This window comes from Salmo salar, chromosome 02 (genome assembly GCF_965601325.2).
Source record: "Salmo salar chromosome 02, fSalSal1, whole genome shotgun sequence".
NCBI lineage: Eukaryota > Metazoa > Chordata > Actinopteri > Salmoniformes > Salmonidae > Salmo > Salmo salar.
Genome location: NC_138292.1, coordinates 17,011,333 through 17,155,511, shown reverse-complemented (window position 1 = coordinate 17,155,511; position 144,179 = coordinate 17,011,333). Strand labels below are relative to the sequence as shown.

General features: G+C 43.2%; 8 protein-coding genes across 11 annotated transcripts in view; 4 read left to right on the top strand and 4 right to left on the bottom strand.

Moving 5' to 3' along the window:
* Window positions 1–31,968: 31,968 nt before the first annotated feature.
* Window positions 31,969–46,636, bottom strand: LOC106575366 (extracellular matrix protein 1). Its single transcript, XM_014151857.3, has 8 exons — window positions 46,348–46,636; window positions 45,511–45,576; window positions 45,075–45,403; window positions 44,281–44,468; window positions 34,971–35,256; window positions 34,318–34,526; window positions 32,987–33,074; window positions 31,969–32,753 (listed from the first exon to the last, which is right to left on the bottom strand). Exons 1-8 carry the CDS (start codon window positions 46,406–46,408, stop codon window positions 32,565–32,567), a joined length of 1,416 nt encoding a protein of 471 aa, XP_014007332.3. The 5' UTR covers window positions 46,409–46,636; the 3' UTR covers window positions 31,969–32,564.
* Window positions 46,637–58,585: 11,949 nt separating this feature from the next.
* LOC106575322 (nuclear receptor ROR-alpha A-like) lies at window positions 58,586–86,438 on the bottom strand. Of its 3 annotated transcripts, XM_014151790.3 has the most exons (11): window positions 85,917–86,438; window positions 77,303–77,332; window positions 64,269–64,354; window positions 64,016–64,157; window positions 63,515–63,838; window positions 63,186–63,415; window positions 62,592–62,724; window positions 62,344–62,451; window positions 61,502–61,612; window positions 60,507–60,616; window positions 58,586–59,754 (listed from the first exon to the last, which is right to left on the bottom strand). In XM_014151790.3, exons 1-11 carry the CDS (start codon window positions 85,975–85,977, stop codon window positions 59,596–59,598), a joined length of 1,494 nt encoding a protein of 497 aa, XP_014007265.1. In that variant the 5' UTR covers window positions 85,978–86,438; the 3' UTR covers window positions 58,586–59,595. The 3 variants fall into 3 exon arrangements, with proteins under 3 accessions (XP_014007265.1, XP_014007276.1, XP_045554568.1); XM_014151801.3 differs by lacking the exon at window positions 77,303–77,332; XM_045698612.2 differs by lacking the exons at window positions 77,303–77,332; window positions 85,917–86,438 and adding an exon at window positions 76,120–76,868.
* Window positions 86,439–90,721: 4,283 nt separating this feature from the next.
* On the bottom strand, window positions 90,722–94,243 carry LOC106575342 (acyl-coenzyme A thioesterase THEM4). The gene is made up of 6 exons (XM_014151825.3): window positions 93,807–94,243; window positions 93,273–93,462; window positions 92,783–92,945; window positions 92,511–92,621; window positions 92,195–92,319; window positions 90,722–91,961 (listed from the first exon to the last, which is right to left on the bottom strand). Exons 1-6 carry the CDS (start codon window positions 93,966–93,968, stop codon window positions 91,918–91,920), a joined length of 795 nt encoding a protein of 264 aa, XP_014007300.1. The 5' UTR covers window positions 93,969–94,243; the 3' UTR covers window positions 90,722–91,917.
* A 108-nt stretch (window positions 94,244–94,351) lies between these two features.
* LOC145860069 (uncharacterized) lies at window positions 94,352–100,072 on the top strand. Its single transcript, XM_082960359.1, has 4 exons — window positions 94,352–94,566; window positions 94,671–94,711; window positions 94,853–94,979; window positions 98,112–100,072. Exons 1-4 carry the CDS (start codon window positions 94,501–94,503, stop codon window positions 98,214–98,216), a joined length of 339 nt encoding a protein of 112 aa, XP_082816485.1. The 5' UTR covers window positions 94,352–94,500; the 3' UTR covers window positions 98,217–100,072.
* Window positions 98,967–113,768, bottom strand: si:dkey-87o1.2 (uncharacterized). 2 transcript variants are annotated; one of them, XM_045698590.2, is made up of 5 exons: window positions 113,493–113,768; window positions 105,752–106,052; window positions 102,264–102,318; window positions 100,550–100,667; window positions 98,967–100,360 (listed from the first exon to the last, which is right to left on the bottom strand). In XM_045698590.2, the coding sequence occupies exons 1-5, from the start codon at window positions 113,543–113,545 to the stop codon at window positions 100,327–100,329; spliced, it is 561 nt and encodes a 186-aa protein (XP_045554546.1). In that variant the 5' UTR covers window positions 113,546–113,768; the 3' UTR covers window positions 98,967–100,326. The 2 variants fall into 2 exon arrangements, with proteins under 2 accessions (XP_045554546.1, XP_045554548.1); XM_045698592.2 differs by having other exon boundaries at window positions 105,752–106,049.
* Window positions 113,769–113,781: 13 nt separating this feature from the next.
* Window positions 113,782–116,465, top strand: LOC106595606 (uncharacterized). The gene is made up of 5 exons (XM_014186974.3): window positions 113,782–114,384; window positions 114,506–114,560; window positions 115,156–115,270; window positions 115,392–115,566; window positions 116,003–116,465. Exons 1-4 carry the CDS (start codon window positions 114,085–114,087, stop codon window positions 115,564–115,566), a joined length of 645 nt encoding a protein of 214 aa, XP_014042449.1. The 5' UTR covers window positions 113,782–114,084; the 3' UTR covers window positions 116,003–116,465.
* A 19,631-nt stretch (window positions 116,466–136,096) lies between these two features.
* msmp2 (microseminoprotein, prostate associated 2) lies at window positions 136,097–137,656 on the top strand. The gene is made up of 4 exons (XM_014152190.3): window positions 136,097–136,268; window positions 136,527–136,650; window positions 136,720–136,828; window positions 136,953–137,656. Exons 2-4 carry the CDS (start codon window positions 136,530–136,532, stop codon window positions 137,161–137,163), a joined length of 441 nt encoding a protein of 146 aa, XP_014007665.1. The 5' UTR covers window positions 136,097–136,268; window positions 136,527–136,529; the 3' UTR covers window positions 137,164–137,656.
* A 4,868-nt stretch (window positions 137,657–142,524) lies between these two features.
* The window catches only part of nbn (nibrin), a 14,956-nt gene continuing 13,301 nt past the window's right edge, over window positions 142,525–144,179 (top strand). The window contains exons 1-5 of the mRNA XM_045712839.2: window positions 142,525–142,697; window positions 143,130–143,251; window positions 143,662–143,789; window positions 143,877–144,036; window positions 144,170–144,179. The exon at window positions 144,170–144,179 is cut by the window's right edge and continues 94 nt beyond it. Of these exons, the coding sequence (XP_045568795.1) occupies window positions 142,667–142,697; window positions 143,130–143,251; window positions 143,662–143,789; window positions 143,877–144,036; window positions 144,170–144,179 (451 nt within the window). The 5' untranslated portion in view covers window positions 142,525–142,666. The remainder of the gene's footprint in view (window positions 142,698–143,129; window positions 143,252–143,661; window positions 143,790–143,876; window positions 144,037–144,169) is intronic.

The window sequence follows — 144,179 nt, the reverse complement described above, 5'->3', positions numbered from 1 at the left end:
TACTGACTGGTCACTGGAAGTTCAACATGGCACCTCATTGCAAAGTCCCGTGTTGCTCAGTTGGTAGAGCATGGTGTTTGCAATGCCAGGGTTGTGGGTTCGATTCCCACGGGGGACCAGTACAAAGGAAAAAAAAAAAAAAAAATGAAATGTATGCATTCACTACTGTAAGTTGCTCTGGATAAGAGTGTCTGCTAAATGACTAAAATGTAAGTGTAAACTCTCTGAGGATCTGAAAAAAAATATTGTTGCTCTACATAAAGATGGCCTGGGCTATAAGAAGATTGCCAAGACCCTGAAACTGAGCAGCAGCATGGTGTCCAAGACATACAGTGGTTTAACAGGACAGCTTCCACTCAGAACAGGCCTTGCCATGGTTGACCAAAGAAGTTGAGTGCATGTGCTCAGTGTCATATCCAGAGGTTGTCTTTGGGAAATAGATGTATGAGTGCTGCCAGCATTGCTGAAGGGGTGGGGGGGTCAGCCTGTCAGTGCTCAGACTGTACACGGCATCATATTGGTCTGCATGGCTGTCGTCCCAGAAGGAAGCCTCTTCTAAAGATGATGCACAAGAAAGCCTGCAAACAGTTTGCTGAAGACAAGCAGACTAAGGACATGGATTACTGGAACCATGTCCTGTGGTCTGATGAGACCAAGATACACTTATTTGGTTCAGATGGTGTCAAGCGTGTGTGGCGGCAACCAGGTGAGGAGTACAAAGACAAGTGTGTCTTGCCTACAGTCAAGCATGGTGGTGGGAGTGTCATGGTCTGGGGCTGCATGAGTGCTGCCAGCACTGAGGAGCTACAGTTCATTGAGGGAACCATGAATGCCAACATGTACTGTGACATACTGAAGCAGAGCATGATCCCCTCCCTTCGGAGACTGGGCCACAGGGCAGTATTCCAACATGATAACGACCCCAAACACACCTCCAAGACGACCACTGCCTTGCTAAAGAAGCTGAGGGTAAAGGTGATGGACTGGCCAAGCATGTCTCCAGACCTAAACCCTATTGAGCATCTGTGGGGCATCCTCAAATGGAAGGTGGAGGAGTGCAAGGTCTCTAACATCCACCAGCTCCCTGATGTCATCATGGAGGAGTGGAAGAGGACTCCAGTGGCAACCTGTGAAGCTCTGGTGAACTCCATGCCCAAGAGGGTTAAGGCAGTGCTGGAAAATGATGGTGGCCACACAAAATATTGACAATTTGGGCCCAATTTGGATATTTTCACTTAGGGGTCTACTCACTTTTGTTGCCAGCGGTTTATACATTAATGGCTGTGTGTTGTTATTTTGAGGGGACAGCAAATTTACACTGTTACACAAGCTGTACACTCACTACCTTACATTGTAGCAAAGTGTCATTTCTTCAGTGTTGTCACATGAAAAGATATACTCAAATATTTACAAAAATGTGAGGGGTGTGCTCACTTTTGTGAGATACTGTATATATTTACGCTCAGTGTGTCGTCGTGATCTCTGTTGGAAAGTTTGTTTCTGTTGGAGAGTTTGTCCTGCCTTTCTCTCTCTGCCGTGGTTAGAATGGATTTTTCAGAGTAACATTCAGCAATGTTTTTATAGAATAGATGTTTTGGCGGTTGTCGGTCTTCGCATTCACGGGTACATAATTTCTAGCTGCAGAGTAGTAATTAGCATCGAAGAATTAGCTCTTATTCTGTCGGATCGATAGTCTCAGAGTTTAACCACGTGGAATGGTTACAAGATTCAGCAATCTACTCAAACCTTAACTCCCTCTGTGATGAGGTACTGGTCTGAAACCTTAGCCCTCTCGTGGTTATCGAGGTAAGCTGGTCTGAAGATGATTCTCCAGGTGGGGGTTATATTCAGAAAAGCAGAAAAAGGCTGTCCCATGATGCCAGATCAATGTCTGTGCTCATGGGGCGGGCCAATGACTTAGTTAACTTTAAAGAGAATTGGGTTCCCTTTCATTAAACAGTTTAAAATCACATTACATCATTTCACAAATAGTTTCATCTTTACTCATTCATTTTATACAACATTTTGATGCAAGCCTCATAACTGAGACTCTTGTATAAACAGAGTTATGGTAATGTAGCTGTATTGTCTCTCATGAGTTTCACAAACATTAAACGAAATGGACCGGTCGTAGCTGGATTCTTCCCCGACTGTGTACACCTTCTCCAAAACATGTACATTGTTCAGTTCTCAAGTTCTATGCTGGAGAAGAGGTTCCTTTGTTCTCCTGTGAAAACTCACTCTCTCTTATACTCCTCAAGGAATTTATGACCTGCCTAACAGGGCCTGTTGGTAGGGGGTGAGAGAGAGAGAGGGGGATGGTGCAGAGAGAGGGGGATGGTACTTGCTATCCCCAAAGAGGGCAACGTCATGACAACATTTTAGCCATTACTTCAGCTGGTTAGAGGGGGCTTGAGGTCCACACTGTTCCTTGGCCAAATTGTTCCTCTTTCAAGCATCTAGATACCATATCAAGAAACCTTGAGATTTCCTTAGATATCGTGCACCAGCTGTTGTTTACATACAGTTGAAGTCGGAAGTTTACATACACTTAGGTTGGAGTCATTAAAACTCATTTTTCAACCACCCCACAAATTTCATGTTAACAAACTATAGTTTTGGCAAGTCGGTTAAGACATCTACTTTGTGCATGCCACAGGTAATTTTTCAAACAATTGTTTACAGACAGATTATTTCCTTATAATTCACTGTATCACAATTCCAGTGGGTCAGAAGTTTACATACACTAAGTTGACTGTGCATTTAAACAGCTTGGAAAATTCCAGAAAATGATGTCATGGCTTTAGAAGCTTCTGATAGGCTAATTGACATCATTTTAGTCAATTGGAGGTGTACCTGTGGATATATTTCAAGGCCTACCTTCAAACGCAATGCCTCTTTGCTTGACATCATGGGAAAATCTAAAGAAATCAGCCAAGACCTCAGAAATCAAATTGTAGACCTCCACAAGTCTGGTTCATCCTTGGGAGCAATTTCCAAATGCCTGAAGGTACCACATTCATCTGTACAAACAGATGAACGCAAGTATAAAGTATTATGTACGCAAGTATAAACACCATGGATCGCATCCGTCATACCGCTCAGGAAGGAGACGTCTCCTAGAGATGAACGTATTTTGGTGCAAAAAGTGCAAATCAATCCCAGAACAACAGCAAAGGACCTTGTGAAGATGCTGGAGGAAACAGGTACATAAGTATCTAAATCCACAGTAAAACGAGTTCTATATCGACATAACCTGAAAGGCCGCTCTGCAAGGAAGGAGCCACTGCTCCAAAACCGCCATAAAAAAGGGGGGAGGCTTACAAACCCGAAGAACACCATCCCAACCGTGAAGCACGGGGGTGGCAGCATCATGTTGTGGGGATGCTTTGCTGCAGGAGGGACTGGTGCACTTCACAAAATAGATGGCATCATGAGGCAGGAAAATTATGTGGATATATTGAAGCAACATCTCAAGACATCAGTCAGGAAGTTAAAGCTTGGTTGCAAATGGGTCTTCCAAATGGACAATGACCCCAAGCATACTTCTAAAGTAGTGGCAAAATGGCTTAAGGACAACAAAGTCAAGGTATTGGAGTGGCCATCACAAAGCCCTGACCTCAAGCCTATAGATAATCTGTGGGCAGAACTGAAAAAGTGTGTGCGAGCAAGGAGGCCTACAAACCTGACTCAGTTACACCAGCTCTGTCAAGAGGAATGGGCCAAAATTCGCCCAACAAGAAGCTTGTGGAAGGCTACCTGGTACGCTTGACCCAATTTAAACAATTTAAAGGCAATGCTACCAAATACTAATTGAGTGTATGTACACTTCTGACCCACTTGGAATGTGATGAAAGAAATAAAGCTGAAATAAATGATTCTCTCTACTATTATTCTGATATTTCACATTCTTAAAATAAAGTGGTGATCCTAACTGACCTAAAACAGGGAAGTATTACTATAATTAAATGTCAGGAATTACATAACACATATGGAATCATGTAGTAACCAAAAAAGTGTTAAACAAATCAAAATATATTTTAGATTTTAGATTCTTCAAAGTAGCCACCCTTTGCCTTGATGACAGCATTGCACACTCTTGGCATTCTCTCAACCAGCTTCACCTGGAATGCTTTTCCAACAGTCTTGAAGAAGTTCCCAGATATGCTCAGCACTTCTTGGCTGCTTTTCCTTCACTCTGCGGTCCAACTCATTTCAAACCATCTCAAATGGGTTGAGGTCGGGTGATTGTGGAGGCCAGGTCATCTGATGTAGCACTCCATCTCTCTCCTTCTTGGTCAAATAGCCCTTACACAGCCTGGAGGTGTGTTTTGGTTCATTGTCCTGTTGAAAAACAAATGATAGTGCCACTAAGTGCAAACCAGATGTGATGGCGTATCGCTGCAGAATGCTGTGGTAGCCATGACGGTTAAGTGTGCCTTGAATTCTAAATAAATCACAGACAGTGTCACCAGCAACGCACCCCCACACCATCACACCTCATCCTCCATGCTTCACGGTGGGAACCACACATGCGGAGATCATCTGTTCACCTACTCTGCGTCTCACAAAGACACAGCGTTTGGTACCAAAAATTGCACATTTGGACTCATCAGAGCAAAGGACATATTTCCACCGGTCTAATGTCCATTGCTCGTGTTTCTTGGCCCAAGTAAGTATCTTCTTCTTATTGGTGTTCTTTAGTAGTGGTTTCTTTGCAGCAATTCAATCATGAAGGCCAGATTCACATGGTCTCCTCTGAACAGTTGATGTTGAGATGTGTCTGTTACTTGAACTCTGTGAAGCATTTATTTGGGCTGCAATTGGAGGTGCAGTTAACTCTACTGAACTTATCCTCTGCAGCAGATGTAACTCTGGGTCTTCCTTTCCTGTGGCGGTCCTCATGAGAACCAGTTTCATCATAGCGCTTTATGGTTTTTGTGACTGCACTTGAAGAAACTTTCAAAGTTGTTGAAATGTTCCGGATTGACTGACTTTCATGTCTTAAAGTAATGATGGACTGTCATTTCTCTTTACTTATTTGAGCTGTTCTTACCATAATATGGACTTGGTCTTTAAATCAAATAAGGCTATCTTCTGTATACCACCCCGACCTTGTCACAACACAACTGATTGGCTGAAACGCATTAAGAAGGAAACAAATTCCACAAATTAACTTTTAACAAGGCACATATCCATAAAGTTGAAATGTAGTAACACTCTTTTGGTTACTACATGATTCCATATGTGTTATTTCGTAGTTTTGACGTTTTCACTATTATTCTACAATGTAGAAAATAGTAAAAATAAAGAAAAACCCTTCAATGAGTAGGTGTGTCCAAACTTTTGACTGTTACTGTAGGTATTACAGACTCAGTCAGGGACAAGATGAAAATGTCAGCGCATGCCCTAAGTACACGTCCTGGTAATCCGTCTGGCCCTGCAGCCTTGTGAATGTTGACCTGAATGTTTAAAGTTCATACTCACATTAGCTACAGAGAGTGTGATCACACAGTCGTCCAGGACAGCTGGTGCTCTCATGCATGCTTCAGTGTTGCTTGCCTCGAAGCGCGCCTTTAAGTAATTTAGCTTGTCTGGTAGGCTCGTGTCACTGGGCAGCTCGCGGCTGGGCTTCCCTTTGTAGTCTGTAATAGTTTGCAAGCCCTGCCACATCCGACGAGCATCAGAGCTGGTGTGGTAGGATTCAATCTTAGTCCTGTACTGAAACTTTGATGTTTGATGGTTCGTCTGGATTTTCTTATGTGTCCGCCTCTTTAAAGCACCATCTCTACCCTTTAGCTCAATACAGATGTTGCCTGTAATCCATGGCTTCTGGCAGATGCAGAAATGCCCACAAGCAGGAACACCCCAAATTGCTATACAAACTTTCTAAATGTCTACAAAGAAATCACAGGACAAGTTATTGGGGACATAGCTACTGTGCACACGCAGAATAATAATAATTTTATTCAACTAGGCAACTCAGTTAAGAACAAATTCTTATTTACAATGACAGCCTCCCGGGGAACAGCCTTGTTCAGGGGCAGAACGACAGATTTTTACCAGCTTGGGATTCGATCCAGCAATCTTTCAGTTATTGGCCCAACACTCTAACTACTAGGCTATCTGCCGCCGCAGTTAATCCAGTGCAGAGTTAACACTGAAGGATTCCACTGTAAATCCACAGACTGTGGCTCCCCCTTGCCTCACACTTTTACCCCTTTCCGTTCCCTCTGTCCCTTCACCCTCCTCCCCTTCATGGGCGACACACAAACACAATGTCCCTGAGCAGTGTTTCTCAGCTTTAGAACTTCCCAGGAAAAGCAGAATTAAGAGGAGGAGGAGGAGGAGGAAGAGTAAGATAGTTTATATGACTAAAACTCAAGGGACAATCTACCGATAATCTTCAAACGGTTCTTTAATCTCACAGAATTAGTACTTTGATGGTACAGAGATTGTATGCAGATTTGACTGAGACTTCTTGTTTCAGATGTGTCTAGAAGAACCAGTAAGTCAGAAATGTGTGTTTGTGCTGGAACAGAACACACATTCCCCAGGAAAGGCCAGAGAGCACAGCAAAAAACAACTCAGAGAGAGACCACATGCAACTCTCCCTCTCACTGTTACTGTGTGGGACTGATCCTAGTCCCTGACCGCTGGGCAACCTCTCTGACCGGATTTGAAGTGTTTGTGGTTGTAGGGCGGAGAGAGAGAGTGGTTGTCTTAATCATGTCCTAACAACTCACCCGGGTCTCAGTCACTTCTCCTTGGAAGCTCAGTAAACCACATTCTTCAGTTCTCTCAAACAACCTCTTAGACCGAACAAAAGTCTTCCCATACACACAACAAAGCTCAGCTGAATGTCAGCCACTGCCACTCTCACACACAGTTAAGAAGTGGTGTCCTGTACCCACATCCAGTTAGGCTACTTTCAGCTACGAGGTACCGAAGGTAAAGTCATGAAAGAAAAACAGACATCTGCACACTGCTGAATGCCTCTGCAGTTCATCAAGGGGTGCATCTTAACTTCCACTTAAGTTGAATTTTGACTCTCAATGACATCAATGCGTGACTAAGTTACATTTGAAACTCAAGTGGAAATTATGATTCAAGCCAGGACATTGCACTCGATGAACAGCCGCAGCATTCAGCAGTGTGCTGGGGTCTACTTTGCTTTCACCACGCTCTCTCACACACAAATACACACAGATGTCGATAGAACACACTCAGCTCATTGGATAGTCTATGAATCAAACACACACACACACCGTTGAGGACGGCTCAAAGCAGGAATGTCTGTGTGTTTTGTCATAGATGTGTCGTTAAAACATGTCAATTCTACCAGTGTGCAGCTGCATGCACTGAGCTCTCCCCGCTATGTTTCTTCAAGCTCTTTCCCTTCCTGGTATGCAATTAAACATCCTCTTTTGTACATTGGGAAAACAGACAATACAGGAACACCAGTCATTTTTTAAATCATATCAGCTGTTTATTGGAAGCCTTTTCCATGGGAATCACAATAGTAACATTTAGGAGACAAACTAACAGAGAGAATGTTAAAGAAACACCGGTAATGTTTGTGAAATCTGTTTACAATAACAGTCATGCCCAAAGTTAGTCATTCAAATGCCTACATACTGTAGGCCTACAGTAATATTACCCAGCATCCAAGTTTATGTTCTAGATTATTCATATTTACATTTCTGCCTGTCTAGGATTTCTGACTCTGTTTTAATGCAACACACAGGCTCTTTTAAAGCTCGATAGAGACAGATGGGATTGTTGGTGAAATTCGATCCACACACAGTCCATTGAGAAGACTAGCTATATACTTGACTGTGTGTTTGGGTCCTGAACCGTGGGGCCCATGGGCTATAGCTCAGGTACTCAGTCTGATGGGTTAGCCGACTCTGTAAAGTCACACATTTAAAATCAACTCAGAAAACACCCATTAGATTTCATAGTGATCATCTAAATATGGTCATTTATACCAGCTAGCAACTGGTCTGGATACAGTCACAACAGCCGCCCTGAGTCAAAATAACATACATCGTCTCAAGGACGAAATACACTCAGATAACACTCTCAAAAAGGAAAAACAACAATCTATTTAAAAAAAATTGCATGAAAATAGCTTCAATGTCCAATCAGTAATAGGCTACTGAGATCATTTCCTTTCTCTCTGAAATTAAAAATATATATTTATTCAACAAGTTAATAATCTCATGTATCAATGTATACATGTGTGTGTTTGTTTGTGTGTCTGTGTGTGTGTTTGTGTCTCTGTGTGTCTCTGTGTGTGTTTGTGTGTGTGTCTGTCTACTACTGTATGCATGTCTAATTATCTGTCAACATGTACGGTGCAGTTCAGAGGGAGTTCAGAGGGAGTCCACAGAAGGCAGGTCGGAGGTGAACAGCTCCTTGTATAGAGGAGGGAAGACAGAGTGGACGGTGAGCGGGTAGAGCTGGCTGAACCAGTGCAGCTTCTCTACATGCAGACTGCACAGAGACTGCAACACTGACACCTTCTGGTAGAGCTGGGGATAACACACACACAGCTAGTCAATGATAGTTCTATATATTTTTATGTAACCTTAATTTAACTAGGCAAGTCAGTTATAAACAAATTATTATTTACAATGACGGCCTACCAAAAGGCAAAAGGCCTCCTGCGGGGACAGGGGCCTGGGATTAAAAATAATTTAAAAAATACAATATAAATATAGGACAAAACATACATCACAACAAGATAGACAACACAACACTACATAAGGAGAGAACTAAGACAACAACATAGCAAGGCAGCAACACATGAGAACACAGTATGGTAGCAACACAACATAACAACAACATGGTAGCAACACAACATGGTAGCAGCACAAAACGTGGTACAAACATTATTGGGCACAGACAAAAGCACAAAGGGAAAGAAGGTAGAGACAACAATATATCACGCAAAGCAGCCACAACTATCAGTAAGAGTGTTCATGACTGAGTCTTTGAATTAAGAGATTGAGATAAAACTGTCCAGTTTGAGTGTTTGTTGCAGCTCATTGCAGTCGCTAGCTACAGCAAACTGAAAAGAGAAGCAACCCAGGTATGTGTGTGCTTTGAGGACCTTTAACAGAATGTGACTGGCAGAACAAGTGTTGTATGTGGAGGATAAGGGCTGCAGTCTTTATTGAAGACTCATCTCTTCAGTAGGTCCTATGATTGAGTGTAGTCTGGCCCAGGAGTGTGAAGGTGAACGGAAAGCCACTGGCGCAATGAACCACCCTTGCTGTCTCTGCCTGGCCGGTTCCCCTCTCTCCACTGGGATTCTCTGCCTCTAACCCTATTACAGGGGCTGAGTCACTGGCTTACTGGTGCTCTTCCATGCCGTCCCTAGGAGGGGTGCGTCACTTGAGTGGGTTGAGTCACTGACGTGGTCTTCCTGTCTGGGTTGGCGCCCCCCTTGGGTTGTGCCGTGGTGGAGATCTTTGTGGGCTATACTCGGCCTTGTCTCAGGATGGTAAGTTGGTGTTTGAAGATATCCTTCTAGTGGTGTGGGGGCTGTGCTTTGGCAAAGTGGGTGGGGTTATATCCTGCCTGTTTGGCCCTGTCCGGGGGTATCATCGGATGGGGCCACAGTGTCTCCTGACCCCTCCTGTCTCAGCCTCCAGTATTTATGCTGCAGTAGTTTATGTGTCTGGGGGCTAGGGCCAGTCTGTTATATCTGGAGTATTTCTCCTGTCTTATCCGGTGCCCTGTGTGAATTTAAGTATGCTCTCTCTAATTCTCTCTTTCTCTCTCTCAGAGGACCTGAGCCCTAGGACCATGCCTCAGGACTACCTGGCATGATGACTCCTTGTTGTCCCCAGTCCACCTGGCCGTGCTGCTGCGCCAGTTTCAACTGTTCTGCCTGCGGCTATGGAACCCTGACCTGTTCACTGTGATTACTATTATTTGACCATGCTGGTCATTTATGAACATTTGAACATCTTGGCCATGTTTTGTTATAATCTCCACCCGGCACAGCCAGAAGAGGACTGGCCACCCCTCATAGCCTGGTTCCTCTCTAGGTTTTGGCCTTTCTAGGGAGTTTTTCCTAACCACCGTGCTTCTACACCTGCATTGCTTGCTGTTTGGGGTTTTAGGCTGGGTTTCTGTACAGCACTTTGATATATCAGCTGATGTAAGAAGGCCTATATAAATACATTTCATTTGCAGTAGATATCTCAGATAGGCCTCACTCCCCCCTCAGAGGGTTTTATAAATAAGCATCAACCAGTGGTTCTTGCGATGGGTATACAGAGATGACCAGTTTACAGAGGAGTATAGAGTGCAGTGATGTGTCATATAAGGAGCACTGGTGACAAATCTGATGGCCGAATGGTACAGAACATCTGTCCGCTCGAGAACACCCTTACCTGCCGATCTATAAATGATGTCTCTAATCTAGCATGGGTAGGATCATCATCTGAATCAGGGATAGTTTGGCAGCTGGGGTGAAGAGGAGCGATTACGATAGAGAAAACCAAGTCTAGATTTAACTTTATCCTGCAGCTTTGATATGTGCTGAGAGAAGGACAGTGCACCGTCTAGCCATACTCCCAAGTACTTGTATGAGGTGAGTACCTCAAGCTCTAAACCCTCAGAGGTAGTAATAACACCTGTGGGAGGAGGGCATTCTTCTTACCAAACCACATGACCTTTGTTTTGGAGGTGTTTAGAACCAGGTTAATGTTAGAGAAAGCTTGTTGGACACTAAGAAAGCTTTGTTGTAGAGAATTTATTACAAAATCCGGGGAGGGGCCAGCTGAGTATAAGACTATCATCTGCATATAAATGGATGAGAGAGCTTCCTACTGCCTGAGCTATGTTGTTGATATAAATTGAGAAGAGTGTGGGGCCTAGGATCGAGCCTTGGGGTACTCCCTTGGTGACAGGCAGTGGCTGAGACAGCAGATTTTATGACTTTATACACTGCACTCTTTGAGAGAGGTAGTTAGCAAACCAGCCCAAAGACCCCTCCGAGACACAAATACTCCTTAGCCGGCCCACAAGAATGGAATGGTCTACCGTATCAAAAGCTTTGACCAAGTCAATAAAAATAGCAGCACAATATTGCTTAGAATCAAGGGCAATGGTGACATCATTGAGGACCTTTAAGGTTGCAGTGACACATCCATAACCTGAGCAGAAACCAGATTGCATACCTGAGAGAATACTATAGACATCAAGAAAGTCAGTCAGTTGATTATTGACAAGTTTTTCCAACACTTTTGATAAACAGGGCAAAAGAGAAATAGGCCTATTTTTTTATTTCACCTTTATTTAACCAGGTAGACTTGTTGAGAACAAGTTCTCATTTACAACTGCGACCTAGACAAGATAAAGCAAAGCAGTGCGACACAAAACAACAACACAGAATTACACATTGAATAAACAAACATAGTCAATAATACAATATAAAAAGTCAATATACAATGTGTGCAAATGAGGTAGGATAAGGCAATAAATGGAACATAGTGGCAAAATAATTACAATATAGCAATTAAAACACTGGAGTGATAGATGTGCAGAAGATGAGTGTGCAAGTAGAGATACTGGGGTGCAAAGGAGCAAAATAAATAACAGTACGGGGGATGAGGTAGTTGGATGGGCTATTTACAGATGAGGTATGTACAGGTGCAGTGATCTGTGAGCTGCTTTGACAGCTGGTGCTTAAAGCTAGTGAGGGAGATATGAGTCTCCAGCTTCAGTGATTTTTGCAGTTCGTTCCAGTCATTGGCAGCAGAGAACCGGAAGGAAAGGCGGCCGAAGGAGGAATTGGCTTTGGGGGTGACCAGTGAAATATACCTGCTGGAGCGCGTGCTATGGGTGGGTGCTGCTATGGTGACCATTGAGCTGTGATAAGGCGGGGCTTTATCTAGCAAAGACTTATAGATGACCTGGAGCCAGTGGGTTTGGCGACGAATATGAAGCGAGGGCCAGCCAACGAGAGCATACAGGTCGCAGTGGTGGGTGGTATATGGGGCTTTGGTGACAAAACGGATGGCACTATGATAGACTGCATCCAGTTTGCTGAGTAGAGTGTTGGAGGCTATTTTGTAAATGACATCGCCGAAGTCGAGGATCGGTAGGATAGTCAGTTTTACGAGGGTATGTTTGGCAGCATGAGTGAAGGATGCTTTGTTGCGAAATAGGAAGCCGATTCTACATTTAATTTTGGATTGGAGATGCTTAATGTGAGTCTGGAAGGAGAGGTTACAGTCTAACCAGACACCTAGGTATTTGTAGTTGTCCACATATTCTATGTCAGAACCGTCCAGAGTAGTGATGCTTGACGGGCGGGCAGGTGTGGGCAGCGATCGGTTTAAGAACATGCATTTAGTTTTACTTGCATTTAAAAGCAGTTGGAGGCCATGGAAGGAGATTTGTATGGCATTGAAGCTCATCTGGAGGTTAGTTAACACAGTGTCCAATGAAGAGCCAGAAGTATACAGAATGGTGTCGTCTGCGTAGAGGTGGATCAGAGAATCACCAGCAGCAAGAGCGACATCATTGATGTATACAGAAAAAAGAGTCGGCCCGAGCATTGAACCCGGTGGCACCCCCATCGAGACTGCCAGAGGTCCGGACAACAGGCCCTCCGATTTGACACACTGAACTCTGTCTGAGAAGTAGTTGGTGAACCAGGCGAGGCAGGCATTTGAGAAACCAAGGCTGTTCAGTCTGCCGATAAGAATGTGGTGATTGACAGAGTCGAAAGCCTTGGCCAGGTCGATGAATACAGCTGCACAGTACAATCTCTTATCGGTGGCGGTTATGATATCGTTTAGGACCTTGAGCGTGGCTGAGGTGCACCCATGACCAGCTCGGAAACCAGATTGCATAGTGGAGAAGGTGCGGTGGGATTCGAAATGGTCTGTGATCTGTTTGTTAACTCTGCTTTCGAAGACCTTAGAAAGGCAGGGTATGATAGATATAGGTTTGTAGCAGTTTGGGTCTAGAGTGTCTCCCCCTTTGAAGAGGAGGATGACCGCGGCTGCTTTCCAATCTGTGGGGATCTCAGACGATACGAAAGAAAGATTGAACAGGCTAGTAATAGGGGTTGCAACAATATTGGCGGATAATTTTAGAAAGAGAAGGTCCAGATTGTCTAGCCCGGCTGATTTGTAGGGGTCCAGATTCTGCAGTTCTTTCAGAACATCAGCTATCTGGATTTGGGTGAAGGAGAAATGGGGGAGGCTTGGGCAAGTTGCTGTGGGGGGTCGCAGGGCTAGGGGTAGCCAGGTGGAAAGCATGGCCATCCGTAGAAAAATGCTTATTGAAATTCTCAATTATCACGGATTTATCGGTGGTGACAGTGTTTCCTAGCCTCAGCTGGGAGAAGGAGCTCTTATTCTCCATGGACTTTACAGTGTCCCAGAACTTTTTGGAGTTTGTGCTACAGGATGCAAATTTCTGTTTGAAAAAGCTAGCCGTTGCTTTCCTAACTGCCCTGAAAAAATGCATATCGCGGGGGCTATTCGATGCTAATGCAGTACACCACAGGAAGTTTTTGTTCTGGTCAAGGGCAGTCAGGTCTGGAGTGAACCAAGGGCTATATATGTTCCTGGTTCAAAATGTTTTCAATGGGGCATGCTCATTAAAGATGGTGAGGAAAGCACTTTTAAAGAAAAACAGTTAGGATAACAGTTAGGATCAGCTTGATCTCCCCCTTTAAATAAAGGATGAATTGTGGCTGCCTTCCAAGCAATGGGAACCTCCCCAGAAAGGAGAGACAGATTTTAAATGTTTGAACCTTAAGGAGGAAAGGGTCTAAACCATCTGACCCAGATGGTTTTTTGGGGTCAAGTTTAAGCAGCTCCTTTAGCACCTCGGACTCATTGACTGCCTGCAGGGACAAACTTTGTAGCGGGGCAGGGGAAAAAGAGGGAGAGACATTGAGGATAGTCGCATTAGAAGGGGTGGGAGATGAGGAAACGTTGGATGGGCAAGGAGTCGTGGCTGAGTCAAATAGGAATCCTGACTTAATGAAGTGGTGATTAAAGAGCTCAGCCATGTGCTTCTTGTCAGCAACAACCACATCATCAACATTAAGGGACATGGGCAGCTGTGAGGAGGAGGGTTTATTCTCCAGGTCTTTAACCGTTTTCCAGAACTTCTTGTGGTTAGACCCACAGAGTTTTACACGTTGTATCCAGTGATGTCATAGAGGGTAAACACCAGTGGTGGACAAAGTACTCAATTGTCATACTTGAGTAAAAGTAAAGATACCTTAATAGAAAATGACTGAAGTAAAAGTGAAAGTCACCCAGTAAAATACTACTTGAGTAAAAGTCCAAAAGTATTTGGTTTGAAATATACTTAAGTATCAAAAGTAAATGGAACTGCTCAAATGTTCTTAAGTATCAAAAGTAAAAGATTAAACCATTTCAATGTCCTTATATTAAGCAAACCAGATGGCACCATTAAAAATAAAATAATTGACTGATAGCCAGGGGCACACACCAACACGCTGACATAATTTACAAACAAAGTATTTGTGTTTAAGTGAGTCCGCCAGATCAGAGGCAGATACTAATTACTTGTCTGCAGCTAGGAATTCGGTATCATTGAACGCGAAGACCGACAACCGCCGAAACATCTACTCTATAACGACATGAATGAATGTTACTCTGAACTATCCATTGTAACCACGAGAGAGAGAGAGGGGGCGGACAAACTCTCCAACAGAAACAAACTTTCCAACAGATATCAGGACGACACACTGAGCGTAAATATATATATTGATTGCACATGAACGCTCACTCATTCGGGAATAATTGCAAAGGATTAGCATTTCAATTGTTATAATTATCAACTGTGTGTTGTCTTATCTCAGTCGACCCCCACTTCCCTTTTTGTCTAACAAGCCGCCATGCCAGTTTAGCCCACTAGTGAACATTCAACCTATCATTTCCTTGTAACCATATCTACTGTTTGTTATGCATTTCTGTGAATCACTTAGTTAGTAAATAAAGTATTTAAGACAATTGATGTATGGATGACTCATAGTGAAGACTGGGTTTGTGCAGATAACCAACAATTTACGACGTTTGGAATGAGACTAACGTGAGGTAAATAATAATTAATTAATTCGAAGACTAATTGATCAGATATTAAAATATCTGAAATTGCACCATCCCCCTCTCTCTTATGAATATTATATCTTTGAAATCTGAATATCTTCCTTGGTGCCCCGACTTCCTAGTTAATTGCAGTTACATGATTAATCAGTTTAATCGCGTAATAATAATTACAGAGAGTTATTTGATAAATAAGTCTTCAGTTTTAATGATACAAAGACACGACAAGCTTGATGTAATCATTGCGTGCTATGAATATGGGATCAAATACTAAACTTTTTGCTATTTTAATACACATATAAATGAATTCGTCCCAATCATTTTGGTCCCCTAAAATGGGGGTGGTATGTACCCTCAAATTAAAGCTGACAGTCTGCACTTTAACCTCAGTCATTGTTTGATTTCAAATCATATAATGGCAATGTGCACTTCTTACAGGAAGACTTTTCTTGAGAGAGGAAAGTATAGTAAGTAGTGATTGACAGGTGGGTTTGGCTCAACAGTCTTGAGCAGGGTGATCTGATTGTTCTGTCTGAGCCCACGGAACCCTGGGATGCACCACGTAGTGTACCGCACAGTGCTGCTACATCTCATCTACTGACTAGAGGGGGAGAGAGGGGGAGAGGGATGGGGGGGTTAGGGGGAGAAAGAAAGAGGGAAGGAGGGGGAGAGAGAGGTTAAGGGGGCGAGTGTGTCACACCCTGAACAGTTTCACCTGTCTTTGTGCTTGTCTCCACCCCCCTCCAGGTGTCGCCCATCTTCCCCATTATCCCCTGTGTATTTATACCTGTGTTCTCTGTCTGTTGCCAGTTTGTCTTGTGTTACCAGCGTGCTTTCCCGTTTTCCTGTTCTAACCATTCTGCCTGCCATCCTGTACCTGCCTGACTCTGACCTGATTATGAACCTATGCCTGTCCACGACCTGCCCTTTGCCCCGTGTTATAAGAAATTATTGAAAACTGTATTATCCGCCTCCTGTGTCTGCATCTGGGTCACATCCTGAGTCGTTTATAGTATGAACTGCCCATGAATGACCCAGAAGACTCAGACCAGCTCCACAATGCTGTCTCACAGCAAAGAGCCACCATTGGAAGACACAAGGAGTTACAGCAATGCCTTATGGTACCCAGTTCTCGTCCCGGTTCTGGAAGGCGTTCTGCACCCTCATTGGGTTGTCAGCCAGCCTGTCCTCTGGTTTCCACCCCCAATCTAACGGCCAGTCGGAGCAAGCCAATCAGGACCTGGAGACGGCCCTTCGTTGCCTCGTTTCCGCCAACCCCACCACCTGGAGCCAGCAACTCGTGTGGGTGGAATACACCCGTAACACCCTTTCCTGCTCGGCCACTGGTCTCTCGCCCTTTGAGTGTTCCTTGGGATATCAGCCCCCGCTCCTCCCTGAGCAAGAAGAAGAAGCCAGCATACCCTCTGCCCAGATGTTCATCCGCCGCTGTCGCCGTACCTGGAAGAGATCCCAGGCCACTCTTTTGAAGACCACATTCAGGTATCTTCGACAAGCGTATTGCCACTGGACCCCTGCTCCAAACCATCGGCTTCGGGCAGAGGGTATGGCTTTCCACTCGGGACCTGCCCCTCCGGGTGGAGTCCTGTAAACTTTCCCCCGTTTTCTGACATTTCCCTATCTCTAAAATCCTTAGCCCCTCTGCTGTTCGTCTTCTGTTGCCCCTCACCCTCTATCCCTCCTATGTTTCATATGGCCAAGATAAAACCTGTGTCTCACTGTACATTGTCTTCTGACTGGTGTCCCTATGGGACCGCACGATACTGTCACACAGCTCCTCTATGTGTAGCAGGGGGTAAGGGCAGTAGGGGTCTTCTGGGTCATACGATCTAATTCCCATCCCTATTGTCTGGTCAGGAGATGGCTGACGGGAGTCGAACCCTGAAGAAGAGGGAGTGATAAGGAGGAAGGGGTAATAGATAATGGAACACAATTCTAGCCCGGTTATGGATTGTAATAATACAATAAAAAATATATCCTTTCTGTATATCTTCAAATATAACTAATTGGAACACAAAAGCACTAATTCAACATGGTGAAGATAAAAAGTGCTGGAAACACTAGCTGCAGTAACCCATGGGGAGGGGGTCACACTCGGACATTCAGAGAGGGGGTATATTATTCTGGCCCTGGTGGCACAAAATCATAAGTCTGACTGCATGGAGATGCTTGGGAATATGGTCAATACAGGGGACCGTGTTGTGGGTGTTTCAGGAAATAGGTGTACATTTGACCTCCATCATCTAGGACGTGACAATGGTTAATAAAATCTCTCCATTTCTGCCCATTTTTTTTTGCAGTCTTGCAGGCCTTCTCATACAGCTGCAACTGTATATGCATTCGTAAATCAAGACCTTTCTTGAGTTGGGCTCTGGGATGGTGCAACTGTTGAGAATGTGAGCCTATGGTTGTGTGGGGGGAAAGGGTTGAGTGTGTATGTGTGTATCCCACAACTGTTGCGAAGGAATAAAGATGTTAGGGACAATATAGGATGATTCACAATAATTGTTTGCTAATATAATAATTGCTTGCAATAATGTAATTTTGGTAATGGCGAGACCGGTGAGAGGTAAAATCCTTTGCATAAATTGCCTACATTACTACAAATATGAACAGCTAATTATGGAAATTAAGAAACAGGATTTTGCTATATATAATGCAAATCGAGGTGAGGGCGATGGAAATGCATTTGGCGGTTGATCTACTTCTGTTCTGTAAATGGCACTGTATGCTCTTTTCGAAGGATGGATCCCAGTCTTTTCAGGGCTATAAGATACGGGGGTCGGGGGTGGTCTGTCGGGCATTGGGATGACAACCCAACTCGGGATGAGGAGGGCTTTTAGCGGGTGGAATAGTGGGGACCAATTGGAGGTTTACTTAGTAGCAATGCAAATATCATGGTACAGCTATATAGACACTCAATCATCATGTTACTTTTAATGGCACGTTTACAAACATATATTTTGATAAATAGAATTGAAAGTTGTCTCATTATGGTAAGTGGTGAAATAAGTATAGCCAGTTACAACTGTAATGGCTTAGCAGATGGCTTAGCAGACGATCAGTATTTGCCTGGCTAAAAGAGAAGGAATATAATATCTATTGTTTACAGGAAACTCATTCAACAATTTTAGATGAAGTTTTGTGGAAAAAGGACTGGGGGGCGAAATATATTTCTCCCATGGGCAAAGAAATTCAAAAGGGGTGATGGTTTTAATTAACAGTAATTTTGATCCAAATGTGCAAATTGTCCAAACAGATCATCAAGGTAGATGGATTATTTTAAATATGTTATTGGACAATAAACAGATATGGCTTATTAACCTATACGGTCCAAATAATGATGATCCAAGTTTCTTTGAAAATATATATAAGAATTTATTACTCTTACTGAATTTCCACGTGGGCGAGGATATTGGAAATTTAATCAAAGCCTACCAGAACATAAATTGTTTAGAACTAGGACAGAAGAATTTATAACTGACTTTCAGACATAACATAGGTACAGCAAATCGCCTTATCATATGGGACACTTTTACATGTGCCTTTAGAGGCCATGCAATTCAGTATTCATCTATAAAACAAAAGCAGTTTAGATCAAAAGAGTCCATATTAACAAAGGAAATTGAAGGACTAACAGTATAGTTAGATAGCAATAAAAACTGTACCATAGAGGCACAGAATAAGTTCAGGGAAAAAGAAATGGAGGAACTTATTCAAGAAAGATCCAGTGTAATATTATAAAAAATAAAGCGAACTGGATGGAATATGGGGAAAAATGCACCAAATTCTTTTTCAATCTTCAATATAGAAATGCTACAAAAAACCTTATTGAAACTTGTTACAAATGATGGAGTCACGCATGATTCATCGAATGATATTTTGAAAGAGGAAGTAAAGTACTTTAAGAATATGTCACGACTCCCGCCGAAGTCGACCCCTCTCCTTGTTCGGGCGGCGTTCGGCGGTCGACGTCACCGGCTTACTAGTTGCCACCGATCGATGTTTCACTGTTCGTTTGGTTTTGTCTTTATTGTGTAGACCTGTTTTGATTTTCCCTAATTATGTTTATTATTTAAACCTTTGCATTTCCTGTTTGTCTTGTCGGTAATTGTTTCCTGTTGTGTGTGAACGGAGGTGTTTTCTCCGATTTATGTATTGTCCTCCGAGAAGACTTATTGATTATTTAAGTAAACACGTTTGTTTACATTGATCCCTGTGTCCTGCGCCTGACTCCTCTACTTCTCCTAAATATAATCATGACAGAATTACCGACCACAATGGAGTCAGCAGGAGCAGCCAGTTCGCCTATTCAGATAGACGAGCGCGTTCAGCAGCAGGCGAGTATGATCCAGGAGCTTATAACTGCCATGGATTGCGTGCTACGGACCATGGAGAGAGTGGAGAAGAGAGGATGTCCCGTTGACCCAGCCACACCACCACCCGGCACACCTCTGGATCCTATCAAGCCGCCGTCTGGATCCGGTGGGATTCGGCTCTCGCTCCCAGGAGCGTATGACGGAGCAGCTGCCGGGTGTCAGGGGTTCCTACTCCAGCTGGAGCTCTACCTGGCAGCTGTCCATCCGCCGCCCTCGGGACGCGAGAGAGTGAGCGCCCTCATCTCCTGTTTGACTGGTAAAGCCCTAGAGTGGGCCAACGCCATCTGGGAGGTGGAAGACCCGACTCGGAATAACTACGAGGACTTCTCCCGCCGCTTTCGGGCAGTATTTGATCATCCACCAGACGGAAAAGCGGCGGGAGAGCGCTTGTTCCATTTAAAGCAGGAGATGAGGAGCGCTCGGGAGTTTGCCCTGGATTTTAGAACTCTGGCAGCTGGTGCAGGATGGAATGAGCGGGCCCTGATCGATCCCTACAGGTGTGGTTTGCGAGAGGACGTTCGTCGGGAGCTAGCCTGCAGGGACTCCACCCTCCACCTGGACCAGCTGATGGACTTATCTATCCAGCTGGATAACCTGCTGGCCTCCCGCGGACGTCCAGATCGGGGTCCGTTGGTTCCATCCTCCAGTCCCTTAGACCCAACACCGATGGAGTTGGGCGGGGCTGGTACTAGGGAGACCGGAGGGGAAACCGTTCCATGCACCAGAGGTGACCGCAGAGGACACACTGCTGGTCGGTGCTGGGGAGGTTTTCCAGGTAGTCGAGGTGGTAGGCGGAACACTGGTGGTTCATCTCAGGTGAGTAGGCACACGACTCACCCAGACCCCCCTGTTGCTCACATGTGGTTATCTATAAGATTTCCGGGGTTTTCCCCGCATTCCCAGCATAAGGCGCTAGTAGATTCAGGCGCAGCTGGGAACTTTATAGATCGGTCTTTGGCCAATAGATTAGGGATTCCTATTGTTCCCGTTGATGTTCCCTTCCCTATACATGCCCTAGATAGTCGTCCTTTGGGGTCTGGGCTAATTAGGGAGGTCACAGTTCCCATTGCTATGGTGACACAGGAGAGTCATGAAGAGAGTATTAGTCTCTATCTGATTGACGCTCCTGCGTTTCCCGTTGTGTTGGGGCTTCCCTGGTTGGCTTCTCATGATCCTATTATTTCGTGGCAACAGAGGGTTCTCAAGGGATGGTCCTGTCAGTGTTCAGGGAGGTGTTTGTGTTTCCTTAGGTGCCACTACGGTGGAAAGTCCAAACCAGGTTTCCACCTTGCACATTCCTCCCGAATATGCCGATTTGGCAATCGCCTTCTGTAAAAGGAAAGCGACTCAATTACCACCCCATCGACCGGGGGATTGTGCGATAAATCTCCTGGAGGGTGCTGCACTTCCCAGGAGTCACGTGTATCCTCTGTCACAGGAGGAGACGGCGGCTATGGAAACATATGTCGCTGAATCTCTGGGACAGGGATACATTCGGCCCTCCATTTCACCTGTCTCCTCGAGCTTCTTTTTTGTGAAGAAGAAGGATGGAGGTTTACGCCCGTGCATTGACTATCGAGGTTTGAACCAGATTACTGTGAAATACAGTTACCCGCTACCTCTGATCGCCAGTATGACAGAGTCATTGCTCGGGGCGCGCTTCTTCACAAAATTGGACCTCAGGAGCGCGTACAACCTGGTGCGTATCAGGGGAGGGGATGAGTGGAAGACGGCATTTAGCACTACATCTGGGCACTATGAGTACCTCGTCATGCCGTATGGGTTAATGAATGCTCCATCCGTCTTCCAATCATTTGTGGATGAGATCTTCAGGGACCTGCACGGGCGGGGTGTAGTGGTGTATATAGATGATATTCTCATATACTCCACCACCCGCGCTGAGCATGTGTCCCTGGTGCGTACAGTGCTTGGTCGACTGTTGGAGCATGACCTTTACGTCAAGGCGGAGAAATGTCTGTTCTTTCAACAGTCCGTCTCCTTCCTTGGGTACCGTTTGTCCGCGTCAGGGGTAGAGATGGAGACTGACCGCATTTCAGCCGTGCGTAATTGGCCGACTCCAACCACGGTAAAGGAGGTGCAGCGGTTTTTAGGGTTTGCCAACTACTACCGGAGGTTTATCCGGGGCTTTGGCCAGGTGGCGGCTCCCATTACCTCCTTACTGAACGGGGGACCGGTGCAGTTGCGGTGGTCGGCTGAGGCGGACAGAGCTTTTGGTAACCTGAAGGCTCTGTTTACCACGGCTCCAGTGCTGGCGCATCCTGATCCCTCCTTGGCGTTCATAGTTGAGGTGGATGCATCCGAGGCTGGAATAGGGGCTGTGCTATCTCAGCGCTCGGGTAACCCACCAAAACTCCGCCCCTGTGCTTTCTTTTCGAAGAAGCTCAGCCCGGCGGAGCGAAACTATGACGTGGGGGATAGGGAGTTGTTAGCTGTTGTCGGGGCTCTGAAAGCGTGGAGACATTGGCTTGAGGGGGCTAGACACCCTTTCCTCATTTGGACTGACCACCGAAATCTGGAGTATATTTGGGCAGCGAGGAGACTGAACCCTCGCCAGGCTAGGTGGGCTATGTTTTTCACACGCTTTGTTTTCACTCTTTCCTACAAACCAGGTTCTCAGAACGTCAAGGCAGACGCACTGTCCCGGCTGTATGATACAGAGGAGCGGTCCACAGAGCCCACTCCCATAATTCCAGCCTCATGCCTGGTGGCACCGGTGGTATGGGAGGTGGACGCGGACATCGAACGGGCGTCACGTGCAGAACCCACTCCCTCCCAGTGTCCCGTTGGGCGCGTGTACGTGCCGTTTGATGTTCGCGATCGTTTGATCTGTTGTGCCCACACATCACCCTCCTCTGGTCATCCTGGTATAGGTCGGACGATGCGCTGCCTTACGGGGAAGTACTGGTGGCCCACGTTAGCCAAGGACGTGAGGGTTTATGTCTCCTCCTGTTCAGTATGCGTACAGTGCAAGGCACCTAGACATCTGCCCAGAGGGAAATTACAACCCCTTCCCGTTCCGCAACGACCATGGTCACACCTATCGGTGGATTTCGTGACGGATCTTCCCCCGTCACGGGGTAACACTACGATCCTGGTCGTTGTGGATCGGTTTTCTAAGTCCTGCCGTCTCCTTCCTTTGCCCGGTCTCCCTACGGCCCTACAGACTGCGGAGGCCCTTTTCACCCATGTATTCCGGCACTACGGGGTGCCTGAGGATATAGTCTCTGAGTCCCCAATTTACGTCTAGAGTCTGGAGGGCGTTTATGGAACGCCTGGGGGTCTCGGTCAGTCTTACCTCAGGGTTCCACCCCGAGAGTAACGGGCAGGTGGAAAGAGTCAACCAAGAGGTGGGTAGGTTTCTACGGTCCTATTGCCAGGACCGGCCGGGAGAGTGGGCATCATTTATCCGTTGGGCGGAGATGGCCCAAAATTCCCTACGACACTCTTCCACTAACCTTACCCCGTTTCAGTGTGTGCTAGGGTATCAGCTGGTCCTGGCACCATGGCATCAGAGCCAGATCGAGGCTCCTGCGGTGGATGAATGGTTTCGGGCACTCGGAGGAGACATGGAACGCTGCCCATGTACGTCTTCAACGAGCCATCAGGCGCCAAAAGGCGAGTGCCGACAGCCACCGCAGTGAGGCCCCGGTTTATGCACCGGGGGATCGGGTCTGGCTCTCGACCCGAAACCTGCCCCTTCACCTGCCCTGCCGGAAACTGGGTCCGTGGTTTGTGGGGCCATTTAAAGTCCTGAGGAGATTGAACGAGGTTTGTTCTAGGTTACAACTATCCCCCTGATTATCATATTAACCCCTCGTTCCATGTGTCTCTCCTCAGGCCGGTGGTGACTGGTCCGCTCCAGCAGTCGGAGGTACGGGAGGTTCCTCCGCCCCCTCTGGACATCGAGGGGGCCCCAGCATATACCGTTTTTATATATAGTTAGCAAAAAATAGATACGATCTTGCTACCATGGAAAGGAAAATACCTGGCTATTTGTGGAAAAATCACCCTCATTAACTCTTTAGTCATATCACAGTTTACCTATTTGCTTATGGTTTTGTGTACACCTAGTGACCTGCTTTTTAAATTATATGAACAAAAAAAGATTCAATTTTATTTGGAATGGCAAGCCAGACAAAATTAAAAGGGACTATTTATATAACGAATATGAATTCGGAGGGCAAAAATTATTAAATATTAAAGCATTAGACCTCTCACTAAAGGCATCAGTCATACAAAAGTTACACTTAAATCCAAACTGGTTCTCTAGTAAATTGTTAGGAATGTCTCATCCTATGTTCAAGAATGGCCTTTTTCCCTTTATTCAGATTACACCTGCTCACTTTCAGTTGTTTGAAAAGGAAATAATCTCCAAAATATCGTTATTTTTTCAACAAGCCTTAGAAAGTTGGTTGCAATTTCAGTTTAATCCACCTGAAAAGACAGAACAAATAATACAACAAATGTTGTGGTTAAATTCAAATATACTAATTGATAAAAAAACATATTTTTCGAAGAAATGTTTAAAAAAAGGTATGATTTTAGTGAATGATATAATAAATAGGACTGGTGTAGTGATGTCACACATGCAGCTAACACAGACATATGGAAGTGTCTGCTCAAAATTACCACCAACTAATTGCAGCATTACCACAAAAATGGAAGAGGCAAGTAGAAGAGGGAAAAAGTAAGGAACTTACTTGTATTAAAGAACATAAATGGTTAAAGAAAAGTGTGATAAATAAAAACATATACCAATTTCATTTAAGGACCAAAAAACTGACAGCTGTGCCATATAAATTGCAAAATAGTTGGGTAGAGATTTTTGATGTACCCATTCCATGGCACATGGTTTATAAATTGATACCGAAAACAACGCCGGATTCAAAACTTCCCATTTTTTTAATTTAAATGTCTATACAAAATTCTTGCAACCAATAGAATGTTATATATATATGGGGGATACAATCTTCCCAGCTCTGCAGATTTTGCTGTGAGGAGGCAGAGTCATTAGATCATTTATTTTGTTATTGTCCGTATGTAGCTCGTTTTTGGTCACAGGTCCAGGAATGGCTGAAGAATTGCAACATTTGCCTAGAAGTAACGCTGCAGATAGCAATACTGGGTGATTTGAAAAGCGATAGTCAATCAATCAATAATATAATAATTATTTTAGCAAAAATGTTTATTTTTAATTTACAATCTGTAGAAGCTATGAGAATTGAAAGGTTCAGTACTTTTGTCAAGCATCACAGCACAGTTGAAAAATATATGGCAAATAGAAATCCAAAATGGATGGTGTTGAGAGATAGATGGGAGGGGTTGAATGGAGTTGAAGGATGGGACTAATAACAAGATAACCAATGTAAAACATACTGGGTCTGTAAAATGTATATAGGTTCAGGAATTTTGTGAAATAGCACAGTGACAAATAGAAATCAAACTGAATGGACATCAGAAGTAGAGGAAGGACTAAAAACAAAAAATATAACTATTGTAAAATAGATTGTGTCTGTAAAATGTGTATAAGATGTATAAATTGAAGGTAGAAGCCAAAGTGTTATTGTTTAATAGTTTACTCCAATTGGGGGAAGGGTGGTAGGGTTTGCAGGAATAATAAAGGTATATTTAAAAAAAAGTATATGTCTATATAGGTATGTGTATGTATATATGTGTATATGTATGTATATGGTTATATATATATATATATATATATATATATATATATATATATATATATATATATATATATATATATATATATTTATTGGAAATAAAATATACTGCTCAAAAAAATAAAGGGAACACTAAAATAACACATCCTAGATCTGAATGAATTAAATAATCTTATTAAATACTTTTTTCTTTACATAGTTGAATGTGCCGACAACAAAATCACACAAAAATAATCAATGGGAATCCAATTTATCAACCCATGGAGGTCTGTATTTGGAGTCACACTCAAAATTAAAGTGGAAAACCACACTACAGGCTGATCCAACTTTGATGTAATGTCCTTAAAACAAGTCAAAATGAGGATCAGTGGTGTGTGTGGCCTCCACGTGCCTGTATGACCTCCCTACAACGCCTGGGCATGCTCCTGATGAGGTGGCGGATGGTCTCCTGAGGGATCTCCTCCCAGACCTGGACTAAAGCATCCACCAACTCCTGGACAGTCTGTGGTGCAATGTGGCGTTGGTGGATGGAGCGAGACATGATGTCCCAGATGTGCTCAATTGGATTCAGGTCTGGGGAACGGGTGGGCCAGTCCATAGCATCAATGCCTTCCTCTTTCAGGAACTGCTGACACACTCCAGCCACATGAGGTCTAGCATTGTCTTGCATTAGGAGGAACCCAGGGCCAACCGCACCAGCATATGGTCTCACAAGGGGTCTGAGGATCTCATCTCGGTACCTAATGGCAGTCAGGCTACCTCTGGCGAGCACATGGAGGGCTGTGCGGCCCCCCAAAGAAATGCCACCCCACACCATGACTGACCCACCGTCAAACCGGTCATGCTGGAGGATGTTGCAGGCAGCAGAACGTTCTCCACGGTGTCTCCAGACTCTGTTATGTCTGTCACGTGCTCAGTGTGAACCTGCTTTCATCTGTGAAGAGCACAGGGCGCCAGTGGCGAATTTGCCAATCTTGGTGTTCTCTGGCAAATGCCAAACGTCCTGCACGGTGTTGGGCTGTAAGCACAACCCCCACCTGTGGACGTCGGGCCCTCATACCACCCTCATGGAGTCTGTTTCTGACCGTTTGAGCAGACACATGCACATTTGTGGCCTGCTGGAGGTCATTTTGCAGGGCTCTGGCAGTGCTCCTCCTGCTCCTCCTTGCACAAAGGCGGAGGTAGCGGTCCTGCTGCTGGGTTGTTGCCCTCCTACGGCCTCCTCCACGTCTCCTGATGTACTGGCCTGTCTCCTGGTAGCGCCTCCATGCTCTGGACACTACGCTGACAGACACAGCATACCTTTCTGCCACAGCTCGCATTGATGTGCCATCCTGGATGAGCTGCACTACCTGAGCCACTTGTGTGGGTTGTAGACTCCGTCTCATGCTACCACTAGAGTGAAAGCACCGCCAGCATTCAAAAGTGACCAAAACATCAGCCAGGAAGCATAGGAACTGAGAAGTGGTCTGTGGTTACCACCTGCAGAACCACTCCTTTATTGGGGGTGTCTTGCTAATTGTCTATAAATTCCACCTGTTGTCTATTCCATTTGCACAACAGCATGTGAAATTTATTGTCAATCAGTGTTGCTTCCTAAGTGGACAGTTTGATTTCACAGAAGTGTGATTGACTTAGAGTTACATTGTGTTGTTTAAGTGTTCCCTTAATTTTTTTAGCAGTGTATATTTATTGGAAATGATGCAGACAATTACATTGGAAGCAACAATCTTTCTGCAATATTAAGGTGATCCACTCCTTTAAAAAAAAGGGGGTGAGTTTTCATCATGCTGACACACTCTCTGGGCTCCCTGGGGCGTGGCTAGTTACGAGGCAAAGTACTCTAATCACTATGATCTTATTAGAGAACTAAAATCACAATCCTATCATCACAAAAACATTCTCTTCATCCTTGATATTTTCTACACCAAGTAAAGGATGTAAACCTGGTGTTAAAGCTTTCGTTAATGTCTTTATACATTTTCCATATTCCATCTCTCATCATTCCCAGCATTTTAAATATTGTCCCAGTGTTCATTGTTTGATGTTGAAGTTTTGGACATTCCATTCACCCATACTAAAGACCAGAAAGGAGTCGTCTGCTGCATTACAATTTACGATCTGTAGACGCTGATCCACTGTCTTTTTTTTTTAGGTGTGCATGCATGTCTCACCATCCTGGCTCATGCCCTGGGTCACACTGTCATAGGCGTCGTAAGGATTGGACCAAGGCGCAGCGGGTAAAGTGCTCATCTTCTTAATTTATTTAACCTGTTATGGCTAGGGGGCAGTATTTTTACGGCTGGATAAAAAACTTACCCGATTTAATCTGGTTACTACTCCTGCCCAGTAACTAGAATATGCATATAATTATTGGCTTTGGATAGAAAACACTCCAAAGTTTCTAAAACTGTTTGAATGGTGTCTGTGAGTATAACAGAACTCAAATGGCAGGTCAAAACCTGAGAGATTCCTTTACAGGAAGTGGCCTGTCTGACCATTTCTTGAAATTCTTTGCCATCTCTATCTTTTACAAAGGATCTCTGCTCTAACGTGACACTTCCTACGTCTTCCATGGGTGCTCAGAGCCCGGGAAAAACCTGAATGTCGTCATCCCAGCCCCAGGCTGAAACACATTATCGCCTTTCTCAAGTGGCCGATCAAGGGACTGTGGGCTTAGGCGCATGCCCTGGCCGCCCCCGTCTTTGTGATTTTTCCTCTGTTTGCCGAAAAGGAGATTCCCGGTCGGAATATTATCGCTTTTTTACGAGATAAATTGCATAAAAATTGATTTTAAACAGCGGTTGACATGCTTCGAAGTACGGTAATGGAATATTTAGAATTTTTTTGTCACGAATTGCGCCATGCGCACGACCCTGATTTACCATTTCGGATAGTGTCTGGGACGCACGAACAAAACGCCGCTATTCGGATATAACGATGGATTATTTTGGACCAAACCAACATTTGTTATTGAAGTAGCAGTCCTGGGAGTGCATTCTGACGAAGACAACAAAAGGTAATCAAACTTTTATAATAGTAAATCTGATTTTGGTGAAGGCTAAACTTGCCGGGTGTCTAAATAGCTAGCCCGTGATGGCTGGGCTATGTACTTAGCTTTTTGGTGAAATCACATTTTGCAATATTCTATTTTAGAATCGGACATATCGAGTGCATAGAGGAGTTCTGTATCTATAATTCTTAAAATAATTGTTATGCTTTTTGTGAACGTTTATCGTGAGTAATTTAGTAAATTGTTAGCAAATTCCCCGGAAGTTTGCGGGGGGTATGCTAGTTCTGAACGTCACATGCTAATGTAAAAAGCTGTTTTTTGATATAAATATGAACTTGATTGAACAAAACATGCATGTATTGAATAACATAATGTCCTAGGTGTGTCATCTGATGAAGATCATCAAAGGTTAGTGCTGCATTTAGCTGTCTTCTGGGTTTTTGTGACATTATATGCTAGCTTGAAAAATGGGTGTCTGATTATTTCTGGCTTGGTACTCTGCTGACATAATCTAATGTTTTGCTTTCGCTGTAAAGCCTTTTTGAAATCGGACAGTGTGGTTAGATAAAGGAGAGTCTTGTCTTTAAAATGCTGTGAAATAGTCATATGTTTGAAAAATTGAAGTTTTTGTATTTTTGAGGAATTTGTAATTCGCGCCACGCCTATCATTGGATATTGGAGCAGGTGTTCCGCTAGCGGAACGTCTAGATGTAAGAGGTTAAAGAAACCACTAACAAAATTAACAAAACAGTTCCGTAAGGCACCACAGGCTATAGAAGAAAACAACCACCCACAAAACACAAGTGAAACAAACCCCAATTAAATATGGCCTCAAATTAGAGGCAATGACAACCAGCTGCCTCTAACTGGAGGTCCTACCAAAACCCAACATAGAAATAGAAAACTAGATTTAAACATAGAAATAGAACTTAAACCAAAAACACCGAAACACACAAAACAAACACCCCCTGCCACGCCCTGACCAAACTACAATGACAAATAACCCCTTTTACTGGTCAGGACGTGACACACACACTTCTGCAGTCGGCAGCTCTGGCAGCGGTTGCGGCTGGCTCTGTCTATAGGACAGTTACTTGGTCTGGAACAGGAGTAGGACACACACAGCAGCTAACTACTCTGGAAAAAACCCTGAGGTGGAGAGAGGACCATTGACATAACCAATGGAACCCCTGGAAATAAGTCATCTGACCACACGGTTTGTTATGTCTGCTTGGTCAGAGTGAAATTAGGTGTGTAGTGCTGCAATCTCACCTTGCAGCCCTCGCAGATGACTCCTGATGATTTATCACCACAGATCTTTCCTCAGATTTGCTTTGTTAAAGTCCTCAGCTATAATAAATGCGGTCTCAGGATATATAGTTTCCAGTTCGCATAAAGTTCAGTGAAGTTCTTTGAGGGCCATCGCGGTATTGGCTTGAGGGGGAATATAAACGGCTGTGACTATAACCAAAGAATTCTCTTGTGAGGTAATACGAAAAATTGGATTGTGAGGTATTCTAGGTCGGGTGAACAAAAGGACTTGAGTTTTTGTGTGTTATCATAATCACACCATGAGTAGTTAATCATGAAACATACACCCCCGCCTTTCTTCTTCCCAGAGAGTTCTTTATTCCTGTCTGTACGATGTATTGAGATGGGTTCTCAATACATCGTACAGACAGTTAGCTGTATGTAAAAAGACAGTATATCCCGAGACAGCCATGTTTCCGTGAAACAGAGTATGTTACAATCCCTAATGTCTCTCTGGAAGGAGATTCTCGACCTGAGCTCATCTAATTTATTATCCAGAGAATGAACATTAGCAAGTAATACACTAGGAAGCAGTGGATGGTGTGTGCGCCTCCTGAGTCGGACTAGAAGTCCACTCCGAATACCTCTTCTCCGCCGGCGGTGTTTTGGATCAGCCTCTGGAATCAGATAAATTGCCCTGGGGGTACGAACAAAAGATCCAATTTGGGAAAGTCGTATTCCTGGTGGTAATGCTGGTGAGTTACCGCCACTCTGATATCCAAAAGTTATTTCCAGCTGTATGTAATAACACAAACATTTCCTGGGCTAATAATGTAAGAAATAACACACAAAAAGCAAAATACTGCAAAGTTGCTTGGGAGCTAGAAGCAGAACTGCCCTATTTGTCAGGCGCCATCTTGCCTATCAACTGTTCAGAGGAGACTGCGTGAATCAGGCCTTCATGGTCGAATTGCTGCAAAGAAACCACTACTAAAGGACACCAATAAGAAGAAGAGACTTGCTTGGGCCAAGAAAAATTAGCAAAGGACATTAGACCAGCGGAAATCTGTCCTTAGGTCTGATGAGTCCAAATTTGAGATTTTTGGTTCCAACCGGCGTGTCTTTGTGAGACGCAGAGTAGGTGAACTGATCATCTCTGCATGTGTAGTTCCCACCGTGAAGCATGGATGATGAGGTGTGATGGTGCTTTGCTGGTGACACTGTCTGTGTTTTATTTAGAAATCAAGGCACAGTTAACAAGTATGACTACCACAGCATTCTGCAGCGATACGCCATCCCATCTGGTTTGTGCTTAGTGGGACTATCATTTGTTTTTCAACAGGACAATGACCCAAAACACACCTCCAGGCTGTGTAAGGGCTAGAAGGAGAGTGATAGAGTGCTGCATCAGATGACCTGGCCTCCACAATCAGCCAACCTCAACCCATTTGAGATGGTTTGGGATGATTTGGACCACAGAGTGAAGGAAAAGCAGTCAACAAGTGCTCAGCATATGTGGGAACTCCTTCAAGACTGCTGTAAAAGCATTCCTCATGAAGCTGGTTGAGAGAATGCCAAGAGTGTGCAAAGCTGTCATCAAGGCAAAGGGTGGCTACTTGAAGAATCTCAAATATAAAATATATTTTGATTTGTTTAACACTTTGTTGGTTACTACATTATTTCATAGTGTCTTATTTCATAGTTTTGATGTCTTCACTATTATTCTACAATGTAGAAAGAGTCAAAATAAAGAAAAACCCTTCAATGAGTAGGTGTGTCCAAACTTTTGACTGGTACTGTATATAGTGAGAACACCCTGTAACATTTGTATGTGTGTGTTCATTGCCTTAGTTCGCAGTCCTGTATTCAGACTTAGATTCCCATAAAGCAATCAGGCTTGTTATTGTGGGACCGAAACAGACCTGTCTATTCTCATGACCTGACTCAAACTGGCTAGCTACTACAGTACCAAGGAAAGATCAACTGTAACAAACACTGTAGTCAAGCTGATAAGAGCCTGTACGATAACAGGCTTAGAAAGGTGAAGACTCTCCTGTCCTGACCCAGCGTCACTGGGGTAAGGTACACAGACTTCTGCAACCTGATTGGCTGAACGCAATATGCAACATCTGGGACTAACATTCTTAGCCACTCTAGCATGGTGGTGGAAAATTGCTTTCTTTATGAAACACTCAGTTCCCCGATTTTTTTCTTCTTCTGCCTTCTCGCCATTAAATCAAATTACGGAGGAAATCGATGCCTTTGCAGCCTGAATGGAGAATGTTTCATGTAATAACCGGTCCACTAAGGATACAAGTGTATATAACCGGCTTCATACAATGCCTTTGGACGGTAAGATGAAACGACTCAATGTCGCCATCTGCCAGGCTTTGGGCTAAACTCTGTGGCTGTGACAGCTAGTGAGGACCCTGTCTGTCTCTATTAATGCAAGTTCTACTACACTAACTTAGTCACACAGTCACTATAACATAAGGTCCACTTCCATCAACATTTCAGTTTATTCAAATAATAATTTCAATGTTGTTCATGTGTCAGATAACGACAAATTACAATAACTGGCAGTGCTTCACTCCAAAATGATTAAGACATATTCTAGAAAGATTTATTTCAAACGTTAGAAATAGAACAGGACAACTGGACTAGCAGTTCTGGAACTATATGAAAAATACAACTAACAAATCTGAAACATATCTGCTTTTCAAAACAAATCACCATTTGAATTACCACTTATTTTTTATATTCGTATCAGCTCTCTGTGTTCTATCATTATAACACCCTCTTAATGACAGACACTGACAGTAATACTGAAATATTATGTGCACTTGGATACCATATATTAATTGGTTGTCATCTGGCCATGCTAGAAAATATGGAATAAATGGCACTTTCTAACTATAAATTCTGCTTACTCTTACCCACACCCTATCCCCTGTTTGACTAAATCATGCACTTGCTCAACAGTTCTTCTGTATTAGCAAATTCTATCCTTTCATGGTCATCTAGTGACTACTGCAGAAATCCCCTGACCGCCAATTCGGATTGGCCCACTGCCATCAGAGTAAAAACAAAATCAGGTGAGGAGGAATTTCCTCTTTCTGAGGTGTGGGGACTTGGTTGCCTTGGTGATGGCATTCATGAGCAGTCTGGAGAGGCACATAGAGGAGTCCTGGGAGAAGGAGGAGGAAGGGCAGGACTTCTGCAAGACAGCGGAAGAGGAGGGCTTCCCCTCAAGACAGCGTCTCTGCGACAGCATCAATAGCTGGGTTCACAGTCAAAGAGAGAAATTATGAAAACAACAATATCAAAAAGCCTGCAATATGCAAAGAGCCACAATATAAAAATAAAATTGTTTATAACTAACTTAACTCGCAGTCTAAGATCCTGTAGACACTTGATGGCCAATCATGTTCATTTTATCCCAATGGGACAACCTGGTTAATATGAGATATGGGGTTGTCTGAGTGAACCTGCATTATTAAGTGTCGAACTCACCTGTATCTGAACACATGCAGTTCTCTGGTCTGCTGGCAGGGGGCAGCATTGGACCACTAAGTTCTGGACAGGAAGAGCCAAAGGGAACCTGAGAGACCAGATTGCAAGATTATCTCAGTATACTACATCTTTGTTTTACTCGATAATCAAATCAGTCAAAGGGCTTTGTTAGACAGATATGTACAAATGTGCTTGGATCAAACTAGCTGCTGTAATAAGATACTTGTGAAAGTTATTCTATACTGGTCTTTGATACAATGCAAATCTGGAATTTTAATGTCATTAACCACGTTTCCATCCACAGTTTTTATGCGAGTAAGCTCATACCATATAAAACAAAACCACAACAACTGTAATGGAAACAGGAATTGTTCGTAAAATTGTATAAATACTGACAGATAATTTGTTCGCTTGACATGGTGGGATCTTTTCGTCTGTAAAATTAGTTATGTGAGAAATGGCGGTGGAAATGCCTTTATGCGCAAGTATTGATATAATAACCATCATATCAATGTAAACTTGCAGTCACTCGATAATATGGTGTGTGGTCCTTCCACTACGACACAGGAAACTATGCAGTTTATTAGGCTACAGATTAAATAAATGATGAACTTCACAGGGTGGTGAAGATGCACAGTGATGCTCCTTTCCAGTAAATATCGAGGGTTTTATTCTGGTGACATGATGATCGATGCTTGGCTGCCGTTTGAAAAATATATATATTCTCACTGTTATCCATAATAATATCATCATCTAGACTAGCCTACCCGCACTGTATCCGTTTGCTAGAGCGCATGTGCCAAGACCAGAGTGGGCACATATACTATTTATAACAACCGTTTTTGTGACAAATCTATCGGTAGAGTTGGAAATATGATGGAGACACAGTGAACTTCAGATTTGTATTCGGTACATGACATGTTAAGGGAAAAGTACCTTTTGTGTGCACTACAAAAATCAGCAACAACTCAGTTTGGTGAAAACATACCACTGGTGGGAAAATGGCAATATTTAAAATCTGTCACCAACTGGATCGAATCCTAGCTACAGTCACCATCAACTACAGTGAAATGTACCCTTTCTGAAAGTTCTGGTTCTGTCACCCAGAAAGATAAACAATCAGGTTGGGCAGCATAAAAATGTGACTGAGGAGGAAAAAGGTCAAATTAAAAACACACACACACACACACACACACACACACACACACACACACACACACACACACACACACACACACACACACACACACACACACACACACACACACACACACACACACACACACACACACACACACACACACACACACTAATCCTAAACAAACCCTTACTTCTTGATGATCTTGTATGTTTCACAGATGTGTCCGAGGTTGTGGGTCTGAGGTGCGGCAGAGTCAAGCTTTTGGTCATAGTCTGAATGAGGGGCGCGGGAGGAGAAACAGGTGTACCTCTTCTCACCTTCTCCCACATCACAACAGGAGGTGTTGTGACCCCTCCCCTTCTGCTCTTCCTCACAGAACCTGTCAAGCACCTTACGCCACTAAGAGAGAGGTGGAGAGATGTACTGTAAACACTTGAATTGATCAACACTCGAACTGTACATCTAAGCTTGTTCTGCACTCTGAATGCCAGGGGAGAACCTTAATGCCTGCAAAACCATGTATAGATCTGCACACAAAAAGATACCTAAAAAAACGATGTATTATTGTTCACTGTAGAGGATAGTTTATACAGATGTTTCGGTTTATCAGCCTTCTTCAGTGTAGGTATGAATGGGATCCTTATTTTTCCCACATTGACAAGTGCAGGTAGGCAGGCCATAACACGCACACACACACACACACACACACACACACACACACACACACACACACACACACACACACACACACACACACACACACACACACACACACACACACACACACACACACACACACACACACACACACACACACACACACACACACACCATGCTCCTTACCTTTCCCTCAGCACAGGGCAGCACGTCCTCCTGTCCCTTACAACAGTGTTTGAATCCTCTCTCCAGCCGGTTCATGGCCTTTGATTGGTGGTCCAGGCAGCCAAAGCCTGTACGTGGCAGGCACTTGGTGGAGGAGAGGGGTCGGTGGTTGTGTAGGCAGCAGAGCAATTCAATGTTGTCGGAAGTGGGGCGTCCAGGGGGGAAGCTGATGTCAGAGTCTCTGGGAGTAGCTTGGGGGCTCTCCTTGTGCACCTCCCCTCTGACAGCACATGGACCAGGCTGGGACCTGGGAGGAAAGGACACAATACATGTAGTCATTAGTTGCCAGGGCTGTGGCGGTCATGACATTTTGTCAGCCTGTGATTGTCATGCAAATGACTGCCAGTCTCATGGTAATTGAAGTTAATTAACATTAACACGTTTAGCATCTCCTGGCTTCCACACATAGCCTACAAGCCACTGATGCAGACCTTTGGAACATCTACATTTTAAGAAGTCTAATAAATCCATTTAATATAGCCTACACCATCACAATAAATCCAGGATTTATTTTAGACAGGTTTAAAGAAACATGATATGACGAAAATGTAGTCTCTTTCAGATTAACAGAATAGCATACTTTGAGTTGTCCTTATGTTAGGTCCTGATCTGGCTATGCCATATGGCTGTGGGCTACACTAGTTCATTTAGCAGAAAATCTTTTCTTAGAATTCTGTGGCATTGTTTTATATTATGAAGAATACAAATGAACATAGCTGAATAAAATAGAAAGGATATTTTCTCCAAATGATTTACGAGGGAATGAACACATGCTGCTATTCTGTGTTGAGCGGTTAACAAAGAAACAGGTCCTCCTGTATGCTTAATGTTTTGTTGTTAATGCAACTTTAGTTGTGATATACAGTACCAGTCAAAAGTTTGGACACACCTACTCATTCAAGGGTTTTTCTTTATTTTTACTATTTTCTACATTATAGAATAATAGTGAAGACATCAAAACTATGAAATAACACATATGGCATCATGCAGTAACCAAAAACGTGTTAAGCAAATCAAAATATATTTGAGATTCTTCAAAGTAGCCACCCTTTGCCTTGATGACAGCTTTGCACATTCTTAGCATTCTCTCAACCAGCTTCATGAGGTTGTCATCTGGAATGCATTTAAATTAACAGGTGTGCCTTGTTAATATATGGAATTTCTTTCCTTCTTAATGCGTTTGAGCCAATCAGTTGTGTTGTGACAAGGTAGGGTTGGTATACAGAAGATAGCCATATTTTGTAAAAGACCAAGTCCATATTATGACAAGAACAGCTCAAATAAGCAAAGAGAAATGACAGTCCATCATTACTTTAAGACATGAAGGTCTGTCTATCTGGAAAATTTCAAGAACTTTGAAAGTTTCTTCAAGTGCAGTCGCAAAAGCCATCAAGCGCTATGATGAAACTGGCTCTCATGAGGACCGCCACAGGAAAGGAAGACCCAGAGTTACCTCTGCTGCAGAAGATATGTTCATTAGAGTTACCAGCCTCAAAAATTGCAGGCCAAATAAATGCTTCACAGAGTTCAAGTAACAGACACATCTCAACATCAACTGTTCAGAGGAGACTGCGTGAATCAGGTCTTCATGGTCGAATTGCTGCAAAGAAACCACTACTAAAGGGCACCAATAAGAAGAAGAGACTTGATGGGCGAAGAAACACAAAAAATGGACATTAGACCGGTGGAAATCTATCCTTTGGTCTGATGAGTCCAAATTTGAGATTTTTGGTTCCAACCGGCGTGTCGTTGTGAGACACAGAGTAAGTGAACGGATTATCTCTGCATTTGTGGCTCCTACCGTGAAGCATGGAGAATGTGGTGTGACGGTGTGGGGGTGCTTTGCTGGTGACACTGTCAGTGATTTGTTTTAGAATTCAAGGCACACTTAACCAGCATGGCTACCATAGCATTCTGCAGCGATACGCCATCCCACCTGGATGGCGTACAGGACAATGACCCAAAACACACCTCCAGGCTGTGTAAGGGCTATTTGACCAAGAAGGAGAGTGATGGAGTGCTGCATCAGATGACCTGGCCCCCACAATCAGCCAACCTCAACCCAACTGACATGGTTTGAGATGAGTTGGACCACAGAGTGAAGGAAAAGCAGCCAATAAGTGCTCAGCATATGTGGGAACTCCTTTAAGACTGTTGTAAAAGCATTCCTCATGAAGCTAGTTGAGAGAATGCCAAGAGTGTGCAAAGCTGTCATCAAGGCAAAAGGTGGCTACTTCGAAGAATCTCAAATATAAAATATATTTTGATTTGTTTAACACTTTTTTGGTTACTACATGATTCCATATGTGTTATTTCATAATTTAGATTTTTTTCACTATTATTCTACAATGTAGAAAATAGTAAAATAAAAAAGAAAGACCCTGGAATGAGTAGGTGTGTCCAAACTTTTGACTGGCTATATGTTTTGATGTTTAATACATTCTAAGGCTGCATGATGTGACTAATGATGATTTGAATAAACAAACGCATGAAAGTTATGTGCTCTGCTCTGTTTCTTCCACAGGCTGCACACACTTCATCAGTCTCTCATTCACAATTTGACAAGCACTTGATCATATTCTCACCCATCAGACTATTCTCAACTTAATCTGGGGTTTACATATTGCCTACCAATATGTGTGAAATTACTTTTGATTAGAATGGTCCACAAAACAAAATACATGTCATCCGTAGCCTGCACTTCAATAGTGAATAGCGAATGGAGGTTATGTGCAGTTACTGTATGTTTTTAAAATGCAAGCATAGGCGGCGCATCCATAAGGCTAGGAGAAGCTTTTCCTAAAGTAAATTGAATGAAATTGCCAAAATTATATAGCCTAAATAGCATACTCCTGTCTATACAGAAATAAATTAAATCACTCAAAATAGGCTACTAAAGCATGATTTGGCCACAGAGGATATTTATTTTGTTGTGGATTGTTTTAAATAGACTTGCCTACAGTCGGTAGGAAAGGCAACGCGCAATTTGGGCAGATTATTGTTGAGTTGCGACTATCTGTGAAAAGTAGAGGCCAAGCCAGGCATATCGCAGTATTTCAAAATACAATTGTGGGAAAACGTAGTTTGGAAAGCAAATGGTTATCGCTGTAAAGAGAAGACAATGAAAGGACTAATCTGTCTTTTAGTTATCAAAATTCTCAATTTAATTGAGCGAACAACAGTAAAGCCTATTTTATTGGAACCAGCCGAGAGCAACAGCAATATCCTTGGTGAGTGCACATTGCGCATATTCACAATTTTTCAGTACTACTTTAAAGTTTGTTTTTGGACAATAATTTCCTCCTCCAGTTTAGATGGACGTCATATTCTATTTATGTCTCCCCTTCTCATAGGCCTATTACATGGACAATGTCGTTTTTAATTGATATTTCTGTCACTGTCAGCAGAATAGGCTACCCTTTAATTTGTCCTATTAAAAAAAGATTCTGCTAATGTCTCCAGTCATATATAAAGTGTAGTAGAATGGCATGAAATGTGTTTATAAAAGGTCACATTTTTCACATTCAAAGAAAGAAGAAATGTAGGCCTATCTGATATAGCCTAGACATACTCTAAGCCAGTAGGTTCCCAAATGTTTTATAGTCCCGTACCCCTTTGTAAGAATATGTTGAAGATAAATACACAATGCAGAGTACAAGAGGTCAAGAGGACGAGAGTCAACAGAGCACTAACGATCAATGGAAAGTGTTTTTTTTCTGTAATATGGAATTAATGAGCAATGGGTCAGAGAAATGGAATCAATTTGTCTATACAGTGAGCCTGAAATAGGATACTTGTGATTTGACCATTGGCTTAGTTTTATTGCAAGGAATTCTAATTGGTCAACCACAGGCTAGGGCTCGGATATAAAACTACATGCTGTCCCTTTGCTCTGTGGAGAGAACCACATGAGAGGATCACGGTAGGAGCATCACTGAGGACAGGGGGAGAATGAATATCTACCTCCCCCCATGATTTGTTCTCTTTGAATAAACCTATTTTCCTCCCCCTGATTTGCTTTGGGGTTTGTCTTCTTGAAGAATATCATCAACTGCTAATGTAATCGATGTGTAATGGCTAGCTAGTTAGCGGGATGCGCGCTAATAGCGTTTCAATCGGTGACGTCACTCGCTCTGAGACCTTGAAGTAATTGGTCCCCTTGCTCTGCAAGGGCCGTGGCTTTTGTGGAGCGATGGGTAACGATGCTTCGAGGGTGGCTGTTCTCGATGTGTGCAGAGGGTCCCTGGTTCGAGCCCAGGCAGGGGCGAGGAGAGGGACAGAAGATATACTGTCACACTAACACCTTCAAACATTCAACCTCCAGCTGTGTACCCCCTCTAGCACCTGGGTCAGCGCACTCTCAAATGTTGTTTTTTGCCATCATCGTAAGCCTGCCACACATACGATACATTTATTAAACATAAGAATGAGTGTGAGTTTTTGTCACAACCCGGCTCGTGGGAACTGACAAAGAGCTCTTATAACACCAGGGCACAAATAATAATATAATAATAATCAATAATTTTTCTCTTTATTTAACCATCTTACATATAAACCTTATTTGTTAATCGAAAATTGTGAATAACTCACCACAGGTTAATGAGAAGAGTGTGCTTGAAAGGATGCACATAACTCTGCAATGTTGGGTTGCATTGGAGAGAGTCTCAGTCTTAAATCATTTTCCACACACAGTCTGTGCCTGTATTTAGTTTTCATGCTAGTGAGGGCTGAGAATCCACTCTCACATAGGTACGTGGTTGCAAAGGGCATCAGTGCCAAGGCAGGATAATCTGAGTGCAGCCCAATCCATAAATCTGGCAGTGGCTTCTGATTTAAATTCAATTTTCACAGAACCGCTTGTTGCAATTTCGATGAGGCTCTCATGTTCAGATAACGGTAAGTGAACTGGAGGCAGGGCATGAAAGGGATAACAAATCCAATTGTTTGTGTCATCCGTTTCGGGAAAGTACCTGCGCAATTGCGCACCCAACTCACTCAGGTGCTTCGCTATATCACATTAGATATCGTCCGTAAGCTTGAGCTCATTTGCACACAAAAAAATCATACAATGATGGAAAGACCTGTGTGTTGTCCTTGTTAATGCAGACAGAATAGAGCTCCAACTTCTAAATCATAGCCTCAATTTTGTGGCAGTATCAAATGTATGTGAACCGGAGAATATTTGCACAAATAAAAAGGCCACTCCAGGACCTTAATGTGCTTCTTCTTGAGCCACTCCTTTGTTGCCTTGGCTGTGTGTTTTGGGTCATTATCATGCTGGAATACCCATCCACGACCCATTTTCAATGCCCTGGCTGAGGGAAGGATGTTCTCACCCAAGATTTGATGGTACATGGCCCCGTCCATCGTCCCTTTGATGCGGTGAAGTTGTCCTGTCCCCTTAGCAGAAAAACACCCCCAAAGCATCATGTTTCTACCTCCATGTTTGCATGGTGGAGATGGTGTTCTTGGGGTCATAGGCAGCATTCCTCCTCCTCCAAACACAGCGAGTTGAGTTGATGCCAAAGAGCTCCATTTTGGTCTCATCTGACCACAACACTTTCACCAGTTGTCCTCTGAATCATTCAGATGTTCATTGGCAAACTTCAGACGGGCATGTATATGAATTCTTGAGCAGGGGGACCTTGCGGGCGCTGCAGGATTTCAGTCCTTCACGGCGTAGTGTGTTACCAATTGTTTTCTTGGTGACTATGGTCCCAGCTGCTTTGAGATCATTGTCAAGGTCCTCCCATGTTGTTCTGGGCTGATTCCTCACCGTTCTCATGATCATTGCAACCCCACGAGGTGAGATCTTGCATGGAGCCCCAGGCCGAGGGATATTGACAGTTCTTTTGTGTTTCTTCCATTTGCGAATAATCACACCAAATGTTGTCACCTTCTCACCAAGCTGCTTGGCGATGGTCTTGTAGCCCATTCCAGCCTTTTGTAGGTCTGCAATCTTGTCCCTGACATCCTTGGAGAGCACTTTGGTCTTGGCCATGGTGGAGAGTTTCGAATCTGATTGATTGATTGCTTCTGTGGACAGGTGTCTTTTTTACAGGTAACAAGCTGCGGTTAGGAGCACTCCCTTTAAACAGCGTTTGACATGCTTCTAAGTACGGTAATGGAACATTTTGACTTTTTTGTCTCGAAATGAGCTCGCGCGTTACCCTTTGGATAGTGACCTGAACGCACGAACAAAACGGAGGTATATGGACATAACTATGGATTATTTGGAACAAAAACAACATTTCTTGTGGAAGTAGCAGTCCTGGGAGTGCATTCTGACGAAGATCAGCAAAGGTAATACAATATTTCTAATACTGATTCTGAGTTTAGTTTGCCCCGAACTTGGCGGGTGTCAAAATAGCTAGCCGTGATGGCTGAGCTATGTACTCAGAATATAGAAAAATGTGCTTTAGCCGAAAAGCTATTTTAAAATCTGACATAGCGATTGTATAAAGGAGTTCTGTATCTATAATTCTTAAAATCATTTTTATATATTTTGTCAACGTTTATGATGAGTAATTTTGTAAATTCACCGGAAATTTTTGGTGGGAATACATGTTCTGAACATCACACGCCAATGTAAAAAGCTGTTTTTGGATATAAATATGAACTTGATTGAACAAAACATACATGTATTGTATAACATAATGTCCTAGGAGTGTCATCTGATAAAGATCATCAAAGGTTAGTGCTTCATTTAGCTGTGTTTTGGGTTTTTGTGACATATATGCTTGCTTGGAAAATGGCTGTGTGATTATTTTGGTCTACGCCTAGATGCAATTTAATGTGATTGGATGTTAATTATTTGACTAGGCTACCTGTATTTGACATTGTGTTGTTATTTCGCTGAACACTAGATGGTTTACTTCTATTTTTGGCAGTGAAATGAGGCTACTCAGGAGAGAAAAAAAAACACCGAAATGTATAGCCCTGTTGGAAAATATAAATCGACTGTTTGAAAATGGGAAGAAAAAAAGTTTTTTTTACCCCAGTTTGGGAAGCTCTATGCTACACACGCACAGCCATGCATTATTAGCCTAAATTATGACCATGCAATCTACTATCACATTTCCAATAGTAGGCTATTTTACATAAGAAACAGCATTATATGCATGTAATGCATTATTATAAAAGGTGCATTTTTATGGTGAAAAATATCTTCCCCAAATATGAAACTCACGCACTGCCTATGTATGCCAGTTAGGCTACACCGGTTGTGAAGCAGATTCATGTGCTTAATTTTAAGAATTTAGACATAAATATATCAGCACAAGAAAGCTGTGATCCTCTTTTATATAGTGGCCAGTCAAAACTCTGTTTTCACACGCAACTCTGCAATGACTGGGTTTATAAGAGCACATGTTTCACTACGCTCTGTAGACTCTCTCTGTATGTGCTCTTCTTACCGTGTCCCAGGGGTTCTAGGTCTGTAGGCTATGTGCTCTCTTACCGTGTCCCAGGGGTTCTAGGTCTGTAGGCTATGTGCTCTCTTACCGTGTCCCAGGGGTTCTAGGTCTGTAGACTATGTGCTCTCTTACCGTGTCCCAGGGGTTCTAGGTCTGTAGGCTATGTGCTCTCTTACCGTGTCCCAGGGGTTCTAGGTCTGTAGGCTATGTGCTCTCTTACAGTGTCCCAGGGGTTCTAGGTGTGCATGCTGCGTTTGGAGTTATTTGGCCACGTTAGTTATGATACAAATCTTGTCAAAACATATAGGCCTATGGGCTAGACTACATGACGTGCGCGACTATGATTTGAAAAAGTTGCACAAAAAAAGCATGCGCTGTTTCTTGCCTTACTGCACATACTGGGCATCATTAACACATTATAATATTGTCACCCATTAGACTAGTTTAATCTTGTCTTTACATATACTAAATAGGGCTGCTCGATATATCGTGAACATATCGGAATCGGACGATATTAGCTAAAAATGCCAACATCGGTATCAGCCGATGTCTAGTTCAACGCCAAATTTGCAAAACCGATGTCAAAGCTGGCGTGCATACCTATTGCTCATCTCATATGTATATATTGTACGCTATACCATCTACTGCATCTTGCCATCTTGATGTAATGTATCACTAGCCACTTTAAACAATGTCACTTCATATAATGTTTTCATACCCTGCATTGCTCATCTCATATGTATATACTGTACTCTATACCATCTACTGCATCTTGCCTATGCCGTTCGGCCATCACTCATTTATATATTTTTATGTACATATTCGTATTCATTCCTTTACACTTGTGTGTACAAGGTAGTTGTGAAATTGTTAGGTTATATTACTTGTTAGATATTACTGCATGGTCGGAACTAGAAGCACAAGCACTTTGCTACACTTGCATTAACACCTGCTAACCATGTGTATGATACATTTGATTCGATTTGAACGAAGGTACATGACGTAATGACGCCACGTAAAATTTTGCGCTATATGTGCAACACAGCATTCCTAAACTAGCCCACAATGTATGCTGTGTGGATCGAGCAGTCAACAAGTAAACATTTCAGCAAGATAACTCAAAAGTGAAATCCATTAAAGCCAAGATAATGGAATTCATTGCCCTTGACAATCAACCGTTCTCTGTTAACAAGCCATTTGTGGAGTGGTTGAAAACAAGTTTTAATGACTCCAACCTAAGTGTATGTAAACTTCCGACTTCAACTGTACATGTACAAATTACCTCAACTAATCTGTACCCCCGCACTCTGACTCGGTACCGGTGCCCCCTGTATATAGCCTCTTTATTGTTATTCTTGTTGTGTTATCTTTTATTATTACTTTTTATTTTAGTCTACTTGGTAAATTTTCTTAACTCTTCTTGAACTGCACTGTTGGTTAAGGTCTTGTAAGTAAGCATTTCATGGTAAAGTCTACACTTGTTGTATTCGGCGCATGTGACAAATATAGTTTGATTTGATGTAAATACACTTAAATAGCAAATGGACGGCGCATTTCCCATGGTTAATATTCATGCAGCCACGCAGGCTATACTCCTGTTGTAAAGCGAAGCAATGTGCTTACTATTAGGAAAGTTGAGAAATAAATATAGTAGGCTTAGCCTATAGAAAGCTGATGGGATCCTCTTTTAATAGAGGCCCCAAAAAATCCTGCAATTGAAAAGCCTATAGAACTGTTGCGCAACATGAGCTCATGGGCTCTCATGACGGTCATGACTCGTTACCACCAGTGTGGCGGTAATACCGTCACCATAACAGCCCTGCCCTAAAACTAAAGTAAAACTCTCCCTCCCTTACTTGTGACATGTGTTGGGGTTAAAGGTGAAGCCAGGTTCAGGTATGGGGGTGGTCGGCAGGTAGGTTGCGTTTGGGTTTTCCCTATCGAAACAGCTCAGTCTGGCCCCGCCCTCTTTCAGGCAGCAGTGGTGGTGGTTTGTCTTCAATGAGAACTCAACAGCACAGAATGTGGACAGGGTCTGTTCCCACTGTAAGTGACATACACAAACATCAATTCACAGATGAAAAATAGAGGTAAAAGAAGTCCTAAAATGGTGAAGGTACAGCTTTAGTGGGCCTGACTCATAAACACCTTCCCTTCTACACAGCTACACAGCTATACATATAGACTCCAAGGCTGATCTGTTGTGTCTGTATGGGCTTTCCTTCTACTGAGTCTCATCTTCCCTGGACATCCTCTGTCCTCATCACTACTACTGTCTCGGGTTGGGTTAAATGCAGAAGACACATTTCAGTTGAATGCATTCAGTTGTACAACTGACTAGGTATCCCCCTTTTCCTTATATTCCCTAGACATCCTTTGTCCTCATCACTACTACTGTCTCATCTTCCCTAGACATCCTCTGTCCTCATCACTACTACTGTCTCATCTTCCCTAGACATCCTCTGTCCTCATCACTACTACTGTCTCATCTTCCCTAGACATCCTCTGTCCTCATCACTACTGCATCTGTGCACATAGAAGGTGGTTCTGTTGGTACACTAGGAGTGAATGGACCTAAACAGAACTGAACACAACACGAAAGGACAGAATGGAACAGGACAGAATCCAATGTTGCCACAGAAACACTCACCGCCTGTGTAACGCAGCACAGCGTCACTTCCTGGACCTGCTGTGTCCCGTTCCCATGGCAACATGCGCTGTACCAGGACTCTACCCGGTTGACTGCTTCAGCTCGATGACGAAAGTGGCCTCTGCCGTCCCGGGGGAGGGAGTAGGAAGGGTACCGGGGACGATGGCTGCTATGGAGACAGATGGCCTGGAGGTTCTTAGGGGACGGCCGGCCAGGGGGGAAGAGGAAACCGGGGTGGGAATCCCCAAACGAACGAGGCCCAGCCATTGTCCGAACTCCAGGTCTAAAGTCTGTGTTCAGGTGCGGGGTGATCTCCCTCTGGGTCATGTCTGGAAGACAGATATACGCACAGCACTGTGAGGGCATTGAAACACACACACAGTCACACACACACAGTCACACACACACGTATATATACAATACATGTCACACTAACTTTGCAGGAAATCCTCTATGTCAAAGGAGGCCACTCTCTGTAACATGTCAGGAAGGGATCTGTTATCTGTGGAAGGGATGAGAGAATGTAAACACACACGCCCACACATACTAGTTAATAAATAAGCCATAGCACTCTGACCATGTGATGTCAGTACTGTTGTCTACCACCTAGATTTTTGGAAATCAGAATACTTAAAGCTAATATGTAACTTTTTGGGTGACCCAATTCACATAGAAATGTGACTTATAGATCTGTTATTCTCATTGAAAGCAAGTCTATAAAGCGGAAGATCTGTTCTATGTGTACTATTTCTATGATTCCCATTTCTTAAGTTACATTTTTGCTTCTGGTTTTGTTTACCAGCTTCAAACAGCTGAAAATACAAATATTTTTGGTTATTGAAAATGTATTACATAGCGGTTTAGATGGTACAATGATTCTCTACACTATACATTGCTTGTTTTGTCACAAACTGAAATTAGGCTAACTATTTGAATTTTATCAAGCAGGAAATTGCGGAGCGACTTCTGTATATTGCACCTTTAATTAACATGGTGTGAATTCTCTAGTCTAGATTTTTGTTACACCTAGAATAATAGTTATGCTGTTAGTAGACTTGGACAAAGTTGTTCCACGCTAAACTGGTGGAATAGAATGTATCACGTCCAACAAATGTTTTTCTTCATGATCTTGATAGGGCATAAAAATGGCCTCTTCTGTGCACTTCTAACAGACCATGCACAAACAGAAGGGGAGCCATAAACACATACCAGGACATAAAACAACGACAGAAAGAACTGATGACTACATGCAAAAATCTTGTAGGGTACAAACCTTCAGACGCGCACACCAGCACTAATGCACACCAGCAGGCTAGAGCCCAAGACCAACCCATTTTGAGTACTGACACGGGAGTTATCCTTGTCCTCTTTCACTGGACTGTTTCAACTCCCTCTGTTTTGCCCTCTTTCACCCCCCACTCTCTTTCCCTGTGTTTAGCAAAGTTGTTCCAAAGCCACGCCAAGTACAGGAAACTACTCGACAAATGACAGCTGGAGTCCCTTCTTTTCAAACCGTTATGTCCTTTTGGAGTGGTATGAAACAGAGAATGAGTGTGTAAGAGCTGTGAGAGAGCATAAATACATGTATGGTTGTTTTGTGATTGGAGGAAAAAGAAGGAGGATATTTTCCCACCATTAGTCAGCAGTGCTATGTATTCATGGATGGAAGCCAGTCTCCCCCCCCCCCCAAAATTGACCAATAACAAAATAAATATTTGTCATTTCGCAAGAGGTTGAAAATATCACACTACGGAAAGCAACTGATCGTGCGAAGCAGCGCCTCTCTGTATTTGTAATATCGAATGCAAGGGAAGCTAGCAAGCATTTGGTCTTCCTTGATAAAACACTTATAAAATAATAGCTGTGTTGAACTAAACCTAGTGAGCTCAACTGTGAATGGTCCTGGCACACCATGTAACGCCCTGGCCATAGAGAGGGGTTTTTTGTTCTTTATTTTGGTTAGGCCAGGGTGTTACATTGGGTGGGCGTTCTATGTTCGTTTTCTAGGTTTTTTGTATTTCTTTGTTTTGGGCCGTGTGTGGCTCCCAATCAGGCACAGCTGTAGTTCGTTGTTGTTGATTGGGAGTCACACATAAGGAGCATGTTTTTCCTTTGGGTTTTGTGGGTAATTGTTTCTGTTAGTGTTTTGCACCTGACAGGACTGTTTGGCTGTCGGTTTTTCTTATTTTTGTATAGTGTTCTTTCTGCTATTAAATATTCAATGATGAACACTAACTCCGCTGCACCTTGGTCTACTCTCTCTCACGACAGCCGTTACACACCAAAAAGTGTCAAGGAAACAAGTTTGGATTTGGCTGCAGTCCAATGACATCACGTCACATCCAGAGTCAAATGTCATTGACAGAAACAATTTGAATCTTGTTGTGTTGTTGTCCTCCAGTGACTAGCTAGCTAAAATTGTCCCTTTCCTAAATTAGCCATGGATGAATATAGGGATTTGGACTTGTGGTTTTACTTAATTCTCCATATTGGCCAATGATTATGACAGCGATTCTGATCCAACCATAAAATGGATTGTGTCTCTTGCCTGAGAGGATGGCAGTTCAATATGTAGCTAGATGTAGAAGGCCAATGTTAACCAGCTGGCTCATCGTTTCCCATGAGAGCAAGTTAGGCTAGCGAGCAAGCATTATAGCCAGGTAGCCTAGGACAACAAAAAATAAAAGCGTGTACTGTATGACAGAGTCATAGAACGTTTCGTCCACATGGAAGAGAGGAGGCATTGCTAGAAATGTGACTTATAGATCTGTTATTCTCATTGGACAGTGTAGTTAGATTAAGAATTTAAGCCTTCTGCCAATATCAGATATGTCTATGTCCTGGGAAATGTTCTTGTTACTTACAACCTAATGCTAATCGCATTAGCCTACGTTAGCTCAACCGGCCCGTGGGGGACCCACCGATCCCGAAGAAGTTTAAGAAAGAGCTTCATAGATAAAGCGCACATAGAACAGATCTTCCGCTTCTTAGAGTTGCTTTCAATTTACAGTAGCTATTACAGTGAAATAATACCATGCTATTGTTGGAGGAGAGTGCACAGTTATGAACTTAAAGTTATTAATAAACCAATTAGGCACATTTCGGCAGTCTTGAGACAAAACTTTGAACAGAAATGCAGTGGTTCATTGGAGTGGTTCATCAGTCTAAAACTTTGCACATCCACTGCTGCCATCAGTGGCCAAAATATAAATTACGCCTGGGCTGGAATAATACATTATGGCCTTTCTCTTGCATTTCAAAGATGACGGTACAAAAAAATACAAAAAACGGCTGTTTTTTTCTTTGTAGTATTTTTTACCAGATCTAATGTGTTATATTCTCTTACTTTCATTTAACATTTCCACAAACTTCAAATTGTTTCCTTTCAAATGGTATCAAGAATATGCATACCTTTGCTTCAATGCCTGAGACAGGCAGTTAGATTTGGGTATGTCATTTTAAGCGAAAATTGGAAAAAAAAGGAATGATCCTAAAAAGGTTTTAAGTTACATTTTTGCTTCTGGTTTTGTATACCAGCTTCAACCAGGAAATTGCGGAGCAACTTCTGCATATTGCACCTTTAATTATCATGCTGTGAATTCTCTACTCTAGATGTTTGTTACACCTAGAATAATAGTATCCATGCTGACTTTCGCAGGCTACCTGAGACATGAAACAGGTAGGTGGGAGGGCCAATTTGTTAATGGGCAATTTACTTAAATGGCTAATGGAAACACTTCTACCACTATATTTTTATTCAACACTAGGTTTTTGCGGAAACGTTTTTTTTTATGTGTGACGTCATTACGTCCAGCAGTTTTTATCGACACAAGATAGTTCAATGGAAACGCACCCTAGTGGAGAAAGGTGCATCTGCAGCCCGCAATTCAAGGGCGTTCCTGCAAGTGGGCATTCCTCGCATCTGCAGGAACCCTTCTTTATACTTCTACTGGTACATTTTTAAGCTGACTCCAGTACATGTGCAGGAGGCAGGGGCACTCCAGTACAGTAGGTGGCGGTAATGTACCATAATGTTGGATGCCAACCACCGATCAACCCCACTGAAGAAGAGGCAGGGGCGACAACGGTAGCTAGTTATAGCTAGTACACACCAGTAGACTGTCCTTCGCCCCCACCTGTCGGGCACACATTTTATTTGTCACATGTGCGTAATACAACACCGTGAAATGCTTACTCACATGCCCTTAACCAACAATGCAAGTAAAGAAAAAATAAGAGTTAACCTTTTTGGGATAGGGGGCAGTATTTTCACGGCTGGATAAAAAACGTACCCGATTTAATCTGGTTATTACTCCTGCCCAGAAACTAGAATATGCATATAATTAGTAGATTTGGATAGAAAACACTCTAAAGTTTCTAAAACTGTTTGAATGGTGTCTGTAAGTATAACAGAACTCATATGGCAGGCCAAAACCTGAGAAGATTCTATACAGGAAGTGACCTGTCTGACAATTTGTTCTCCTTCTAGGGCATCTCTATCAAAAATACAGCATATCTGCTGTAATGTGACATTTTCTAAGGGTTTCATTGGCTCTCAGAAGGCGCCAGAAAGTGGAATGATAGCTCTCCAGTCTCTGGGCGAAAAACAGCAGGAGTTTTTGTGAGTGATCCTGCTGAGAACAATGACACTGGAGCGATGACACTGGAGACGACTCAATTTTTTTCTTTCAGTGTTTGAACGAATACAACGTCGCCCGGTTGGAATATTATCGCTATTTTACGAGAAAAATAGCATAAAAATGTATTTTAAACATCGTTTGACGTGCTTCGAAGTACGGTAATGGAATATTTTGAAATTTTTTGTCACGAAATGCGCCGGCTTGTCACCCTTCGGATAGTGACTTGAACGCACGAACAAAACGGAGCTATTTGGATATAACTATGGATTATTTCGAACCAAAACAACATTTGTTGTTGAAGTAGAAGTCCTGGGAGTGCATTCTGACGAAGAACAGCAAAGGTAATCCAATTTTTCTTATAGTAAATCTGAGTTTGGTGAGGGCCAAACTTGGTGGGTGTCAAATTAGCTAGCCATGATGGCCGGGCTATGTACTCAGAATATTGTAAAATGTGCTTTCACCAAAAAGCTATTTTAAAATCTGACACAGCGTGTCACGACTCCTGCCGAGGGTGACTCCTCTCCCTGTTCGGGTGGCGCTCGGCAGTCGTCGTCACCGGCTTACTAGCTGCCACCGATCCCTTTTTCCTTTTCTGTTTGTTTTGTCTTTAATGGTTTCACCTGTGTCCCATTTGTGTTTAGTTGGGTATTTAAGCCCGTTTCCCCACCTGTTCTGTGTGTGGGCTTATTTCTGTCGTTCACTGTGTTTCGTGTAGTGGAAGGTGTTTTTGGATCCTTGTGTTTTTTGATTAAACCCTGTTGTTGTTCTTGGGTGTATATTCTTTTGACGGTGCATTTATAAAAGCCCGATAGCAAACGCTCTTGTTTCCTGCGCCTGACTCCACACCCACTACATCAAGCGTTTCACAGCGATTGCATAAAGGAGTTCTGTATCTATAATTCTTCAAATAATTGTTATGTTTTTTGTCAACGTTTATCGTGAGTAATTTAGTAAATTCACCGGAAGTTTGCGGTGGGTATGCTAGTTCTGAACATCACATGCTAATGTAAAAAGCTGGTTTTTGATATAATTATGAACTTGATTGAACAAAACATGCATGTATTGTATAACATAATGTCCTAGGAGTGTCATCTGATGAAGATCATCAAAGGTTAGTGCTGCATTTAGCTGTGGTTTTGGTTTTTGTGACATATATGCTTGCTTTGAAAATGGCTGTGTGATTATTTTTGGGAGGGTACTCTCCTGACATAATCTAATGTTTTGCTTTCGTTGTAAAGCCTTTTTGAAATTGGACAATGTGGTTAGATAAAGGAGAGTCTTGTCTTTAAAATGGTGTAAAATAGTCATATGTTTGAGAAATTTAAGTATTTGCATTTTTGAGGCATATGTAATTAACGCCACGCTATACCATTGGATATTGGTGAGGCGTTCCGCTAGAGGAACGTCTGACCCTAACAGGTTTTAAGAAAATATTTACTAAATAAACTAAAGTAACAATAAATAAAAAGTAACACAATAAAATAACAATAACGAGGCTATATACAGGGTGGACCGATACCAAGTCAGTGTGTGAGGCACAGGTTAGTCAAGGTAATTTATTCATGTAGGTAGAGGTACAGTGACTTTGCATAGATAATAAACAGTAGCAGCAGTGTAAAAACAAAGGGGGGTGGATGTCAATGCAAATAGTCCGGGTGGCCATTTGATTAATTGTTCAGCAGTCTTATGGATTGGGGGTAGAAGCTGTTAAGAAGCCTTTTGAACCTAGACTTACCACTTGCCATGCGGTAGTAGAGAGAACAGTCTATGACTAGGGTGGAGTCTTTGACCATTTTTAGGGCCTTCCTCTGACAAAGCCTGGTATAGAGGTCCTGGCAGGAAGCTTGGCCCCAGTGATGTAATGGGCCGTACGCACTACCCTCTGTAGTGCCTTGTGGTCAGATGCCGAGCGGTTGCCATACCAGCCGGTGATAAAACCAGTCAGTATGCTCTCGATGGTGCAGTTGTAGATCTTTTTGAGGATCTGAGGACCCAAGCCAAGTCTTTTCAGTCTCCTGAGGGGGAATAAGCATTGGCGTGCCCTCTTCACAACTGCCTTGGTGTGTTTGGATCATGATAGTTTGTTGGTGATGTGGACGCCAAGGAATTTAACCTGTTAGGGCTAGGGGGCAGTATTGACACGGCTGGATAAAAAACGTACCCGATTTAATCTGGTTACTACTCCTGCCCAGTAACTAGAATATGCATATAATTATTGGCTTTGGATAGAAAACACCCTAAAGTTTCTAAAACTGTTTGAATGGTGTCTGTGAGTATAACAGAACTCATATGGCAGGCCAAAACCTGAGAAGATTCCATGCAGGAAGTGGCCTGTCTGACAATTTCTTGCCCTTCTTGATTATCTCTATCCATTACAGAGGATCTCTGCTGTTACGTGACACTTCCTACGGCTCCCATGGGCTCTCAGAAGGCGGCAAAAAGCTGAATCGTGGCTTTGCAGGCTCTGGCTGAAAAAAAGTACCGCGTTTGGGTAGTGGCTGGTTACAGTACTGTGAGACTCAGGCTCGTGCCCGCGTCGACAGAATGCTTTGTTTTCTTTCGTCTGTTTACCTAAACGCAGATTCCCGGTCGGAATATTATCGCTTTTTTACGATAAAAATGGCATAAAATGGATTTTAAACAGCGGTTGACATGCTTCGAAGTACAGTAATGGAATATTTAGAATTTTTTTGTCACGAATTGCGCCATGCTCGTGACCCTTATTTACACTTCGGATAGTGTCTTGAACGCACGAACAAAACGCCGCTATTTGGATATAACGATGGATTATTTTGGACCAAACCAACATTTGTTATTGAAGTAGCAGTCCTGGGAGTGCATTCTGACAAAGAACACCAAAGGTAATCAAACTTTTGTAATAGTAAATCTGAGTTTGGTCAGGGCTAAACTTGGTGGGTGTCTAAATAGCTAGCCGTGATGGCTGGGCTATGTACTCAGAATATTGCAAAATGTGCTTTCACCGAAAAGCTATTTTAAAATCGGACACCTCGATTGCACAAAGGAGTTCTGTATCTATAATTCTTTAAATAATTGTTATGTTTTTTGTGAACGTTTATCGTGAGTAATTTAGTAAATTCACCGGAAGTTTGCGGTGGGAATGCTAGTTCTGAACGTCACATGCTAATGTAAAAAGCTGGTTTTTGATATAAATATGAACTTGATTGAACAAAACATGCATGTATTGTATAACATAATGTCCTAGGGTTGTCATCTGATGAAGATCATCAAAGGTTAGTGCTGCATTTAGCTGTGGTTTTGTTTTTTGTGACATTATAAGCTAGCTTGAAAAATGGGTGTCTGATTATTTCTGGCTGGGTACTCTGCTGACATAATCTAATGTTTTGCTTTCGCTGTAAAGCCTTTTTGAAATCGGACAGTGTGGTTAGATAAAGGAGAGTCTTGTCTTTAAAATGCTGTGAAATAGTCATATGTTTGAAAAATGGAAGTTTTTGTATTTTTGAGGAATTTGTAATTCCTGCCACGCCTATCATTGGATATTGGAGCAGGTGTTCCGCTAGCGGAACGTCTAGCGCGCCCCGTGAAATGACTCCACCGCCGTAGCAATGAGAGGTAGCAGGTAACTGAAACCCAACCTGATAGAATTTAGACCTCTATAGTAAATGCACAGGCGCACACCTCCCTCCTTCTTCTTCACAAAAAAGAAGCTTGAGGAGACGGGTGACTTGGATGGCTGAATGTATCGCTGTCTCAAGGACTCAGTGACGTATGTCTCCATAGCCGCTGTCTCCTCCTGAGACAGAGGATACACGTGACTCCTAGGATGGCCCTAGTCAGCCTGGAGGTTTATCGCACAATCCCCTCATCGATGAGGGGGTAATTGAGTCGCCTTCGATTTACTGAAGGCGATAGCCAAATCGGCATATTCTGAGGGAATGTGCACGGTGGAGACTGGGTCTGGACTTTCCACTGTGGTTGCACTGATGGAAACTCCTATACACCTACCTGAGCACTCCCTCGACCACCCCTTAAGAGCCCTCTGCCTCCACGAAATCTGAGGGTTGTGAGTGGCTAGCAAGGGGATTCCCAGAACCACCGGAAATGCCAGGGAGTCAATGAGGAACAGGCTGATACGCTCCTCATGCCCCCCCACGTCACCATGACCAGTGGCACTGTGACCTCCCCCACTTGGCCGGACCCTAGCGGTCGACTATCTAGGGCGTGCACGGGGAAGGGGTGGTCCAGCTGAACCAGGGGAATCCCTAAATTCTTGGCTACCCCACGGTCCATAAAACTCCCAGCTGCGCCTGAATCGACTAGTGCCTTATACTGGAAGTGAGGGGAAAACTCAGGAAAACAAACTGAGGTGTACATGTGGTCGACATGGGGCTCTGGGTGTGGCTGGTGCTGACTCACCTGGGGGTTGATGTGGTGCTCTGCCTGCCATCCAAACTCCCTGGTGGACCTCTCCAGCACGGGTCCGCAGTGTGTCCTCTATGACCACAGTGAGTGCAGGAGAGCCCCCCCCCCCCCTCCGGTCTTCCTAGCTGCAACCCCTCCTATCTCCATGGGCATTGGAGCAGGAGGGCTGGGAGGTGGAACAAACAGGCCCCGACTGGAACGTCCCCGGGCAGCCAGCAGGTTGTCCAGCCTGATGGACAAATCTATAAGCTGGTCTAGGGTGGTGGTGTTGTCCCGACAAGCCAGCTCCCGGCGGACGTCCTTTCGGAGACTACATCTGTAGTGATCAATCAGGGCCCGCTCATTCCACCCCGATCCTGCGGCGAGAGTCCGGAATTCCAGGGCAAAGTCTTGGGCGCTCCTCGTCTCCTGTCTCAGTTGAAATAATTGTTCACCCGCCGCCTTGCCCTCCGGGTGATGATCGAATACCGCCCGGAAGCGGCGAGCGAACTCCGGGTAGTCGCCCCTAGCCGAGTCTGGGCCATCCCAGACTGCGTTGGCCCATTCTAGGGCTCTACCCATGAGGCATGAGACGAGGACGCTCACCCTCTCTTCATCAGAGGGAGAGGGGCGGACGGTCTCCAGGTACAGCTCTAACTGGAGTAGAAACCCCTTGCACCCAGCGGCCGTCCCATCGAACTCCCTGGGAAGCGTGACCCTGATCCCACTCGAGCTTGACTCTGTAGGTGCCGGTCGGGACGCAGGATGGGGAACCGGCGCTGCTGTGGATGGGGAAGCACCTCTCTCCCAGCTCTTCAACCGGGCTAGCACCTGATCCATAGCCGAGCGCAGGCGGTGGAGGAGGCTGGCATGTTGCGACACCTGTTCGGCCATGGACGGCGCTTCTGCTCCTGCTGACTCCATCTGGGGTGCGGGATTCTGTCAAAGCTATCCTTGATAGCAGGAAGGGGTAGAGTCAAGTGCAGGAGACTGAGGTCCGTTTGAACAGATGTTTAATAAACACCGATAAATAAAGTTGCACAGAACACAAGACAGGAGGACAGCTCCAAAAATCAAAACATACAGGGCGCAGCCCGGCAACCCTAACGCCTAATCCAAAATTACGCGGCGTAGCTGAAGCAACGTAAAATGCCGACTACCACACAGAACATGACATGTAATAATCCCGCATGAATTCCCAAACAAAAAAGACAAATTGAATACCCCCCCACTAATGACTAACAGGGAACAGGTGCGGACCTAGACAGACAAAACCAAAAGACACAGAAACGTAGATCGGTGGCAGCTAGTAGGCCGGCAACGACGACCACCGAGCACCGCCCGACCGGGGAGGGGCGCCACCTTCCGTGGACGCTGTGACATAGACTCACACCCCCACCCCTCATCTTACCAGACATAGCTTCTCTGTCCTGCCGATAAATGGAAAATACCACCAGCTCTATATTTATTAATTTTTATTTAACTAGGCAAGTCAGTTAAGAATCACAGGACAAGTACTTTCCAATAAGGACAAGTTATTGGAAACATAGCTACTGTGCACACGCAGAATAATAATAATTTGATTTAACTAGGCAAGTCAGTTAAGAACAAATTCTTATTTACAATGACAGCCTACCGGGGAATAGCCTTGTTCAGGGGCAGAACGACATATTTTTTACCAGCTCGGGGATTTGATCCAGCAACCTTTCAGTTACTGGCCCAAAACTCTAACCACTAGGCTATCTGTCGTCCCAGTTAATCCAGTGCAGAGTTAACACTGAAGGATTCCATTGTAAATCCACAGACTGTGGCTCCCCCTTGCCTCACCCTTTTACCCCTTTCCTTTCCCTCTCTCCCTTCATCCCTCCTCCCCTTCATGGGTGACACACAAACACAATGTCCCTGAGCAGTGTTTCTCAGCTTTAGAACTTCCCAGGAAAAGCAGAATTAAGAGGAGGAAGAGTAAAATAGCTTATATGACTAAAACTCAAGGGACAATCTACCGATAATCTTCAAACGGTACTTTAATCTCACAGAATTAGTACTTTTGATGGTACAGAGATTGTATGCCAGATTTGACTGAGACTTTTTGTTCTAAGATGTGTCTTGAAGAACCAGTAAATCAGAAATGTGTGTTTGTGCTGGAACAGAACACACATTCCCCAGGAAAGGCCAGAGAGCACAGCAAAAAACAACTCAGAGAGAGACCACATGTAACTCTACCTCTCACTGTTACTGTGTGGGACTGATCCTAGTCCCTGACCGCTGGGCAACCTCTCTGACCGGATTTGAAGCGTTTGTGGTTGTAGGGCGGAGAGAGAGTGGTTGTCTTAACCTGTTGGGGCTAGGGGGCAGTATTTTCACGGCCGGATAAAAAACGTACCCGATTTAAACTGGTTACCTCTCTTGCCCAGAAACGAGAATATGCATATTATTAGTAGATTTGGATATAAAACCCTCTGAAGTTTGTAAAACTGTTTGAATGGTGTCTGTGAGTATAACAGAACTCATATGGCAGGCAAAAACCTGAGAAAATTCCAAGCAGGAAGTGGCCTGTCTGAGAATTTGTAGTTCTTCTTTTGATTCTCTATCAAAACTACAGTATCTGTGGGGTTACGTAGCACTTTCTAAGGCTTCCATTGGCTCCTTAAAGCCTTCAGAAAGCGGATTGAGGCATCTCCTGTCTCTGGGCAGAGTATAGTAGCTCAGTTTCTCAGAGGTCTGCCTGGTGACAAAGAGATTGGATATGCGCGTTCACACGACCAGGCTGTTTTTCTTTTCCTCTTTGAATGAATACACTATTGTCCGGTTGGAATATTATCGCTATTTTATGAGAAAAATACCATAAAAATTGATTTTAAACAGCGTTTGACATGCTTCTAAGTACGGTAATGGAACATTTACAATTTTCATGTCTCGATATGCACTCGCGCGTTACCCTTTGGATAGTGACCTGAACGCACAAAAAAAACGGAGGTGTTTGGACATAACTATGGATTATTTGGAACAAAAACAACATTTCTTGTGGAAGTAGCAGTCCTGCGAGTGCATTCTGACGAAGAACAGCAAAGGTAATACAATATTTCTAATACTAATTCTGAGTTTAGTGTGCTTCGAACTTGGCGAGTGTCAAAATAGCTAGCCGTGATGGCTGAGCTATGTACTCAGAATATTACAAAATGTGCTTTAGCCGAAAAGCTATTTTAAAATCTGACATAGCGATTGCATAAAAGATTGCATAATCTTAAAATAATTGTTATGTATTTTGTCAACGTTTATGATGAGTAATTTAGTAAATTCACCGGAAGTTTTTGGTGGGAATGAACATAACACACCAATGTAAAAAGCTGTTTTTGGATATAAGTATGAACTTGATTGAACAAAACATACATGTATTGTATAACATAATGTCCTAGTGTGTCATCTGATGAAGATCAAAGGTTAGTGCTTCATTTAGCTGTGTTTTGGGTTTTTGTGACATATATGCTTGCTTGGAAAATGGCTGTGTGATTATTTTGGTCTATGTACTCTCCTAACATAATCTAATGTTTTGCTTTCGCTGTAAAGCCTTTTTGAAATCAGACAATGTGGTTAGATTAACGAGAGTCTTATCTTTCAAATGGTGTAAAATAGTCGTATGTTTGAAAAAAAATGTATTATTGCATTTTTTAGGTTTTTGTATTTCGCGCCACGCCGTTCCACTGGCTGTTGAATAGAGTGGGACGGTCACGTCCCAGTTGCCCAGAGAGGTTAATCATGTCCTAACAACTCACCCGGGTCTTAGTCACTTCTCCTTGGAAGCTCAGTAAACAACATTCTTCAGTTCTCTCATACAAACTCTTAGACCGAACAAGTCTTCCCATACACACAACAAAGCTCAGCTGAATGTCAGCCACCGCCACTCTCACACACAGTTAAGAAGTGGTGTCCTGTACCCACATCCAGTTAGGCTACTTTCAGCTACGAGGTACCGAAGGTAAAGTCATGAAAGAAAAACAGACATCTGCACACTGCTGAATGCCTCTGCAGTTCATCAATTGGTGAATCTTAACTTCCACTTAAGTTGAATTTTGACTCTCAATGACATCAATGCATGACTAAGTTACATTTGAAACTCAAGTGGAAATTATGATTCAAGCCAGGACATTGCACTCGATGAACAGCCGCAGCATTCAGCAGTGTGCTGGGGTCTACTTTGCTTTCACCACGCTCTCTCACACACAAATACACACAGATGTCGATAGAACACACTCAGCTCATTGGATAGTCTATGAATCAAACACACACACACACCGTTGAGGACGGCTCAAAGCAGGAATGTCTATGTGTGTTTTGTCATAGATGTGTCGTTAAAACATGTCAATTCTACCAGTGTGCAGCTGCATGCACTGAGCTCTCCCCGCTATGTTTCTTCAAGCTCTTTCCCTTCCTGGTATGCAATTAAACATCCTCTTTTGTACATTGGGAAAAATGACAATACAGGAACACCAGTCATTTTTTAAATCATGTCAGCAGTTTATTGGAAGCCTTTTCCATGGGAATCACAATAGTAACACCTAGGAGACAAACTAACAGGGAGAATGTTAAAGAAACACCGGTAATGTTTGTGAAATCTGTTTACAATAACAGTCATGCCCAAAGTTAGTCATTCAAATGCCTACATACTGTAGGCCTACAGTAATATTACCCAGCATCCAAGTTTATGTTCTAGATTATTCATATTTACATTTCTGCCTGTCTAGGATTTCTGACTCTGTTTTAATGCAACACACAGGCTCTTTTAAAGCTCGATAGAGACAGATGGGATTGTTGGTGAAATTCGATCCACACACAGTCCATTGAGAAGACTAGCTATATACTTGACTGTGTGTTTGGGTCCTGAACCGTGGGGCCCATGGGCTATAGCTCAGGTACTCAGTCTGATGGGTTAGCCGACTCTGTAAAGTCACACATTTAAAAACAACTCAGAAAACACCCATTAGATTTCATAGTGATCATCTAAATATGGTCATTTATACCAGCTAGCAACTGGTCTGGATACAGTCACAACAGCCACCCTGAGTCAAAATAACATACATCGTCTCAAGGACCAAATAACACTCTCAAAAAGGAAAAACAAAACAACAATCTATAAAACATTTTTTTGCATGAAAATCGCTTCAATGTCCAATCACTAATTGGCTACTGAAATAGTTTCATCAAATCATTGCTCTCTGAAATGACAAAAATATTTTTATTCAACAAGTGAAGCATTCAAAGTAATTTCATCTCATGTTATCAATGCATTCTCATGTGTCTGTGTCTATGTGTGTCTAAGTTTGTGTGTCTGTGTGTCTCTGAGTGTCTGTGTGTGTCTGTGTGTGTGTTTGTGTCTCTGTGTCTCTGAGTGTCTGTGTCTCTGTGTGTCTCTGTGTCTCTGTGTGTGTTTGTGTGTGTGTCTGTCTACTACTGTATGCATGTCTAATTATCTGTCAACATGTACGGTGCAGTTCAGAGGGAGTTCAGAGGGAGTCCACAGAAGGCAGGTCGGAGGTGAACAGCTCCTTGTATAGAGGAGGGAAGACAGAGTGGACGGTGAGCGGGTAGAGCTGGCTGAACCAGTGCAGCTTCTCTACATGCAGACTGCACAGAGACTGCAACACTGACACCTTCTGGTAGAGCTGGGGACAACACACACACACACACACAGCTAGTCAATGATAGTTCTACACACTGTTTAGTGATGTCATAGAGGGTAAACACCAGTGGTGGAAAAAGTACTCAATTGTCATACCTGAGTAAAAGTAAAGATACCTTAACAGAAAATGACTCAAGTAAAAGTTAAAGTCACCCAGTAAAATACTACTTGAGTAAATTGTCCAAAAGTATTTGGTTAAAAATATACTTAAGTATCAAAAGTAAATGGAATTGCTCAAATGTTCTTAAGTATCAAAAGTAAAAGAATAAACCATTTCAATGTCCTTATATTAAGCAAACCAGATGGTAACATAAACAAAAAACATTTACGGATAGCCAGGGGCACACTCCAACACTCAGACATAATTTACAAATGAAGCATTTGTGTTTAGTGAGTCTGCCAGATCAGAGGCAGTAGGGATGACCAGGGATGTTCTCTTGATAAGTGTGTGAATTGGAACATTTTCCTGTCAAAATGTAACGAGTACTTTTGGGTATCAGGGAAAATGTATGGAGTAAAAAGTACATTATTTTCTTTAGGAATGTAGTGAAGTAAAAGTAAAAGTTGAGAAAAATATAAATAGTAAAGTAAAGTACAGATACTCCAGAAAACGACTTAAATTGTACTTTAAAGTATTTTTACACCAGTGGTAACGCTCTCCACTCACTACTCCGTCAAACTTGAATGCGTGAGTGTGTGTGCACGTGTGTATGTGCAAGTGCCTGTGTGTGTTACCTTGTGCTGAAGGCTCTCCTGGTTGTCTCTGCGTAGCATGTGGCTGAGGCATCCCTCCAAGTCTTTCCTCATTCTATGTACTCTGCCTCTATCCTCAAGACAGGGGCGATCTACACACACACACACACACACACACACAAAAAAATAAATAAAATAAAAAATAAAAGATTAGATAGAATAGATCATTTGATACCATTAATCAGCTTATGTTCTATGACATTACGAATCCATGACTTTATGGATCTATGACTATGACTTTACGGATCTATGACTTTATGGATCTATGACTATGACTTTACGGATCTATGACTTTATGGATATATGGCTTTACAGATCTATGACTTTATGGATATATGGCTTTACAGATCTATGACTTTATGGATTGTGGCAAAGAAGGGGGTCGAGTGATAAATGGCAGATATGTGAGGGCAGAACTAATAAACGGGCTCTGCCCGATCACTAAAATGGCCACCCCGATCAGAACTACAGATCACAAAATGGCCGACTGCCATTTATCACTCGACCCCCTTCTTTGCCACAGGATATATGACTTTACGGATCTGTGAGTTTACGGATCTGTGAGTTTACGGATCTGTGAGTTTACGGATCTGTGAGTTTACGGATCTATGACTTTACAGATCTATGACTTTACTGTTCTATGACTTTATGGATCTATGACTTTATGGATCTATGACTTTACTGTTCTATGACTTTACTGTTCTATGACTTTACTGATCTATGACTTTACTGTTCTATGACTTTACAGATCTATGACTTTACAGATCTATGACTTTACAGATCTATGACTTTACAGATCTATGACTTTACTGTTCCAGGACTTTACAGATCTATGACTACAGATCTATGACTTTACAGATCTATGACTTTACTGTTCCAGGACTTTACTGTTCTATAACTACTGATCTATAACTTTATTGTACTAATATTATCTGCAGTATCAATATACAGAATGTGTGTGCATTTGTGTGTCTTACCTGTGTTAATGAGCACCAGTGAGCTGAAGAGAGCCATCTGCAGCTCAGTCAGTCTCAGGGCACACATACTGTGAGCAAAGTCGAACACCGCCACCATCAGATCACCACAGCCTGCAACAACACAGTTAGCACAGTTAGCATCACTAAGACTAGGAACCAATTGGCAAAGTTAATATGAGATCATGTCCTCCGTAATTATTGGGACAGTGAAGGATTTTTTTATTATTTTGGCTCTATACTCCAAAAGTTTGTATTTGAAGTTAAAGATCATAAGGTTAGACACACCAATATCATACAGCCTCCACATTAACGTAGAAGTGTTAGCAAACATATTATCTTCTTTACAATAAAAGTGACTCCAAAATGACACAATACATTATTTACCATTAATTTCTATTGGGCACAAAATAATCTGAAACACAACCAAAACAAACAGCAAATGCATCCAACAAATGTTTTGAGTCACAAGCTTGATGTAGTCATTGTGTGCTATGAATCAATTTGTAAGTCGCTCTGGATAAGAGCGTCTGCTAAATGACTTAAATGTAAATGTAAAATGTAAATGTAAAAATGAATATGGGACCAAATACTTAACTTTTTACTATTTTAATACACATATAAGTGAATTCGTCCCAATCATTTTGGTCCCCTAAAATGGTGGTGCTATGTACCCTCAAATTAAAGTGGACGGTCTGCACTTTAACCTCAGTCATTGTTTGATTTAAAATCCAAACTTTTGGAGTATAGAGCCGTAAGAATAAAAAATACTTCACTTTCCCAATAATGACTGAGGGCACTGTAGCATCCATTCAACAGCTAAGACTAGGAGCCAATGGACTTACCCAGAGACTTGAAAAGTTCAGTGCTGGCAAACTTCCCATCGAAGAAGACGGTGCTGTTCTCTGTGTTAAAACACCTACTCATTCTGACCAGAACCACCTCCATCGAACCTGAGAGAGAGAGATGGAGGGAGGGAGAGAGAGAGAGAGGGGAGAGAATATTTAATAATGGCAATGTGCACTTCTTACAGGAAGACTTTTCTTGAGAGGATAGTAGAGTAAGTAGTGATTGAAAGGTGGGTTTGGCTCACCAGTCTTGAGCAGGGTGATCTGGTCGTTCTGTCCGAGCCCACGGAACCCTGGGATGCGTTTGGCGAACTCCACCACGTACTGTACTGCTTCAGTCAGCCTCACGGCACAGTGCTGCCACATCTCATCTACTGACTGGAGGGAGGGAGGGAGGGAGGGAGGGAGAGGACAGGAGGGAGTGAGAGAGAGAGAGGGTGGGAGAGGGAGGGAGAGGGGGAGACAAGAGAAAAAGATAGATGTGAGGGGAGAAGGAATTCCAAAAAGAGGTGAGAAGAAAGAGACAAGATTTCTTGACACCTGGGGCGGCAGGTAGCCTAGTGGTTAGAGCTATGGACTAGTAAACGAAAGGTTGCAAGATCAAATCCCCGAGCTGACAAGGTAAAAATCTGTCATTCTGCCCCTGAACAAGGCAGTTAACCCCCTGTTCCTAGGCCGTCACTGAAAATAAGAATTTGTTCTTACCTTGCTAAATAAAGGTCAAATGAAAAACTTGATTTCAGGGGTCAGACTTCTTTTAACTTACTAACGAAACTGTTATTTATTACTGACGACTGACTGATGATTTATAAGAGACCAGTGATGTGTTGGTACAGTACCTTGCTCTGGTAGGCATGGATCTCCTCTCTGCTGAACAACTTCCATCTCAGAGCCTGCAGTTCCTCCAGTCTGAACTGACTGGTGTCCCTATGGGACCGCACGATACTGTCACACAGCTCCTCTATGTGTAGCAGGGAGGGGCGGTAAGGGCAGTAGGGGTCTTCTGGGTCATACGATCTAATTCCCATCCCTATCGTCTGGTCAGGAGACGGCTGACGGGAGTCGAACCCTGAAGAAGAGGGAGTGAGAAGGGGAAAGGGGTAATAGATATTAAACAGTGTTAGTCTGATTATGTGTTTTGAGTGTGTGTATGTGTCCACTCCCTTACCTCTCTCATCTGAGTGCCCACTGCCAGGAGACACACAGGAGCCCTGGTAGGCCAGACCTGGAGCCTGGGACTCGCCTGGGGAGCACACCAGGTAGGGGAGCACATCTGTCGGGCAGGGTGGCAGCTCTGGCTCTCCCGGGAAGGAGTAGGCCAGAGCCGGGGCCTGGAGCAGGTGGGGTGTCCGGAAACGGCATGCCTTGCTGGGGTAGGGCATGGCGGGCTGGGCCTCTGCCTGGAGATGCTGCTGCTGCTGCTGACGGTGTCTCTCCACCTCGGCACGCAGAGACTCCCGCTGACGTTTCGACATCCGACCAAACTTCACCGCTGGGGAAACAAAAACAGTTTGTGGTGGAGTTGAGTTTAATTACTCTCATATAAAGTTAAATAAAGGTTAAATAAAATATATATTTTTTTAAGTAATATGATTTGAAAGTGTGTATTTATTCAACCTTTATTTTTCCAGGAGCCATCTTTTTGTTTATGTGTGCTTGCGTGTCTCACCATCCCGGCTCATGCCCTGGTTCACACACTTCTGCAGTCGGCAGCTCTGGCAGCGGTTGCGGCTGGCTCTGTCTATAGGACAGTTACTCTGTCTGGAACAGGAGTAGGACACGGACGGCAGCTGGCTACGCCGGAAAAAACCCTGAGGGGGAGAGAGGACCATTGACATAACCAATGAAACCACTGGAAATAAGTCTGTTTGTTATGTCTGCTTGGTCAGTGTGAAATCAGCTGTGTAGTGCTGCAGTCTCACCTTGCAGCCCTCGCAGGTGATGACTCCATAGTGAACTCCTGATGATTTATCACCACAGATCTTACAGGGAATCACCTCAATCTGAGCTACACACACAATAACACACACATTACAGTTCACACACATTACAGTTAACAGTAACACAATACAGTTAACACACACATTACAGTTCACACAGATTACAGTTCACACACATTACAGTTAACAGTAACACAATACAGTTAACACACACATTACAGTTAACAGTAACACAATACAGTTAACACACACATTACAGTTAACAGTAACACAATACAGTTAACACACACATTACAGTTAACAGTAACACAATACAGTTAACACACACATTACAGTTAACAGTAACACATTATAGTTAACAGTAACACTATACAGTTAACACACACATTACAGTTAACAGTAACACAATACAGTTAACACACACATTACAGTTAACAGTAACACAATACAGTTAACACACACATTACAGTTAACAGTAACACAATACAGTTAACACACACATTACAGTTCACACAGATTACAGTTCACACACATTACAGTTAACAGTAACACAACACAGTTAACACACACATTACAGTTAACAGTAACACATTACAGTTAACAGTAACACATTACAGTTAACAGTAACACAATACAGTTAACACACACATTACAGTTAACAGTAACACAATACAGTTAACACACACATTACAGTTAACAGTAACACAATACAGTTAACACACACATTACAGTTCACAGTAACACAAACACCTGTGGACTACGTTGGCCAGCAGAGCCAATGTAGCCAATGTCCAAACCCAGATCTTTCAGAAGTACAGTGTGAGCACATTCAGAACTGTCTATCAAGGAGATAAGGGAGACTTAGGGAGAGTTAGGGAGACTTAGGGGGAGAAGAGAAAGTGAAATATAGATGGTAAAGAGAATTGAGGGCAGGAAGGGGAAAGAGAAACCTAGACTGCAGAGAGGTAACATTAACACAAAATCAGACTGAGAAAGTTGGTTGACCACACAAATATGGAGTGGAAAACGGGTTTTTGGTCTGTGTACGTGACACCTGATTACGTGAGACCTGCGTTGTGTGTTCAGCAGGTATGTCAGTATATCTATCCCATTGAGGTTTGACCATTCCCCTAACAAATCAACAACACTTCACATGAACACACACACACAAACACACACACAAACACACATATTGCAACTTTGCTACAATAATACGGGCTTGTTAAAAAAGAGACAATTTGCTTGGTTGTCATCAAACGTTGCAATCAGAGTGAAAGAATGAACACTCTGTTTTCCTCTCATTAGCATTTCTTACATTGTTAAAAATGAACCGAATGACATCAAATACACAGCGACAGACAGAAGAGACAACAGTAGAGGGGGAATATTTGCGGATGGAGAGAGGAGGAGGAGGTGAAGGTGTCAACCTCAGTCTTTTCAAGTGGTTAACTGGCTTCTCTTTTGCTCTGACTATCCTTCTTTCATCTCACCTCTCGCTCTCTCCATCCCTCTCTCTCTATCTGTCTCATAAAGGATAGTGCTGCCAGTAATAGAGTCTTTCATCTTGGTTGACACTGCCAGGAATGTCCATCCTCCTCCCCCCCACCCCCCCTCTTCCTCCCTCATCCCCCCTCCTCATCATTCAACAAATCATACATTATTACATTCAGAACATATGAAAATAAATACGCTATTCTATTGTGATTTTAGAGTTCGGGAAGAGTGTTTGTCTTTCTTTGTGTTGGTGTGTGTAAGTTAGTTTGTCAAGCGGTGAGACAATCCCTTGTGTTTACAGTACAGCAATAAATTGTGTGAAATGTGTGTGTGTGTGTGTGTGTGTGTCAGTGTGTCAAGTGTTTGTGCCCTCTATTCAGGTGCCACAGGAATCTCCCAGAGGCCGTAAGAGAGGGCAGTCAGCGGTGAAACTGAGAAACCCCCTGCACATCTGATATAATACACACTATACTGCACATCTGATATAATACACACTATACTGCACATCTGATAGAATACACACTATACTGCACATCTGATATAATACACACTATACTGCACATCTGATAGAATACACACTATACTGCACATCTGATAGAATACACACTATACTGCACATCTGATAGAATACACACTATACTGCACATCTGATAGAATACACACTATACTGCACATCTGATAGAATACACACTGTACTGCACATCTGATAGAATACACACTATACTGCACATCTGATAGAATACACACTATACTGCACATCTGATAGAATACACACTATACTGCACATCTGAAAAGAGTAACAAACTATAACCCTAAAGACTGCATGCATGGTATTGTCTATGTGCAGTAAAACAACTGAACAACACTTCATGAAGACTGACTAATTGTGTGAGAATGTTAATGGGAAAGTGGATAGACAGAATGGATGGGTGAGTAGATAGAACAAGTAGAGTGACTGCCTGCAAAACTGTATAGAGAGAGAGCTAAAGAGAGAGAGAATGTCAGTGGTCTCTGTTTTTTGCTCTCTCAGTTCTGATTCTCAACCTCAAACAACAGGAAACCAACCTGACCCACAACCTTTCACTGTTGACGCACATACACACATGCATGTTTCTATCTTTTCCATTCATTTGGGATTGAGGACCAGTATGTACTGCAGGGCTGTATGAGGATCAGCAATACCATAGACAACATATGGTGTGGGATGTGGACTCATCTCCACATTAGATCATTGATGATTGAAAACGCTTAGGAATAATTTGCAACTGCCACAGCAAACTGTGTTTCCATCTCGGTCGCTATCTCTCAAACTCACCCTCTATCTCTCTATTCTCTTTCTTCATCTTATTCTGAAGCCACATTGCTAATATTGGTCTATTTCCTCTGTGTCCTTTATTCTCATATCTCTCCACCTATACAGACCACAGGCCTCTAGATAAATCTCTCTCTCAAATATATCTATAGATCTCCATCACCAAGACCAGTCAGTGATCTTCTGTGATGTGCACAGCAGCCCTATCTTTAACTGTTACAGGCATCTCTACCCCAGGCAGCCCTATCCATCTAGTTAAGATCAACAGCTAACCTGGCTAACAGCTAACCTGGCTAACTGCTAACCTGGCTAACAGCTAACCTGGCTCTCCAACTTCATCAGAGCCGTCATTTACCCAGCCTCCTTCACATCTGTTGATAGCACCAGTGGTGGTATTGCTGGAGCGGATGAGGAGCGATGGCAGCTAGCTAATATAACATGACCTCCTACACTTCCGTCTCCTCTGACGGCACTATGGGCCTGGGACATCCTACACACTAACAAACAGCAGCTCGTCTAGGGATGGCAGGTGGATCCATGTTACTGTTCTCAACCTTTACTTGACTTTTCAATCGCCCCTCCCTGTAGTAAATTATGAAATGGTCTCGACAGTTACTGACATGATACTATTGACACTGAGTTCTCAGTCCCCCCTCATCCCATCTCTGATCTCTTTAGCCGAACCAGCTATAGGCCAGCTACAGAAAAAAAGAGGGAATTACTGATCTAAATTAAGAAAGAAAAGCGGGAGAGAGAGTTGAGAGAGAGAGAGATAATAGAAGATGAGAGTAACAGTGAGCGAGAGAGAAGTGACTGGTAAGGAGAGAGGGAGAGTGGGGATAGCGAGGGAGAGCAAGAAATACTGTGGAGAGAGCGAGAGCGATAAATGTTATGCAACACTAGTCCACAGATACACATATAATCTATTTTCCCCTCCCTCATCATCTTCCCTCTCTGTCAATGAGCATCAGAAAATACCTAGGCTACAACTGGATTGCATTAGCCGCCCCTACATACAAGTACTTTGGAGTATGGCTAGACGGTACACTGTCCTTCTCTCAGCACATATCAAAGCTGCAGGCTGAAGTTAAATCTAGTCTTGGTTTCCTCTATCGTAATCTCTCCTCTTTCACCCCAGCTGCCAAACTAACCCTGATTCAGATGACCATCCTACCCATGCTAGATTACGGAGACATCATTTATAGATCGGCAGGTAAAGGTGCCCTCGAATGGCTAGATGTTCTTTACCATTCGGTCATCAGATTTGCCACCAATACTCCTTAAAGAACACATCACTGCACTCTATACTCCTCTGTAAACTGGTCATCTCTGTATACCCGTCGCAAGACCCACTGGTTGATGCTTATTTATAAAACCCTCTTAGGCCTCACTCCCCCTATCTGAGATATCTACTGCAGCCCTCATACATACAACACCCGTTCTGCCAGTCACATTCTGTTAAAGGTCCCCAAAGCACACACATCCATGGGTCCCTGGTCTTTTCAGTTCGCTGCAGCTAGCGACTGGAACGAGCTGCAACAAACACTCAAATTGGACAGTTTTATCTCAATCTCTTCATTCAAAGACTCAATCATGGACACTCTTACTGACAGTTGTGGCTGCTTTGTGTGATGTATTGTTGTCTCTACCTTCTTGCCCTTTGTGCTGTTGTCTGTGCCCAAAAATGTTTGTACCATGTTTTGTGCTGCTACCATGTTATGTTTCTACCATGTTGTTGTCATGTGTTGCTGTTTTAGGTCTCTCTTTATGTAGTGTTGTGGTGTCTCTCTTGTCGTGATGTGTGTTTTGTCCTACATTTATATTTGATTTATTTCTTATTTTTAATCCCAGTCCCCATCCCCGTAGGAGGCCTTTTGTCGTTTGGTAGGCCGTCATTGTAAATAAGAATTTGTTCTTAACTGACTTGCCTAGTTAAATAAAGGTTAAATAAAAATAAATAAATTCATAACCCTTGACTTATTCCACATTTGGTTGTGTTACAACCTAAATTCAAAATGGATTAAATATAATTTATTTTCACACATCGACACACAACACCCCATATTAACAACGTGAAAATATGTTTTTAGACATTTTTGCCATTTTTGGGGAAATGCAATACAGAAATTGTCATTTGTAATTTACATACAGTTAAAGTCAGAAGTTTACATACACCTTAGCCAAATACATTTAAACTCAGTTTTTCAAACTTCATGACATTTAATCCTAGTAAAAATGCCATGGCTTAGGTCAGTTAGGATCACCACTTCATTTTAAGAATGTGAAATATCAGAATAATAGTGGAGATAATTATTTATATTAGCTTTTATTTCTTTCATCACATTCCCAGTGGGTCAGAAGTTTACATACACTCAATTAGTATTTGGTAGCATTGCCTTTAAATTGTTTAACTTGGATCAAATGTTTCAGGTAGCCTTCCACAAGCGTCCCATAATAAGTTGGGTGAATTTTGGCCCATTCCTCCTGACAGAGCTAGTGTAACTGAGTCAGGTTTGTAGGCCTCCTTGCTTGCACACACATTTTCAGTTCTGCCCACAAATTTTCTATAGGATTGATGTCAGGGCTTTGTGATGGACACTCCAATACCTTGACTTTGTTGTCCTTAAGCCATTTTGCCACAACTTTGGAAGTATGATTGGGGTGATTGTCCATTTGGAATACCCATCTCCGACCAAGCTTTAACTTCCTGACTCATGTGTTGAGATGTTGCTTCAATATATCCACATAATTTTCCCTCCTCATGATGCCATCTATTTTGTGAAGTGCACCAGTCCCTCCTGCAGCAAAGCACCCCCACAACATGAGGCTGCCACCCCCGTGCTTCACGGTTTGGATGGTGTTCTTCGGCTTGCAAGCCTCCCCCTTTTTCCTCCAAACATAATGATGGTCATTATGGCCAAACAGTTCTATTTTTGTTTCATCAGACCAGAGGACATTTCTCAAAAAAGTACGATCTTTGTCCCCATGTGCAGTTGCAAACCGTCTGGCTTTTTTATGGTGGTTTTGGAGCAGTGGCTTCTTCCAGGCTGAGCGGCCTTTCAGGTTATGTCGATATAGGACTCGTTTTACTTTGGATATAGATACTTTTGTACCTGTTTCCTTCAGCATCTTCACAAGGTCCTTTGCTGTTGTTCTGGGATTGATTTGCACTTTTTGCACCAAAGTACGTTCATCTCTAGGAGACAGAACGCATCTCCTTCCTGAGCGGTATGACGGCTGCGTGCTCCCATGGTGTTTATACTTGCATACTATTGTTTGTACAGATGAACGTGGTACCTTCACGTATTTGGAAATTGCTCTCAAGGATGAACCAGACTTGTGGAGGTCTACAATTATTTTCTGAGGTCTTGGATGATTTCTTTTGATTTTCCCATGATGTCAAATAGAGGCGTTGAGTTTCGATCCTGTAGGTTCATGCTCTACAACATTCGCAGAGTACGACCCTGCCTCACACAGGAAGCGGCGCAGGTCCTAATCCAGGCACTTGTCATCTCCCGCCTGGATTACTGCAACTCGCTGTTGGCTGGGCTCCCTGCCTGTGCCATTACACCCCTACAACTCATCCAGAACGCCGCAGCCCGTCTGGTGTTCAACCTTCCCAAGTTCTCTCACGTCACCCCGCTCCTCCGCTCTCTCCACTGGCTTCCAGTTGAAGCTCGCATCCGCTACAAGACAATGGTGATTGCCTACGGAGCTGTGAAGGGAACGGCACCTCCATACCTTCAGGCTCTGATCAGGCCCTACACCCAAACAAGGGCACTGTGTTCATCCACCTCTGGCTTGCTGGCCCCCCTACCTCTGAGGAAGCACAGTTCCCGCTCAGCCCAGTCAAAACTGTTCGCTGCTCTGGCACCCCAATGGTGGAACAAGCTCCCTCACAACGCCAGGACAGCGGAGTCAATCACCACCTTCCGGAGACACCTGAAACCCCACCTCTTTAAGGAATATCTAGGATAGGATAAAGTAATCCTTCTAACCCCCCCCCCCTTAAAAGATTTAGATGCACTATTGTAAAGTGGTTGTTCCACTGGATATCATAAGGTGAATGCACCAATTTGTAAGTCGCTCTGGATAAGAGCGTCTGCTAAATGACTTAAATGTAATGTAAATGTAAATGAGTTTGAAGGTAGGCCTTGAGGTACACCTCCAATTGACTCAAATTATGTCAGAAGCTTCTAAAGCCGTGACATCATTTTCTGGAATTTTCCAAGCTGTTTAAAGGCACAGTCAACTTAGTGTATGTAAACTTCTGACCCACTGGAATTATGATACAGTGAATTATAAGTGAAATAATCTATCTGTAAACAATTGTTGGAAAAATTACTTGTGTCATGCACAAAGTAGATGTCCTAAAGGACTTGCCAAAACTATAGTTTGTTAACAAGAAATTTGTGGAGTGGTTGAAAACAAGTTTTAATGACTGCAACCTAAGTGTATGTAAACTTCCGACTTCAACTGTAAGTATTCACACCCATGAGTCAAAACTTGGAAAACCTTCCTGGTCTTTGTGGTGGAATCTGCATTTGAAATTCACTGCTCAGCTGAGGGACCTTACAGATAATTATATGTGTGGGGTACAGAGATGAGGTAGTCATTCAAAAATCATGTTAAACACTATTATTGTACACAGAGTGAGTCCATGCAACTTATTATGTGACTTGTTAAGCAAATTTTTACTCATGAACTTATTTAGGCTTGCCATAACAAAGGGGTTGTATACTTGACTCAAGACATTTCAGATTTTAATTTGTAATTCATTTGTAAAAATGTAAAAAAACACAATTACACTTTGACTTTATGGGGTATTGTATGTAGGACAGTGACAAAACATCTTACTTTAATCAATTTTGAATTCAGGCTGTAACACGAACAAAATGTGGTGTGAATACTTTCTGAAGGCACTGTATTATCCATAAAGCGAGTCAAATCAAATACAGTGAGGTTGTGATGGTTTCCATGACAAGGTTCATTGAGCTAATGCAGAAGGGCAGTAGAAAGCTGCTATCAGAGGCTATGCAGCCTAATAAAAAAAGGGCCTTTCATATAAAATGTCCTTTGTCCTTCATAAGGGGTTGAATATCTTTGACATGAGCAGCGAGTGCCATTCAGCACCTTTCCCTTGTCTTTGTATAAAGTCCCCTGTCAGCATTCTGCATTTTGCTCTGTAAACGGACAAAAAACCTCAACTTTCCTCCAACGGAAACACACCGCAGAATTACACCCTCCAACATACAGATGCATGACAAAGAGAACACGGGGCATACGGTTATCCTTAGAGAGTAAGAGATTTACTTGAGATAACATTGGAACATTGTGTGAATACTTTGAAATAAAATCTTAAATCTAATTGATGGCACACTGACATGTTTTGACCAAAAATAACTCATGTTTTTCTGTCATAAAATGTTGGTCTCGATAACGATTACTTGATATGATATGATTTTTAATCATATAAATATGAATAGATTTCTTATTACTGACAAGCAGTATTTGGACAAATTTGACTATAAAAATGTTCCAAAGGGAATCAGAAATGTTTATTAAATATGATCAAAGAATAAAATAGCTATAAATGTAAATGTATTTAGGTTGATTACTGATCCTTAATGTTACTTACTTCTTGGTAGATTTCAAAATTTGCTATAAATGAATCCATTCCACATTTGAAAAACCTTAATATGAAACATTACAAAATATAGAAGCAAATATCATAATTAGAATGAAATGACTTTAAATTAAACATCTGAGACTAAGAAATATATATACTGTAAATATCAAATACGTATCCATCACACTTAACCTTAATATGCTCTTAATGCTTAACAATTAAAACATTTTGTAAATGTGCTATAACATATTTATAATACTAACTTAATTAGTAAAGGAATCTCTGGAATTTAAGACACATTTAATTGAATGTATATTTTGAAGTTTCTTGTGCCGTTTGAGATCCATTTAATGTAAGGTATTTGTTATTGGTAGGTTATTGAGCGGTGATAGCTGATGTGGGGACAGTATGCCTCAAAATGGAAGTTGTGCATCACCCAGGTGGGTGCTATATTGAAAGTTTATGTGGGAGCTATACAATTGAAAGCGCTTTGAGAGATAGTGTAAAACTAAATTTTTATGCAAGATAATCCTAGATAAATAACATAAATAACTTTTTTTTTACAGTATTGCCATGAGAATTCTCTACATGACAAGCTTGAAGACTATATCATAAATGAAATGATACGCATCACACTGAATTTGTTTTGAGTGGAGCCTCTGAATAGTTCTTTTGGAACGTGTAATTTGTGAGTAATACCATGCTGTCTGGTCACAAGAACTGTGGCTCTAGTAAGTAAAAAAAGAACTGAAATCTTCACAATCAATAACAAAGGCACCTTACGTATTTCAACATAAGCATTTTAGAAAGGCTGTTTTGAACCCCAGACTGAGTCCAAGGGGAACAATAATGAGTTGTGAGGTAAACCAAGTAATGGTGATGGGTGTGTGACCGTGTGACTGTGTGACTGCTCGCTTTCATTTGTCATGTTTGGGGGTGAATGTGTTACTTCAGATTTTGGTATCAACTCTTTGAAGTAAAGTGAGGTGCTTTGGAAGTGTGTATGTGTGTGCAGCTGTATGTACCCCCAACAGCGTAAGGAAAGTATTTTGAAGTAAGAGAACATCAATCTGAACAGGAATCCCCCAGAAGCATCAGCAGACTCTTTGTTTGTGAATGGAGAATGTCGCCTGAATCAAGCCTATATGGCTATGATGGTGGGCCACTCTCAGAGAAAAATGAAAGATTCGAAATGCATAAATGTTCACTGTTGTATTTAAGTAATGTCATCATTGTAAAACAGTCTACAGTTGTGTTAATTATTCTAACAGGGTTTAGGAGCTAAGGTGAAACCTTTCCTTCCTTGACATTAAAATTAGAACCCAGTGTGTGTAATATTAGAAATGACATCTGCATCATGTTATATTCAGTGACAAACACACAGGAGATATACACTGAGTGTACAAATCATTCAGAACACCTTCCTGACATTGAGTTGCAGCCCCTTTGCCCTCAGAACAGCCTCAATTCATCAGGGCATGGACTCTACAAGGTGTCGAATGCATTCCACAGGGATGCTGGCCCATGTTGACTCTAATGCTACCCAAAGTTGTGCCAAGTTGTCTGGATATCCTTGAGAGGTGGTCCATTCTTGATACACACGGGAAACTGTTGAGTGTGAAAAACCCAGCAGCACTGCAGTTCTTGACACAAACCAGTGCGCCAGGCACCTACTACCATACTCCGTTCAAAGGCAATTAAATATTTTAACTTGCCCATTCGCCCTCTGAATGGCACACATACACAATCCATGTCTCAGGGCTTAAAACTCCTTGTTTAACCTGTCTCCTCCCCTCAATCTACACTGATAGAAGTGGATTTAACAAGTGACATAAGGGTTGGTAGCTTTCACCTGGTAATGTTTTGTACACTCAGTGTATATCACACTACCACACACACACTGAGACGCCAACCACAGAGGGGCAGCTGTGCTACGGTGGGGGGGGGGGGGGGGGGGGGGGGTGAGTCCCTATGGCGCCAAATGGATGCATAAATAGAAACTGGTGCAGAGGATGCTCTGAGAGGACCATCTCACATCACAGTACAGTCTCATGCCAAACTCACTATCCCTCTCTCCCCTTCAGCCTACACAGTCCCTGTTCCTCTCTCGTGTGTCACATCACAGACTGTGTGAGTGGTAGTTCTCGTGTGTCACATCACAGACTGTGTGAGTGGTAGTTCTCGTGTGTCACATCACAGACTGTGTGAGTGGTAGTTCTCGTGTGTCACATCACAGACTGTGTGAGTGGTAGTTCTCGTGTGTCACATCACAGACTGTGTGAGTGGTAGTTCTCGTGTGTCACATCACAGACTGTGTGAGTGGTAGTGAGAGAACATGGACATGTGTTGCTGTAATTTAAGTCTTTGAAACATAAGCAGGTAAAATACTTAGTCATATCAGGACAGTATCCACGACCACAGTAATGACACTTAAATGTCCTAGTGCCCACTTACTAACCAATGAGAGGCTTCAAAGATCCCTCATTTGGTTTCAAAACAACCTAAACAAGTAGTCATAGTTAACCGTTTACATATTCAGACAAAACCTATCAAATATTTTGAAGACTGATTAGGCCCAACTTCCACCTTGACATTTTATAACTACATGACTTGTGTATTTTTACAATAAGTGATAATGCTGTGCAAGATGTTTTGAAATATATACATTATTTTCAAGAGTATTATCAAAGTAAATGGTTACATTATATCACTTCTACAGCCCTGTAGAATCAGACGAAACGGTTCTATTCTGACTCCATTATGCTTCTAGAAGAACTACAACAAAAATACACAGACACCTGGGGGGGCAGGTAGCAACAAAAATACACAGACACCTGGGGGGGGCAGGTAGCAACAAAAATACACAGACACTTGGGGGGGCAGGTAGCCTAGCGGTTATGAGTTGGGCTCTTAACCGCTTGTTCGAATCCCCGAGCCCCTGAACCCCTGAAAAATGTGTCCCTTGAGCAAGACACTTAACCCTAATTGCTCCTGTAAGTGGCTCTGGATAAAAGTGTCTGCTAAATGACTCAAATGTGAAATGTAAACTTGAAGAGCAGCTACAGAGTCAAGTTGTTGGAGGTTTTGGAAAGAAACAGGACCAGGATCTGGTGAGGATGTTGGACATGCCAACAGGCTGAAACACAACGCACTATAATCACTCTGAAAAGTCTGTTTACATGATCAGGTTTTGAGTTTAGAAATGAATATGACTGAGCGGATACGTTGATGTACTTGAAGAGTTGGAGGAATACGGAAGGAGAATGGGGGACGAAAAAAAGCCAAACAAACATACATCAAATGTAGGCTACAGTACAGTATACACTCTCTCTCTCACACACACACAGATACGGTGCTGTACAGAGTAACACACATTAAATCAAGGCCATCACTCCTACCTCGCATCATCTTCACTCCACTTCTCAGTCTTCTTGTCCCACTTTCACAAACTCTATTTCTCTCTCTCTTTCTTGTTCTCACCCTCACCCTCAATTCACAATCACTGTCAAATTGTCACTGTCACTGTCTTGATCTCTCTCTCTCTTCTCTCTCTGTCTGTCCTTTCTCTTGCAGAGTGACTATCTTAGTGCGCCTACAGCATGTTTAGGCCTCAGAGTCTCCGCTAGTCACTGCTCAAGCGCTCTGTCAGTCACACAGTGTGTGTGTGCGTGTGAAAGACAGAGGGCCTTTCCCCTTTCGCTCTCGCTCTTTTCTTACGGAACTTTTTTCCCGTTCTTTGTTGTGCATAACCCACTCACCTAGTCACCCTCAAAGCCTTAACCACTCTCTGTACCCACCGTTCTATCTCCCGCAAATATACATCGAAACACAAAAAAGTTTTATTGGCATGAAAGGACATATACTGTACTTCTCTAACACGTCAAGAGGATAGGACTGTACCCACAGCACAGAGTGACAGCCTAACTAGCCAATTGAGTATGGACTGACATCTGAAACAGCAAATAAAGAGAGATCTTTCTGATGATACACATTCCATCATCCGTATCATTATTATTCAAAGTGAAAACTAGTATCATGAAAACCGACCAGACATTTTTCAATTTTCTCCCTACACTCAAAACTAACAGGTGTGTTGTAGTCAGGAGCAGAAACAGCCCAGAAACACCACCACATGTGAAGGAGATACTATCTGATACTATCTGCATCCAGATGCCAGAATACCAATATAGAGTTTATCTCCAAACCTAAATCCAGCAAACAGGAGAATACTGTCTGTACAAAGTACCACAGGTGCATAACAGAGCTATAATGTTGATGTTGGCACCACAGAGAAACCTGTGTGTGTGTGTGTGTGTGTGTGTGTGTGTGTGTGTGTGTGTGTGTGTGTGTGTGTGTGTGTGTGTGTGTGTGTGGTGTGTGTGTGTGTGTGTGTGTGTGTGTGTGTGTGTGTGTGTGTGTGTGTGTGCATTTTTCAGCACAGGTGCAAACGTGTGCAAATACTAGCAATCCTGACATAACCACACTGCATGCTCATATAACTAGCACACACATAACACATGGGCTTGAACAGACAGGCATATTGACACATAACCAAACACACACACAAACACAAACACTTACTCAAATGAGTCTTCTTGGACACAGTGTCTCCTGTAGCAAAGAAAATACAAGTTAAATGCTGCTTGAACACAAGACACACTTCCTCTCTCACATCTTAGTTCAATGATCTACTGTAGCTTCAGCCCCATGTCCCTTATCAGCCCACTCACTCCCAACTGGGCTCATCTCAGTCTCTCTGACAGAGGAGGACTGAGTCTATGTCTCTCTGGCAATAACAATAGGGCTCCCGAGAGGCGCAGCGGTCTAAGGCACTGCATCTTAGTGCTAGAGGCGTCACTACAGACACCCTGGTTTGATTCCAGGCTGTATCACAACCAGCCGTGATTGGGAGTTCCATAGGGCGGCGCACAATTGGCCCAGCGTCGTCCAGGTTTGGCCGGTGTAGGCCGTCATTGTAAATAATAATTTGTTCTTAACTGACTTGCCTAGTTAAATAAAGGTTACATTTCAAATGTAAAAATAACAGAGGAGGACTGAGTCTATGTCTCTCTGACACAACAGAGGAGGGCTGAGTCTATGTCTCTCTGACACAACAGAGGAGGACTGAGTCTATGTCTCTCTGACACAACAGAGGAGGACTGAGTCTATGTCTCTGACACAACAGAGGAGGACTGAGTCTATGTCTCTGACACAACAGAGGAGGACTGAGTCTATGTCTCTGACACAACAGAGGAGGACTGATTCTATGTCTCTGACACAACAGAGGAGGACTGAGTCTATGTGTCTCTGACACAACAGAGGAGGACTGAGTCTATGTCTCTGACACAACAGAGGAGGACTGAGTCTATGTCTCCCTGACACAACAGAGGAGGACTGAGTCTATGTCTCTCTGACACAACAGAGGAGGACTGAGTCTATGTCTCTCTGACACAACAGAGGAGGACTGAGTCTATGTCTCTGACACAACAGAGGAGGACTGAGTCTATGTCTCTCTGACACAACAGAGGAGGACTGAGTCTATGTCTCTCTGACACAACAGAGGAGGACTGAGTCTATGTCTCTGACACAACAGAGGAGGACTGAGTCTATGTGTCTCTGACACAACAGAGGAGGACTGAGTCTATGTCTCTGACACAACAGAGGAGGACTGAGTCTATGTCTCTCTGACACAACAGAGGAGGACTGAGTCTATGTGTCTCTGACACAACAGAGGAGGACTGAGTCTATGTCTCTCTGACACAACAGAGGAGGACTGAGTCTATGTCTCTCTGACACAACAGAGGAGGACTGAGTCTATGTCTCTGACACAACAGAGGAGGACAGAGTCTATGTCTCTCTGACACAACAGAGGAGGACTGAGTCTATGTCTCTGACACAACAGAGGAGGACTGAGTCTATGTCTCTCTGACACAACAGAGGAGGACTGAGTCTATGTCTCTGACACAACAGAGGAGGACTGATTCTATGTCTCTGACACAACAGAGGAGGACTGAGTCTATGTCTCTGACACAACAGAGGAGGACTGAGTCTATGTCTCTGACACAACAGAGGAGGACTGAGTCTATGTATCCCTGACACAACAGAGGAGGACTGAGTCTATGTCTCTCTGACACAACAGAGGAGGCCTGAGTCTATGTCTCTCTGACACAACAGAGGAGGACTGAGTCTATGTCTCTGATACAACAGAGGAGGACTGAGTCTATGTCTCTCTGACACAACAGAGGAGGACTGAGTCTATGTCTCTCTGACACAACAGAGGAGGACTGAGTCTATGTCTCTGACACAACAGAGGAGGACTGAGTCTATGTGTCTCTGACACAACAGAGGAGGACTGAGTCTATGTCTCTGACACACCAGAGGAGGACTGAGTCTATGTCTCTGACACAACAGAGGAGGACAGAGTCTATGTCTCTCTGACACAACAGAGGAGGACTGAGTCTATGTCTCTGACACAACAGAGGAGGACTGAGTCTATGTCTCTCTGACACAACAGAGGAGGACTGAGTCTATGTCTCTGACACAACAGAGGAGGACTGAGTCTATGTCTCTGACACAACAGAGGAGGACTGAGTCTATGTCTCTCTGACACAACAGAGGAGGACTGAGTCTATGTCTCTGACACAACAGAGGAGGACTGAGTCTATGTCTCTCTGACACAACAGAGGAGGACTGAGTCTATGTCTCTGACACAACAGAAGAGGACTGAGTCTATGTCTCTGACACAACAGAGGAGGACTGAGTCTATGTCTCTGACACAACAGAGGAGGACAGAGTCTATGTCTCTCTGACACAACAGAGGAGGACTGAGTCTATGTCTCTGACACAACAGAGGAGGGCTGAGTCTATGTCTCTCTGACACAACAGAGGAGGACTGAGTCTATGTCTCTGACACAACAGAGGAGGACTGAGTCTATGTCTCTGACACAACAGAGGAGGACTGAGTCTATATCTCTCTGACACAACAGAGGAGGACTGAGTCTATGTCTCTCTGACACAACAGAGGAGGACTGAGTCTATGTCTCTGACACAACAGAGGAGGACTGAGTCTATGTCTCTCTGACACAACAGAGGAGGACTGAGTCTGTCTCTGACACAACAGAGGAGGATTGAGTCCATGTCTCTCTGACACAACAGAGGAGGACTGAGTCTATGTCTCTCTGACACAACAGAGGAGGACTGAGTCTATGTCTCTGACACAACAGAGGAGGACTGAGTCTATGTCTCTGACACAACAGAGGAGGACTGAGTCTATGTCTCTGACACAACAGAGGAGGACTGAGTCTATGTCTCTGACACAACAGAGGAGGACTGAGTCTATGTCTCTCTGACACAACAGAGGAGGACTGAGTCTATGTCTCTCTGACACAACAGAGGAGGACTGAGTCTAATACTCTGACACAACAGAGGAGGACTGAGTCTATGTATCTCTGACACAACAGAGGAGGACTGAGTCTATGTCTCTCTGACACAACAGAGGAGGACTGAGTCTATGTCTCTCTGACACAACAGAGGAGGACTGAGTCTATGTCTCTCTGACACAACAGAGGAGGACTGAGTCTATGTCTCTGACACAACAGAGGAGGACTGAGTCTATGTCTCTCTGACACAACAGAGGAGGACTGAGTCTATGTCTCTCTGACTTAACAGAGGAGGACTGAGTCTATATCTCTCTGACACAACAGAGGAGGACTGAGTCTATGTCTCTCTGACACAACAGAGGAGGACTGAGTCTATGTCTCTCTGACACAACAGAGGAGGACTGAGTCTATGTCTCTCTGACACAACAGAGGAGGACTGAGTCTACACTGCGTGCACAATTATTAGGCATATTGTATTTTTCAGGATTAATTTTATTGTTGAACAAACACAATGCTCTCAGTCAATCCAAAATGTTATTGAACCTCAAACCTGAATGTTTAACAAAGGAAAAGTGAGTTTGGTCTTTCTCAGGGAAATATATAAGTGTGCACAATTATTAGGCAACTATTAGTGTGCAGAATTATTAGGCAACTAAATTACAAAAATAATTTCTCTCAACTCACTTGTTATTCTCAATTTTTAGAGTAAGTGTAACAGATAAGTAACACAAAATGACAATTATATAACATTTTTGACCTTTTAAAAATATTCAGTGACCAATATAGCCACCCTTATTTTCAATAACTGCCATGAGCCTTCCATCCATGGAGTCTGTCAGTTTCTTGATCTGTTCACGATCAATTTTCGCTGAAGCAGCAACCACAGCCTCCCAAATGCTGTTCAAAAAGGTGTATTGTCTTCCATCACTGTAAATCTCACGTTTGAGAAGGGCCCACAAGTTCTCAACAGGATTTAAGTCAGGTGAGGAAGGGGGCCAGGTCATTATTCAGGCATCTTTGAGGCCCTTGCTGGCTAGCCAAGCAGTGGAGTACTTGGATGCATGTGATGGAGCATTGTCCTGCATAAAGATCATGGCCTTCTAGAATGCTGAGGACTTCTTCCTATACCACTGACGAAAGAATCTTCCAGAAACTGGCAGTAGGTTTGGGAGTTGAGTTTCAGTCCATCTTCAACCCGAAAAGGTCCAACTACCTCATCCTCAATGATAGCAGCCCATACCAGTACCCATCCTTCACCTTGCTGGCACCTGACTCAAAGTGGTGCCCTGTGTCCATTACTGATCCAGCCACGGGCCCATCCATTTGGTCCATCAAGAGTCACTTTCATTGAATCTGTCCATAAAACCTTTGAAAAATCTGTCTTCAGGTATTTCTTTGCCCAATCTTGACGCTTCAACTTGTGAATCTTATTCAGTGCTGGTCTTGTTTCAGTCTTCTTGACCTTGGCCGTGTCTCTGAGCACTTGACACCTTGTACATCTGAACACTTCAGGTAGGTTGCAGTTCTGGAATACGGTGGCACTGGAGGATAATGGGTTCCTGGTAGTTTGACGTTTAATTCTTCTCAAGTCTTTTGCAGTTAATTTGCATCTTTTCTTCCCCATGCGTTTTTTGCGCCCCAGTTGACTATTCGCAACAAAACGTTTGAATGTCTGGTGGTCACACCTCAATAGTTTAGCTATTTAAAGAGTGTCGCATCCGTCTGAAAGGCATTTTACATTTTTGGCTTTTCAGTGTCAGTTAAATTTATTTTTTGGCCCATTTTACCTGAGGTAATGAGGCTGCCTAATAATTATGCACACCTTGATATAAAGTGTTATTCACTTTCGCCACACCCTCCCTCCTTACACAAATACGTATCACCTGAAAATGATTAAATCCAATAAGCATTCAATTTAATATGGTTTGGAATTCGAAAATGTGAATAGAAACAATGATAAGAACACAATACTCACCTGCCTAATAATTGTGCACGCAGTATATGTCTCTCTGACACAACAGAGGAGGACTGAGTCTATGTGTCTCTGACACAACAGAGGAGGACTGAGTCTATGTGTCTCTGACACAACAGAGGAGGACTGAGTCTATGTGTCTCTGACACAACAGAGGAGGACTGAGTCTATGTCTCTCTGACACAACAGAGGAGGACTGAGTCTATGTCTCCCTGACACAACAGAGGAGGACTGAGTCTATGTGTCTCTGACACAACAGAGGAGGACTGAGTCTATGTCTCTCTGACACAACAGAGGAGGACTGAGTCTATGTCTCTCTGACACAACAGAGGAGGACTGAGTCAATGTGTCTCTGACACAACAGAGGAGGACTGAGTCTATGTCTCTCTGACACAACAGAGGAGGACTGAGTCTATGTGTCTCTGACACAACAGAGGAGGACTGAGTCTATGTCTCTGACACAACAGAGGAGGACTGAGTCTATGTCTCTGACACAACAGAGGAGGACTGAGTCTATGTCTCTCTGACACAACAGAGGAGGACTGAGTCTATGTGTCTCTGACACAACAGAGGAGGACTGAGTCTATGTCTCTCTGACACAACAGAGGAGGACTGAGTCTATGTCTCTGACACAACAGAGGAGGACTGAGTCTATGTGTCTCTGACACAACAGAGGAGGACTGAGTCTATGTCTCTGACACAACAGAGGAGGACTGAGTCTATGTCTCTGACACAACAGAGGAGGACTGAGTCTATGTCTCTCTGACACAACAGAGGAGGACTGAGTCTATGTCTCTCTGACACAACAGAGGAGGACTGAGTCTATGTCTCCCTGACACAACAGAGGAGGACTGAGTCTATGTCTCTCTGACACAACAGAGGAGGACTGAGTCTATGTCTCCCTGACACAACAGAGGAGAACTGAATCTATGCCAGGATGATGCTGGGCCTCTGCACACAGGGCCTGATGTGTTTATAGTGTCTGTTGTACAAAATTAATTGGTGTGGAAGAGCCTTGAAAAAGAGACAGTTGGGAGAGTAGGAGCTGACACAAGCAGAGTGTGGATGGAGTTTGAACTCTCTCTCAGGCACACGCAGACACACACACACACACACACACACACACACACACACACACACACACACACATTTATACACACACACCTTGGTGAGTAAGAGACAGACACAGTTATAGTGGAGGAAGGTGGGAGTCTAGCTTTCTGACCACAATTGTGAGAAAGTTCATATTAGACTGGGTGTGTGTATGTGGGTTGTTTCCAAGCTGAGGTGTGTATTTTTAGTGTGTGTGCGTGTGTGTTGAGAGAGGGCAGGGGAGATAAGCATCGCTGGGTGGAGGCAGACAGAGGCAGAGGTAGCCTGGGTCTTTATGTCTGGGGTAGAGAAGATCTGCTGCGGCTTTCACTGCTTCCCTCTGTTTCCCCTCCTCATCAAATCACGTTTGCTTCATAAGCAGAACACAGAGGTCTGGTGAGAGCAGAGCAGTTGACACACACACAGAAAACATACACACCTAGACTCAGAAAACGCAGAGACACACACACACTGCCGTTTGCGATTGTACGCAAAAAGTAAGGATTTGAGTCGCTTTTCAACCTTCAGTGGAAGAACGTCAACCATGCTGTCGGATCATGAGTCAATTTCATGTGATTCCAAACTAAACTAAATCCTAAACCTAAGTGCTAATGATCTGATTCCAGTGAGAACTGCAGTGACACCTGACCCATGCCACTGAGTATCAGCCCAAGCCACAGTGTGGGGACTAAGAGGCCATGTTACACAAGACCAACATGAAGGCAATGGAAACCGCTATCTTCTTCTAACTCCTCAATGTGCTCTACTTTTCAAAAATACAGGTCTGTCAGCATCAATACCAACCCACCCCATCTTATCTCTCTCTATCGCTCTCTTTCTCTCCTTATCTGTCTATTTCCCTTGCTCTCTCAATCAAATCAAACAGCAGCATTCTGTCTTTTTAAATCAATGCTTTATCTAACAATGGAAGTCTTGCTAAGATTTAGACGGCGCTATTTAATCAAAAGCTGTTTCCAGGGGTTTCTCTTCTCCCCGTCTCTCTATCCTACTCTGTATGGAGATATAGCAGCTGCAGGCTGGAGAGTGACAGAAGAACACACAGAGAGATAACCGCTGCATGTTACACATTATCAGCTCCCCACACACACTCCACACACAATGTGATGTAATAAGGGAGCGACTGCTGGTGCATTTACGTGTGTGTGCGTGTGCGTGCATGTATGTACACAGTATAGAAGAGAGTAGCTTTCTGTTGCATAACTGTATAGCTATCATGATGTCCTATCAATGAGTAACAGAGAGAGTAGCATGCATTGTCACGGCACCATGAGAAAGGGTTTTAATGGGTTCTAAAGCCAGATAAGTATCTAGAGGACAACTGTGGCATCATTGCAGGATATTTGTATCAGTGCACCCTCTCAGCCAGACCTGGTTAAATTTAGGGAATAAAGATGAAAATATCAATCTGAGTCTGTAGCCTATATTGAACTATGGTGTCCATCTCACTCCATGGAGAGCCCAGTGTCTGCTGGTTCTTGTTATTGAATTTCAATTTGTGTCCAATTAAGACCTAGAGTAGACAACCAGGTGAGGGGAGCTTCTAACTAATCAGTGACCTTCATTGATTAATCAAGTACAAGGGAGGAGTTAAAACCCGCAGACACTCGGCCCACCATAGAATGAGTTTGACACCTGTGGTTTAGGCCTGATGGATGACATCATTTAATGAATGACTATGGAGTATGTGTGATAGAGACTGAAGGAATCTAAGTTGAAAGCCATGGTTTGATTTTAGACTGTGTAGTGCTGGGAAATGCAGCAGGCCCAAAACAGGCCCACACAGCTAAGAGCTAATCCCTGGTTTTATAGAGGATTACTGCCATGTTTACCCTCAAGGAGCAAGAGTTACACCATCAGGTGGACAACAGAAGAGAGGTGAGTTAATGAGAGAGAGGGGGAGGGAGGGGGGGAGGAGGTAGGTAGGGAGGGAGGGGAGGAGAGTGAATGGGCTAAGAAGAAAAAGAGTGAGGGATAGGGAAGATGGGAGGAGGGAGAAGGGAGAGTGAATGAGGCAAGATGAGAAAGAGTGGAGGATATGAGGGGGAAGGCAGAGAAAGAATTTGGAGGGCGGGAGCCTTGGTGATGTGACAAAGACAGAGTGAGGGGGGTAAGAGAGAGAGAACGAGACAACTAATGTGTAAGAGAGAGACATAGTGACAGGGATAAGAGATAAAAAGGGAGAAGGAGCTAAAGATAAGAGAAACGGGAGGAGAGAAGGGAGAGATAAGCATTAGAATGAGGCTCTTTTAAAGGAGGGGACAGGGTGATGGGGGAGGAGAGGGAGAAAGGGGCAGTGACTGTATACCAAAACTCATACAGCACTTCTGTAATCCTTAGGTGTGCTCACACTACACAATAGTCAATGGTATAGACTGGCAAACAGGTGTGTCTGTGTGTGTGCATCCACGCACACAAGCACACACACACACACACACACACACACACACACACACACACACACAAGCACACATACGTACACACACAGAGTATATTGCAATGTGCACACATACACATGCATTCACCTTTAAATGTGCATTAATTTAAAATGCAATTCTGTGACCTTTTCAGTTCACCCAATCCACAATGTATAGCTAAAACAATAATAGTTGCATCTGCAAATAATTGACATTTGTGAAATGTAAATGACTGAATAGACTAGGCCTAGCCTACCATAGCCTATACATGAATACACTTGGCCTAGCCTATCAATAATCAAGATAATATATCTCACCTCTTTTGATTGGTTCTTCTGTAGTGATGTGTTCCGGTGATTCGGGCTCCTCATATTCCATAACTCCCCCCGTCAAAACAAACTGCGTGTGCTTGCACCTGGCTCTAACACACACTACGCGCACTTCACACTCCTGGGACAAGCGTGTCTACACACCCCTTTTTATTGTCTATTCTACCGCACGTTTTGCTATGCACTTAGTATGCAAGGCACCATAAATAACTTCAACAACTTTGGATCTTTAATTCTAAATATATAGAACTACCTGCTGTTCTAGAGACAGCGACGGCGCATGCGCTTTAAAACATACACTACCATCTCTGTTAGAGTCAGTACGCTCATTTACTCTGACGTCTTTATCATTTTGTCATTCTCTGTTGTCACTCTCTCTCCATATTCCGTCTTGTCTTCACGTGAGGATAATATCAGCCAACTACATTTTTGCAACGAACTTCCTTGTACAAGCAGTTCAGGCTACTCCGGTTTCAACCCGCTTGCTCTTTGCGCCCTGGCTGTCGTCCCGAGCTCGCGCTCAGAGGTTATGTCACCAGGACTTATGTAATAACTCACGGCCGTTTGTTTGTTGCAGCGATTCGGTCTTTATTCTATAGTTCCCGGTTAAAACATAGCCCAACCAACGCATTTACCTAAATAAATATGAGGGCAGGCAAGCAAAACCCAAAACGTTTAGGCCTATATGATAGTCTGGAGGTTTTTTTCAGTAGCTTGATTAAGATAAGGCCTATGGAAATACAAGAAAATGTGTCATTATAGACTAATTATCAAACGTATTTAATTTCATTGCTTTCCTTTTCGGTTTTAATTACGGTCATTAATAGAAGCGCATGTAGTCTCCAGCAGTGTGAATGGTAAAGGGTTACCAAGGCCCGGTTTACCCGTTACATAATCTACAACGCACTGAATTATCCGGTGTAAACACATTACTGTATTTAACCACTACAGTTACTTAACCTGCTTGTTGTTGATGGTTCTAACTCAGGTCATATCAGATAAAGATGATTTAAGCAGTGTAATATTTTTTTGTGGGCTATACATAGCTACAATAGTTGGGAGCAAATTGTAACCAACCGTCCTTAACTAAAGCAACAGTGGTGACCTACGTATGCGCTTTACAACATGCACTATCATCTCTGTTATAGTTACTAAACTCATTTACTCTCCATATTCCGCCATGTCTTCTTTTTGCAATGAACTTCCTTGTGTAATCAGTTCAGGCTACTCAGGTTTCACCCGGGATGAACAGTGTGTTCCCGTTAATTTTGGTGTGGTCTCAGGTGCGTCAGTGCTATCCTTTTTTAATTACAGCCGCGCGGTTTAGCAACTGTCGGTTTCCTTCGGCTGGACCAGAGATATAGGCTTAACTGTCTCAGTGAGGTGATCTGCTTATTATTTATTCTATATGATATGGCATTTGTGTGAGCAAGGCCATCAATCTGTAAAGAGATAAAAACAGATCAATACATAACCGACAATATGCCAGGGCCACAGATAATGGCATTCAAATATGAGATAAAATAAGACAAAAATCTAATCTCTCACAGTGAAAGAAAGCAGTACTACTCTCTGGACATACAATGTATGTGTGTTTAGGTGGTTTTAACAAAATTAAATGACTGGAAAGTTGTCCACCTCAGTTCCACTGCACCCTCGCTCCTCAAAGCCCATCTGACCACACCTGAGTCTCAGGCTCTCCCAACCGCTGCTCTGGCTGTGTCCTCCACACACACACACACACACACACACACACACACACACACACACAACTGTCTCCAATATGAGGACAGAAACTCGAGGGGCCTAAGGGAAGGGGGATAGAGGAGTTCACACCTAACCACACACACACACACACACACACACAGCAAAATACTCCAAAACCACACCAGTAAACTGTGTGCATATATTTCAATTATATCAGAAACTCCAGAGAAATGAGCCACTAGCATCAGTTAGTAACCAGACATATAGTTATTTAACCAGACATTCAGTTATTTATCATGCCTAGTATTATCAGTTAGTTACCAGGCCTACTAGTATCAGTTAGTTACCAGACATATTATTTTCAGTTAGTTATCATGCCTAGTATTATCAGTTAGTTACCATGCCTACTAGTATCAGTTAGTTACCATGCCTACTAGTATCAGTTAGTTACGATGCCTGCTACTATCAGTTAGTTACCATGCCTACTAGTATCAGTTAGTTACCATGCCTACTAGTATCAGTTTGTTACCATGCCTACTAGTATCAGTTAGTTACCATGCCTGCTACTATCAGTTAGTTACCATGCCTACTAGTATCAGTTAGTTACCATGCCTACTAGTATCAGTTTGTTACCATGCCTACTAGTATCAGTTAGTTACCATGCCTACTAGTATCAGTTAGTTACGATGCCTGCTACTATCAGTTAGTTACCATGCCTACTAGTATCAGTTAGTTACCATGCCTACTAGTATCAGTTTGTTACCATGCCTACTAGTATCAGTTAGTTACCATGCCTACTAGTATCACTTAGTTACCATGCCTACTAGTATCAGTTAGTTACCGTGCCTGCTACTATCAGTTCATTACCATGCCTGCTACTATCAGTTAGTTACCATGCCTACAAGTATCAGTTAGTTACCATGCCTGCTACTATCAGTTAGTTACCATGCCTACTACTATCAGTTAGTTACCATGCCTACTGTTATCAGTTAGTTACGATGCCTGCTACTATCAGTTCGTAACCATGCCTGCTACTATCAGTTAGTTACCATGCCTACTAGTATCAGTTAGTTACCATGCCTGCTGTTATCAGTTCGTTACCATGCCTACTAGTATCAGTTAGTTACCATGCCTACTAGTATCAGTTAGTTACCATGCCTACTGTTATCAGTTCGTTACCATGCCTACTAGTATCAGTTAGTTACCATGCCTACTAGTATCAGTTAGTTACCATGCCTACTGTTATCAGTTAGTTACCATGCCTGCTACTATCAGTTCGTTACCATGCCTACTGTTATCAGTTAGTTACCATGCCTACTGTTATCAGTTCGTTACCATGCCTACTAGTATCAGTTAGTTACCATACCTACTGTTATCAGTTAGTTACCATGCCTACTAGTATCAGTTAGTTACCATGCCTACTATTATCAGTTTGTTACCATGCCTACTGTTATCAGTTCATTACCATGCCTGCTGTTATCAGTTAGTTACGATGCCTACTAGTATCAGTTAGTTACCATGCCTACTGTTATCAGTTAGTTACCATGCCTACTAGTATCAGTTAGTTACCATGCCTACTATTATCAGTTTGTTACCATGCCTACTGTTATCAGTTCATTACCATGCCTGCTGTTATCAGTTAGTTACGATGCCTACTAGTATCAGTTAGTTACCATGCCTACTAGTATCAGTTAGTTACCATGCCTACTGTTATCAGTTAGTTACCATGCCTGCTACTATCAGTTCGTTACCATGCCTACTGTTATCAGTTAGTTACCATGCCTACTGTTATCAGTTCGTTACCATGCCTACTAGTATCAGTTAGTTACCATACCTACTGTTATCAGTTAGTTACCATGCCTACTAGTATCAGTTAGTTACCATGCCTACTATTATCAGTTTGTTACCATGCCTACTGTTATCAGTTCATTACCATGCCTGCTGTTATCAGTTAGTTACGATGCCTACTAGTATCAGTTAGTTACCATGCCTACTGTTATCAGTTAGTTACCATGCCTGCTACTATCAGTTCGTTACCATGTCTACTGTTATCAGTTAGTTACCATGCCTACTGTTATCTGTTCGTTACCATGCCTACTAGTATCAGTTAGTTACCATACCTACTGTTATCAGTTAGTTACCATGCCTACTAGTATCAGTTAGTTACCATGCCTACTAGTATCAGTTAGTTACCATGCCTGCTACTATCAGTTAGTTACCATGCCTACTAGTATCAGTTAGTTACCATGCCTACTATTATCAGTTTGTTACCATGCCTACTGTTATCAGTTCATTACCATGCCTGCTGTTATCAGTTAGTTACGATGCCTACTAGTATCAGTTAGTTACCATGCCTACTAGTATCAGTTAGTTACCATGCCTGCTACTATCAGTTAGTTACGATGCCTACTAGTATCAGTTCATTACCATGCCTACTAGTATCAGTTCGTTACCATGCCTACTAGTATCAGTTAGTTACGATGCCTACTAGTATCAGTTAGTTACCATGCCTACTGTTATCAGTTCGTTACCATACCTACTATTATCAGTTCATTACCATGCCTACTATGTGTTATGCGTGCCTACGATACCCAAAGAGTCGAATAAAGTAGCATTTTGAAATGGCCAGATTGGGACCATAGTGTCTATGTTTTGTCCTCAGTATCAGTCTCAGTAGTGAGAGTGCTGGTTAAGGCTATGTGGTCTGCTGGGTTTATGCTGACAGAATCCTCTGAACTCTGTGATGTGGACAACGTGTCAGTTTTTACCGTAATGCTGCCTGTCATTCATTTCTTACTGGAAGGGGATCATTCACAAAGAGGGAGGGGTCAGAGACAAGATAGACTGACAAATAAAGAAAAAGAGAGACAGACAGTGACAGAGAGAGAGAGAGGAAGGAAGGAAGAGGGGAAAGAAGGAAGTAGGGGTGAGAGGTAGATATAGATTCGAAGAGAGAGGTTGACATATGAAGAGAAAAGGGTCTGTATGACATCAGTCTGTCTGAAGGTTGTTTATAACACATGGACCAATGAGAATGGAAAAGTTATCCCACATTGAGCCAGATACCATAGAAAAACAGTCTACAGTACCAAAGAGGTAAGGCTTTATTCAAGAGGTCATAATGGTCACATAATAACGTATCAGCAATGATTCAAATCTCAAACTGTAAAGGCCCAATAAATTATTCAGAATTATATAAATAAAATACTAAAAATAAACAATCTATTAAATATATCGGAGTGGCTGTGGATCCAACTTTTCTAGACCCCTCATTCCGACGGCTAAAGGTCCTGAAGCTTCTTTACACACCGTCTCTGTTCTACTCATAGAGAACAAGCTACTCTGGTGAATGGAGCTCGTTTAATAAAGTTAGATCAAAGCTGAATCAATGTCTGACAGATCACACAATGATGGTATTCTACATAATAGAACCCAATATAATAGCGTAGTATAAAATTACTTTAAGACAAAACACCACCTCATTTCTTATGAGATTTTAGGATGATTGTGCGAACGGGCACATTTTTCTCTCATGTGGCCAAAACTCAACAGCACGTGTCACTAGGCAGAATATGTGCTATGATTGAAACTAGACACAGGTATGCAGATGCTGCATGGATGTTTCACAGGTAAAACATGAAGATTATCATTCACAATTGACTGAGAAATGTGAAGGGAGGTGCGTAAAAGTAGAGAATCCTGCACATGCAGAAGTGTCGGGACCTTTAGCTGTCGGGAAGAAGGGTTCAGAAAAGTTGTATCCACAGCCTCGAACTAAATATAATATACCAGAGGTTATGTCCTTCACTCTGACTGGAGCTGGTGGTCCAGGAGTGTGTAACAGTGGAGAAAGAGAGGTACAATATCCACAACTGGTTGTGTCTATGATATACAGTATCTGTAGGCTATGTCAGTGGAGCGCAAGGCATCAGGTGTCTCAGGCAAACTGCTAGAGTTAAGAAGATTACTGGATCTGACAGTCATAACCACACACACACACACACACACACACACACACACACACACACACACACACACACACACACACACACACACACACACACACACACACACACACACACACACACACACACACACACACACACACACACACACACACACACACACACACACACACACTAAAGCATACACACTCCCACACTAAGGTACTGACATACACCCAAACATTTGTGTGCAGACAAACACACCCCCTAGGAAGTCAGTGCTGTTTCTGATGTTGTGTGTTTGTAGCGTCTGGTTGGTCGATGAGCTGGCCAATCCATCATCCTCCTAATAGGTGTCCCATTGTGATTGACAGAAACAGCCCTGAGAGAAGGAGAAGGAGAGAGAGTGAGGGAGAAGGAGAGAGAGAGGGAGAAGGAGAGAGAGAGGGAGAAGGAGAGAGAGAGGGAGAAGGAGAGAGAGAGGGAGAATGAGAGAGAGAAGGATGAGGGAAAAGAGAGAAACATACTAAGACTGAGAGAACACTTCAGACTGACTGAAAGTCCAATGACACACGTCTAAAAACACAACCAACATGTAAGGGTGGGTGACAGAACCTGTGGCCTCTGTGTGTAGTTTGGAACTGTCCGTGTTGGTCACTTGACAGGAAACAAAGGTTTTCCGTCCCTCTTTCTTATCCAATGAGCAGGTGAGCAGCACTGTACTACCCAATGGGATGGGGCTTTGGGGAGGAGAGGCGGGATACAGTATGTGTCATAACCAGGAAATGTGGTCAGGAAAAATCTAGAACCTCACTTAGAACCTTACAATAATGATCACAATAACATGAAAACATGTTTTTAGAGTTTAATAAGCCGTGAGTGAGTGATGGAGAGAGTGAGGAACAGAGTGAGGGAGAAAGTGTGTGTGTACCTGCGGTAGTTGATGTTGAGGTTGGCAGTCATGACAGGCCCAGAGAGGTAGGTGGCATGGGTCCCTGTTACAGTGTCAATCATGGTAGCTATTGCCCCCCCATGGACGTGCCTGGAATCACACACATAATTTATAAACATTACACTTCTGACTAAATATGATGTTTGAATGCTAGCAGTTGATTGTGTCATTTTTACAGAGATACACACACAAGGACAAACATTGTCACAGTATACACATGCCATCAGCACACACAGACACAAACAGCTCACCCCGGGGGTCCCTCCAGTAGGTGGCCAGCCTGGAACACACACACACACTTCTGCTCCTGCTTGTTGACAAACACGACGTACTCGAACGCTGCACCCTGCTCCCTGATGTTCCGCGTGAACAGACGCGCCTTCGACTGAATGATCTTACTCAGATACACCCCACCTTGGAAGGAGAGACACACATATAGACAACATCTTACTCAGATACACCCCACCTTGGAAGGAGAGACACACATATAGACAACATCTTACTCATATACACCCCACCTTGGAAGGAGAGACACAGAGTTACACACATACACACAGCATCTTACTCAGACACTATGCCCAGGACATGAGAGAGACAGGGTTATACAAACACATTTTTTTTACGTCACATTTTAGCAATTTATCTAGTCCAGAGCGATTTACAGTAGTGAGTGCATGCATTTTCGTACACACACACACACATACTCCATCCATAAGTGAAAGAAACCCTTCCTTACTGTACCTGTGGCATACTTGAGGGAGCGGTTATAGCTGGGCAGTCTTCTCCAGACCCCCCACTTCTTCTCTCCGTCATCTGTCTCTACCTCACACTGGCTGTTATAGTGCTCATACAGACGCCTCATGTCGGAGCCCCAGGACGTGTTGGGCAGGCTGAAGTCCCGTGGCTGGAAAGCGAAAGGCCAGGGCAGCACCTAGTGGACAAACACTACTATTACACTCTTATCCATACTTTTTTACAGTATTATCTGACTGAGTACAGGGGGTCCCACTGTATGACAACAGAACAGCATGACACGGCAGAAACATCCATAACGAAATACATTACAGCACAGTTCACAATGCACATTGTGGGAAAAAATACTGTTTCTATCGGCAGTAACGTTTGGGAAAAGGGAACCATGACAAATGTTTAGGTAAGATGAATCATGACTCACATGTTCTCACTCACATTGCCCTTGACAGTAGGCTACACTAATGTTATGGCTGTTTGTATCTAGCTAAATATGTGTGGCTGTGTGTGTGTTTCTGGACCTACCGCCATGGTTCGGACACTGTTGATAGAGGACCAGGGAAACTGGAGAGTCCCTCTTGGAGTCATTTGTTGTCTGATGTTGTTGTTGAAATTTCCCTTTGAGATTTCACGTCGCATTATTTGGCACAGTCCCCTGGCCATCTGCTGCACTCCTGTTCGTATCATGATGACAATGTTGGGGTAAGATTGCCAAGCCCTATTCTGATGTAACTACAAATTACTGTAACGTTACGGTTACTACTAGCCAGCCCTTCAGCTTTACTGACTAGTGGCTGTTGTATGATAGCAATACACATTCCGAATCAAACCTAACATAGAACTATAACTTTCTACTGTAACAAACTAACAACAGGAGGATAAATACGGAGCTTTTGTCAATTTTGTCTCGCCTCTAGTTTTGCCGGTAGAATGACTTTCATGTGTATCTCATCGCCCCATGTTACCACTTCCTGCACAAGGAACGACGACGGGCAACACGCGTCATCCTGGTCATGTGATCTGTATCGTTTATTGTAATTGGCAGCGAAGGAATGATATTTCCGGCTACATAGGTTAGTTACCATGCCAACGTAGACAGACTCTCCTCCATCTATTGAGACGCTGACAATTTTTTTTTTACCATTTATTCGTTTATTGTGCAGTTTTTGTTAAAGCAAGCAACTTAGTGATTATTTACTTCAAATAAACTGCCAGCAGGATGTTTGGTTGTGAGGAACGACGTTCCAAAAACAAACGTGTGCAGAGGGCGAGAGACAGAATCAAGGTAAGCATGTCAATACTAGGCAACACACAGACAAAAAAGTGGTCAGATACCTATAGCTAAGTGGCTGGAAATGTGTTATAGTCTGCATTTTCACTCTTTTATAGAAAGATGGCGAGATGACTAACCGCATTGCAGAGCTGGACAGGTGTGTAAACTATTCCGTTCTGTACAGTTGGGCTAATTGTAACTGCAACGTTTGATACATTTTCCCTGAAATACCTTGAAGTTACAGTCCTTTCAGTTCTCAATGTGGTGAAAGGACCCCCCCTCTCTTTCTTTCTCTCAGTATCTGTGGTGTGATGCAAAAGGCTGAGTTTGAGGGCTCCACCCAGGCTGGTTCCATGAAGACCCTGAAGTTGAGAGAACTGACCCAGCAGAGAGAGACTGAGCTGGGAAAGGCTGCTCTGACGATGGTGAGGGAGTGAAGGGGTGCTGAAACAGGGCCCTGTCTCCTCAGCAACACTAAAAAAGTACTTCCGGGTCACAGAATTTCAGAATGTTCAGAATAAATGTCTGCACGTAATAGCAGAAAAGTGTCAATAGCCTAAATGCCCCCAATGCAAATCACTGTGTATGGAATACATATTGGCTTGTAGAGCAAATACTATTCTAGGTGCCGCAGTAGAAGTGTTGTAGGGAATACTCAGTAGGGTCTGTCGAATGTATATATGGTGTAATTTCATAGGGCTCTGAATAACACAGATCAAGACACAGATCATTCAACACCATAGTACCCTCCAAGCTTGAGGCCCTGGGTCTGAACCCCACCCTGTGCAACTGGGTCCTGGACTTCCTGACGGTCCACCCCCAGGTGGTGAAGGTACTGTAGGAAAAAACACCTCCACTTCGCTGATACTCAACACTGGGGCCCCACAAGGATGCGTGCCCGCTCCTGTACTCCCTGTTCACCCATGACTCCGTGGCCATGCACGCCTCCAACTCAATCATCAAGTTTGCAGACGACACAACAGTAGTAGGCCTGATTACCAACAATGAAGAGACAGCCTACAGGGAGGAGGTGAGGGCTCTGGGAGTGTGGTGCCAGGAAAATAACCTCTCACCCAACGTCAACAAAACAAAGGAGCTGATCGTGGACTTCAGGAAACAGCAGATGGAGCACCCCCCCTATCCACATCGATGTGACCGCAGTGGAGAAGGTGGAAAGCTTCAAGTTCCTCGCGTACACATCACTGACAAACTGAAATGGTCCACCTACACAAACAGTGTGGTGAAGAAGGTGCAACAGCACCTCTTCAACCTCAGGAGGCTGAAGATATTTGGCTTGGTACCTAAAACCCTCACAAACTTTTACAGATGCACAATTTAGAGCATCCTGTCGGGATGTATCACTGCCTGGTACAGCAACTGCACCGCTCGCAACCGCAGGGCTCTCCAGAGGGTGGTGCGGTCTGCCCAACGCATCACCGGGGGCAAACTACCAGCCCTCCAGGACACCTACAGCACCCGATGTCACAGGAAGGGCAAAAAGATCATCAAGGACATCAACCACCCAAGCCACTGACTGTTCACCCCGCTATCATCCAGAAGGCGAGGTCAGTACAGGTGCATCAAAGCTGGGACTGAGAGACTGAAAAACAGCTTCTATCTCAAGGCCATCAAACTGTTAAATACTGTTTAATAGCCATCACTAGCACATTAGAGGCCACTTTAATAATGGAACACTAGTCACTTTAATAATGTTTACATATTTTGCATTACTCATCTTATATGTATATACTGTATTCTACTGCATCTTAGTCTATGCCGATCTGACATTGCTCATCATATATTTATATATTCTTCATTCCTTTCCTTTACTTTAGATTGTGTGCATTGTTGTGAAATTGTTAGATATTACTGCACTGTTAGAGCTAGAAACACAAGCATTATGCTACACCCACAATAACATCTGTTAAACATGTGTATGTGACAAATAACATTTAATTTGATTTAATTTTCACTGTTGTCAAACAGCTTAAATTGGGGTGCCTAGACACTATAAGGTGCAAATATAGCACTGTACAGAAAGGAACACTCCGTATTATTCAGAGCCCAATGAAATGACACCATATATACATTCTACAGACCATACTGAGTATTCCTTACAATGCTTCTACTGTGACCCCTAGAATAGTTTTTTCTCTATAAGCCAACATGTATTCCTTATACAGTGATTTGCATCGTGGCCAATGGAATGGGTGGAGTAAAAGGCCAGCAACACTAAATGACACCATTACATTCTACAGACCCTGAGTACTCCCCACCCCATTTTTACATCTGCACAAATAATCGTATAGTGACCAGGCACCACATTTTCAGATGTTTGACCACAGTAAAAGTACAGCAACTCTTCCTATGACCTAGTTTTTTGTTCTAACTCATCTGATTTGTATTCTAGGAACTCTAGTAAGTAGACTGGGCCCTGGTTTTATGGACACACAATCAATCGCTTTTCCTGTGTGCAATTTGTCTGTGCAATACAACAAAAATACAGTACTTTTTTTCTAAACATTACATTTCAAATTGCATCCTTAAACAATAGCACCAGTAAATAAACAAGAATCATACAATCAAAATATATATATATTTTTTATGTTTAATATATATATTTTTTACCAGTAGGATATTATTAAGCGCCAACCATTTTCTCATTATGCTCCACCTTATAATATTCTTTAATATTACTTTACATTGACTCTGTACCGGTAGCCCCTGTATATAGCCTCGCTATTGTTATTTTACTGCTGCTCTTTAATTATTTGTTACTTTTATTTGTTATAAAAAAATATATATTTTAAATGTATTAATGAATTATTTATTTAACTTTTTTATATATATTATATTCGTTTTTTTTTAAATTAATTATTATAAATTTTCTAACTGCATTATTGGTTTGGGCTTGTAAGTATTTCACAGTAAGGTCTACTACACCCGTTGTATTCGGGGCATGTTTGATTTGATTTATATAAAGTACTAATTCTCTTTAGTTTAGATTTTTACCCCATGTAGTTATTATATTTCTCCTAATTTTATTATGCACAAAGCTGAAAAAAAAAAATATATATATAGTGGCAGACACAGCGTTTTACCGCAGACTTTTATTTTGAAGGCAAAATCAGGAAACCTGAAGTATATATTAATGTGGATAGGATCCAGCTAGTGTTGTTGCCATGAAGCTAATCCCTGTCTCCATACCATTTTAGAGACCTTGTTCTCTTAGGGGACTTCATTAAATAACCTATTATCAGCCCTTTCATGAAGGTTCGTAGCATCATATCTCTAACCTATTCCTCTGACTGAGGAAAATTAATGGTCTTATTCTTGTTAATTTGTGTCCCTTACACACATACACTGTCAGAGCAATTACACATTTGTAACACCAGGCAGGGGTAAAAGTAGGCTACACATTGTCAGGTTTTCCATATAGGACACACCAAATTATGAATTGCTTGCATTGTCCATATTTGTACCAGAACTTCAACTACAGTTTCCCCTGTATCTACAGTACATGCTCTCCATGATGTCTGCTTTCTGTGTGTGTGCAGGTCCGTAGAGCAGCACTGCAGGCCCTCCTGGAGCATGAGAGACAGCAGTACGTCATAGAGTTCAACAGACTGGGCAAGACCATCTACAAACAGTCTAGACTCTAGTCTCCACTAGACCCATAACAACACCAAAGATCATCTGAAGTTTATGCAGAAAGCCATCTAGCAGCAAGGATGTGTGAACAACTATAGAATACTTTGAAGTATTAATGTGAAAACATTTACTCACAGCCATCTACAAGCACCTTGTTTACAATCAGACCTTTTTTTATTTATGTAAATACAATGATGTAAAACTCTAATCCTAAAGATAAAACACATATTAAAGTGTTTTATCTTAAGGATTACAGTTTTACATCGTTGTATTTACATAAATAAAAAAAGGTCTGATCTGTACAGAAGCAGAGTGGATAAACTGCTTCTGTAAAAGTACAGTTTTAAGCAATTTACATTCCAGTAATGAATTACTGGGCCTCATGTCACATGACTCATGTCACCTTAACAAAACAGGAATTTGTGTGACAGTCAGGGAGGTAACACTGTACATAAACAAAACAAATATTTGGTTAACAAACAGGTCTCCTTGTCAACAGCAAGCAAGACCAAAAAAATCAACCGATACACAGTCTGGCATTTGTCCATTCAGTAGAACTCTCTACTGGTCATTTGCTTCAGTCTTTGAGGAGTAATTATGTAACATATGAGCTCACTACATTTAACATAGTGTATTGTAGCTCACAATGACATGTCCAATCTCTCTAGCCATATCTGGGACACTTGGTCATGCAGGGTTGGAGATTCTAACACAGACTGAGAAAGTAACTGGAATTTCCAGATAAACAAAAAGGAGAGCAGTTGTTGATAATATCAATCAGAGATCAATCCAGTTTAATACAATCATTCAGGGAGACACCTCCAGAACAGAAGCACAGAAAATGTCCAACGGGGCTCTTGGAGACCGAACCTTCATATTCTTATCAGACAGTACCAAATGTTCTCTAAAATATCAACCAGAGAGGCTTGGAGTCAATACAAAAGACAGTGACTTTGCCGGCTGCTACAGAATCACACAGTGTTCATAATGTCATCAATACAATAATAATCAGTGTGTTCTCAGTCCTTGTACCTTCAGTAGCTCAGGTCTAGTGACCATCAACCCATACAAAAGTGAGTGTCACAAATAGAACATTGGAAATCATGTGTATTATAGAAAGGGGAAACATATAAATATGTTAATCATTGTGTTAATTACTGTTAACTGAATATTCACTTTATTCATCTTACATTTTCCCATTACCCACACGCACACAGGGCAATGTTATACTCTGATTAACGCACACCACACCCAAATGCAATAAGGGTCAATCATAAATCTATACACAATAAAGGTCAATCATACACCTATGCATAATAAAGGTCAATCATACATCTATGCACTATAAAGATCAATCATACATCTATGCACGATAAAGGTCAATCATACATCTATGCACTATAAAGATCAATCATACATCTATGCACTATAAAGATCAATCATACATCTATGCACGATAAAGGTCAATCATACATCTATGCACTATAAAGATCAATCATACATCTATGCACGATAAAGGTCAATCATACATCTATGCACTATAAAGATCAATCATACATCTATGCACGATAAAGGTCAATCATACATCTATGCACTATAAAGATCAATCATACATCTATGCACGATAAAGGTCAATCATACATCTATGCATAATAAATATTTAATAGACAATTGAACCAGATGGGCATGCACCTGCACACTTCTCTAGAACTCTTCTCTAGAACCTTTGCAACATTCAGAAATCACCTCAGAGACACCCTGCTCCATCTCTGAGGGAATTATCCCTAACCTCTTTCAGTCATTCCTACATTAATGTACTGTACCATAGGATGAAACTCACTAATTAAAAACATGTAATGTCTCCCTTCTTTACCTGCATACATAAACTAACAGTGTACTGTATGTAATGAAGACATGACATTCAGACTGGGTTTTCCAAACCCTTCTTGTTTTTTATTTTCCTGAGTATTGAGAGGTACAGTGAAGTGAAGGTGGTTGTAGGTGGTGAATGTTATGAGCTGCACAACGATGATGTGTATGGGTGTGTGTGCATCACGGCAAGCATGAGGAAGGGAGGAGGGAGGGAGGGAGGGATGGAGGCTGATAGTGTAGTCCAAGTCTTCATTTTGGGGCCTCTGTGATTCCACACAGCTTCCTGCAAAACAACAAAGAAAACAACAACAACAACCATTAGTTATCAATAGCATGTGAGCACCCAGTAACCACAGAACTACATGACACACAGTACAGCGTGACCATAGAAGTCTTTCATAATGGTGACCACAAGACTGTGTTACTGAGTGTGTGAGTGTGGCTGAATGCCTGGGTGTGTGTCTGCTCTTACCGTCCTTCCTCATTGGTCTGGTCCACAAACGCACACAGTGCCTTGTCCCGGTCCAGAATCTGCTGTTTCAACGCCTGGATCTCCTCCTGAGCTTTCTTCTTCTCTGCTTCTTGATCATCTAGAGGGGGAGCGAGGGATAATGAGAGAGGGGTGGAAAGTGGGAGGGTAGGAAAAAAGACAGAAGGAAATGGGTAGATAAGGAGGAAAGGGTATTGAGAGAGAGGTGGGAAGGAGGAGAGAAAGACATGGGGGGAAATGGGGAGGGCAGGAATAAATGTATTGAGAGAAAGGTTGTGAGGTCTGGGGTCCGCTCAACAACCAAGAATTCACAAAATGGGACAACAACAAATTGAGACTCTATATGCAGAATTCTGCAAAAATATCCTCAGTGTAAAATGTAAAACACCAAATAATGCATGTAGAGCAGAATTAGGCTGATACCCACTAATGATCTAAATCCAGAAAAGAGACATTAAATTCCAGAACCACCTAAAAGGAAGCAATTCATGACTGAGCTGACGGTATCCCATCACTGCAGTAAAATAACCATCGTACCTTTAACTTTCTGAAGGGCCGCTGACGGTATCCCATCACTGCAGTAAAATAACCATCGTACCTTTAACTTTCTGAAGGGCCGCTGACGGTATCCCATCACTGCAGTAAAATAACCATCGTACCTTTAACTTTCTGAAGGGCCGCTGACGGTATCCCATCACTGCAGTAAAATAACCATCGTACCTTTAACTTTCTGAAGGGCCGCTGACGGTATCCCATCACTGCAGTAAAATAACCATCGTACCTTTAACTTTCTGAAGGGCCGCTGACGGTATCCCATCACTGCAGTAAAATAACCATCGTACCTTTAACTTTCTGAAGGGCCGCTGACGGTATCCCATCACTGCAGTAAAATAACCATCGTACCTTTAACTTTCTGAAGGGCCGCTGACGGTATCCCATCACTGCAGTAAAATAACCATCGTACCTTTAACTTTCTGAAGGGCCGCTGACGGTATCCCATCACTGCAGTAAAATAACCATCGTACCTTTAACTTTCTGAAGGGCCGCTGACGGTATCCCATCACTGCAGTAAAATAACCATCGTACCTTTAACTTTCTGAAGGGCCGCTGACGGTATCCCATCACTGCAGTAAAATAACCATCGTACCTTTAACTTTCTGAAGGGCCGCTGACGGTATCCCATCACTGCAGTAAAATAACCATCGTACCTTTAACTTTCTGAAGGGCCGCTGACGGTATCCCATCACTGCAGTAAAATAACCATCGTACCTTTAACTTTCTGAAGGGCCGCTGACGGTATCCCATCACTGCAGTAAAATAACCATCGTACCTTTAACTTTCTGAAGGGCCGCTGATGGTATCCCATCACTGCAGTAAAATAACCATCGTACCTTTAACTTTCTGAAGGGCCGCTGACGGTATCCCATCACTGCAGTAAAATAACCATCGTACCTTTAACTTTCTGAAGGGCCGCTGACGGTATCCCATCACTGCAGTAAAATAACCATCGTACCTTTAACTTTCTGAAGGGCCGCTGACGGTATCCCATCACTGCAGTAAAATAACCATCGTACCTTTAACTTTCTGAAGGGCCGCTGACGGTATCCCATCACTGCAGTAAAATAACCATCGTACCTTTAACTTTCTGAAGGGCCGCTGACGGTATCCCATCACTGCAGTAAAATAACCATCGTACCTTTAACTTTCTGAAGGGCCGCTGACGCGTCAGTCTTCTTTTTCTCCGCATCGGCCTGAGGAGAAAAAAAGAGGGGAGATGAGGAAGATGAGGACCGGTATTTGAAGCATTGTGGGCCTTATCTAGCTAGGCATTATTAAGGGCTACATAAGGCATACAATGAGTCCTTCATAATATGCACTTTGTTTAAAGTGTGACTAATCATTTTCGTGACTAATAAGTGAGAACAAAATGTAATTCCTGACTGATCACTGCTAAGAGAATACCTGGCAGAATACCTCTCACATGCCACTCAACACAAAACATACATTACCGTCAGAAAGTATTCACACCCCTTGACTTTTTCCAAATTTTGTTGTGATACAAAGTGGGATTCAAATAGGTTTAATTGTACTTTTTTGCCAACGATCTACACAAAATACTCTGTAATTCAAAGAGGAAAACATATATTTTTTTTAAGTAATAATGGAAAAATAAAACACTAATATATCTTGATTAGATACTGTACATATTCAATCCCCCTGCCAATACATGTTAGAATCCCCTTCGGCAGCGATTATAGCTGTGAGCACACAGCTTTGCACATCTGATTGTACAGTATTTGCCCATTATTCTTTAAAACATTCTTAAAGCTCTTTCAACTTGTTTGTTGATCATTGCTAGACAGACATTTTTATGTCTTGCCATAGATTTTCAAGACGATTCAAGTCAAAACTGTAACTAGGCCACTCAGGAACATTCAATGGCGCCAATGGGGTAATCATGTGGGGTAATCATGTTAAACACTTGTGGCACACAGAGTGAGTCCATGCAAAATCCCCATCAAAATCTGTCTGTTTAAGATAGAGATACTGTATGGGCTGTGTCTCAATCCACTGCATCCACCTTGTGCATCTGCAGTGGAAAGTGGCAGAGCTACAATGCTGTTTGTCAGATCAGCATACATCCCGAAAATCGGTCTCCTCACGAAAACGTCTGTAGTGTCCGAACAAGTGTCATGGGGCTCATCTGAATGTAACCCTGTAACGGGTCAAAAAATGAATGGAAGTATGTAAGTAGTTTTGTGCCAAAGAATTGTTTATTTCCTGAGCTTTCTTATATCTCCTAGATATAGGACAGACACATCAAAACCTTATTCCTTATTATTTATTTTTTGACTGTCTGTTTTGCCATTTATGAATGAGTTATTCAATGCGTTTCTATGTGCTATATTTTTTGTTATATACCTAAAGGTATAAACAATTCCAAATAAAATAGCTAAATAATCCATGGTATGACCATCTTAAAACAATTAGCTTAGCAGAAGCAGATTTTTACTCCTCAATTTATTTTTGGCTTGCCATAACAAAGGTGCTGAATATTTATTGACTCAAGACATTTCAGTTTTTCATTTTTTATATTTTTTTTACAATTTCAGAACACATAATACCACTTTGACATTTTGAGGTATTGTGTGTAGATCAGTGACACAAAATCTCAATTTAATCCATTTTAACTTCAGGTTGTAAAACAACAAAAAGTGAAGGAGTGTGAATAGTTTCTGAAGGCCCTGTAATATATCCCTTGTCAGTTTACCTTCCAGTGTGTGTAATCTGCCACAGTGGTGAATGATGTGGTGATGTGGTGATCAGATCAAGTTGCCCTCTAGTATGAAACACAAAACATTAACACACCTCACCTGACATACACCTCTACATGTAAAAAGGTATGAATTACCTTGACTAACCTGTACCCCCGCCCATTGATTTGGTACCGGTACAACCTGTATATAGCCTCGTTATTGTTATGTCATTTTCTTGTGTTACTTTTGATAAAACATTTTTACTTGAGTTTATTTAGTAAATATTTTCTTAACTCTATTTCTTGAACTGCATTGTTGGTTAGGGCTTGTAAGTAAGCATTTCACGGTAAGGTCTAATCATGTTAAACACTTGTGGCACACAGAGTGAGTCCATGCAAAATCCCCATCAAAATCTGTCTGTTTAAGATAGAGATACTGTATGGGCTGTGTCTCAATCCACTGCATCCACCTTGTGCATCTGCAGTGGAAAGTGGCAGAGCTACAATGCTGTTTGTCAGATCAGCATACATCCCGAAAATCGGTCTCCTCACGAAAACGTCTGTAGTGTCCGAACAAGTGTCATGGGGCTCATCTGAATGTAACCCTGTAACGGGTCAAAAAATGAATGGAAGTATGTAAGTAGTTTTGTGCCAAAGAATTGTTTATTTCCTGAGCTTTCTTATATCTCCTAGATATAGGACAGACACATCAAAACCTTATTCCTTATTATTTATTTTTTGACTGTCTGTTTTGCCATTTATGAATGAGTTATTCAATGCGTTTCTATGTGCTATATTTTTTGTTATATACCTAAAGGTATAAACAATTCCAAATAAAATAGCTAAATAATCCATGGTATGACCATCTTAAAACAATTAGCTTAGCAGAAGCAGATTTTTACTCCTCAATTTATTTTTGGCTTGCCATAACAAAGGTGCTGAATATTTATTGACTCAAGACATTTCAGTTTTTCATTTTTTATATTTTTTTTACAATTTCAGAACACATAATACCACTTTGACATTTTGAGGTATTGTGTGTAGATCAGTGACACAAAATCTCAATTTAATCCATTTTAACTTCAGGTTGTAAAACAACAAAAAGTGAAGGAGTGTGAATAGTTTCTGAAGGCCCTGTAATATATCCCTTGTCAGTTTACCTTCCAGTGTGTGTAATCTGCCACAGTGGTGAATGATGTGGTGATGTGGTGATCAGATCAAGTTGCCCTCTAGTATGAAACACAAAACATTAACACACCTCACCTGACATACACCTCTACATGTAAAAAGGTATGAATTACCTTGACTAACCTGTACCCCCGCCCATTGATTTGGTACCGGTACAACCTGTATATAGCCTCGTTATTGTTATGTCATTTTCTTGTGTTACTTTTGATAAAACATTTTTACTTGAGTTTATTTAGTAAATATTTTCTTAACTCTATTTCTTGAACTGCATTGTTGGTTAGGGCTTGTAAGTAAGCATTTCACGGTAAGGTCTACTACACCTGTTGTATTCGGCGCATGTGACAAATTCCATTTGATTTGATGGTGATCGGTGAATACAGGGCCCTTACATGAGGGTTAGGAGTACTAATGAATCTACGGAAAATAAGTCAACTGACCATCATCATATCCAACACTCCCACTGTAACTGAATTTGACCTATAAACATATCACAAGCCAGTCTGTTGCCAATGGTTTCACAATGGATAGAAAGATTGTTTTAGTGCTGCCTTTGTTTCAGTGTTCTAATTCCTAATTCTCTGGTTCTGTGTCTCTGGTGAGACTTGGCACAGGCATTCTGTTAATGGATTATTATAGATCATAACACGAGTATAAACGGTGCTGTACCTTCTCTATGTAGCAGGTGTCTGTTTGCATAAAGTGTGTGTGTGTGTGTGTGTGTGGGGGGGGGGGGGGGCTACCTTCTCTGTATGACAGGTCTTTAGACTCTTGTCCGCCTCGCCTGTGCCTTTAGCAGACTGCTCCTTCTTCTTAGTCAGCTCGTCTCTCTTGGTGTTGATGGGCTCAAGCTCACCATTCAGCTTCTGAATTTTCATCTTGACCTGGACGATGTCGTTCTCCTTCTGCTTGACCTGAGAGGAGCTCTCCAGAGCGCGGGCTTTAAGACCCCGCAGAGTCAGCTCCTGGTGGACCGCCTGGTACATCAACACCACCATCACACCCACGGACAGGAACACTAGCGCAGACACAGCCCGCATACTGCTGGGACAGGACAGAGAGAAGGAAGGGGGCAAAGAAAGAGAGAGGGAGAGAGAAATGAGGCTCAAGTCAGGTCCAGTTTGTCTTTCTTGTCTGCTGTCTTGATTGGTCACTCCTCAACCATCTCCGTAGTCAGCCTGTGTGTGTTGGAGTGTGTGTTCACATTCCCTCCCTCTGGTTGCTGATGGCAGTCTGTCCACCTGTAACCAGTTCGTCCTGCTAGGCAGAATGTTTGGTAGACAAAGCGAAATCTACTTCCTTGTTTAACTACAACACTTCCACCGCTTTTAATCTCCCTCCCTCCCCACTTCTCTCTCTCCCTCCCTTCCTCTCTCACCTTCTGTTTCAGAGGTCACCTTTTATTACTAACAGATATGCTCTCTCTCTATTGTTTATCTATCTCTTTCATTTGCATTTAATTTCTTCTCCCTCTTCCTCTTAGAGGGTACACAGACAACCAGAGATTATGAAATTGTTCCATGTAGTACGTCATCATTTAGGGTGCAGTGTGTACAATGGGGAGATTTAAGATCATTAAAGTTCATATTCAGTTTAGAGTGATTAACACAATGTTTAGCATATTAGTAGATATTATGTTCCTTCTGTAAAACACATGATTTCCAGTGTATGTGACACTCAAGGTGCGGGTTGATGGTCACTAGACTTGATACTGAAAGTTATGGATTATTCTCATATCTGTTGATAGTGATTAACGCCAGACTGGATGTACAAGGACCGAGGACACACTGATTATTCATATTGTATTGATGACATTGTGTAAACACTGTATGATTCTGTAGCAGCTGGCAAAGTAGCAGCCTTTTGTTTTGACTTCCTACCAGCCTCACGGGCTGGTGTTTACTCTCGTGCTGTCTGATTAGGATATAAAGGGCCTGTCTCTAAGAGGCTGGTGTTTACTCTGGTGCTGTCTGATTAGGATATAAAGGGCCTGTCTCTAAGAGGCTGGTGTTTACTCTGGTGCTGTCTGATTAGGATATAAAGGGCCTGTCTCTAAGAGGCTGGTGTTTACTCTGGTGCTGTCTGATTAGGATATAAAGGGCCTGTCTCTAAGAGGCTGGTGTTTACTCTGGTGCTGTCTGATAAGGATATAAAGGGCCTGTCTCCAAGAGGCTGGTGTTTACTCTGGTGCTGTCTGATTAGGATATAAAGGGCCTGTCTCCAAGAGGCTGGTGTTTACTCTGGTGCTGTCTGATTAGGATATAAAGGGCCTGTCTCTAAGAGGCTGGTGTTTACTCTGGTGCTGTCTGATTAGGATATAAAGGGCCTGTCTCCAAGAGGCTGGTGTTTACTCTGGTGCTGTCTGATTAGGATATAAAGGGCCTGTCTCCAAGAGGCTGGTGTTTACTCTGGTGCTGTCTGATTAGGATATAAAGGGCCTGTCTCTAAGAGGCTGGTGTTTACTCTGGTGCTGTCTGATTAGGATATAAAGGGCCTGTCTCTAAGAGGCTGGTGTTTACTCTGGTGCTGTCTGATAAGGATATAAAGGGCCTGTCTCCAAGAGGCTGGTGTTTACTCTGGTGCTGTCTGATTAGGATATAAAGGGCCTGTCTCCAAGAGGCTGGTGTTTACTCTGGTGCTGTCTGATTAGGATATAAAGGGCCTGTCTCTAAGAGGCTGGTGTTTACTCTGGTGCTGTCTGATTAGGATATAAAGGGCCTGTCTCCAAGAGGCTGGTGTTTACTCTGGTGCTGTCTGATTAGGATATAAAGGGCCTGTCTCCAAGAGGCTGGTGTTTACTCTGGTGCTGTCTGATTAGGATATAAAGGGCCTGTCTCCAAGAGGCTGGTGTTTACTCTGGTGCTGTCTGATTAGGATATAAAGGGCCTGTCTCCAAGAGGCTGGTGTTTACTCTGGTGCTGTCTGATAAGGATATAAAGGGCCTGTCTCTAAGAGGCTGGTGTTTACTCTGGTGCTGTCTGATTAGGATATAAAGGGCCTGTCTCTAAGAGGCTGGTGTTTACTCTGGTGCTGTCTGATTAGGATATAAAGGGCCTGTCTCCAAGAGGCTGGTGTTTACTCTGGTGCTGTCTGATTAGGATATAAAGGGCCTGTCTCCAAGAGGCTGGTGTTTACTCTGGTGCTGTCTGATTAGGATATAAAGGGCCTGTCTCCAAGAGGCTGGTGTTTACTCTGGTGCTGTCTGATAAGGATATAAAGGGCCTGTCTCTAAGAGGCTGGTGTTTACTCTGGTGCTGTCTGATTAGGATATAAAGGGCCTGTCTCTAAGAGGCTGGTGTTTACTCTGGTGCTGTCTGATTAGGATATAAAGGGCCTGTCTCCAAGAGGCTGGTGTTTACTCTGGTGCTGTCTGATTAGGATATAAAGGGCCTGTCTCTAAGAGGCTGGTGTTTACTCTGGTGCTGTCTGATTAGGATATAAAGGGCCTGTCTCCAAGAGGCTGGTGTTTACTCTGGTGCTGTCTGATTAGGATATAAAGGGCCTGTCTCCAAGAGGCTGGTGTTTACTCTGGTGCTGTCTGATTAGGATATAAAGGGCCTGTCTCCAAGAGGCTGGTGTTTACTCTGGTGCTGTCTGATTAGGATATAAAGGGCCTGTCTCCAAGAGGCTGGTGTTTACTCTGGTGCTGTCTGATTAGGATATAAAGGGCCTGTCTCCAAGAGGCTGGTGTTTACTCTGGTGCTGTCTGATTAGGATATAAAGGGCCTGTCTCCAAGAGGCTGGTGTTTACTCTGGTGCTGTCTGATTAGGATATAAAGGGCCTGTCTCCAAGAGGCTGGTGTTTACTCTGGTGCTGTCTGATTAGGATATAAAGGGCCTGTCTCCAAGAGGCTGGTGTTTACTCTGGTGCTGTCTGATTAGGATATAAAGGGCCTGTCTCCAAGAGGCTGGTGTTTACTCTGGTGCTGTCTGATTAGGATATAAAGGGCCTGTCTCCAAGAGGCTGGTGTTTACTCTGGTGCTGTCTGATTAGGATATAAAGGGCCTGTCTCCAAGAGGCTGGTGTTTACTCTGGTGCTGTCTGATTAGGATATAAAGGGCCTGTCTCCAAGAGGCTGGTGTTTACTCTGGTGCTGTCTGATTAGGATATAAAGGGCCTGTCTCTAAGAGGCTGGTGTTTACTCTGGTGCTGTCTGATTAGGATATAAAGGGCCTGTCTCCAAGAGGCTGGTGTTTACTCTGGTGCTGTCTGATTAGGATATAAAGGGCCTGTCTCCAAGAGGCTGGTGTTTACTCTGGTGCTGTCTGATTAGGATATAAAGGGCCTGTCTCCAAGAGGCTGGTGTTTACTCTGGTGCTGTCTGATTAGGATATAAAGGGCCTGTCTCCAAGAGGCTGGTGTTTACTCTGGTGCTGTCTGATTAGGATATAAAGGGCCTGTCTCCAAGAGGCTGGTGTTTACTCTGGTGCTGTCTGATTAGGATATAAAGGGCCTGTCTCCAAGAGGCTGGTGTTTACTCTGGTGCTGTCTGATTAGGATATAAAGGGCCTGTCTCCAAGAGGCTGGTGTTTACTCTGGTGCTGTCTGATTAGGATATAAAGGGCCTGTCTCCAAGAGGCTGGTGTTTACTCTGGTGCTGTCTGATTAGGATATAAAGGGCCTGTCTCCAAGAGGCTGGTGTTTACTCTGGTGCTGTCTGATTAGGATATAAAGGGCCTGTCTCCAAGAGGCTGGTGTTTACTCTGGTGCTGTCTGATTAGGATATAAAGGGCCTGTCTCCAAGAGGCTGGTGTTTACTCTGGTGCTGTCTGATTAGGATATAAAGGGCCTGTCTCCAAGAGGCTGGTGTTTACTCTGGTGCTGTCTGATTAGGATATAAAGGGCCTGTCTCTAAGAGGCTGGTGTTTACTCTGGTGCTGTCTGATTAGGATATAAAGGGCCTGTCTCTAAGAGGCTGGTGTTTACTCTGGTGCTGTCTGATTAGGATATAAAGGGCCTGTCTCCAAGAGGCTGGTGTTTACTCTGGTGCTGTCTGATTAGGATATAAAGGGCCTGTCTCCATGAGGCTGGTGTTTACTCTGGTGCTGTCTGATTAGGATATAAAGGGCCTGTCTCCAAGAGGCTGGTGTTTACTCTGGTGCTGTCTGATAAGGATATAAAGGGCCTGTCTCCAAGAGGCTGGTGTTTACTCTGGTGCTGTCTGATTAGGATATAAAGGGCCTGTCTCCAAGAGGCTGGTGTTTACTCTGGTGCTGTCTGATTAGGATATAAAGGGCCTGTCTCCAAGAGGCTGGTGTTTACTCTGGTGCTGTCTGATTAGGATATAAAGGGCCTGTCTCCAAGAGGCTGGTGTTTACTCTGGTGCTGTCTGATTAGGATATAAAGGGCCTGTCTCCAAGAGGCTGGTGTTTACTCTGGTGCTGTCTGATTAGGATATAAAGGGCCTGTCTCCAAGAGGCTGGTGTTTACTCTGGTGCTGTCTGATTAGGATATAAAGGGCCTGTCTCCAAGAGGCTGGTGTTTACTCTGGTGCTGTCTGATTAGGATATAAAGGGCCTGTCTCTAAGAGGCTGGTGTTTACTCTGGTGCTGTCTGATTAGGATATAAAGGGCCTGTCTCCAAGAGGCTGGTGTTTACTCTGGTGCTGTCTGATTAGGATATAAAGGGCCTGTCTCCAAGAGGCTGGTGTTTACTCTGGTGCTGTCTGATAAGGATATAAAGGGCCTGTCTCTAAGAGGCTGGTGTTTACTCTGGTGCTGTCTGATAAGGATATAAAGGGCCTGTCTCCAAGAGGCTGGTGTTTACTCTGGTGCTGTCTGATTAGGATATAAAGGGCCTGTCTCCAAGAGGCTGGTGTTTACTCTGGTGCTGTCTGATTAGGATATAAAGGGCCTGTCTCCATGAGGCTGGTGTTTACTCTGGTGCTGTCTGATTAGGATATAAAGGGCCTGTCTCCAAGAGGCTGGTGTTTACTCTGGTGCTGTCTGATAAGGATATAAAGGGCCTGTCTCCAAGAGGCTGGTGTTTACTCTGGTGCTGTCTGATTAGGATATAAAGGGCCTGTCTCCAAGAGGCTGGTGTTTACTCTGGTGCTGTCTGATTAGGATATAAAGGGCCTGTCTCCAAGAGGCTGGTGTTTACTCTGGTGCTGTCTGATTAGGATATAAAGGGCCTGTCTCTAAGAGGCTGGTGTTTACTCTGGTGCTGTCTGATTAGGATATAAAGGGCCTGTCTCCAAGAGGCTGGTGTTTACTCTGGTGCTGTCTGATTAGGATATAAAGGGCCTGTCTCTAAGAGGCTGGTGTTTACTCTGGTGCTGTCTGATTAGGATATAAAGGGCCTGTCTCCAAGAGGCTGGTGTTTACTCTGGTGCTGTCTGATTAGGATATAAAGGGCCTGTCTCTAAGAGGCTGGTGTTTACTCTGGTGCTGTCTGATTAGGATATAAAGGGCCTGTCTCCAAGAGGCTGGTGTTTACTCTGGTGCTGTCTGATAAGGATATAAAGGGCCTGTCTCCAAGAGGCTGGTGTTTACTCTGGTGCTGTCTGATTAGGATATAAAGGGCCTGTCTCCAAGAGGCTGGTGTTTACTCTGGTGCTGTCTGATTAGGATATAAAGGGCCTGTCTCCAAGATGCTGGTGTTTACTCTGGTGCTGTCTGATTAGGATATAAAGGGCCTGTCTCCAAGAGGCTGGTGTTTACTCTGGTGCTGTCTGATTAGGATATAAAGGGCCTGTCTCCAAGAGGCTGGTGTTTACTCTGGTGCTGTCTGATTAGGATATAAAGGGCCTGTCTCTAAGAGGCTGGTGTTTACTCTGGTGCTGTCTGATTAGGATATAAAGGGCCTGTCTCCAAGAGGCTGGTGTTTACTCTGGTGCTGTCTGATTAGGATATAAAGGGCCTGTCTCTAAGAGGCTGGTGTTTACTCTGGTGCTGTCTGATTAGGATATAAAGGGCCTGTCTCCAAGAGGCTGGTGTTTACTCTGGTGCTGTCTGATAAGGATATAAAGGGCCTGTCTCCAAGAGGCTGGTGTTTACTCTGGTGCTGTCTGATTAGGATATAAAGGGCCTGTCTCCAAGAGGCTGGTGTTTACTCTGGTGCTGTCTGATTAGGATATAAAGGGCCTGTCTCCAAGATGCTGGTGTTTACTCTGGTGCTGTCTGATTAGGATATAAAGGGCCTGTCTCCAAGAGGCTGGTGTTTACTCTGGTGCTGTCTGATTAGGATATAAAGGGCCTGTCTCCAAGAGGCTGGTGTTTACTCTGGTGCTGTCTGATTAGGATATAAAGGGCCTGTCTCCAAGAGGCTGGTGTTTACTCTGGTGCTGTCTGATTAGGATATAAAGGGCCTGTCTCCAAGAGGCTGGTGTTTACTCTGGTGCTGTCTGATTAGGATATAAAGGGCCTGTCTCCAAGAGGCTGGTGTTTACTCTGGTGCTGTCTGATTAGGATATAAAGGGCCTGTCTCTAAGAGGCTGGTGTTTACTCTGGTGCTGTCTGATTAGGATATAAAGGGCCTGTCTCCAAGAGGCTGGTGTTTACTCTGGTGCTGTCTGATTAGGATATAAAGGGCCTGTCTCCAAGAGGCTGGTGTTTACTCTGGTGCTGTCTGATTAGGATATAAAGGGCCTGTCTCCAAGAGGCTGGTGTTTACTCTGGTGCTGTCTGATTAGGATATAAAGGGCCTGTCTCTAAGAGGCCAGTAAGACATTGGGATCATTTGAGTGGGAAGGTGAAAGCAACCGACTGTAGACAAAAGTCGAGGAGTGAAGTCGGGGGAGGTGCATCTGCAACAGCCGAAAGTTGGACACTGATGTGGTTTTCAGGCTCAGTGCAACATGGCAGTGTTCCCATTGTTTATAAAAGTTGTTCTTTATTATGTCAAAATAAACATGTCTCCAACCCGCATCTCACACACTCACAAACTGAAAATATACATTGCATTAGGAAAGTATTCAGACCCCTTGACTTTTTCCCAATTTTGTTACGTTACAGCCTTATTCTAATATAGATTACATTTTTCCCCCCCAATTCATCAATAAGCATGCACCCTGTAAGGAAGTCCAGGATCCAGTTGCAGAGGGAGGTATTTAGTCCCAGGGTCCTTAGCTTGGTACATTTCTATATTTCCTTAAATATTTTTTACACCGGCGGGGGAGTTCCAAGATGGAGGCGCAGGTGGCTTCAACACAGCGCCCCATGTCAGTCATCTACTGTATGTAAACTATTGGTTGTAACTAATGCACCAGATACGATTTTTTTATTGACTTTACCAACTATTTTACTCTGCTTTTTGTTTTCCTGTAAATTCCTAGTTCACTTGACAAGTTACTGGAAACATAGCTAGTGTGGCCTTACATGAAACTGGCAGAGCTTTATAGGTTAATAGGTTTGTCATGACAAAATGTTTATAATAGAACTAAATCAAACGTAGCCGTAGCCTATAGGCTAGGGCGTGTTATAACAAATTATGATAGCATTCCTAATTCGAGTTGCGCATGTTATACAGTATTATCACCTTACCTTTTTATGTTTATATTCCCTTGAATTCCGTAGTGCTGATGACCATTTTGCATTCATCCACTTACTTCCGCGTAGCAGTGCCAGGTATGCTAGTGCTATCTGGGAGCCTTGGGACGTACATACCCTAAATCCTAACCCTAACCTTAAACCCCACCCTTACTCTAACCTTAACCATAATCCTTACCTAACTTTAAGCATTGTTAACCATTTTAAATGTCAACTTCAAAGGGAGGTAGGCCCGTCCCAAGGATCCCAGATAGCATGGACCGTGACAGGTGGGCGGGCACGGGGATGGTTTTGGTGAAGCGCTCTCCAAAAGAAAAAAGAAGAAGAAGAAGTGGGCTCTCTTCGGAGTCAACAGAAGCAGATGTTTCTGTTTTTTAAGGATATAGTGGATATTGTATATTCAACCTGACTTCCGTTTCACCTGAAAACTGAAGTACGGACCCGCTCAAGTACAGTGGGCGTCCACCTGTCCTTTCACACTCCATTGGTACTTCCGCTGTAAGCCTGCGAGGACGTCGTCAACACATCTGTCGAGCAGTCGACAGGGACCAGCGAAAACGACTGTTCCTTGGTCAAACTTCACGGCATGATGAAGACGCAGGGTGTGTTGGTGGGGGTGTCTCTACTGACTAGCTTAGCTCTACTGGGACTGATAAACGTGCGGCAGAAAGAAGAGGTGAAGGAGCAGAAACATGTATCGTTCGAGACGATTAAACTGCGTGTGACCAGAGACGTACTGGGAGAGTACCAACACGAGGTAATCAGAGTCCACAACCTGCTGGACAAGACTAAGGCTCAGGTGGATACTCTGGGGTCAGAACTCACCCCACTGCAGGCTGCAGAGGCCAAGAAGAAGAGTGAACTGGAGGCATGCCAGGGAGAAAAGGTAAGGAAGGAGGGATATGTCTGGGCTTTAGAGTGTACACAATTGATTTCCTCTGTGCTCATCGTGTGTGTGTGTGTGTGTGGTGTGTGTGTGTGTGTATTCTCTCTCTCTCCTGTCACAGAAACATGTCGCTGATGAGGTGGGGGCCGTTGAGGCAGAGAACAGTAACTCCAAAAGTGAGAGTTTCAGGTTTTTAAACAATGGTTACATCAACACTGTTCTGAAAGGATATTCGCCTTATTCCTGGTACGACTATGATAACATGTATGATAGTTCACTGCTCCTCAATGAAGTGGACGTCGATTAAGACAGCTCCCCTCACCTCTGATTCAGAGGGGTTGGGTTAAATGCAGAAGACACATTTCTGTTGAATGCATTCAGTTGTGCAACTAACTAGGTCTCCCCTTTCCCTTCCCTTTCACAGTGAACTTTAACATAAAACAGGTTTAAAACAGGTCCGTGACCAGTTCTAGGTGCAAGCTTTGTTTTCTCTTCTAAAGATTTTGGTGGATGAAATAGACATTTTGTGGTGGAATAAACTCATTGCAGGTCGCTAGGTTTAAGAGTAGTATTCTGTATATGCGACGGGTCTTATTGAATATGTTTTATTCACTAACCTGTCTTTTAGTATCCCCCTATCTCTGTCCTGTAGCCTCTAGCTCCATGTTGTGTCTCTGTCCTGTAGCCTCTAGCTCCATGTTGTGTCTCTGTAGCCTCTAGCTCCATGTTGTGTCCTGTAGCATCTAACCCCCTCTCTGTCTGGTCCTGTAGCTGAGTTTGAGAAGCAAAAGGCTGCCTGGGTAGCAGAGGTGACGTCTCTCAAACAGCAGGTAGAGCAGCGCAGCAAAGTGTGTGTCTTTGTGAAGAAGGACTCTGTAGAGGGAAGGTAAGAGACTGGGACTGAACATGGAACACCTCTATACATGTCCCCACACAGTTTCCTTTGGGATGTACACCACAGGTATATGGACACATGCACACTTTAGCTCTGTCTCTGACTCCCAAAGGAAACTGTGTGGGGATGAACCGCCTAAACAAGAGGCCGCTCCAAAACCAGATGCCCCCAAACCAGAAGAATCCAAACCAGATGCTCCCAAACCTGATTCTCCTAAAGAAGCCCCTAAACAAGAGGCCGTCCCCAAACCAGAAGAACCCAAACCTGAGGCCCCAAAGATGAGATGAGCTGAGTATCTTTTGTTCTGTCTTTTTCTGTTAGCATTCCACTGATTGGTATTGTCTTGATAGCATTAGGAAACAGCTTATAGCAGTGAAGATACATGTTATGTAGAAATGCCAGATAAGACTCAAAAACACCATCATAAAAAAAGGCTTCTATCATTAAAAAGGATAGTGACACTGTATTTGACTGAAATACTATCTTTTGAGTCTTGCTGTCTGGGACTGTATTAGAGTTGACTGGAGTATGATGTTAACCAGCTTTGTGATGTCCTAGTTATAATCCCCATCTCTCATTGTTGACAGAGGTGTGTGCATGACAGATGTGTGATCTGTCTTCTCTGGAACAATGTCTCATCTGTCTATCAGGATGTTGGTTGTATTTGCCTTTATTGTGTGAAGGATGACTGACTCTTTCATTTTGACCTTTGTTTGTTTTTAGGGTGGGCGACGAGAACGAGAAGAGAAACATGGAATCAAAGAAAAGACAAGGAAGGCGGATGAAAAATGGAGACCATCTGCAGGACATTTCTCTGTTCCTTTTTAAACTCGTCAGAAGTTGTCCTTCATGCTACTTTAGAGTGTCTATTAACTACCATCTAACATGAGTGGATATTGAATACTTTTTGTTAACCTTGTCCATTCCTTTCTCTCAGTATGACCCTCCCTCGGGGGGTGTTTGTGTGTGGGATTAGAACAAATGTGTATGTGCCACCAGTATCGACCAATCGGAAAGTCCATAGCCTCTCTCTGTCACTCCTCATCATCCTCACTCTGTTACCCCGGTGACGGTATTATGCAGTGGTGTCGACCATAGTTTAATCCACGACTTTTGATTGGTCAATGCTAACTGTTATTTCTGTTAGTCTGATTCTGATGTAATAAAGCTTAACCCTAAAGGAAAATGTTGAATGTGGATTTTATTAACTATTGATACAGAACCATTTCATATTTAATGTGAGCACAAATATTGGCATTGTTTACTGTATGTTCTGATTCCCTCCATCTTTAAACATTTCAAGGCAAATAACTAATAACAGCTGCTGGAGATCTGTAAGAGTATCACAATGATGTATAATTCATATAGAATGATATCACCTCAAATTATTGGCACCCTTGATAAAGATGAACAAAAAGTACTATATAATACAAATATTAAGCTATTGTGTATATTGTATGCTCAAATAAATTAAATATTTATAGTAATACAATTGCTCAGAGAAAAATATTTTGTTGAACAAGTATTTCTTTTTTTTTTTATCTAAAAGACAAGTGTCAAAGTTATTGTCACACCTGCTTTCAATGCTTTGTGTACCCACACCTAGCCAGGATAATGTCTCTGAGCCTTTTTCTAGAATGTTTTATGAGATTGAAGGATCTTAGACCATTCCTCCATACAGAATCTTTCCAGATCCCTGATATCTGTTGGCCTGTGCTTATGGACTGGCCTCTTCAGTTCAAACCACAGGTTTTTTTTAGTCTGGAGACTGAGATGGCCATTGCAAAATGCAGATTTTTTATTTTTTTTTGTGGTCAATTAAGCATTTATTTGTGGATTTCTGATGTTTGCTTGGAGTCATTGTCTTGCTGGAAGATCCACTTGCGGCCAAGTTTCAGCCTTTTTGTCAAAAATATTTTCGTACTACTTGGTAGAGTTCATGATGCTATTGACCTTAACAAGGGCCCCAGGACAAGTAAAAGCAAAACAGCCTTTTAACATCAAAGATCCGCCACCATATTTTACAGTAGGTATGAGGTTATTTTCTGCATATGGTGTGCATGGCCTACACTGGTGTGCATGGCCAAAGAGCTCTATTTCTGGTTCTAAACAAAGTGCCAATGCCGTTTAGTAAACTCCAGGCGTTTCCATATGCTGGTTGCTCTCAGTAAAGGCTTTTTACTGAAGCCTTTCCAAATAGCCAACTGGCATGGAGGTGGCATCTTATTGTAGATTTGGTGACCCGAAGATGCGACCAAGTTTTGCAGTTTTACCACTACACCACTGGGGACAAGATATACTTGCATCCGATACCAGGCAAGTTTACCACTGTTCCAGTGGTTTTAAACTTCTAAATTGTTGCCTTAATAATGTTAAGTGGTATATTTGGTTTTTCAGGAAAAAAAATCGTACACACTGCCTGATTTTATGAAAGTCAACAACCATGTCTCTTCTTATTTGTGAGTGCTTTGCCTTTCCCCATTGTGATGAATGACAGAGGGATTTTACATGCGTGTTACCTAATTTTTATGCCCCAGTGAAACAGGAAGCAATGGAAAGCCACAATTCAGTTCCTTAAACTGAAATCAACTTAAAAAATAAAAATGTTAATTCGGATAAAATATAAGAATATTTAAGGGTGCCAATAATTTAGACACGTGTCTTTTTGAGAATTAAATGTTTTTCTCTGCAAATGTATTGGTATAAAAAAAAAAATTGTGCTTATTTGGTTTCATACAATATACTGTGGAGACCTCTGTCTTTCTGTCACTCCATCCTGTTCACTCTCTGTCCTTTTATCTTTACCTTTCGCTTGCTCTCCCTCTCCTATCCATTTAATGTCTCCCCCTCTCCACCTTTCTCCCTCCTATCTCTTCCCCTCTACCTCCCCCTTCTCTCTTTCTATTCCCCCCTACCTCTCTCCCCCTACCTCCCTCCACAGATGACAATGCTCCCTTCAGGCTTAAATTAGGCCTAGCCAATTAGGGAGCTATCATTCCGCTCCAGCAAACTCACAAGGTCACTGTTACCGCCTGGCAACTGTAGGACAGGGAGAACAGAGAGAGTGGGGAAAGGGGGAGGAGAGATAGGATGGGGGAGTGGACCTCTGCCCAACATCCCACAAACATCACTAATACATATAGTATGTCCTGATATGCCTAATATCTGTCCTTAATCGAAGCAATGAGGAAGTGGACAATTGAAATGATGTAAGGTGGTAGTCATTACGTTAAATTATTCTTAGTCATTCAGTTTAATATGAAAGTACTAATTGTTCTAACAGTACAGGATAAATAGTATTAGAAATTAACAGATGACAAATCCTCAACCGATAAATAGAATCGTTGCTATTAGACTTAATCATGTTGCAAAACTGAACCAGACTTAATTTACACTTTAAATTGTATTGTAAATGTATTATAAACATTTTTACAATGTATACGTTTAAGTATATGTAGTTGGAGCCTCATATACATTTTTTTTTAATAACCCTCTGTTGGTACGTTTTGCTGGAAAACAGTCCGATTTTTTGATGTTCATATTTACTTTATAATATCCTTTGTACCCTTTTTGTCCTACAGGAACCCAGTAGATTGCACATCTGAGGCAGGCTCATGATTGAAAGAAGGGAAGTAAACAGAATATTTGGATGTTTGTGAAATAAGACTGTGAATCCCCTCACACAACACAACACCAAACCCCTTGTTGAACTGGTTGATTTTCCCTTTTCAGATTCCTCCCTCATTCTACCCCTGAAGGTGTGGGTTCATACCACCCAGAGAAATGTTGCTCTGCTCTCATTGAGCCCTTCACACATCAAGAGGGATGACCCTTGACCTGCATTCAGTGTGAGATACACAGACACAAGGCAAAATCTCACCAGATGACATCACAAGCCACCATGGGGTTCCATTGACAACCAGAGGTCACCTTGATGACTAAGGTCAACATGACGACTAGGTTCACCTTGACAACCAAGGGTCACCTTGACAACCAGGGCTCCTTGATGACATGGGGTGGTTGAAAATAAAGAAAAAGGCTGTAAGGAGAAAACACAGGTTATTTATAGCTTGTCTACAGTACATCCATCCACAGTAGGCCCACCACAGGGCCACTGCTGGAGGGAGCAACAATCAATCCAAACAACTTTCCTATCTACTAAACTCACAAAGATAGTCCACCTATAAGGCTGTATGTGACATTCTAGCCATAGTTACAGTGACGTTATAGCCATAGTTACAGCTAAGAACACATATTCAAACATGGAGTTAATTGACTTTAGTCTATGACCATATTGGTGTGTCAGTGTGTGAACTCACAGCTGGATGAAAGTCTGATGTATTGATCCAGCTAATGCAGGGAGGAAGGGCCCTAGGCCACAGCAATCAATACACTCCTAATTATGTATGGGTGTGTGTGGAGCCCCCCAAATCTACAGGGGTGTATATATACCCCGTCCCACAGGGAACTCACACAAACTCCTACACACAGACCACAACCACGCCACACACTGACACACAGCTACACACCACACAGCTACACACACACACACACGTGTTCTCAAATACCCCAGCACTTTCAAAGACATAGACTTGTACTTACATACTTTACGGAAACTTCACAAACCTACGCACCCACATGCTGAGACCTAACACCTTTGTAACTAGAGTAGAACTGTGAATGGGACATGCATTGAACGGCTGTTGCTCTTCATGTCAACAACACAGAACAGGGGCAATGGATATGACACACACATACACTGGACCAAGATAAAGAGGACTACGCTATTGGGACATAGAAAACATTGTAAGTATAAGACTCTCTCTCTCTCTCTCTCTCTCGCTCTGTAGGAGTGTTGGATCAGTTGGTTACCTGTCTTTCATCTGTTTCGTCTGTCCCTCCAAACCCCACCTTCACTCCCTCCCCACAAAGGGCTCTTCCCTCTGCTCTGTTACTTTGCTGTAGGTGGAACTCTGGATATCATTCATGTCTGGTCCTCTCCCTATGAAACTAAATAACATGTTAAATGTGCACTTACATCAAATGTCTTAAACCCGTTTATACCACCGTTTTTAAATTTTTTATAAATTGTTCATGTTAATGTCCAAATTCACCTTTTCCTGATGTTTCGTTTTTCATCATCTCTCTAACGCTTAACACTGGCACACAAATGATCTGTCCTAAAAACCCACCCATATCTGTGTCCTTTCAGACAGAAGACAGGATGGCTGCATGGGGTCCTGTTTGGCCAGGGGCTGTGTGATATGTTTGATATTCGGTTGTTCTCCTGCGTAATCAAGTCAACTAAATATCAGACATATTCCTACAGAGCCTGGCACACATCTACAGACCCTGGATACTAACAGGCCAGTCGAGTCAGATAATCATGGTTTGTATTGTTTGTAAATCATTTAAAAAATGCTTTATTCATGAGCTATTATTTTACTTTATTCTAAAGAGTTATCCAGTTTTTGAATAGACGAGCATGGACGACTATATTGTAAATTAAAATGATACAAACATTTCTATTTTATATCTCTTAACATTATTAAAATAACCAATTGACAACATTCAGGCAATGTAATGTAGTATTAGGCTGTATAGAAGCCTGCTTAGATTTAGTATATATATATATATATATATATATATAGTCTTTGCTATTGCATTTACTTTGAATAAAGACAGTTAAACCTGGAAAAGACTGATTGTAAAATGTTGCCACAGTGTTTCAAGAGATAAGATCCGTGTCTGCTGTGTATACAGAAAACATTGAACAAATGAGAACTGAGGAGGTGTGAGGGTTAATGTCGTTTGACGTCAGAGTATGTGTGTAGGGAATCCATCATCTCTTTCGTAATATTTGCACCTCCAGTTTGGCAGCTGCCAACAGAATCCGCCCACAAAACAAACAACCATTTACAGTTCACTACGGTTTGTCCATCAACAAATGCAAATGTACCTTTTTATGGGCAGTACAGCGAATTGTATCTGGTTGTCAGGTCACTGAGGGTACAGTTGACTTTTACTATCTGCAATAGTTTATTTAACTATTATATAGATATCAGGCGCAGATATACCAAATCCGCTGTGGATATCTAAATTGGGACTGATGCACTTACACAAAGATTGTGTTATCCGATGTGCACGAATCAAGAGTGAACAGTAGGCTAATTATAATGGCACCTTAGTACAGTTATGAGCCATGGCCATAGCAGCCCATCTCAGTCCCACAGATAGGAAGTGGTCCATGGTCATAGCAGCCCATCTCAGTCCCACAGATAGGAAGTGGTCCATGGTCATAGCAGCCCATCTCAGTCCCACAGATAGGAAGTGGTCCAGTGCCATAGCAGCCCATCTCAGTCCCACAGATAGGAAGTGGTCCATGGCCATAGCAGCCCATCCCAGTCCCACAAATAGGAAGTGGTCCATGGTCATAGCAGCCCATCTCAGTCCCACAGATAGGAAGTGGTCCAGTGCCATAGCAGCCCATCCCAGTCCCACAGATAGGAAGTGGTCCAGTGCCATAGCAGCCCATCCCAGTCCCACAAATAGGAAGTGGTCCATGGTCATAGCAGCCCATCCCAGTCCCACAGATAGGAAGTGGTCCATGGTCATAGCAGCCCATCCCAGTCCCACAGATAAGAAGTGGTCCATGGCCATAGCAGCCCATCCCAGTCCCACAAATAGGAAGTGGTCCATGGTCATAGCAGCCCATCCCAGTCCCACAAATAGGAAGTGGTCCATGGTCATAGCAGCCCATCCCAGTCCCACAAATAGGAAGTGGTCCATGGTCATAGCAGCCCATCCCAGTCCCACAAATAGGAAGTGGTCCATGGTCATAGCAGCCCATCCCAGTCCCACAGATAGGAAGTGGTCCATGGTCATAGCAGCCCATCCCAGTCCCACAGATAGGAAGTGGTCCATGGTCATAGCAGCCCATCCCAGTCCCACAGATAGGAAGTGGTCCATGGCCATAGCAGCCCATCCCAGTCCCACAGATAGGAAGTGGTCCAGTGCCATAGCAGCCCATCCCAGTCCCACAGATAGGAAGTGGTCCATGGCCATAGCAGCCCATCCCAGTCCCACAAATAGGAAGTGGTCCAGTGCCATAGCAGCCCATCCCAGTCCCACAGATAGGAAGTGGTCCATGGCCATAGCAGCCCATCCCAGTCCCACAAATAGGAAGTGGTCCATGGCCATAGCAGCCCATCCCAGTCCCACAGGAAGTGGTCCATGGTCATAGCAGCCCATCCCAGTCCCACAGATAGGAAGTGGTCCATGGCCATAGCAGCCCATCCCAGTCCCACAGGAAGTGGTCCAAACTGTGGAGGGGGCTGATGTTGCCTCTACATTTAAGAGGATGCACGGGGATTGGCCTTCCAAAAACTCCACATCAAATTATCAAACCTCACGGAGACAGAAAAACTGAGATATTTTCCTCTCTCATTGTCTCATTTTCCCTCCCTCCCTCCCTCCCTCCCTCCCTCCCTCCCTCCCCTCCCTCCCTAGCTGTCTTCTTCTCTCACTCTTTCTTCCTCTCTTCCCCCTTGCCCGCTCTGTTGTTCTCTTTTTCTCCCACACCCTCTCTCCCTCTTCTCTCCCTTACTCACCCCTCTCTGAATCCATGTCGCTCAACAGTATTACCTATGCAGAGATATTGCGAGAAGTCTATTTTTATATTTCAATTATCATATATTTGACTTAGTTTGGGAATGAGAGACTTTCCACATTAAGAGTTTGTGCTAGTCGCTAAGCAACGGCTAATGTGATTAAGGATAATGTAATGAGTAATATCATCATGTGTGTGATGTATACATGCAGTGGTGGAAAAAATACCCAATTGTCATACTTGAGTAAAAGTAAAGATACCTTAATAGAAAATGACAAGTAAAAGTGAAAGTCACCTGGTAAAGTACTACTTGAGTAAAAATAAACAATTATTTAGTTTCAAATATACTTAAGTATCAAAAGTAAATTTAATTGCAAAAATATACTTAACTATCAAAAGTAAAAGCATGAATAATTTCAAATTGCTTATAATAAGCAAACGGCACAATTTAGTTTTTTTTTATTTACGGATAGCAAGGGGCACACTCCAACACTTGAGATATAAACGAAGCATGTGTTTAGTGAGTCCGCCAGATAACCAGGGAGGTCCTCTGGATAAGTGCGTGATTGAACCATTATTCTGTCCTGCTAAGCATTCAAAATGTACATTTTTCTTTTTGGTGTCTGGATAAACGTATGGAGTAAAAAGTACATCATTTTTTAAAGAAATGTAGTTAAGTAAAAGTTGTCAAAAATATAAATAATAAAGTACAGATACCCCCCCAAAATGTATTATTTTTATTTATACATTTATTTTTTAGGAGGTAGATCAGCTTTAATATTGCAGATAGAATGTAGCTTCCATCAATGTAATTGTCTGCATCACTTCCAATCCCCCATATATTTTTTTGCAAATATATATACACATATAAACTCAGCAAAAAAAGAAACGTCCCTTTTGTAGGACCCTGTCATTCAAAGATAATTCGTAAAAATCCAAATAACTTCACAGATCTTCATTGTAAAGGGTTTAAACACTGTTTTTCATGCTTGTTCAATGAACCATAAACAATTAATGAACATGCACCAGTGGAACGGTCGTTAAGACACTAGCAGTTTACAGACGGTAGGCAATTAAGGTCACAGTTATGAAAACTTAGGACACTAAAGAGGCCTTTCTACTGACTCTGAAAAACACCAAAAGAAAGAGGCCCAGGGTCCCTGTTCTTCTGCGTGAACGTGCCGTAGGCATGCTGCAAGGAGGCAGGACTGCAGATGTCCGTACTGTGAGATGCCTAAGACAGCGCAACAGGGAGACAGGACGGACAGCTCATCGTCCTCGCAGTGGCAGACCACGTGTAACAACACCTGCACAAGATCGGTACATCCGAACATCACACCTGTGGGACAGGTACAGGATGGCAACAACAACTGCCCAGGTTACACCAGGAATGCACAATCCCTCCATCAGTGTTCAGACTGTCCGCAATAGGCTGAGAGAGGCTGGACTGAGGGCTTGTAGGTCTGTTGTAAGGCAGGTCCTCACCAGACATCCCTGGCAACAACATCGCCTATGGGCACAAACCCACCGTCGCTGGACCAGACAGGACTGGCAAAAAATGCTCTTCACTGACGAGTCGCGGTTTTGTCTCACCAGGGGTGATGGTCGGATTCGCATTTATCGTCGAAGGAATGAGCATTACAACGAGGCCTGTAATCTGGAGCGGGATCAATTTGGATGCGGAGGGTCCGTCATGGTATGGGGCGGTGTGTCACAGCATCATCGGACTGACCTTGTTGCCATTGCAGGCAATCTCAATGCTCATCCTGACTTGACCCTCCAGCATGACAATGCCACCAGTCATACTGCTCGTTCTGTGCATGATTTTCTGCAAGACAGGAATGTTAGTGTTCTGCTATGGCCAGCGAAGAGCCCGTAACTCAATCCCATTGAGCACGTCTGGGACCTGTTGGATCTGAGGGTGCGGGCTAGGGCCATTCCCCCCGGAAAGGTCCGGGATCTTGCAGGTGCCTTGGTGGAAGAATGGGGTAACATCTCACAGCAAGAACTGGCAAACCTGGTGCAGTCCATGAGGAGGAGATGCACTGCAGTACTTATTGCAGCTGGTGGGCACACCAGATACTGACTGTTACTTTTGATTTTGACCCCTCTTTGTTTAGGGACACATTCAATTTCTGTTAGTCACATCTGTGGAACTTGTTCAGTTTATGTCTCAGTTGTTGAATCTTATGTTCATACAAATATTTACACATGTTAAGTTTGCTGAATATAAACGCAGTTGACAGTGAGAGGACTTTCTTTTTTTGCTGCGTTTACATACATACACATACACACTGTACATACATAGATACATACATATACACACACATAAATATATACATACATAGATACATATACATACATATCTTTATATATATATATATATTTATATATATATATACATATCTTTATATACTGCTCAAAAAAATAAAGGGAACACTTAAACAACACATCCTAGATCTGAATGAAAGAAATAATCTTACTAAATACTTTTTTCTTTACATAGTTGAATGTGCTGACAACAAAATCACACAAAAATAATCAATGGAAATCCAATGTATCAACCCATAGAGGTCTGGATTTGGAGTCACACTCAAAATTAAAGTGGAAAACCACACTACAGGCTGATCCAACTTTGATGTAATGTCCTTAAAACAAGTCAAAATGAGGCTCAGTAGTGTGTGTGGCCTCCACGTGCCTGTATGACCTCCCTACAACGCCTGGGCATGCTCCTGATGAGGTGGCGGATGGTCTCCTGAGGGATCTCCTCCCAGACCTGGACTAAAGCATCTGCCAACTCCTGGACAGTCTGTGGTGCAACGTGGCGTTGGTGGATGGAGCGAGACATGATGTCCCAGATGTGCTCAATTGGATTCAGGTCTGGGGAACGGGCGGGCCAGTCCATAGCATCAATGCCTTCCTCTTGCAGGAACTGCTGACACACTCCAGCCACATGAGGTCTAGCATTGTCTTGCATTAGGAGGAACCCAGGGCCAACCGCACCAGCATATGGTCTCACAAGGGGTCTGAGGATCTCATCTCGGTACCTAATGGCAGTCAGGCTACCTCTGGCGAGCACATGGAGGGCTGTGCGGCCCCCCAAAGAAATGCCACCCCACACCATGACTGACCCAACGCCAAACCGGTCATGCTGGAGGATGTTGCAGGCAGCAGAACGTTCTCCACGGCGTCTCCAGACTCTGTCACGTCTGTCACGTGCTGTGTGAACCTGCTTTCATCTGTGAAGAGCACAGGGCGCCAGTGGCGAATTTGCCAATCTTGATGTTCTCTGGCAAATGCCAAACGTCCTGCACGGTGTTGGGCTGTAAGCACAACCCCCACCTGTGGACGTCGGGCCCTCATTCCACCCTCATGGTGTCTGTTTCTGACCATTTGAGCAGACACATGCACATTTGTGGCCTGCTGGAGGTAATTTTGCAGGGCTCTGGCAGTGCTTCTCCTGCTCCTCCTTGCACAAAGGCAGAGGTAGCGGTCCTGCTGCTGGATTGTTGCCCTCCTATGGCCTCCTCCACGTCTCCTGATGTACTGGCCTGTCTCCTGGTAGCGCCTCCATGCTCTGGACACTACGCTGACAGACACAGCAAACCTTCTTGCCACAGCTCGCATTGATGTGCCATCCTGGATGAGCTGCACTACCTGAGCCACTTGTGTGGGTTGTAGACTCCGTCTCATGCTACCACTAGAGTGAAAGCACCGCCAGCATTCAAAAGTGACCAAAACATCAACCAGGAAGCATAGGAACTGAGAAGTGGTCTGTGGTCCCCACCTGCAGAACCACTCCTTTATTGGGGGTGTCTTGCTAATTGCCTATAATTTCCACCTGTTGTCTATTCCATTTGCACAACAGCATGTGAAATTTATTGTCAATCAGTGTTGCTTCCTAAGTGGACAGTTTGATTTCACAGAAGTGTGATTGACTTGGAGTTACATTGTGTTGTTTAAGTGTTCCCTTTATTTTTTTTAGCAGTATATATATATATATATATATATATATATATATACACACACATATATACATACATACACACATACATATATACATATATACATACATACATACATACATATATATACATACATACATATATATATATATATATATATATATATATATATTTTTTTTTTCCTTTATTACTTTCTAACCCTACCACCCCTCCCCTAATTGGAGTAAACTAGTGAACAACAACACTTAGGCTTCTACTTCCAGCTTATACATACTATATACATTTTATGGCACAGTCTATTTTACAATAGTTATATTTTGTTTGTTTTTACTCCTGTCCTTCCGCTAACCTCAACCTCTCCATCTGTTTCTTTCACAAAATTTCTGAACCAATATATGTTTTACGGACACAGTATGATTTACATTAGTTATCTTCTTGTTATTAGTTGATATTATTCCCAACCTTCAGCTCCATTCAACCCCGCCCATCTATCTCTTGACACCATCCATATTGGATTTCTGTTTGCCATATATTTTTCAAGTGTGCTGTGATGTTTCACCAAAGCTCTGAACCTTTCTATTCTCATAATTTCCACAGATTGTAAATTAAAGTTTTTGCTAAAAGTATTATTATATTATGGATTGATTGACTATGACTTTTCAGATCACCCAGTAGTGCTATCTGCAGAGTTAGCTGGAAGTAAATGTTGCAATTCTTCAGCCATTCCTGGACATGTGACCAAAAACAAGCTACACATGGACAGCACCAAAACAAATGATCTAATGATTCTGTCTCTTCACAGCTAAATCTGCAGAGCTGGGAAGGTTGTATCCCCCATATATTGGTTGCAAGAATTTTGTATAATAAGTTAAAATGAAAAATTCTAAGTTTTGAATCCAGCGTCGTTTTGCTTATCAGTTCATAAACCATGTGCCATGGAATCGCTACGTCGAAAATTTCTTCCCAACTATTTTGCAATCTATATGGCACAGCTGTCATTTTTTTGGTCCTTAAATGAAACGGGTATACTTTTTTATTTATGACCATTTTTTTTAACCAATTATGGTATTTAATGCCGGGCCGACAGACAAGTTCCTTACCTTTTCCCTTTCCACTTTCCTCTTCCATTTTTGCGGTAATTGTGCAATTAGTTGGTTATAATTTTGGGTAGAGCAGACATTTCCATATATTTCTGTTAGCTGCATGTGTGACATAACTCCACCAGTCCTATTTATGATATCATTTGCAAGGATTAGGATTTTTTTAAATCTATTAGTATATTTGAGTTTAACCACAATATTTGTTGTTCTGTTTTTTCTGGTGGATTAAATTGAAATTGCAACCAACTTTCTATGGCTTGTTTTAAAAATAGCAACATTTGGGAGATCATTTCCTTTTCAAATAACTGAAAGTGCAAGGTTGATATCTGAATAAAGGGGAAAAGGCCATTCTAGAACATAGGGTGTGTCACGCCCTGACCATAGAGAAACGTTTTATTCTCTATGTTGGTTAGGTCGGGGTGTGACTGAGGGTGGGTAACATTTACATTTACATTTAAGTCATTTAGCAGACGCTCTTATCCAGAGCGACTTACAAATTGGTGCATTCACCTTATGATATCCAGTGGAACAACCACTTTACAATAGTGCTTCTAAATCTTTTAGGGGGGGTGGGGGGGGGGGGGGGGGGGGTTAGAAGGATTACTTTATCCTATCCTAGGTATTCCTTAAAGAGGTGGGGTTTCAGGTGTCTCCGGAAGGTGGTGATTGACTCCGCTGTCCTGGCGTCGTGAGGGAGCTTGTTCCACCATTGGGGTGCCAGAGCAGCGAACAGTTTTGACTGGGCTGAGCGGGAACTGTGCTTCCTCAGAGGTAGGGGGGCCAGCAGGCCAGAGGTGGATGAACGCAGTGCCCTTGTTTGGGTGTAGGGTCTGATCAGAGCCTGAAAGTATGGAGGTGCTGTTCCCTTCACAGCTCCGTAGGCAATCACCATGGTCTTGTAGCGGATGCGAGCTTCAACTGGAAGCCAGTGGAGAGAGCGGAGGAGCGGGGTGACGTGAGAGAACTTGGGAAGGTTGAACACCAGACGGGCTGCGGCGTTCTGGATGAGTTGTAGGGGTTTAATGGCACAGGCAGGGAGCCCAGCCAACAGCGAGTTGCAGTAATCCAGACGGGAGATGACAAGTGCCTGGATTAGGACCTGCGCTGCTTCCTGTGTGAGGCAGGGTCGTACTCTGCGAATGTTGTAGAGCATGAACCTACAGGATCGGGTCACCGCCTTGATGTTAGTGGAGAACGACAGGGTGTTGTCCAGGATCACGCCAAGGTTCTTAGCACTCTGGGAGGAGGACACAAGGGAGTTGTCAACCGTGATGGCGAGATCATGGAACGGGCAGTCCTTCCCCGGGAGGAAGAGCAGCTCCGTCTTGCCGAGGTTCAGCTTGAGCTGGTGATCCGTCATCCACACTGATATGTCTGCCAGACATGCAGAGATGCGATTCGCCGCCTGGTTATCAGAAGGGGGAAAGGAGAAGATTAATTGTGTGTCGTCTGCATAGCAATGATAGGAGAGACCATGTGAGGATATGACAGAGCCAAGTGACTTGGTGTATAGCGAGAATAGGAGAGGGCCTAGAACAGAGCCCTGGGGGACACCAGTGGTGAGAGCGCATGGTGCGGAGACAGATTCTCGCCACGCCACCTGGTAGGAGCGACCTGTCAGGTAGGACGCAATCCAAGCGTGGGCCGCGCCGGAGATGCCCAACTCGGAGAGGGTGGAGAGGAGGATCTGATGGTTCACAGTATCAAAGGTAACCTAGGTTGTTTATTTCTATGTTGGCCTGGTATGGTTCCCAATCAGAGGCAGCTGTTTTTTTTCATTGTCTCTGATTGGGGATCATATTTAGGCAGCCATTTCCCCACTGTGTTTTGTGGGATCTTGTTTATGTGTAGTTGCCTGTGAGCACTTCATTTGCGTCACGTTTCGTTCATTCTTTATTGTTTTTGTGCGTTTCATTCAATAAACATGTGGAACCCATATCACGCTGCGCTTTGGTCCATTTCTCCACACGATCGTGACAGAAGATCCCACCAAACCAGGACCAAGCAGCGTGCCCAGGAGGAAAAGGTATCCTGGGCTTGGGAGGAGATCAAGGAGGAGAAGATATCCTGGACATGGGAGGAAATCATGGAGGGACACGAAAGCCTTCCTTGGAAGCAGACACAAGTAGATAAGGGAGGTCAGCGACGACGCCGGGTTTGCGGCCACAACGAAAGCCCAAAAAACAGCCCCAACATTTTTCTGGGGAGGGGGGGGGGGGGGCACATGGGGGTGGTTGGCGGACCCAAGGAGTGAACCAGAGCCAGTCTGGGAGAAGATGGAGAAATTGGAGGAGAGTGAACGGAGGGAGTCAGAGACCATCAGTGAGTTGATGGATTAATTGGAGGAGAGAGAAAGGAGAGAGTTGTTGTGTTGGTGTATGATGCACGACATTCGCCCTAAGGAGCGCGTTATCAGTTTGATGCCACCTGAGTCAGCTCTCCGTACTCGTCCTGAGGTCTATCAGTGTGCTATCAGTCTGGTAAAATCTGTACCGGCTCCACGCACCAGGTCTCCAGTACGCCTCCCCAGCCCTGTGCGTCGTGTACCAGCTCTCCGCACTCGCCTCGAGGAGCGTGTCATCTGTCCGGTACCATGTGTGCCAGCTCCAAGCACAAGGTCTCCAGTGCGCCTCCACAGCCCAGTACGTCCTGTGCCAGCTCCCCGCACTTGCCGTGCGAAGTGTGTCATCGTTCCGGTACAATTTGTGCCGGGCTCTATGCACCAGGTCCCCAGTGTGCCTCCACAGCCCCGGTCCACAGCCCCGGTCCAGAGCTTCCGGCAACGGTCCCCGGTCCAGAGCTTCTGGCGACGATCCCCGGTCCGGAACCTCCTATGACGGTCCACTGTCCGGAACCTCCTACGACGGTCCATGGTCCGGAACCTCCAGCGACGGTCCACGGTCCGGAGCTTCTAGGCAAGGTGTCCAGTCCAGATCCAGGGCAGGAGATTTCCTCCGCACTGGTGTCCAGTCCCGCTCCATGGCTGGAGCCCTCCTTTGCGCCGGTGCCCAGTCCAGACACGGCGTCCAGTCCCGCTCCAAGGCCGGAGCCTTCCTCTGCACCGGTGCCCAGTCCAGGCACGGCGTCCAGGCACGGCGTCCAACCCAGCTCCATGGCCGGAGCCTTCTTCTGCGCCGGTGCCCAGTCCAGGCACGGCATTCAGCCCGGCGCCATGGTCGGATCCGGGGTCTGGGCGGGGGTTACGACCTGCACCGGAGCCGCCACCGACGCTAGATGCCCACCCGGACCCTCCCCTATAGAGTCAGGTTTTGCGGCCGGAGTCCGCACCTTTGGGGGGGTGGGGGGGGGGGGGGAGCGTACTGTCACACCCTGACCATAGAGAGCCTTTTTATTCTCTATGTTGGTTAGGTCGTGGTGTGACTAGGGTGGGTAATCTAGGTTGTTTATTTCTATGTTGGCTTGGTATGGTTCCCAATCAGAGGCAGCTGCTTTTTCATTGTCTCTGATTGGGGATCATATTTAGGCAGCCATTTCCCCACTGTGTTTTGTGGGATCTTGTTTATGTGTAGTTGCCTGTGAGCACTTCATTTGCTTCACGTTTCATTCGTTCTTTATTGTTTTTGTGCGTTTCATTCAATAAACATGTGGAACCCATATCACGCTGCGCTTTGGTCCGTCTCTCCACACAATCGTAACAGGGTGAGACATTCTTATTAATTTCCCAGTGAACCAGTTCTGATTTAAGTATACCTTTTGTATGACTGAAGCCTTCAGTGAGAGGTCTAATACTTTGATATTTAATAATTTCTGTCTTCTGAATTCATATTCATTATATAAATAGGCCCGTTTAATTTTGTCTGGCTTACCCCCCAAAACTACTTAAGTAGTACTTTAAAGAATTTGTACTTAACTGCTTTACACCACTCTCTACATGCTTCTGAGAGCATTAGGAAAAATGTATTGCACATCACAATGATATCAATTTGACTGATTTGGGTAGTAGTGTATACTGGGTGGGTGGGTTTTCTGACGTCAGAGGATATGAATATCTATCAGATGCTGCTTACCCAGGATAGGACAGAATATATCAATATGGTTTCACAGCAGCACCATAGATCTCTATATCTCCTGTGTGTATCACCCACGGTGTGTGTGTGTGTGTGTTGTTTTGTGAGTGTTATCAGGACACCCAAGGTGGTGAATGCAAACAATTTCAAGAAGAAAGAACATTAATGTGTATAAACAATAGATTACTAGATAAACTCTGACACACACACACACACACAAAACAAAACTTTGAAATTGTGTGGATAACATTGCCTATATCTACATAATTAGATGGCTGCATGTTTCTAAGAAATGTAATGACATTCATTATAAAGGTCAGTGAAACATAGTGATGCCATATTCACAAACACATTTTAAAGCAAGAATCCTTAGTTGCTACATCCATTTTAGGACTTAAAGATATACAGTATAGCCATTGATTCTTGAAGAATATAACTTCTAAATGCCTCATGGGCTTAGTTCAACTGTCATACACCATCTTAACCCAAAATAAAGGCTTGTTATACTCCAATGTTTGTAAACAAAGTACATGTAAACAAACACTATACAGCCTCAAAACATGGTTAAAACAATAATATTGATATCATGGATGGTCAGTCCTTGCATACATAGCTCTTGCTTTCAATTTGAAAGTGGTTTCATTTCTCCAGGCCCATCCCTCAGCTTTATACCAAAACACAGGCGGGGTTAGCCGCTTTGTTTTTGTTTCAATTAAGGATTCCAGCTTTAATGACTCATAAGTGATATAACCTCTTGTTATACATAATGACTGATATGCATGAATGTATTAATGTAATTGCATCATAAAGCAATTGTTGGACAATGCAGCCATTAAAAGACTTCCCCGTAATCTAAATTAAAGTGCATCTGCTAAAGAAATATGTTCAGGCAAAGTTGAAGTTGGAAGTTTACATTCACTTCCTGACATTTAATCCGAGTAAAAATTACCTGTCTTAGGTCAGTTAGGATCACCACTTTATTTTAAGAATGTGAAATGTCAGAATAATAGTTGAGAGAATGATTTATTTCAGCTTTTATTTCTTTCATCACATTCCCAGTGGGTCAGAAGTTTACATACACTCAGTTAGTATTTGGTAGCATTGCCTTTAAATTGTTTAACTTGGTTCAAACATTTTGGGTAGCCTTCCACAAGTTTCCCACAATAAGTTGGGTGAATTTTGGCCCATTCCTGCTGACAGAGCTGGTGTAAATGAGTCAGGTTTGTAAGCCTACTTGCTCGCACACGCTTTTTCAGTTCTGCCCATACATTTTCAATAGGATTGAGTTCAGGCCTTTGTGATGGCCACTCCAATACCTTGACTTTGTTGTCCTTAAGCCATTTTGACACAACTTTGGAAGACCCATTTGCGACCAAGCTTTAACTTCCTGACTGATGCCTTGAGATGTTGCTTCAATATATCCAAATAATTTTACTTCCTCATGACGCCATCTATTTTGTGAAGTACACCAGTCCCTCCTGCAGCAAAGCACCCCCACAACATGATGCTGCCTCCCCCGTGCTTCATGGTTGGGATGGTGTTCTTCGGCTTGCAAGCATCCTTTTTCCTCCAAACATAACGATGGTCATTATGGCCAAACAGTTATATTTTTGTTTCAAGAGACCAGAGGACATTTCTCTAAAAAAGTACGATATTTGTCCCCATGTGCAGTTGCAAACCATAGTCTGGCTTTTTTATGGCGGTTTTGGAGCAGTCCAGCACTTCCTTGCTGAGCGGCCTTTCAGGTTATGCCGATATAGGACTTGTTTAACTGTGGATATAGATACTTTTGTACCTGTTTCCTCCAGCATCTTCACAAGGTCCTTTGCTGTTGTTCTGGGATTAATTTGCACTTTCGCACCAAAGTACATTCATCTCTAGGAGACAGAATGCGTCTCCTTCCTGAGCAGTATGACGGCTGCGTGATCCCATGGTGTTTATACTTGCGTACTATTGTTTGTACAGATGAACGTGGTACCTTCAGGCATTTGGAAATTGCTCCCAAGGATGAACCAGACCTGTGGAGGTCTACAATTATTTTCTGAGGTCTTGGCTGATTTCTTTTGATTTTCCCATGATGTCAAGCAAAGAGGCACTGAGTTTGAAGGTAGGCCTTGAAATACATCCACAGGTACACCTCCAATTGACTCAAATTATGCCAATTAGCCTATCAGAAGCTTCTAAAGCCTTGCCATCATTTCCTGGAATGTTCCAAGCTGTTTAAAGGCACAGTCAACTTAGTGTATGTAAACATTTGACCCACTGGAATTATAATACAGTGAATTATAAGTGAAATAATCTGTCTGTAAACAATTGTTGGAAAAATTACTTGTGTCATGCACAAAGTAGATGTCCTAACCGACTTGCCAAAACCATAGTTTGTTAACAATACATTTGTGGAGTGGTTGAAAACGAGTTTTAATGACTCCAACCTAAGTGTATGTAAACTTCTGACTTCAACTGTATATAGCAGAGGAGGCTGGTGGAAGGAGCTATGGGAGTACATCTGGTATACTGAGTGGTCATATAATGTGGTCTTACAACATGGTCCCTCAAATATTGCAGACACTTTCTCTCAATGACTTTCCCTCCCTCATAAACACACAAGGGTGCACACACACACCAAACACACACACATGCACAGAAAGCAAACACTCATCTGCTGTCCCGTGATGGCATAGGTTAATGGTTACTAAACAGCTACATTGATAGAGATCACCAGTGGTTTAACTCTCTGAAGCCACATTATCACCAGTGGTTTAACTCTCTGAAGCCACAATATCACCAGTGGTTTAACTCTCTGAAGCCACAAGATCACCAGTGGTTTAACTCTCTGAAGCCACATGATCACCAGTGGTTTAACTCTCTGAAGCCACATGATCACCAGTGGTTTAACTCTCTGAAGCCACAAGATCACCAGTGGTTTAACTCTCTGAAGCCACAAGATCACCAGTGGTTTAACTCTCTGATGCCACACGATCACCAGTGGTTTAACTCTCTGAGGCCACATGATCACCAGTGGTTTAACTCTCTGAAGCCACATGATCACCAGTGGTTTAACTCTCTGAAGCCACAAGATCACCAGTGGTTTAACTCTCTGAGGCCACATGATCACCAGTGGTTTAACTCTCTGAAGCCACATGATCACCAGTGGTTTAACTCTCTGAAGCCACAAGATCACCAGTGGTTTAACTCTCTGAAGCCACAAGATCACCAGTGGTTTAACTCTCTGATGCCACACGATCACCAGTGGTTTAACTCTCTGAGGCCACATGATCACCAGTGGTTTAACTCTCTGAAGCCACATGATCACCAGTGGTTTAACTCTCTGAAGCCACAAGATCACCAGTTGTTTAACTCTCTGAAGCCACATGATCACCAGTGGTTTAACTCTCTGAAGCCACAAGATCACCAGTGGTTTAACTCTCTGAAGCCACAAGATCACCAGTGGTTTAACTCTCTGAAGCCACAAGATCACCAGTGGTTTAACTCTCTGAAGCCACAAGATCACCAGTGGTTTAACTCTCTGATGCCACACGATCACCAGTGGTTTAACTCTCTGAGGCCACATGATCACCAGTGGTTTAACTCTCTGAAGCCACATGATCACCAGTGGTTTAACTCTCTGAAGCCACAAGATCACCAGTGGTTTAACTCTCTGATGCCACATGATCACCAGTGATTTAACTCTCTGAAGCCACATGATCACCAGTGGTTTAAATCACCAGTGGTTTAACTCTCTGAAGCCACATGTCACATCCAGTTTGGGGGATCCATAAAAATGGTCTCATAACTGCATCCTGTGGCAACTGTTATCTGAGTGAGTCCACAATGTATGCACAGGGACAATATGCACAGGGACAATCACTGCAGGGAAACAAGAGGAGATGACGAAGGCAAGTCATAACAGTGTGTGTGTGTGTGTGTGTGTGTGTGTGTGTGTGTGTGTGTGTGTGTGTGTGTGTGTGTGTGTGTGTCCAAGGCATAGAAAGATAATCATAAAGAGAGAGAGAGAGAGATGGACCTATAGAGTTAGGAGGGGGGGACAGAGCTGATGAGATGGAGGTGCTGTATAAATATCTGAGTCTGAACAGACCACACCACAGTACAAGACTGACACCAAGGGAGACAGGCTGAGGGAGAGGAGGGATAAGGAATACTGGACAGAGAGACAGAAGACATCAGGAGCTGAAGACTTTGTCCAAGAAGAGAGAAAGAAGATAGAGGGGGAGAAAGAGGAGGACATGCGAGAGTTTCACAACAAAGAAACAGAGGGATCTTTGGGGGGTAAGTGAGATGGAAAAATAGAATTAAAGATGGTGAGTGTGGAAAAGAGAGAGAGAGAGAGATTAAGGGAGAGTGAGAGATGAACAGATGGATAATTTGTATAAAATGGAATTAACTGATTTCCTTTCTATAGCCTTAACTCTAAGAGTATACAGTATACCTTTCTTTCATCATAATTGACCATGTTGGTTCTATGCACCACACTAAACCCTATGGACTGACCATTGTCTGACTATTAAGTTGGTTCCTCATCCACAGACAATGATGACAGACCCAGTGAGGATGATGAGGATGATGCTGCTCGCTCTAGTCTTCATCCTGAGTGTCAGTATGCCCTGTTTATCTGTCTACAACAGTGGGGAGTGCTACTTCAATACCAAAGGTGCGTGTATTTGTGTACAGTATGTGTGTGCGTGTGAGTGTATTAACCATGTGTGTATGTGTCTTATAGGAAGCTGTGAGTACATGGGGCAAGTGTATGGAATAGGTGAGAGTTGGATGACCAAGGACTGTTACCAGTGTGTCTGTATGGATCCATTTGGAGTGGGCTGCTGTGATCAGTAAGTGTGACCATCACACTGTAGCCTTTTACATAACAATACCCACCCCAGCATTGACACTGTTTAATTGTATTGACGGTTGATAGAACAAAGTGTGTTATTAATGTCTTTACCTTCCTCACAGTGGATCTCAACCCATGGACTGGTGTGATGTGATCCGCAAGCCAGACTCCTGCAACATCATCGCTGTGATGAAAGCCAATCACAAGCTGCCTTGTCTGTGTGGACCGGGTTGTCTCAGGCTAGGGGCGCGGCAGCCATGGAAATCTGACAGCTGCCCTTTATTTGGATCGGTCCATAATTCTGCCATTCATAAATGGGAAGATGAGAAATGATTAAAACACAGATTGACTGATAGTGTTTCTCACTGTTTCTTACAAACAAATGCAGATAGACTGTTATTAACATAGGCAGTGCTTGACTTGGACTGAAATTGGTTCCGGTAATCATTTTGGGTGCCGGTACTGTTTATATTTAGGTGCAGGAGCTCCAAATACTTTTGAGATAATATTCTATAAAAGGAACAGGAGCCCAAGCAGTAGAACATTTGAGATACTGGTACTCAGCTCCAGTGAGCTCCTGCCCAAGTCAAGGCTTGAACACAGCAAAGAATAAGAATTACTGTAATACAATCCACTCACACAGCCACAGCAGCTAATGGCACAGTGACACCGAAAGATTGGGGGAGGGGTTATAAAGTCAGACTCACTGCATTATTGAATTTCCTTCATACATGTATGTTACATTGGACATGTTTAATCCACAAGACGTTAGTACCTAGGTCCTACATGTACCTGATGTTTAAATAAAAAGATACATTTCAAATGCCTTCTGTTCTTCTTCTGTGCATGTAGAGTGGTGCGTGAGAAAAATCCCTGGGGGAAAAAAGCCATATTACAACCTTTGTTTGCTCTGTAACCTGTTAGTTCACCTGCCTTGCCACCGTGATTTATAGGCCTGAAGGCAGAGACAGTAAGAAGACAGTGATAGAATAAATTCATTCACACCTTTGTTTCATCAGAAAATCAGTGTCACACCCTGATCTGTTTCACCTGTCATTGTGATTGTCTCCACACCCCTCCAAGGTGTCGCCCATCTTCCCCATTATCCCCTGTGTATTTATACCTGTGTTCTCTGTTTGTCTGTTGCCAGTTCGTCTTGTTTGTCAAGTCAACCAGTGTTTTGTCTTAGCTCCTGCTTTTCCCAGTCTCTCTTTTTCTTGCCCTCCTGGTTTTGACCCTTGCCTGTCCCGACTCTGAGCCCGCCTGCCTGACCACTCTGCCTGCCCCTGAGCCTGCCTGCCATCCTGTACCTTTGCCCTTACTCTGGATTACCGACCTCTGCCTGACCTGATCCTGAGCCTGCCTGCCGTCCTGTACCTTTGCCCCACCACTCTGGATTATCGACCCCTGCCTGCCTTGACCTGTCATTTGCCTGCCCCTGTTGCTGTAATAAACATTGTTACTTCAACACAGTCTACATTCTGTATTACCTGAAACATTATACAGAGAGCAACCTCCGTCCGGTGAAGTCCACAAAGCATATTGCATGGAACAAACAGTTACATGACCTACAGCATGGTCAAGCAAGTTAAAGTTTCCGACATTATCGGATTATTAAACTATTGGAAAGTTACCCCAAGTCGCAAAGAAAACAAGAGCTGCCTCCACTATTCCGGCAACATTTCAACATCATCAAATCACCTCTGCTTAGTCTAATACAGTGACAACTAAAAGATACCAAAAACAATTTAGTCCAATCAACGTAAGCTAAATATGATGTGGCTGTCCATGGTTCTGGTTTCTGTGTGTGTGTGTGTGTGTGTGTGTGTGTGTGTGTGTGTGTGTGTGTGTGTGTGTGTGTGTGTGTGTGTGTGTGTGTGTGTATGTGTGTGTGTGTATTCATGCAAGTAGAAAAAACATAATGCCGCAATCCTCTCTTCATGTTGATGAAACGGTCTATGACTCTGTCATACAGTACACGCCTTTATTTTTTGTCGTTCTAGGCTACCTGGCCAAAATGCATGCTCGCTAGCCTAACTTCCTTTCATGGGCAATGTTAGCTAGTTAACATTAGCCTTCTACTTCTAGCTAGCTACATATCGAACTTCCATGCTTTCAGGCCAAGGGCACAATGTATGAATTTATGGCTGGATCAGAATAACCTTCATAATCATTGGCCAGTATGGAGAATTAAGTCAAATCACAGGTCCAAATCCCTATCTCCATCCATGGTGAATTTAGAAAAGGGACAATTTTAGCTAGCTAGCCACCGGAGGACAACAACACAATGAGACGCAACAATTCAAGTTGTTTCTGTCAATAGCCGTGTCTACACTTGACAGTTCATGGAGCTTTTGTATTCCGATAATGGAGTTCTGATCATGGAATTCCAAACAAGTCATGCCTCTTCATTTACATTTAAATGTGTCCACCATGTCCACATTGTGTCTATTCCTGCACTATATTCAAATGCCAGTATGCATTCTACAAATGGTGGAATAGGCTAAATATGATTAAAAAAAGGGTGTGTTCGTCAATTCATTCTGGAGTGCCAGAGTGCGCTCTAGGCTTTCATAAATTCAAAGTATTGGAATTTGTCAAGTGAGCCATTTATAATTTCAGAGCGTGAGCGTTCAGAGCACACACTGGACGCTCTGGCTGAGGAGTAGGGTTGATCTGAGCATTCTGACCTCACAACAGCAGTCAAGCACCCAAGCTAACTGGCTAAAGTTGGCTAGCTACTTCCACACACAAATGATAGAACACCTCACTCTGACCATTTTACTCACCCTAGTAGAAGTGGTTAGGCTGTTTTCATGTTGTCTAGAGCGTTGGTGACTAACTGTGCTGCTGGAAACAATTGAGTTAAAAAAAATGTGCCTAAGTTTACTGACACTGGTCATATTCAACAGGTGTTGCGCATTGGTAAATTCATCAATTATTCTGCGCTCTGGCACATTCAGATGAGAGTGCACTGAAATCGGAGTAGATCGCCAGAGTGAATTTACGAACGCACCCTAACACAACAACAACTGATGGCAGTAGCTAACTATTGTAGCAAAGTACCTAGCTAACCTCTGTAGCTAGCCAGCAAGATAGCAAGTAACGCTAAAGGGATTGCAAACGAGTTAGCATAACTCTAGCCCCCAAGAAATAGTTTTTCTTAATATTAACTAGCTGGCTAGCATTTGAGGCCAGCAAACACGTTCCCCATACACTAGGAATGTATTTCCTCCAATGTTATAATGAAAAGGTGCCTCTGTCCAAAAACACAAGTTTTCTGGAGACTTGTGGGAATAGTGCTGATGAAGTCCCCCACTGTATGCGCTTTCAGTAGCCTGATTGCATCAAGACTGTGGGGAAATCCGCACAATGCGAGCTTCGTAGTCTGATAGCAGAAGTCACATGTAAGTGTCAAGTGTAGACAAGACCAATTAGGTATTGCTCTCCATGTGATGTGATTTGAGTGAAGCCAAATCCAAACTGGCTTCCCTTGACACCATTCACAGTTGAGCTCGCTCAGTTAGCTCAACATTGGCTATTATTGTATACTTTTTTTATCAAGGGAGGCCATACAGGCGACAGTGATGTCATACTACACTGCTCAAAAAAACTAAAGGGAAAACTTAAACAACACAATGTAACTCCAAGTCAATCACACTTCTGTGAAATCAAACTGTCCACTTAGGAAGCAACACTGATTGACAATAAATTTCACATGCTGTTGTGCAAATGGAATAGACAACAGGTAGAAATTATAGGCAATTAGCAAGACACCCCCAATAAAGGAGTGGTTCTGTAGGTGGGGACCACAGACCACTTCTCAGTTCCTATGCTTCCTGGCTGATGTTTTGGTCACTTTTGAATGCTGGCGGTGCTTTCACTCTAATGGTAGCATGAGACGGAGTCTACAACCCACACAAGTGGCTCAGGTAGTGCAGCTCATCCAGGATGGCACATCAATGCGAGCTGTGGCAAGAAGGTTTGCTGTGTCTGTCAGCGTAGTGTCCAGAGCATGGAGGCACTACCAGGAGACAGGCCAGTACATCAGGAGACGTGGAGGAGGCCGTAGGAGGGCAACAACCCAGCAGCAGGACCGCTACCACTGCCTTTGTGCAAGGAGGAGCAGGAGAAGCACTGCCAGAGCCCTGCAAAATGACCTCCAGCAGGCCACAAATGTGCATGTGTCTGCTCAAACGGTCAGAAACAGACTCCATGAGGGTGGTATGAGGGCCCAACGTCCACAGGTGGGGGTTGTGCTTACAGCCCAACACCGTGCAGGACGTTTGGCATTTGCCAGAGAACACCAAGATTGGCAAATTCGCCACTGGCGGCCTGTGCTCTTCACAGATGAAAGCAGGTTCACACTGAGCACATGTGACAGACGTGACAGAGTCTGGAGACGCCGTGGAGAACGTTCTGCTGCCTGCAACATCCTCCAGCATGACCGGTTTGGCGGTGGGTCAGTCATGGTGTGGGGTGGCATTTCTTTGGGGGGCCGCACAGCCCTCCATGTGCTCGCCAGAGGTAGCCTGACTGCCATTAGGTACCGAGATGAGATCCTCAGACTCCTTGTGAGACCATATGCTGGTGCGGTTGGCCCTGGGTTCCTCCTAATGCAAGACAATGCTAGACCTCATGTGGCTGGAGTGTGTCAGCAGTTCCTGCAAGAGGAAGGCATTGATGCTATGGACTGGCCCGCCCGTTCCCCAGACATGAATCCAATTGAGCACATCTGGGACATCATGTCTCACTCCATCCACCAACGCCACATTGCACCACAGACTGTCCAGGAGTTGGCGAATGCTTTAGTCCAGGTCTGGGAGGAGATCCCTCAGGAGACCATCCGTCACCTCATCAGGAGCATGCCCAGGCGTTGTAGGGAGGTCATACAGGCACGTGGAGGCCACACACACTACTGAGACTAATTTTGACTTGTTTTAAGGACATTACATTAAAGTTGGATCAGCCTGTAGTGTGGTTTTCCACTTTAATTTTGAGTGTGACTCCAAATCCAGACCTCCATGGGTTGATAAATTGGATTTCCATTGATTATTTTTGTGTGATTTTGTCGTCAGCACATTCAACTATGTAAAGAAAAAAGTATTTAAAAAGATTATTTCTTTCATTCAGATCTAGGATGTGTTGTCTAAGTGTTTCTTTTTTTGAGGTAGATGGCCTACACATACAGAGGGGTGATGTTTGTTATAGGTGTAAGATGGCACAGTGATGCCATCTGTTGGTTAATGTTAATTACTGCAACTCCAGTGTTTTTACCGGTGTGCTTGAAATACACGGATGTTTTGCAATATACTGAACAAGACTGGTTACTCGCATTAATGCCTCTGTCTCGTCATTTAACATTCAAACATTGTTTCGCTCGCTCGATGCTTTCTCCGGTGTGATAGAAAGATAAATAGTTGTGTTATTTTCTTTACATTTTTGGGGGAAGCCTGGCCTCCCTTGGCATTCATAAATACACCCCACTGATATTGTCACTACATAAAGCACATTTAAAGCACAGTCAGGCATTGGCCTTTCTGTTTTGTCCACATATTCTCACGAACCATTGGCAGGCATCACTGTATGGGGGACGACATAGTACACAATTATACTGGATTCAGTTGATAAGTAGCGGCATCATGTCAATGCCCACAGTTGGGACTCTTATTTTGAAAGGAAATTGATGTGGACTTTCGCGCTGACTGTACGCAACTCAGACTCGCGTGGCGCATTAGATATTTTGCTATTTGTAGATATATACCTAGCTAGCGAGTTATTGACAGAGAAGAGCACACGTTCGGGGTTTGTTCCATAGCTCGTAGTGTATTATAGCATGTGGACACTGAACCCTTTAGAATCCGGAGGTAACTTTTGTTTTGCCCAGCTCTAGTTAGCTACAGTAACGTTAGCTATCTTAGCCATAGCGGATGACCAACCCACCAGCTAACAACATTAGCTAGCTACATTTGACAGCTCGTTCTAGATATTAGCTATGTTTCTCAGTGTATTTTGGAGTATCAGAATACGCGCTTAGAAGATGAGAATCAAACCTGTTACAGTAACTATTAAAAATAGTTTGCATAGCTAGCCATCTAATTAGCTAGCTAGTATTATTCCCATGACACAATTCATCCAAGTTACACCTGGCTAGCAAGCTAACTTGCAGTTCGTAATCTTCTAACACATGATATCTAACACATAACATATGATGATTAAGCCCTTAATCATCCTCCAGTTGTTTTGAATAAGAACATGACTTTTGTCATTATTCCATCTCATGACATATCCTGTCCCAGGTGTCACCCACTACCTCCTGCCAGGTAAGGAGTATGTGGTGGGGCGTAAGAACTGTGAGGTCATCCTGCCCAATGACCAGTCCATCAGCCGGGCTCATGCTCACCTCACTGCTACAGATCAGGTGAGAGAGGGAGACGGGGATATTCTTTATTAGTAATAACTGTATTTTTACTCACACACACAAACCCTACACACCTGCTTAACCAGAGTACTACCCTACAACTCCTAAATACTCCACTGAAAAATATATAGGCTGAATGTGAGCAGGCCTACATTCTGTCCCAAGTCCATCAAATGCTGTCATTTCTCCCTTGCAGTAGAAGGTGCTATTGCACTGTTCACCATCCTTACTAGCCAGCATGAATCTTGTCTTGTAGACAGAGCTGGGTTTTTTGCATAAAGTGCATGTGTTACATAAGGAGACACTTGTTTTTAGGGATATCAAGGGATATCAAAATCCACGTCTTGTATTGTTTGGTTAAGAGTATTTCATAAAGTAGATGTAACCAACAGACTGTTGTTGTGTGCCAGGCCCTGACCCTGAAGGACAGTTCTAAGTATGGCACGTTTGTTAACAAGGAGCGTCTGTCAGGAGACACCCCTCGCAGCCTGACGGCAGGGGACAGAGTGACATTTGGGGTCTTTCACAGCAAATTCAGGTGTGCACCCACATTTACGCAATGATAAGAATTTTGATGGAAACAAATTAGAAATCTATATTTTGAAATGTCTCTCTCTCTCTCCAGTGTGCAACAGGTAACTGTGGTTGTGTGCTCGTCCTGTGTTGATAATGAAGGGAAGGTCTCTCTGTCTCAGACCCTGCAGCTTCTGGGTGGCCGGCTGACCAACACCTGGACACAGGACTGCACTCACCTGGTCATGCCCACTGTTAAAGTCACCATCAAGGTCAGCACATGACCACAAAGTGTGTGTGTGTGTGTGTGTGTGTGTGTGTGTGTGTGTGTGTGTGTGTGTGTGTGTGTGTGTGTGTGTGTGTGTGTTCATCTGTACATACAGAATGTACTCTCTCCCCATGCAGACTATCTGTG

Excerpts from the sequence above, each read along its gene's own strand:
- LOC106575342 (XM_014151825.3), bottom strand. The coding sequence starts at position 93,968 with ATGATACGAACAGGAGTGCAGCAGATGGCCAGGGGACTGTGCCAAATA. Across the intron at positions 92,622-92,782 it reads CTACTGGAGGGACCCCCGGG|GCACGTCCATGGGGGGGCAA; the intron begins GTGAGCTGTTTG and ends GTGTGATTCCAG. Across the intron at positions 92,320-92,510 it reads CTCAACATCAACTACCGCAG|CCCCATCCCATTGGGTAGTA; the intron begins GTACACACACAC and ends TCCTCCCCAAAG.
- LOC145860069 (XM_082960359.1), top strand. The coding sequence starts at position 94,501 with ATGTTTGGTTGTGAGGAACGACGTTCCAAAAACAAACGTGTGCAGAGG. Across the intron at positions 94,567-94,670 it reads GGGCGAGAGACAGAATCAAG|AAAGATGGCGAGATGACTAA; the intron begins GTAAGCATGTCA and ends ACTCTTTTATAG. Across the intron at positions 94,980-98,111 it reads GAAAGGCTGCTCTGACGATG|GTCCGTAGAGCAGCACTGCA; the intron begins GTGAGGGAGTGA and ends GTGTGTGTGCAG.
- LOC106575322 (XM_014151790.3), bottom strand. The coding sequence starts at position 85,977 with ATGGAATATGAGGAGCCCGAATCACCGGAACACATCACTACAGAAGAA. Across the intron at positions 64,158-64,268 it reads TCACCTGCGAGGGCTGCAAG|GGTTTTTTCCGGCGTAGCCA; the intron begins GTGAGACTGCAG and ends TCTCCCCCTCAG. Across the intron at positions 62,725-63,185 it reads TCCATGCCTACCAGAGCAAG|TCAGTAGATGAGATGTGGCA; the intron begins GTACTGTACCAA and ends CCCTCCCTCCAG.
- msmp2 (XM_014152190.3), top strand. The coding sequence starts at position 136,530 with ATGATGACAGACCCAGTGAGGATGATGAGGATGATGCTGCTCGCTCTA. Across the intron at positions 136,651-136,719 it reads GTGCTACTTCAATACCAAAG|GAAGCTGTGAGTACATGGGG; the intron begins GTGCGTGTATTT and ends TGTGTCTTATAG. Across the intron at positions 136,829-136,952 it reads GGAGTGGGCTGCTGTGATCA|TGGATCTCAACCCATGGACT; the intron begins GTAAGTGTGACC and ends CCTTCCTCACAG.
- si:dkey-87o1.2 (XM_045698590.2), bottom strand. The coding sequence starts at position 113,545 with ATGCAAAATGGTCATCAGCACTACGGAATTCAAGGGAATATAAACATA. Across the intron at positions 102,319-105,751 it reads AGACCTGTCATACAGAGAAG|GCCGATGCGGAGAAAAAGAA; the intron begins GTAGCCCCCCCC and ends TTTTCTCCTCAG. Across the intron at positions 100,668-102,263 it reads GGCCCTTCAGAAAGTTAAAG|ATGATCAAGAAGCAGAGAAG; the intron begins GTACGATGGTTA and ends CTCCCCCTCTAG.
- LOC106575366 (XM_014151857.3), bottom strand. The coding sequence starts at position 46,408 with ATGGGTTGGTCTTGGGCTCTAGCCTGCTGGTGTGCATTAGTGCTGGTG. Across the intron at positions 44,469-45,074 it reads TGTGCTGCGTTACACAGGCG|TGGGAACAGACCCTGTCCAC; the intron begins GTGAGTGTTTCT and ends TGTCACTTACAG. Across the intron at positions 32,754-32,986 it reads CTGCATGTGTTCAGATACAG|CTATTGATGCTGTCGCAGAG; the intron begins GTGAGTTCGACA and ends CTGTGAACCCAG.
- LOC106595606 (XM_014186974.3), top strand. The coding sequence starts at position 114,085 with ATGATGAAGACGCAGGGTGTGTTGGTGGGGGTGTCTCTACTGACTAGC. Across the intron at positions 114,385-114,505 it reads AGGCATGCCAGGGAGAAAAG|AAACATGTCGCTGATGAGGT; the intron begins GTAAGGAAGGAG and ends CTCCTGTCACAG. Across the intron at positions 115,271-115,391 it reads AAGGACTCTGTAGAGGGAAG|GAAACTGTGTGGGGATGAAC; the intron begins GTAAGAGACTGG and ends TGACTCCCAAAG.